At 57.6% G+C, this 119,232-nt stretch overlaps 6 protein-coding genes across 6 annotated transcripts; 4 read left to right on the top strand and 2 right to left on the bottom strand.

The window, feature by feature from the left end:
* Positions 1 to 1,103: 1,103 nt before the first annotated feature.
* CRYBG2 (crystallin beta-gamma domain containing 2) lies at positions 1,104 to 8,798 on the bottom strand (the record flags this gene model as incomplete). Its single annotated transcript, XM_084274150.1, has 19 exons — positions 1,104 to 1,192; positions 1,334 to 1,493; positions 1,870 to 2,028; positions 2,565 to 2,688; positions 2,783 to 2,922; positions 3,083 to 3,212; positions 3,399 to 3,511; positions 3,620 to 3,652; positions 3,774 to 3,900; positions 3,982 to 4,124; positions 4,435 to 4,561; positions 4,722 to 4,849; positions 4,929 to 4,964; positions 5,247 to 5,373; positions 5,462 to 5,601; positions 5,680 to 5,827; positions 6,058 to 6,176; positions 6,257 to 6,304; positions 6,813 to 8,798. The coding sequence occupies 19 exons, from the start codon at positions 8,796 to 8,798 to the stop codon at positions 1,104 to 1,106; spliced, it is 4,077 nt and encodes a 1,358-aa protein (XP_084130276.1).
* Positions 8,799 to 10,128: 1,330 nt separating this feature from the next.
* Positions 10,129 to 14,606, bottom strand: ZNF683 (zinc finger protein 683; the record flags this gene model as incomplete). The annotated part of the gene is made up of 5 exons (XM_084274149.1): positions 10,129 to 10,211; positions 11,853 to 11,939; positions 13,756 to 13,951; positions 14,033 to 14,161; positions 14,451 to 14,606. 5 exons carry the CDS (start codon positions 14,604 to 14,606, stop codon positions 10,129 to 10,131), a joined length of 651 nt encoding a protein of 216 aa, XP_084130275.1.
* An 8,742-nt stretch (positions 14,607 to 23,348) lies between these two features.
* LIN28A (lin-28 homolog A) lies at positions 23,349 to 35,243 on the top strand (the record flags this gene model as incomplete). Its single annotated transcript, XM_084274203.1, has 4 exons — positions 23,349 to 23,379; positions 24,238 to 24,416; positions 33,731 to 33,915; positions 35,030 to 35,243. 4 exons carry the CDS (start codon positions 23,349 to 23,351, stop codon positions 35,241 to 35,243), a joined length of 609 nt encoding a protein of 202 aa, XP_084130329.1.
* Positions 35,244 to 40,426: 5,183 nt separating this feature from the next.
* Positions 40,427 to 51,214, top strand: DHDDS (dehydrodolichyl diphosphate synthase subunit; the record flags this gene model as incomplete). The annotated part of the gene is made up of 10 exons (XM_084274381.1): positions 40,427 to 40,489; positions 41,129 to 41,245; positions 41,811 to 41,953; positions 43,274 to 43,390; positions 43,620 to 43,721; positions 44,383 to 44,497; positions 46,394 to 46,501; positions 48,760 to 48,979; positions 50,503 to 50,574; positions 50,677 to 51,214. The coding sequence occupies 9 exons, from the start codon at positions 40,427 to 40,429 to the stop codon at positions 50,541 to 50,543; spliced, it is 1,026 nt and encodes a 341-aa protein (XP_084130507.1). The 3' UTR covers positions 50,544 to 50,574; positions 50,677 to 51,214.
* An 898-nt stretch (positions 51,215 to 52,112) lies between these two features.
* On the top strand, positions 52,113 to 55,210 carry HMGN2 (high mobility group nucleosomal binding domain 2). Its single transcript, XM_084274280.1, has 6 exons — positions 52,113 to 52,418; positions 53,321 to 53,365; positions 53,729 to 53,758; positions 54,081 to 54,131; positions 54,493 to 54,588; positions 55,027 to 55,210. The coding sequence occupies exons 1-6, from the start codon at positions 52,404 to 52,406 to the stop codon at positions 55,060 to 55,062; spliced, it is 273 nt and encodes a 90-aa protein (XP_084130406.1). The 5' UTR covers positions 52,113 to 52,403; the 3' UTR covers positions 55,063 to 55,210.
* Positions 55,211 to 69,474: 14,264 nt separating this feature from the next.
* Positions 69,475 to 105,809, top strand: RPS6KA1 (ribosomal protein S6 kinase A1; the record flags this gene model as incomplete). The annotated part of the gene is made up of 24 exons (XM_084274148.1): positions 69,475 to 69,732; positions 71,009 to 71,149; positions 76,018 to 76,062; positions 90,507 to 90,560; positions 95,078 to 95,194; positions 96,211 to 96,292; positions 96,573 to 96,653; positions 97,364 to 97,443; positions 97,965 to 98,071; positions 98,412 to 98,449; positions 98,583 to 98,725; positions 99,277 to 99,347; positions 99,601 to 99,689; positions 99,901 to 99,965; positions 100,764 to 100,866; positions 101,118 to 101,245; positions 101,703 to 101,828; positions 102,264 to 102,353; positions 102,588 to 102,746; positions 102,917 to 103,078; positions 103,612 to 103,688; positions 103,854 to 103,971; positions 104,330 to 104,467; positions 104,725 to 105,809. The coding sequence occupies 24 exons, from the start codon at positions 69,475 to 69,477 to the stop codon at positions 104,845 to 104,847; spliced, it is 2,595 nt and encodes an 864-aa protein (XP_084130274.1). The 3' UTR covers positions 104,848 to 105,809.
* Between the last annotated feature and the right edge of the window lie 13,423 nt (positions 105,810 to 119,232).

Raw genomic sequence — 119,232 nt, 5'->3', positions numbered from 1 at the left:
CAGGGAGCACGTGGGAGCTGCGTGGCCCAGCTCTGCTCTCCTGGCTTACGTGTCCTCCCGCACGAGCAGCTCTTGTGCCAGCTGGGGACACGTCTCAGCGTGAGGATGGACGTTTGATGATGGGTCTTGCCGAAAGCCAGGGCAGCTGCTGGCCAGCTCAACACCTGATCTAAGGACCTTGGTGTTACCCAAATCTGCCAAGGAACCCTCCTGGGGAGACGCCGTGCTGCCTGTCGCCGCCAGAACAGCCCAGTTTTGCTGTGAGGCTGATCAGCGCTCGCTGCCCCAGTGCAGCGACTCCCCAAACTGGGCTCAACCTGCTCCGCAAACTGAGCCCTCCTTGCCAGCAGCCATCTCCTCTCCCCAGAGTGATGACAGGAGCCCTTGATGTCTCTGTGTGCGGATGTCTCACGCCGTGGCCCTTCTGTCTCTGAGTCATGGCCCTGGGGAGCTCCTGCCCTCACCCGTGCAGAGGGAGACCCATGTCCTGGGGAGCTCGGTGATGAAAGGCCCGAGCCGGGGCGCGGCTCTGGAGCGGGGCCGCGGCGGAACAGAGCTCCCCGGGCTGAGACGAGACCCCCGAGCTGGAGCTGGAGGGGGCTGCCAGCCCTGGTGCTTGGCCAGCACCTGGCTCCCTCAAAACCCAGGGCCCAGCGCTGGTCGCGGCGTGCGGTCACTAGAGGGCACTGGGCTCCCACCCTGGGAGCAGGATCGGGCCCTGGGGTGAGGTGGGGGGCGGCTCCCCTGCATGGGGCTGCCAGGCAGGGCAGGGACACACGGACAGGGACAGGGACACGGACCACGCAGGCGGAGCTGGCCCAGACGAGGGGGCCGTATCTTACACACGTACATAAATACAGTTCGGAGGGGAGCTGGTGGGGAGGGGGCTCCGCCGCTCTCTGGAGGGGCTGCTCGTGTCCGTGGGGCCCTTCATGGGCTGCGGATGGGGCTCTCCAGGAGAGAGGTGAGGTGGTTCCCCCTCGGGATGGGGGGGTCGATGGGCATCCTTCACGCCAGCAGCTGGGGCAGAGGAGTGTTTGGGGTCTGGTGTGAGTGGGGCAGGGGGACCCCTGCCCGGCTGTGTCCTGCCCCGTGGTGCTGCCTCATAGGACCTGTATGTCCCAGAGCTGCGTGGGCCTTTCCTCAGCCCTGTCCCAAACGATGGCGTGGTCCCGGTCATAGGATCGGCCACCTGAGGAGAGAGGGGAGGGTTTCAGGGGGCGGATTGTGCTCCTGATGGCGGTGAAAGGGTGGGTGTCCCATCTCACGGCCAAACACCCTGCTTTAGGGGGTTCCTGGGAAAGCTGCCCCCGTGCCAGCACTGAGGCCTCACCCTTTATATCGAGGACCATGTCCTCGAACATCTGGCTGTGGATCCGCCCCTGAGAGTCGACGCTCCAGGTCTGACGCGGCATCCGAGTCTCAGACCACAGCACAGCCTTGGCGCCCTTCCCGGCCGGCCCGATCACCTGCAGGCTCATGGTGGGGGCCACCTGCAAGGAGCAGCGGTCCCTGGGTCAGTCCATTCCTCTCCATCATCTCCAAGCACAAAGGCTTGGAGCTCAGAGGGGTTTCCCTGTAAATACAACTGGTTCTAGGATGGGACATGGGATGAGCAGGAAAACCCCTCAGTGAGATGTAGGGACAATTGGGGTGATAAGAGCTCCTCAGGGAAGGCAGAGATGCCTTCATGTCTCCAGGGGAGACTTGGGGAGGAGGGAATCAACCCATCTGTGGGGACAAGGCTGAGGTTGGGTGCTGGGAAAGGCTGTTACAAGCCCTAAAGGATGGCTGCAGAGTGGGGAGTACCCCAGGAGTCTGCCAGGGGGGTCCCCTCCATGGCACTGCCCATCACATGCCAGCCCTGACCTGGTTTTTGATCAGCCCTTCCTCGTAGTACCAGACGGAGCCACTCTGCTCGCTCAGGCTGGAGACCACCACCCGCCCTGCTTTCATGTCCTCCACGTCGTCAGGGACGGAGAGGTAGAGCTCCAGCTCCCTGCTCCTGATGCGGAAATAGATCCGTCTCTGGAAAAGGAGAAACCTTATTTTTGCACCAAAAAAAAAGCCCTGCTGCCTGCCCCTCCAGCCCCACACACCGCGGCTGGCCGAGGAAGGACTCCACATGGCTCGTGGCTTTGGGAAGGGAGGCCCACAGTCCCTGGACAGGCGTCCTCCCTGTCCCCTGGGGGTCTCTGCCTCTCCCCAGGGTGATGGCTGTGGCCCTGGCCTGTCTCCCGTAGCTGGCACAGGCACAGGATGCTGGCGTGGGCGTTTTGCAAGGCACCTACCCACAGGGAGCATTTCGCCACCGCCGCTGCCACTCCCAGGGTGGAGGACGGGGATCTGGGGGTGCCGGTGCCAGGCTGGTGCCACCTTTGATGGGCCAGAGCTGTCAGCAGCGTGCTGCTGCTGTCCCGGCCATGCCCTGGCTGCCTCCCCCAGCCCGCCCCGAGCCACTACCACACCTTCCTTCCTGCCTGCCACCCGCTCTTTTGGCTCCATGTGAACCGTTTGCCTGAGGGTTTTGGGGTGCCAGCACCCTGCCCCGTCCCAGCACTTGCCTGGCGGATGGGGTAGAGGGACCCCACGTGCTGGAGCCCGCTGTACGTCAGCCAGTTGGTGATTTCGGTGCAGTCCAGCAGCCACTGGCGCCCTCGGAAGTCGCCGTGCTCACACAGCACCCAGCTGCAGGGGACAGGGTGGGCAGAGCATCGTCACCCCGGGCAGGGAGACGGGACCCCGGGGTCGGGGGGGGGAGCAGGGCTGGGGGGTCACTTACATCCCGCCTTTGACGCGCACCGACAGGACGTGGTTGTTGAAACCCTCGGCCTGGAGGCTCCGCACTTCGCTGTTCAGCTCGATCTCCTTCCCTTCAAAACACTCCAGCCCGTGCAGGAAGATGGAGGGTTCTGAGAAAAACTATGGGATGGGGGAAGAGACGAGGGGGGGCAAGGGAGAGGAGTGAGCACCTATGGGTGCACATGGGCTGCTAGGCTGGAGAGGCAGTGCCAGGGGTACCCGCAGGAGAGGGCAGAGGGGGTTCCTGGGGGGTTTCTGCCCCTGTGCTGGCAGCACTCACCACCGGGACCTTCTTCAAGGAGCAGATGGTGGTGGAGGAGAGGCATCCCATGGCGCTGAGAGTGGGGTACTCGCCCTCAGACAGCACGTGCTGCTCCCCCACGAAGGCCTGCTCGTCGAACAGGATCCAGCTGGTGGGGAGGAGCGTGCCTGGGCTGACACAGCCATCCTGGGGGGCATCCATCCCTCCTGCCATCCCCCAGCACCCCCGTCCTGCCCACCCTCCTGAGGAGCCCCCAAGGGTGCCTGTGGGGCTGCCAGGCAGGGTCCCTGTTCCCGTTCCCAGTCGGAGGCAGCAAGGTCCCAGGGCACCCTACCTGCCCCCACGGACTCTGCAGGAGCGTGGGACAAAGTCAGCAGGCAGGACCTCCTGGTCCTCCTCAAAGGCAATGTGATCCCCCAAGAAGTCAGGCTCTGAGAAGAGCAGGATCTGGGGAGTGAAACAGCTCAGTGAGTGGGGACAAAGCATCACCACCACCCCACAAGGGGCCGTGTCCCCAGAGGGGGCAAGCCCCCATCCCCATCCGCTGCCCCTGACCTTGGAGACGAAATGAAGGCTGTGTTCCCCGACCTGGAAGCAGACAGAGCAGGGCTGGTTGGCATCTTGCCCCAGCACAATCCCCACCAGCCCCATGTGTGGTGGCACTGGCAGGACCTGCAGCAAGGTGGGGGGGGGGTCCCAGTGCCCTCACCTGCAGGATGGGCTGTGCCGAGGCGATGCGGCAATCCGCGGCACCCCAGTCTTCGCAGTTGCGGTACACCCCCTTCTCCAGGATGTACTGCTCACCAGAGAAGTTGGGACCCTCGTAGGCCACCCACCTGCCAGGGAAACGTGGGTGCTGGCTCAGCACCCCCTCCCTCAGCCACCCCCTTGCCCCCCATGCCCGTCCCCGCACTCACACGCCGCTCAGCACGTGGATGGACTGGGTGACGGTGCCGTAGCCGGCCAGCTGCGTGTCGGGGAGCGCCTCGCTCAGCTCCACGCTTGGGCCCTCCTCGAAGTCCATGGCCTCGAAGAGGACCAGCGCTGGGCTGGAGAAGTCCTGTGAGGAGAATGACACCCCCGCCCCGAGCCCCTCGGTCTGTCAGGGAGAAGGGGCTGCGGGCCAGGCGCTCTCCACACACACAGCCGGGGTCCTGCCTCGCCTCGGGGACCCCAGGAAGGGTGGGAGCCACTCTGGGCACCAAGACCTCTGCATGTGATGAGTTTGGGAGAACTCAGATCACGCTCAGCCACCTGACACAGGCAGGGAAGGTTCCCTTTGGGGGATGAGGGTGGGACTGGGGAGGCTGGCTCTTGCTGCCCACACCGAGTCCATCCCCAAGCGATGCCACCACCACCCCTGCCCTCACCGTCCGTATCAGCCGTAATGACACCAGGTCCTTGCTGTAGCCGCCCCACTGCTTCCAGTCCTGGTACTCCCCTTCCTCCAGCAGGTACTGGTGGCCGCGGAAGCCCTCCTTCTCGTAGCCGACCCAGCTGTGGCACAGGTAGACGTGGGCAGTGAGGTTTTTAGAAGGTTTCCACATGCTGGGACACTGGGACATCACCCACACCTCTCCGTGAGCCCTGTCCTGGAGGGGACTGTCACCTTCCCAGCCTGCCCCCCAGCCAGGATTGCCCACGCTGTGCCACTCACCAGCCCCCTAGGATGTGCAGGGAGCCCACGGTGGTCAGCGCTGGCCCAGGCAGGCGCTTCAGGTCGTAGACGTCTCGGTTGATGGTGAAGCTGCGGCCCTGGAACCCTGCGGCCTCGTAGATCAGAACCTGGGGACAGGGTAGGGTGAGCACAGTCCCACGGCTATCCTGGCCCCACAGCCCCCCCGGGTGCTGGCCCAGCACTCACCTGTGGCTCACCAGGTCTCTCCACGACAGGGCAGCCCTGGAAGGAGAAGTGAGGCTGCGGTGGCAGGAGGGGACATCACCCAGTTCCCCCCTTTAAAGCCTGACTGTCCTTTGGGTCCTTTTCATTCAAGAACAAGCTCTTTGGGGGTTTATTCCTTCCCTTCACCACAGACCCACAGGAGCCCTTCCCAGAGCATCGCTCCGCACGGTTTTACCCCGAGTCCCCATCAATGTGAACTGGGAATCGCTGGGAGTCGCTCTTGCCTGGTGATGGCCCCAGCACCACAAAACCAGTAACACTCTAGCAACTGGCACTCACCAGCCGGATGGGGTGCATGGAGCAGATGGATGGGTCCTTTGCTCCCCAGGCCTTTAAATTGGGGTACCTGCCCGGCTCCAAAACGTAGGGATCATCATCAAAGAAAGGCTTGGAGTAAACCAGCCACCTGAGGAAGAGGAGGAAAGCATCAGCCCCCGCTCCAGCCTGTGCTGGAGCCCCACCCAGCACCCACCCGGCCCCACGGTGCCACTCACAAGCCCGAGTGGACGATGATGGAGGCGGCCGCAAGCGCCTGGCCCCGCGTGCGAGTGTCCTCGGCCGAGTTGGTGAAGCTCAGCCGGGCGCCTTCTCCGTTCTCCTCCGCGAACAGGCTGATCGCGGGGGTGCGGTAATCCTGGCGCGGGGCAGAGCCGCGTTACGGGGGGTCCCACCCAGATGCTGGGAGATGGGGGTGGAGGGTCCCCGCACTCACCCTCACCACCCTCTTGAAGGAGCCGATGCGGAAGGGGCGGCTGCCGCCGCTCTGCCCGTACGCCGCCCAGGGATTGTCGATCTCCACGTCCCCCTCGGCCAGCACACACTTGCGCCCGTGAAACCGCGGCCGCTCGTACATCACCCACCTGGGAGCAGGGTGGGAGCAAAAGAGAGTGGGGGGGATCCTCCTTTAACCCACAGCCCCACAAGCGTCCGGAGCCTCTGGGCAGCACGTGGGTGGGGACGTCCTGCTGCTGCCACCACCCTGGATAATGAGCACTGGTGGGATGGTCACTCCTGAACCCCAGGCTGGGATGCAGTCGCCATCCCTCCCCAGCACGGCAGCCTGGGCTGTGCCTCCCTCCCTGTCCCTTACCCGCCTCGGATCACCCGGATGGAGATGGTGTGTGAGAGCTCCCAGGACGTGGCGTCGGGGACGTCACCCCAGATCTCCCGTTTCTGGCCCGCGAAGCCAGCCTCGGAGAAGAGGATGATCTGGGACGGGGTGACAGGGAGAGGTGTTACTGTCCTGCCCCAGCCAGGCAGCCACCCAGCCCCACCACGCTCCCCTGTACCTTGCCAGGTCTCGTGTTGATCTTCTGGAAGCCCTCCTTCTCCTCCTGCTGTGAACACCCGAGGGGATGGGCGCGTGAGGAGCGCAGAGGGTCATCGGCCGCTCCAGCCATCTCCCCGCAGCCCCAGGAACCCGAGGAAGTGGCGGCCGCAGCCACAGCTCCGCGTCTGGCATCTGCTGATCCCTCCCACCGCCCCGAGCAGCCACACCTCGAGCATTCCTGCACTGCTGAGCATCAGCCTCCCCACCCTCCTGGGACCCTCCCGTCACCCATGGTGGCACCCTCCCATCACTTGACCTGGTACTCCTTCCATCACCAGCTCTGGTACCCTCCTCTCACCCATGCCAAAACCCTCCATCACTCTCCCTGCTGCCCTCCAGTGACCCATCCCAGCACCATCCTAGCAGCCAGCCCAGTATCCTCCCAGGGCTTCTCCGATGGGAAGCACAAGCCCTGTGCTGGGAACAGGGAAAGATGCTCCTGGACTCAGACCCCACCACCTCCCCTCATGCCCAAGAGGCATCTCCCCTGGCGCCGCGTTGCCGGATTTACTCACCAGGACATCAGCAGGGCGCAGGGCGATGCTGCTCTCCGGCTCTCCAGTGACAGGAGGAATGCAGCCAGGATCTGGGGCTTCCAGCACAGCCATCTCCGGGTGGTCACCAGGACCCAGCCCGTTGTCCCTGGGGGTGGGAGAGCCTGTGGGCTCACCGTCCCTGCTGGGCAGCTCGAAGGGGGCGGTGCTGGGGCAGACGAAGCGGCTGTAGAGCACGCTGTTGTCCAGGCGTGAGTAGGGCTTGCTCTCATCGGCTGCGGCTGCCCGGTGCTCCAGGAAGTGGGAGAGCAGTGCCATGCCCTTGAGGACGTTCCCTCTGAAGAGCATGCTCCTCTCCGTGGAGCCCCCGGCCACTGGCTGGGTCTTTTCCTCTGCTCCCACCTGCCCCAGTGTCCCCGCTACCCGGTCATCACTGGCCACGCTGTCCCCAGACACCCCACGGAGGGTCCCCACCAGCTCCCGCTCACTGGGGCTCAGGTAGGGGTTCTGGATCTCCTCCTCCTCCTCAGGGGTCTCCTCCTGCTGCCCCCCCTGGCCCCGCGCCAGCAGCTCGCGCAGGGCATCGGGCAGGGAGATGGGGGCTCGGGGGGCCACGCGGTCCTCCTGGATGGGGGGCAGAGCAGCACAGCGTCCCAGCGACGACGGACGGGGCTGACGTGGGGCCTTGGGCACCTTCCGCATCTCCGAGGGCTCCATGTTGCGCAGCGTGTCCACAAAGATCTCCATGTCCACCAGCAGCTCGGGGTCCTCCTCCGTCACGTCTGGGGGGCTCTCAGCTGGTGGGTCAGGGGCTGGAGGCTCAGCGGGGGGCTCTGGGCTGCTCTCCGGCTCTTGGGCTGTGCCTTGGGGGTCCCCCATCATCTTGTCTGCCCCCAGCTCAACCTCAGCCTTCGGAGATGCTGGTCCTTCAGGTGAAGGCTCTGGACCATTGCTCACCAGCGAGAAGGGGTTTTCGGGGGTGCCGCCGTCTCCTGGGGGGCTCTCTGTCCTCGGTGGTGTGGATGAAATGGTGCTGTCCCCGTCTGCCACGCTTCCCTCTCCCGCACCAGCCGGATCAGCCTGGCTGCTGGCGTCCTCCGAGGGACACTGCGGGGAGCTGGTTATACTGGTTTGCAGGTCCCCGGGCCTGTCGCCGTCTCTTGGGGTTGCGTTTGCTGGCGTGGCTTCAGCTTGCAGCGAGCAATTCTCCCCCAGGGATCCCTCATCCCGGAGCTCCATGGCCTCTGCGGTGCCCGGCGAGCCCTGGCTGCCCGCTGCAGCCCCAGCGAAGCCGCTGCCATCCTGCCTGTGGTTCTCCTGCTGCGCTGGGGCCATCGTGGTGCTGGCAGCGTCGTGCATCCCACTTTGGGCTGTGTCCCTTCCCTGGACCAGCCCCGGTTCAGGCAGGGCTGTGTCCCTGCCCGACCGCAGCACGGTGACATGCCTGGCCCTGGGCAGGGTGGGGATGCAGCCAGGTTTGGCCACGCATGGGGCACCGGGACCCTCTCTGGGACCCTCCGCAGGGTGCTCAGTGGGTCGGGTGGGGAGGAGGGTGCCATGCACGTAGCTCTCCCTGTGCACCGGCACCTCCTGGGTGGCACCCACGGGCAAGGGGGCACCAGCCACCGCCTTCCCCCTCTCGTCCTGCCGCCGGGGCTTCTGCGCAGGGGAGTAGACCTGCGAGAAGATGGGCCCATGGGCGGTGAAGTCCTTCAGGACGTTGATGGAGGACGAGCGTTCCCGGTGGGTCAGGGTGGTGGGGCTGGACACCGTCTTCTCCACGATCTCCTTCTCCCAGGCCTGCAGCAGGAGGGACACGCGGGACGGGCTCCCCTCCCTGCCCCGGGTGCTCCCCGTGCTCTCCAGCCGCCGCGACACCAGTGAGACCTTCTGGAAGCGGGACCTGCCGCCCTCGGGCCCCGGAGCACCCGCTGCCGCCTGCTTCATGCTCAGCTCCGTGCTGGAGACAAAGCCCCTGGCCTTGGCGTGCCGGAACGGAGGATCCATGCCGACGGGCCGGGGAGGGGGCTGCCGCAGCCCCGTAACGCCCTGTGCTGCCAGGCTCGTCCCCCACGGCCGCTGCGCTGGGGCCGGCAGAGCTGTAGGGAGAGAAGGAGACCCGGGGAGAGCTGAGCACAAACCACCATGCAGAGACCAGCCCCAGGCCCTAAGACAGACCCTAAACCCCCCTGGACTCCCCTCTGATCCTGCAAGACATTTTTTGGGGGGGGTCCCATGAGCACAGGAGGTGGCTTTGGGGCTCTCTGTGGTTCTCAGGGTGCTCACATCATCCATCCTGGCATGTGAAGGATGTGGGGGCACCACAGGCCCCTCTGCCTACCCATACCCTGCATCCCACAGGGAGCGTGGGGAGCTCTGCCCCGCTGCCAAGGGGGCTCTGGCAGAGCCTGGTTGGCCGGCACGGTGCGGGTGAGCGTGCAGGATGCGGCCGTGCCCCGAGCTCGGGATGAGTCAGGCAGGACCCGGGCTGCGCCGAGTCAGCAAACGCAGCGAGCAAACAAGAAACCAGCAACAGGGAACCTGCTCCACGGGGAAAGGGCTGGGACAGGGACCAGGGCTGGGGCAGCTGTGGGGTGCGCAGGAGGAGGTGGGCACCTGAGCAGCGTCTTCCCTGGACCCTTCCCTGCTGCTGCTTGGCAAGGCCGGGATGGTGCCATCCACCTCATCGGGTTAACGAGCTGTGTTAATCACCCAGCCCCTGCACCCTCATCCCAGCTGGTCCCCAGCACTCAGCTCCTGTGCCCCTGTGTTTGGTGCTGCAGGGTGGGCATCAGGGTGGTCCCCAGGGTGCAGGGCAGGGGACAGGGACACCCACACCGCCTCGGCTGGGGGATGCTGGCAGAGGCGTCGCTGTGCCATGGCTGCCTCCCTCCCCCAGAAGGGTTTTATTGCTGGGTTTGGGTTTGGGAAGCAGCTGACGCAGCAGGTGCCGGGGAGGGAGCCGGAAACGCACCAGCATCTCAGCAGCTCCCAATTAGGAGCTGCTGGGTGTCACCGCCCTGCTTACGGGACAGCAGCAGGGACGGGGCTTTGGGCTCAGCCTGAGGTCAGGCTGAGCTCAGGGTGTCTCAGCCAGGGATGGGGACACCTCCCTGCACAGCACCCAGGGCTGGTCTCCCCAGGGGACACCCCAGGAGAGGGACTCATCCCACACCACCCGGGGCTGGGCTCCCTCCAACAGCTGCAAGGTTGGGCTTTACTAGTCCCAGGCCAGGGAGGCTGAGGCAGCTGCCTCCTGCCAGCCCGCCACGCGCCCTCCGCATCTCGCTCTCCCCAGCCAGGCAGGTCTTTCCAGTGCAGATAGGAAGAGTTTGTGTCATTCTCCAGGAGGTGATGAGACCTCGTCTGGGACAGCCAGCACCGCTGGAGGCTGGGGCCAGCCTAGGCGGGACCGCACATCTGCATGGGCAAAGCCACAGCTGCATTAGCAAGATGACAGCTGGGTCCCCAGGGCTACAGATGGATCCCCAGGGCCACAGCTGGGTCCCCAGGGCCACCAGTGCAGAGGAAAAGCTGCTTAGCTGTGCTGGGGACAAGACAGGTGTCAGAGCAAACAGCCAGGAGCAGGGTCAGGCTGGACAGAGCCCCAGCACCCCAAGCTGGGGGCTCTGCGGTGCCACACAGGGACCCTCATGCCAGGGACGGTGGTGCCAGCCCGGGGAGGGGGATGTGGCCCCTCTCTGCCCTGTGATGCCGCCATCCCAGTGGGCTGGAGCTGGAGCCAGGGTTGGCACCGGGTTGCACCCTGGGCTTGTCTCAGCACTGCTGGTTTCTCAAGCGCTGGCTGGCAGTGCCCAGCCCCAGCAGTGCCCAGCCCCACGGTGCCTGTGGCCCCGGGCTGGCACCGGGGTGCTGGGGGCAGGTGGGACCTGCTGACTCAGCACCCAGCCACCTTTCACCCCATTGCCAAAGATCCCACGTCTGCCTTTCCCTGCCCGGTGCCCCACTGGCCTGGGGAAGGAGCTCACCCCAGAGTCCTGCTCTGCTCCAGCACCCCACTGTTCTTGCTGAAATATCTCCTACTGCAACAGTGGGTCAAGGACAGAAGGATGTGAGGACACCAGGACACCAGGACAAGCCTCTGCAGCCTCTCAGCTGCTCCTGCCAACCATCCCTGCTCGTCAGGACACCCCAGGCTGGATCCCCATGGTATTGCCACGCCAGGACACAGGACAGGGCCACTTAAACCCTCCTGTGCAAAGCCACTCAGCTGGTTTGCTGTGTCCCTTCATCCCAGAGGGTCTCCCAGCATCCAGCCCAGGTCTCCCAGCACCCAGCCCGGGTCTCCCAGCACCCAGCCTGGGTCTCTCAGCACCCAAGTGAGAAGTGAAGGTGCCGTTTAATATTCAGAGGAGTGAGAGGGGCCAAGGGCAGCGGCTGTGGCTGCCTTTAAGCCGGTGACCACAGGTTAAGCCGAGCCTCCAGCCACGTTGGGCCGAGCCCTGTTGCCGCGGGGTGAGAGCGGACCTGCCAGGGTTGGGTTTGGGTGGCTGCTGCGCAGCTTGGGGTTCATAAGGAGGGCAGGGGAGTTGCTGTCCCCCCTCACTGCCCTGCCTCCCCCCCTTCCGAGCTGTGTCATGGGCAGCCCTGCGGGGAGGAGGGGGACAGGGGTGATGGGAGCCCTGCGGTCCCCCCAGATTGGGCCTCCAGAGGCCAAGGAACCTCCAGCTCACTTGGGTGGCTCTGGGGATGCACTTTGGTGGTGGGAGCAGCGTTACAACCCCAGCAGCCTCCCCCCACACCCCCCTCCATTCAGGGACTGAAGGCAAGAGGGGCAGAGATGGGCTCAGCCCCCTCCTCCCAGCCCTGTCCCTCCTCCCTGGCCAGTGCCAATCCCGGGACAGCAGGGACCCCACCCCAGCACCCACCAAGCTGGGGCACAAGTCCAAGCAGCAGGCAGCCCCCATGGGTGGCAGCCAGGACAGGAGAACCTGCAGCTCCCGGCACCGCAAACCCTTCCTCCCTGCCAGCACCCACGCAAGCCAGGCCAGCCCAGGCAGCACCCCGTGCCTGGGGGGCCCAGCACCCCGCTGTACCTACCGTCTGAGGGTCCCACCGTGCCGGCCGGGTGTCGAGCAGGGTGCTGTGCCGAGCGGGGCTGGGGGTGCTGCTCCCTGCTCCCCACGGCTGGGCGGACCGGCAGAGTCACCCAGCCCTCGCTGAGCACCCAGCCCTGAGCAGCACCCAGCCCTGAGCACCCAGCCCTGAGCACCCAGCCCTAGCGCAGTGGAGGTTTGGCATTCCTCAGGTGCTGACAGCCGGGGAGCCGGTCAGGCTGGTTCCCCAGCACTCAGCTCCTCCGTTTCCTCCGACTCAGCAGAGCCGGGAGGGAGCCTGGCTGACCTGGGTGACTTTGGGCCCCCAGACCCCTGCCTGGACATCCCCCTCCCTGTCACCCATCTCGGTGAGGGTGATGGTAACCTCGGAGGGGATCTCAGGGACCTGTTCTACCACCAAACCTCCAGCCCAACCAGACTCTCGGCAGGGTGGGGGGGCTGGAGGGGTCCAGTGGGCTGTGGGGAGGGGCTGGGGGTCCCCAGGGCTGTCACTGCACACCCAGCTTCATTGTCTATGCAGGGGTCCTGTGTGGAGCCCCCAAACACCGCAGCACATTTCTGGAAGGTTCCAAATGCTGGGAGGTCTCCCAGGTCTCGGGGAGAGAGAGCTGGGGCTCTTGGGGGGCTTCACGCTGGCTTGGGGGGGCAGAGTGGGGGGGTCACATTATCCCCAGGCCACCAAGGGAGAGCTGACCTTGGGGCGCAGGGCCCTTTCCCAGCAGGGCTCGGAGCAACGCAGAGCCAGCACCCGCCCTGTATCCCCGCCCTGCCCTCCTGCGCCTCCCCAGCAGCCGCGGGTGCCCCGCCGTGGTGCCAGCCTCACCCCGCAGCCACCACTCCCAGCTGCCAGCCCAGCCCAGGAGCCTCCCAGGCCACTGCCAGCCCGGTGCGAGTGGCCAACAGTTGGGCTGGGGTTGGGGTGCCTGGGGCCACCCGGCTCTGCGTGCCACCTCACACACAGCCCGGGGAAACTGAGGCACGGCTGAGCTCCCTCCACAGCTGGTCAGCAGCGCCGGGCTCTGGCGGGGACGGGGAGCTCACGGCTCGGCCGTCCTCCCCCCGCTGCCGTGTCGGCTTTACCTGTCCCGGGGACGTGCCGGGTCCTGGCAGGGCTGGAGCGACCGGGCTGGACTCTGCCCTGTCCCTCCCGCTGCTGTGACTCGATTGTGAAAGTCCCGGGAGGAGCTGTGCACCAGGGAGGGCACCCACGGGGGCTGCGTCCCCAAGCCCACCCGGGAAAGGGTCTCTGAAGCCCCCCCTGTGCTGGTCCCCACTGGGGACATCAGCCTGTTGACTCCCCAGAACCAGGGGGAGCTCAGGGAGCCCTGCCAGCCCCCAGCCCATGGGTGGCACCAGAGGGACCAGCTCCATCCCCACACCCCACCTCTCCCAAGGGACACCTGTGGCAAGGGGACCCCAGGGACCCTCTCTTCCCTCCACCTGGGCCCTGCCAAGGGTGGGTGAGCTGCAGAGACAGAAAGATTTATTGAATAAAATCACTGGGGGGACAGAGGGTGTGTGACACTCACCAGCCCCAACCTTGGCAGCAGGTGAGGACAGCCAGGGCCATCGTGTCATTCGGGTGCCAGCGAGATGCTCAGGGTGCAGGGATGGGTGCTCTGGAGATGCCCACCCCTCCATGGCACCCCCAAACAGAGCCCCAGGAGGGTGCAGCAGTGACACCAAGCTAGGGAAAGCCATCATGGACAGAGCCATGACCCTGGACAGCGGTGCCACACTGGCAGGCTGCTGCCTGGGGACACTGTGGCAGGTCCTCGCGTCCACCCCAACTCCCTCTGGCACCCTCTTCCCTGTCTGGGCTGGCTACCTCCTTCCTCCTCCTCCTCCTCCAGTCAGCCAGCATCCCGGCTGGACCACCCACCAACCTGGGTGAGGTGGCTGCGGGGGGCCAGGGGGGCCGGGCAATAGGCACCAGTGCTGGTGCAGGCGCCAGTGGAGCTGGAGGTGGATGTGCTGGGAGAAGCGGCTGTGGCACTGGTGGCACTGGAAGGGCTTCTCACCTGAGTGCAGCCGCAGGTGAGTCTTCAGGTTGCTGCTGCTGCTGAAGCGCTTGTGGCACGTCTGCAGGGAGCAGAGGATGGGGGGCTCAGGGTGGGTGCTGCACCCACCCTCCCTCCCTCCCAGCACCCAGTGGGGACGTACCGGACACTGGTGGGGCTTCTCTCCAGTGTGCACCAACTGGTGCTTCTGCAGGTGAACCAGCTGCCTGAAGTGCTTCTTGCAGATGGGGCACTGGAAGGGCCGCTCTCCACTGTGCACCCTCAGGTGGACCTGCCAGGGGGGCACAGGGCTACAGGGGGCACCTGGAGAGCCCAGGAGTTCGGGCTGCCCCAGACCCCCCTTCCTGGGAGCATCCCAGAGCCTTGGGGCACGGCTGGAGCACAGGGAGGGGTATATACACAACCCCTCTCAGGGCACTTCACTGCTGTGGGAGGGGGGAAACTGAGGCACAGGGAGAGACCCACGACCTGCCTGCACATCGGCCACCGCTGTCCTCCATCCCCAGCCTGGGCTGACCCTGGGGGGGCAGGAGGGGGTGCTGCCAGGGCACCCCAAGTACCTTGAGGTTGGAGAGCTGCCCGAAGCTCTTGGCGCAGACGGTGCACTCGTACTTGCTCCTGATGACGTCGTTCCCTGCCCGGTACCTCCCGGTGCCCGGGGGCGGCTTGGCCACGCCACGGCTGGGCGCCCCCGGCCGCGGGGCAGAGCGGGGCATCCCCCCCCGCGGCGCCGGGCACCCCCCTGCCCCGGGGAAGGGCCCTTGGAGGAGAGACACAGACCCCACCGGTGGCTTCAGCATCCCGGGGGGGGCCTGTCCGGGGGGGCCGAGGGCTCCGTACAGCCCCGGGCAGGGCGGCGGGGGGGGGTCGGTACCGCCGCGGCTCGGGGTCCCCGTGTCACCCCGGGGGGCGGGGGGCGGCGGGGGCAGTAGGAGCGGGGGGCGCAGGGTGCCGCAGAGAGGGAGGCAGGGCAGGGGCAGGAGGAGGGGGCACAGGCTGCCCAGGCAGACCCTCAGCTCCCTGGGGAGTGCGGGGGGCGGCCAGGCCCCCCCTGGCACCGGCTCTGCTGGGCTGAAGAGCCCCTCCCTCTGGCCCCCCACAGTTCTGTGCGGCTCCTCGGCCTCGGCTCTCTCCTCCTCCTCCTCCTCCTCTTCTTCCTCCTCCTCCTCCCTGCTGCTGGGGGGGACGTGTTGGGGGCTGCGTGGCTGCGCAGGCGAAGGGGACACGTCCAGCCCTGTGGGGTGTCTGCACCCGGGGGTCCTGGTGGCATCAGGGGCTGCGGGCAGAGGAGCAGCCCAGGGGTCAGAGGGGACCCTGGGGCCGGGGGGTGGAACTGGGGGTGAGGGGCTGGCGTGGGGGGGCCAGGGGTCCCCTCTGGTCAGGAAAGCTGTGAGGTGGGACATGAGCTGGGACTGGTTTTGCAGGGCCTCCTTTCCACCCCCCAGCACCCGGGGCTTTGGCTGTGACCATCCTCCCACTGCCCAGCTCTGGCTGTGCCTCAGTTTCCCCCCTGCAGCGGCACCTGGAGCCCAGGGCTGCAGTGGGGAGGTCAGGGTGTCTCTGCAGACACTCGGAGGTGAAGGGGAGGTTGTGGGGTGACGGGGAACCATGGTGCATGGTCAGTACTCACCCCCCAGGAGGGCTCCCTGTTGGATGTCCCCTTCAGTGGCAACGTCCCCGAGCGGTGACCAGGCCTGTGTGTCCTGCAGGATACGCTGGCTGCTCCCCATGGCCAGGCTGGGGGGGCACCAGCCAATGTTCAGAAGGCACCGAGGGTGCTGTGTTGCCTCCTCACCCCATCCCACACCCCCAGGCCTGGCAGGCGGGGTGAGGCTGGGGAGTGGGGCAGGACCCCGGCCTGGGCAGCTCAACAGTGGGGGCTGTACGGAGCCTGGGCATGTCCCAGCAAGCTGGGGACAGCACTGGCACTGGTCAGGGTGCCCTGGGGATGGTGCTGGCACCCAGCCCTGGTCCCCCAGTACTGACCCCAACCCTAAGCATGAAAAGCCATGAAAAAAATGGCATTTTGGGGCTGCTCAGCCCTGCCAGGCGTGAACAGGGGCTGGGGCACATCCAGCCCCACTTCCCCCACCATTGGAGGCAAACAGGCGTTTCCCCACACACTTTGTTCCTTTTTAAGGTAACTAAACCCAAACCCATGGTCAAAAAGCCTAAAGACCAGGTCTGTGGCACGGGCCAGGGAAGCCAAAGCCCAGCCGAGCTGTACACTGCCTGGTGTCATCGCATCCTGGCACCAAGAGCTCTGTTTGCCCCCACCCCCACCCCAAGCTGATGCTGCACCCATAGAATGGCAAACAGGGGTGACTGACGGCAGCCCCGAGCCACAGGGATGGGAACTGGGATCTCCAGGGGAGGAGGAAAAAGCAGTACAGACAGGGATGCTGGGACAGGGATGCTGGGACAGGGATGCTGGGACAGGGATGCCTGTGTGTGGGGACATCCCTGCGGGACCCGGCGGCTCGGTGGCACCTACCTGCTCTGCTCCGGTGCTGCGGCCGCTGCTGAGCCCCAGCCACCACCTCATTACAGCTCAGCGGCTGCTGGGAGCGTGAACAGGAAACCTTTGGGTTCTGGGGCCTCTGCTAAATTTGGAGAGGTGAGGTGAAGCCTCTTTGCAGGGAGGAAGAGGAGGAGGTGGGACTGGGTCATCTCTACTTGACACAGCCCCACAGCCAGGGGCTCAGTTGCCTCCCCAGGGCAGGGGCTGGCAGGAGGAGCCACTGGCAGTGATGCTGCAGTGGGGCCCCTGGGAGCGGAGGGAGGTCACAGTGCCCCCCCTTCCCTTGCTGAGGGCACTGGGAGCTGTGTGGGATGGGGATGCAGCAGGACACTGAGCCCCCAGCTCAGTTGGGCTCTCCTGCCCCAGCCAGGGTGGCAGAGGTGCCACCACAGGGACAGTGGGACCCTGTCCAGCTGCTGGATGGAGCCGATGGCCCCGGCTGCACGAGGAGCCTGGCTGGAATTGTCAGGGGTGGCAGCAGCCTCAGCTGGGGCTGGCCAGAGACCACATGAATGGCTCCCCTTAAAGAGTGTTAACTCTGAAACCTACTGGTGGCTAACAGCAGCCACCGCACCGAAGGGAAGCGCTCGGTGAGCTCACACAGCAGCTCCTGGCTGTGCCGGCAGCCCGAGGTGGGGACCCTGCCCCACAAGTGCTGCCCTGTGACCCTGGGGGGTCCCACACCCGCTCCCTGCCTCTCAAAGAGCTGCCCCGCTGCAGAAGGTCAGGGAAAGCTGATTTCCCCTCCTCTGAGGGGGTCTCACCGGAGCCCCCAGCCCCCTTCACAGGGAACGTGGTGGCTCGAGGAACCACACACAAAGCACAACTGGGTGGGGGAAGAGTTTTGGGGCAGAAACTTCCTTTCACAGGGTTTGCTTCTGGGGGAGAGTTTCCTGTGTGGGGTCCCACAGCCGCAGCCCTTCCCAGGAACGCCGCAGCCCTGGTACCAGTGGGTACCAGTGAGTACCAGCTGAGTCCCCTCAGGAACTGCCCCAGAGAGAGAGGGGACACTGAGGGGTCCCCAGCAGCTCTGGGGGGCTGCCCATCCCGGTGGCCCCAGCGCAGGAGCAGGATCCATCCCCTACATCCCTCCAGCACCGAGGGCTCCCAGGAGGGATGGTGATGGGGAGCTCCTGGGGCGCAGGGCTGGCTGCAGAGTGTGTGGGGTGCAGGCAGGTTTAGGTGTCAAACCAGCCAAGCCAGCTGGCCGGGGCTCGGCGGGAAGTGGGAGCTCCCTGCCGCGTCCCCCAGATTTAGTCAGTGGTGGGGAGGGTCCTCCCCAGGGCAAACCAGTTCCCCAGGCACTGGGGGAACTGGAGAGACACTGGGACAAGCCCAGGCCTTGAGTCACACTATGTGCAAAGGGAGGGACGAGGGATGGGACAGGCTGCAGGGACGGGCTCAGCCACAGCACCCAGGGAGGAGACACAGGGCTGGGGGGAGCCCCACAGCCTTTGGGCAGGGGGGAGCTTTTGGGGGGGTCCCCGCTGTCACTCTCCCTCCTGGCAGGGAGAAATGGAAAGGTTCAGGGAGAAGGGGAAGGGAAAGGAAAAGTAGGTTGAGAGATCAAGATGTGAGACAAAACTAGTGCCAGATCTGGGGGGGGGCAAGGCAGGGCTGGGACAGGGATGTGTGTTCTGGGACCCCAGAGCACCCCAGTGCCCCTGGGGGGAGTGGGAGCTGCAGAGCCCAGTGGGGATGGTCAGGTGCTGGGTGGGGTGACAGGGTGCCCAAGGTGGGGACGGCAGGGTGCTGGGGGGGGGTGACAGGGTGCCCAAGGTGGGAATGGCAGGGTGCTGGGTGGGGTGACAGGGTGCCCAAGGTGGGGACGGCAGGGGGCTGGGTGGGGTGACAGGGTGCCCAGGGTGGGGATGGCAGGGTGCTGGGGGAACGATGGGGTGCCAAGGAGCAGCTTTGCAGGTCTGTGGGTGTGTTAAGAGCACCCAAGTGATGGTTAGCAGCTCCCAGCGGGGAAGGAGGGAGGAAGAGGGGTGCCAGGTACTGGGGACAGGGAGGTTGAGGCAGCGAGTGCTGGGGACCGAAGTGAGATGTCACCGCTTCCTCCCTGCAGCACTTCAAAAGGACAGTGGGCACCACCACGGTCCCTGCCTGCACCCTGAGGTCACAGCACCCGCTCGGTGCTGCTCTGGCTGCTCAGCACCTGAGCATCTGCCCCTCCAGAATGTCACACGTTCCCTTCCTGCCAGCGATGGCTCGAGATAAGCGCCTACAGTGGCAGCAGCTCACCAGCACAGCCAGAGCTGAGACCTGACCTGCTCGTGCTACGTGTGACTGCACAACCCCCTGTAACACCCTCTCTGCACACACACCCCCACCCCACCTCGACCCCTGCAGTGCCCAGGGTTGTTGCTGACATCCTGGCAGCAGCATCCAGCACCAATCCCTGGACCATCCAGGAAGCTGGGATGCTTCTGCACAGCACAAGGCGTCAGGGATGCTGACACCAGCTTCACCCTTGTCCCCAGGGCTCTCAGGGCCCCTGGGGTGTCAGGGAAAGAACCACCCCAGCCCCTGGGCTCTCCTGGGTGATGCTGAGCTGGGGTCCCTGTGAAGGGGGTTGGCATGGGTGGGCTCAAAGCCCCTGGAGGGAGCCACTCCAGCCACACACTGCAATGAGTTTCCAGGTCTCAGCACTGAGCACGGGGCAGTGTTGGCTGCAGCCACTGCTGTTTGGAGGTTTTGGGTGTACCAGCCAGCTTGGCTTCCCTGGGGTTACCCTGCCTGTGGGTTTTGGGGGTGAGTGTGGGGGTCTCTAGCACCCTGAGAAGGAGGCAAACCCCTTGGCCAGTGTGAGCAGGATGATGATGCAGGGTGGGCTGATGCCTGGGGAGGTGAGGTTCAGCTGCCTCTCCTCAGCATCCTGCTGTGTTCCCCCGGCCCAGCTCCCCTGAAGCAATTCCCTCTCCCCCTGCCTGGGTCTGCTGTCAGGGGAACAGGGCTTGAGCCAGGGTGGGGGGGTTTGGGGGGCAAGGGGAGCCTTGCGAGGCTGCTGCCTCGGAGGAATCTCTCTTTCAGCTATCGATTCCCCTTTATCAGAGAGCAGGAATATGTATGGGGCTGAAATCCTGATCAATTCCTGCTCTGCAGCTGATTGATCAGCTGCTGCCCAAGGCCTTCGATCCAAGGGAGCTGGAGATGCAGAGAGGAGCTGCCGAATTTGGGCACAACCCATCACTGTCTCTACCCACCTTTCTCCCCTCCTCCCTACCTGAAGGGCCCTGGGAGCATCCTGGGGGGGGTCACCCTGCCAGCACACCCCTCACCCCTCCTTTCCCAAGGGCTGACACCCCAGGGAGCCCCATTTCTGATGGCACAGGAGACTCACACTCCATCCTCATGACAGGGACCCCAGAGCCCCAAACCCAGAGGCACTGGGCACCCACCACCTCCCGTGGAAAGCAGCACCAGGAGGGGTGTTTTGGGGTGTTGGGAAGGGGGTGCCCACTTAGGGCATCCCTGGGAGCACACCCGTGTCTCTGGCAGGTTGCTGTGTCACTGGGAGGTACCGGAGCATCCCCTGCTCCTGGCTGGGCTCGTTAGAGCCACGGGACAAGCAGGGGCTGGCGAGGGGGAGGAGCAGCACCGCGGCCTCTGTTATTGATTGCTGCGCAGCCAAAGGTCAGCGGTGAGCGTGCAGGGACGGGGAGGAGGGAGGCGGGTGGCACTGGGACACGAGGGGCTCGCTGCCAGCACTGGGGCTGTGCTGGGGTGGGGGGGCAAGTGCCAGCCTTGGGGAGTGTGGGGCACTGAGCCCCCATACCCGGTCCCCATCGCACAGCCACCCACTCGCTGTGGATACCCCTCGTGCCTCAGTTTCCCCACCTGCCGATGCAGTGCTCAGCAGCACCCTGGGCTGTGTGGGCAGGGAAGGAGGTGCTGGGGGATGCAAGAAGGGGTCCTGTGCAGCGGGAGGGAGGTGGAGGTTGGTCAGAGGAGGTTTGTGTGTCTGTCTGTGTGCAGCTGGGGGGGATGTGTCTGCGGGATGGGCAGGGAATGGGCTCGTCTCTCCCCGATGGGGGTCCAGAGGCTGCCTTTGAGCTGGTCTCTGCCTTCCTGGTGGATAAACGATGGTGACTGTGCCGGGAGATCATGCTGGAGCCATGGCTCTGATCACACCATTCCCAGGGTCCTCCAGCTCCCTGAGGGGCTCTGCAGGGGCAACATTGAGGACTCTGGAGCTGTGACCCACACACCTGGGTCTCCCACACCCTGCCTGGGGCCGAGCAGCCCCCAACATCACGGTGCTGCCTGCGTGGGGGTGCCCGGTGCCAGAGCACGGGCCGTACGCCGGCGCTGGGCTCCGCAGAGCCGCCTGCCCTCGCCCCGGCCGTGCCGTGCCGGGAGGGGGAAGATTTACAGGCTGTCAGAGCCGGGGCCAGAGGTCAGCAGGGGTCAGAAAGTCCATTTTGGAGAGGTCACTGTCCACTTCTTTCAATCTAATGAAGCCATTATTTGTGAAAGCGGCCGCTTTGCCGGCTTATTCCCTTGAAGCCGAGCAGGGCGCAGCGACCGGCTCTGAAAGGACAGGAAGGAGTCCCCTTCCCGTTCGCTGCTGCCATTCAACAGGCCCCCCCAAAAAACACATACACCCCACACAGAAATATGATGGGGGAGCGTTGCTGCTGCGGGGCTGCCTTGCCAGGGCTGGGCAAGGTGAGGTTGGGGTGTAAAGGAGTGGAAAGGGCTGGATGCTGCCTGTAAGGGCCGTGCTCAGGGATGTCACTTGGCTGGGAAGTCACCCAGAATGGGCAGAAACGGGGGGATGGAGAGAAACTTGTTGTGGAGTTTAAGTGGAGATGACAGGAAAGCGTCTCCAGGGGCTGCTGGTCCCTCTTGACATCAGGAAAGGGGCTGGTGGGGAGGAAGCTGGTGCCGGGTGATGGATTATTTTCTGAAGGATTCATTTTGTGGGAAGCAAGGGCTGACCCCTTGGCACATCCTTCCCCTGCACCCCGATGCCTCTGTACTGGCTGCCCCGGGACAGTCCCCAGGCTGTGTGTCCGCTGGCACTGGAGTGTCCCTTCCAGGGACAAAATCCTGGGCGAAACGGGGGAGGGGGAAGGAGCTGAGCTGGAAGGAGGGATGAGACGAGAGGAGCAGAGCCACACAGAGGGGTCTCCCACAAGTCTTGGGGGGGGAGGTTTTCCCCCTTCTTTCCTCTTGCCCCAATTATCCAGCAGACGAGGAGAAGGAGAAGAAGCTCAGCCTGCGATCCCAGCCCTCACCGGGTCCTTCCCAGAGGATGCCACAGCCGTTGGGACGGTCCTGCAGTGGTTTCCCCCCCTGGAACACCCGTGGGTGATGCTGGCAGGGAGACAGGGAGTGTGAAGGCAAGAACGTAGCGTGGGTCCCGTCTCGCCAAGACTGTCCCCGCACCCGCGGGTGAAAGTCCGGCGGGGCCACTTGGCTCTGCGGTGGCGGGCGGGGGTTGTGTGGGCAGGAGGAGGAGGAAGGGCAGGAGGAGGAGGAGGAAGAAGAAGCGGCAGGACCCTGGACAGGGGCCGTGTCGTTCAGCACCACGGCCAGCGCCGGCAGCCCCGGGGGCTGCGGGGACCGCGCGGGTCTTCCCCACGCGGGGTTTGGTGGCAGCACCGGCCCGGCCCGGCGGAGTCACCCCCGGGCGGGACCTCGGGGTCCGCCCTGCCCACCCCACGCACGGAGCCCCCCCCCACCCCGAGCCGCTCGGGGGAACCACCCGGGGCGGGTCCCGCGTGGGGCGGCCGCGCTCAGCGATCCCCGGTTCTCCCTGCGGCGGCGGAGGGGGAGGGTGGGGGGTGGGTGAGGCTTCCCCCCAGCTCACCCCGGTCTGGGGGCGGCACTTTGGGGAGGGGGCTGCCCTCCAGGCAGACCCCACAGCGCCCGTGAGGGGCGGCGGGCGGCGCTGTGCCCCCACGGGCCGGGGCGGCGGCGGGGCATTGTCCGCCCGCCGGAAATGGAGCCGCTGGTCACTCGCCCTTTGTCCCCGCCCGGCCCGGGGGGCGACGGGCCCCCCGCCCCCGCTGCGCCTCCCCGCCGCCGGCACCGCTCCCCCGCCGGCGGGAGGGCGGCCTGTGCCCCCCGGGCGGGGTTGGGGGGGGGGAAGCACGGCCCCGGAGGGGTGGGAGTGCACGGCCCCGGGGGGCCACGGGCCACTCGCGGGACACGGGATGGGGCTGGGGGCGCAGGGAGACCCCGGTGTCCCGGAAAACCGGCCGTCCCCGCGCCACGGTGCGTCCGCCCGGCCCGGTCCCGGTTCCCCCGCCCCGGTCCCCAGGTGTCTCCACTCGTGGGAAGAGCTTGGGGGGGGGGGTCGTGGAGAGACGAGTGGAAACTCCCCCCAGCCCTCGGGGGTCCCACCTCCTCACACCCACCCCCCGGGGGTCACATCTTCCCTTGACAGGTGGCCTCGCCCCTAAGTGTGTGTGTGTGGGGGGGGGGGGGGTCAACCCACAACCCCCCCTCCAAATCCCTCCCGGAATGTGTCGCTATTACCGGGGTGGGGGGGGAGGTGTGGGGGGGGGGTGTGTGTGTTAATTAGGATCACGTGGGGGCGGGATGGCGGAGCGCGGCCCGGCGCCCCCCGGCACCGCGGGTGGGTCCTGAGGGTGGAGGGGGGGGGAGTTAAAAGGGGGGGGGGGGCGGGGGTTTGCTATTGTCTGCGAGAATTTGGGAGCCTTTGAAAAAACCCTCCCGCTCCCTCCCACCCCTATTGTTGGAGTGAAGATGGAGTCAAACCTCTCCCGGCTCCCTCCCGGCGGGGTCTAAGCTGGGGGGTTTTTTTGTTGAGGGTTTTTTTTTTTTCCCTTTTTTTTTTTTCTTTCCCTTTTTTTTTTGGCTGGGCTGATACCCTCAAAGCTGGCCGAGGAGGAGGAGGAGGAGGAGGAGGGAGGAGGAGGCGGTAACAGCCACAACTCGGAATTTGCAAGCGAGTGTCGGGATGGGGTCTGTTTCCAACCAGCAGTTTGCAGGTTAAGTTATATTATTGTCGCAGCCCGCCTCGGCTCCGCGGTTATTAATAACGGCGGGCAGAGGGGCGCAGGGACCCCCCCCCCCTCCAGCCCCCGGCCCACCCAGCCCCGTTGCGCCCAGCAGCGAGGCCGGGCCCGGCGTGGCCTCGCTCCCCCCGCCCCCGCTGCGGCTCTGGGGGGGGCGGAGGGGGGGGGGGTTGGGGTCGGGGAGGGGGAGTTTTTGTTTTAATTCAATTTTTTTTTTAATTTATTATTTTTTCTCCCCCCCGACCCCAGGATGAGCCCAGAAGTTTGGGGCCGGTGGCGGCTGCTGGGGTTGTTTGGGAGCTGGGGGGGGGTCCCCGTGCAGCGGGGGGGATGCTGACGGTAGGGGAGAGACTCTCCCCAGCGTGGCTCGCTGGAGCATGGCAGGGGGATCCCGGGTCGCTATTTTGGGGGAGTTTCCCCCTTTTTCTGTGTGTGCTTTTTCAAAATTGTTTGTTTAATTTTTTGACTTTTTGTTAGGCTGGCTGGTTGGGGTTTGGGGTTTATTTTTCATCGGTTTTCACGCTTTCTTGGGGGAAGAAGGGATTTAGGGCCCCCACCCCGCGCACCGCCCGGGCTGGAGCTGCCGTCATCCCCCCTCGCTCCTGGGGTGACCCCCACGTACACGTGGAAGCGGAGCTGACCGCCCTGCTCGGGGCTTTTTGGAGTTTCTCTTGTCTTGTCCCAGCCTGGGGAACCCGAACAGGATTTGGGGTTCCTCCCGCGGGGCCGGGGCGGCTGGGCCGGGGGAGCCGGGGGCGGGGTGGGGGGGGGATCCAGGGCCCGCGGGTCCCCCAGCCCCTCGGCTCAGCGGCTCGGTGGGTCTCTCCCCAGGTGCGAAGCCGGGCGAGGAGCCGGCCGGAGACTCGCCCAAGGCCGAGAACGAGTCGCAGCCGCTGCACGGCTCCGGCATCTGTAAGTGGTTCAATGTCCGCATGGGCTTCGGCTTCCTCTCCATGACCGCCAAGGGCGGCGCGACCCTGGACTCGCCCGTCGATGTCTTCGTGCACCAGGTACGGGGCCGGATCCCGCGTGGGTCCTGGGGAGGGAAGGAAGAGGGGAGGGGGGAGGGGGAGGCAGTCCCCGGGACCCCCGCGGCAGGATGCGAGGCGGGATGGGGAGTCAGGGCTCCCGCCCCCATCCCAGCCCGGTGTCCCGGGAAGCCGGGGTCCCCCCCGGTTCGTTTCCCCGGAGCGAAGGGCAGGCACAGCCGCTCGACCCGCCGCAGCCCCGGGCTCCTCTCCGGGGACCGGCCCTGTAAGCTGAGCCCCGAGCGATTTCATTTTCCCGTCATGGTTCCCCGGGGAGACCCCCGGGGCCGCATCCAGGGGAGCAGGTGCCCGACGGGCTGAGCGGGATGTGCCGGAGCGGGGATGCTGCTCACCCCGTGGAGGGACGTGGGGAAGAGCGTTTTTATCCCAGGGGATGGAGTCCTGGGAGCCCCGGCTCAGGCAGGGATGCAGGGTTGGGCTTTCCCCAGCCGCTGGTTCATCCTTGGGTTGGGGGGTACCTCTGCCCCGGCCCCTTGTTTCGGCTGCTGTGATTGGCACAAAGTGCCAGGGTCGCGTGTGTGTCCCCACGGAGCCCGTGTGATGGTGACAGTCTCGTGTCAGCTTGGGAACCCCAGGGGTGTCGGTCATCCTGTGCCAAGGGAAGTCGCGGGTTCAGGGCTGCAGCTGCTTGAAACCCCCCAGCTGGTGGGTGAGGATCTGCCGGGGGATCCTATTTAGGAGCCTGGGGTATGGGTTTGGAGATGGTGCCCGAATTGGGGCCGGCACTGGGTGGGAGATGTGGTGCTGGCTGGTATGGAAAGGGGTCTGTGCACTGAGTGTGCCCCGGGAAAGCAGCGGCCCCCGGGGCTGGGGAGCAGTGAGCATGAGCAAAGGGCATCTCTGGAGCAAACGAGTGATTTTGTGGGTACAGTTGGGAGCAGCTGCCCAGGGTACTTTGATGGTGCTGGCTCTGGGGAGCCCCTGGTCCAGGCGGCTTCAGTGGCTGCTGCTTCCCATGGGCCCAAATTCCCCCCAAAATGGGGACCACCCCATGGTCTGCTGATGGGCTGGGGGTGCGGGACTGAGCCCCTGGGCTGTGCAGGGCTCCTGGGGCTCCCTGGGGGCTCTCACCCCCTGCCCACGAGACAGCAGCTGCTCCAGGCAGGGCTACAGTGACTCGGCCAGTGAATGGTGACCAGCAGAGAAGCAAATCTCTTTTCCTTTTGCTGCAGCGTGGTGAAAGCGCCTTGGTAGGAGCCACCATCCCGGGCCAGGGCCGGGTCTGGAGGTGAGGGCTTCAAATTAGTCTGGGAAACCAAGATCGTGGTGCTTCCAGAGAGCAAACGGGTCTCTGCATCTCAGCGTAGCACAGTGCGACTCGGTGCCAGGAAGCCTCCCACCTTCCCCCCCTTCTCCCCGGGTTTATTGCCCCTAGACAGTCTGGTTTCCTGATTGCTCTCGCTCACATTCCTGCAGGAAAAGGGAATTAGCTGGGGTGTCTCTGCCAGGAGCATCCCCCCGCCTGGGGAGAGGTGCAGCCTGGGGGGGCCAGGAGAGCCGCGGGCTCCCGTGAGCAGGGTTTGTGCGCTCGGGAAATGCTGCGAACGCCGAGTAAGAGCGGGTTGCTTTGGGGAGCAGAGAGGCAGCGTGTATGTGGGGTGATGGGCAGGGTGCTCCTCCCGGCGCTGGGCTTCATTCACCTCGCTGGGACCGAGGTGGCTTTGGGCTGATGCCGAGTTTTTCTTCTCCAAGCCGGGCTTCCCCTCCTTCCCTGCTCACTGGTGGCACAGAGTAGCTGCTCTCCTGCAGCAAACCAGCCAGGGCTGATGCGGGAGACTCACCCACCGCAGAGCATCCCAGCCCCGGGCGTTCCTCGGAGAGAGCCCGAACTCCGGCTCCCGCCCCAGCCCCGCCGCTTCGGGATGGCTCGTGGGGAAATGATCCCCTCTGGCGATGCTCTCCCCATCTCCACGCTCTCTCCATCTCCACACTCTCCCCATCCCCGTGTCCAAGCGCCTCCAGAGAGTGGGTGCTGGCTCTGCTCCCCGGGGAGGGAGCCAGGCCCGGGAGGGCAAAAGGCAGGACAGGTTTGGAGGGGTACAGATGGGGCAGGGGGTGCTGGGGTCAGGGTGCTGTGCCCAGCACCCACACTGCGCAGTGCCCCGGCGCAGCAGCCTTCGGGCTTTAACACCCCGGAGCCCCCCATAACCTGCTCCTTCCCCTCTTCATTTACATATGTGAATGATGACCCACAGGAAGTAATTGTGGGAGAAAGAAGGGAATTGGCCTCTTTAGATCTATTAAATCACTTTATTACAGGAACCAGGTCTGAATGGCCCTTCTCTGCGGGGAGCGCGTCTCCATCTCCCTCTGCCTTTATCTGACCACAAAGAGATTAAAATCTCGGCAGGACAGGAGACTAACAGGGCTCCTCGGGGCTGCCTTTCCCCTGCATTGTGAGCTAAAAATGAGGCATTTGGGTTCAAATGCCTCCCCTGGACACTGGAGATGGATTCATTTGGGGGCTGTGAGGAGACAGTGGGGGATGAAGCGCGGAGGAGCGGAGCGGGTTGTCCCGGGGAGGTGAAGAGCTGAGCAGCACCCATGAAAGGGGGTGGTGGTGTGTGTGTGGGGGGGTCTTGAGGTGGCAGAAATCGGGCTGGTACTGGGGGAGACCCCAAAGCTGCATCTCCAAGGGGTTTAAATCCTCGATAAAGGCGATGTTGGCTGGGGCTGGATTTGGGTTGTTTGGGAGGTTTTTGGTTCCTTCTTGTGGTTTTGGCAAGGAGAGTTTCTGGGTGCTGCTGGGACCCCCCCGGCTGCTGTGGCTGCGGGGTGTCCGGTGGCATCTTGGTGACATGGTCCTGGTGTCCCCACAGGGATGGGTGTAAGGCTGTGCCGGTGGCTGGACCCATCGGGGCTGGGATGTGGCACTCTTGCCTTGTCTGAGTGCTCCTACAATGTGGGCAGGGGGGTGACAGCTGCCCTTTGGCCATGGGGTTTGGCTGAGGTGACCCAGGCTGTCGCCCACCTCCACTCACACCAACCCCACACCTCTGGCCAGGGATGGAGCCGAGATGCTGGTGTGAGGTGAGGTAGAAAGCAAGTGTTTGGGGGGCAGCTCCATCCCTGAGTGCACAGGAGAGCAGAGCTGGGAGCACAAGGGAGGCTTTCTCCGTTGGGGAGCAGGGTCCAGCCCTCCCCCATGGTCCCCCAATGCCTTTCCCCCAGCCTGGGGTGCAGGGCTGGATCTGGATGGGGGGAGGAGTTCATGTGCGCAGAGCTGGGGAGGGCTGAAGCAGCAGTTTTAGTCCCTGTCTTGGACCACGATGCCTACAGGGACCCAGGATGTATTTCATATCTCACTTTCCCCTCTTTCTCATGTGCATCACTCCTGTGTTTGCTCTCAGGGACTGGGGTCACCCTGGGGACTGGGGTCACCCTGAGCCCTGGGTGGGCACCCTGAGTGCTGGTGGGGGTGGCTGCGGGACCCAGGAGCACCAGGGTTACGTAGGTCCCTGGGAAAGGGGTCCCTGGGGTAGGAGTTGGGGGTCAGCATCTCTGCTGTAGGGTGAGGTGATAGGAGCAAATTCCTTTCTTCTTCCTATTTTTTTTTTTAACAACATCTGGACTAAACTGGTACCACAGGGCTCCTGTGCCACATCCTGATGGGGACTAGTGAGCCAAAGAGAGGGGCTTTATTCCACCCCTGGAGCTCCCTCAAGACGCACACAAAAAAAGCCTCCTGTCTCTGTGTAAAGATTAACTGATGGCTGCAGGCACATCCCTTCCCCCAGCTCCCCCTTCCCAGCCCCAGGGTGAGGGGCAGGGAGAGAAAAACACCCTTAAATGGTCTCCCAGATAAAAACGGCCCAAATGAATGGGTTTGCTCCCGTTAAAGCCCGGGGAGGAGGGCTGGGAGGGCTGGGATGGAGTCGCTGGCTTGGCGAGCCCCTCTCCCTGCCACCCCCAGCTCCAGCGTTTGTTTCCTCATCTAATTCATCCTCAGGATAAGCGGGATGAAGCGGGAATCGCAGGCAGAAGGTGTGCTGCTGCTTTAATACGGGGTGTGGAATTAATATGCAGCTGCTGATCCCAGTTAGCTGCACCCCTGGGACGCACGGGAGGGTTTGGGTGGGGGAAAGAGATTTGAAGGAGCTGAAGGTGTGGATTCAGGGCAGGTAGCTGATATCTTACCCTCCTTGGTGGATACTTTTCCCCCCTGTGATTAGTGTCTAGGGTTTAGTTTGGCTGTCCTACAGTGGAAAATTAAGGGTGAGGTAGTTACTTTTGGGGGGATAACAGCTTTATTTTGGTTTTACTTGAATTGGAGAAAGCATCCTTTGGGGATATTGTACTAGGTGACAGTGGGGAGAGACTGGAAAGCACTGGTAATGTTGTGTTAACCCCCCACCCCGTGCTCTCCATGCTGGGCTCCTGCAGGCATCGCCCTTTTTATCTCTGCCCTGAGCCCCCGGAGCTGAGGGAGGACCCCCCACCCTTTCCTGCTCAGCATCCACCAGCTGCCTGCACAGGGGCTGAGCTGCAGGAAGGGACCATGGGCCCGATCCTGCTCTGAGCCATACGGGCAGCAGCATCGCCCCCCCGTGCTCCCACGGGCAGATCCCCTGTGTTTTGGGGGGACGGAGCCAGGCACAGGCTGCAAAGGCAAAGGGATGTTGTCCCTCTGTGGAACGGGCTCAGCTCCCAGTCGGGGGAGCCCCTGCGGTGCTGGAACGGGGCTGGGAGCTGGGCTGGGGCTGCCCTGTCCCAGTGGGACTGCGGTGGTGTCACACTGGTGTTGGAGCTGGGTTTATGTGGGATGGCTGCTGGGCCAGCCCAGGCTGGGGCACGTGCTGGCCCAAACTGGGGAAGCGTTAGTCCCAGCACACCAGCTTACTCCCAGTGCTGGGAGTGGAGGAAAGGGCTGGACTGTACTGGCTGTGCCAAGCCTGAGCCCTGGGGGGCTGGGGGTGGCTGAGGGCTGCTCCCCCAGGGCTGTGAATCCCCCTTGGGATATGTCATGGTGGGGTGAAGGTGGCTGGGATGTGCAGGGCTCTGCCACCCACCCTGCACCCCAGTCAGTCTGGTGCTGGCTGGCACGAGGCAAGGGATTTGGGGGGATGGGGACACTGTGGCTTGGGGGGCATGGAGGCAAATGGGACAGCACTGGAGGGCCAGGGTGCCCTGGGCACTGTTATGGGTGGAGGCTTGAGCAGAGGGGACCACTGTGTGGGTGCCCCCAGCCTGTGGGTGAAAGTAGGGTGCAGGGGCCCCGCTATCCAGGGGCTCAGCAATCCCTGTGCCCGAGGCAGAGACCTGGGGTGGGGGATCCATCCTCCCTGGTCCCCCCTCTGCAGAGTGAGGGAAACTGAGGCACGGGCACTGTCTGCAGTGGGGTTGGGCTGCCTGAATTGCTCTGAGCTCTGGCACGTTGGCGCTGCCGCCCAGTGTTCCCACAGCCACCCTCAGCCCAGCATCCCAACCCGGTTGTTTTTCCAAGGGGTTTCAGTTGAAACGGCTGGATGGGGGCGAGGTGCAGCGGCCGCTCCGCCCCAGGCCCCTCCGGACACAAAGATGGTTTGATTGAGTGGCTGGGGCTGGCTGGGAATAAACGTCCCCTTGTGTCACGCTGGGGAGGCCGCGGGGACAATGGTGACCCCAGGGCTGGCCGTGCCCCTCTGGAGCCTGGCAGGGTGGGGGTGAACCGGAGCCTGGCACTTTGGGGAGCGGTGGCTGAGTTTGGGGTGCTCCATGGTGTCACCCCTCTGGGAGGGGGAAGAGGCCTAAGGCTGGGGTCTGTGATGAGGGGTTCGATGGGGGAGGAGGAGGGATGAAGGCACCCACATGCAGGTGGGGAAGGGGGGAGTGGGGGGAGCACGGTGGCCAGTGCTCTGTTGTGTCTGTCCCCTGTAAATAACTGGAACTGCCAGGGTGTGGGATGGGAGGAAAAGAAGCAGAGAGGTGCCCATGGTGTCACCTGGTGAGGGGGTGGCTGGGGGGGGGGCACAGAGCATTGGGCAAAGCGGTGGCACCTCCGCTGCTGTTCCTTGTTCTACTGGTTAACTCTGAACCCTAATGGTAACAAGTGAAAGCCTTGCTCTACCAGCTTTAAACCAGTTTTATGATGAGGGTGGCAGTGCTTTGTGATCCAAGCCCACCCTACACTCCCTTCCCCACACCAAACCCAGCCCCCCCCCAAGACCAAGCCCTCAGCTCAGCCATGGGGCCCAGACCCCAAACCCCAGCACCCAACAGGCGTGAGACCGCAGCGGGCGAGCTGGGCGCAGGGCTGATGCGCGGAGGGGCTGGAGGGGGTCAGAGGGGCCGCGGCCATGCCGGCCACCCTTCCTCCCCCCGCCGTGGCCTGGAACTCCTGGAATTTGGGCAGCGGGAGAGCGGCCGCCGCCGGCCCTTTGTTCTCTCTGGCCGGTGGCTCCCGGCCCTGGCCCTCCCCTGCGCTCCCCCCATCCCCAGCATCCCCGGCTCGCTCCAATCCCCCCCTTCCTCTCTTTATTTTTTTGGGGGGGGGGTGTGTGGAGGCCTGGGAAGGCTCCGGCTTTGTGTGTGGTGTGGGACAGGGGCTCTGGGCCCCTTCCTTTCAGATGCAGGAGGTATGCAGCTAATTCAATGGGCTGCAGTTTGATTACCTATCTGATAACAGAGGAATGCCAGCAATGTGTGTGTTTTGGGAAGGGGGCAGGGGGGATGCGCAGGGACCACCAGCCACTCTGCAGCTCACATCAAAAGGCTGTGGTGGGGGGAGAGCTGGGGCGCCCCGGCCACTGCACCCCCCCCTCCTCCTCCTCCTTCCCCGGGGAGAGGGCGTTTCCTTTGGCCTTTTGGTGGAGGGGGCCGGGGAGGTGGTTGTCATCCTCACCCGCTCCTGGAAAATAAATCGCTTCCCCCCATCATGTTGCAGCAGCTTCTGCCCCAGCCCTCCCCATCCCTCCCAGGGGGGAATGGAGCTGGACCCCCAGCGCTGCCCGTGGGTGATGGTGCCCGAGGCGTGGGCTGAGCTGGGGTGTGTGTGTGGGGGGGCTGCACACTGAGTTTCCCCCCTCTGCCGTGGCTCAGCTTTGTCACAGAGCTTGGGGCTGAGGCCTGGGAGTTTTCATCTCGGCAGTGTAAACACAGCTGGCTGGGCTGGGCTGTAAACACCCCGATAAGGATCGCTGGCTCTTGTCCCCCAGCCCCCTGTGCCCCGGAGTGATGCTCGGAGTGATGCTCCCCCACCCACCCCCGGAGTGATGCTGGGCTCCTCCTTGCCCCCAAAACGCTGTGGCTGCTGCTGGAGTGGGGCAAATTAATCACCTACAGCAGCCCCCATCACCCAAACTGCCTTGTGTGGGGATCTGAGGGCACCGGTGGGGCAGCGCGTTGGGGACGGGCAGGGTTGGTGTCTGACCCCAAGGTGTCAAAGTTGGGGTGGGCACCTCGTGTGATGTGCTGGCAGCTGCTTTGGACACAGCATGTCTGCTGGGGTGACTCTCAGCATCCCCCCACCCCAGTGATGCCCAGTGCTGGGGGAAAGCTGAGCTGGGGCTGGGGAGCAGCATCCGGCCATCGTGCTGAGCGTGGCAGGGGGGTTGCTGGTGGTGGGTGATGATGGGGCTGCTCGGATCGGCCCTGCATGGGCAGAGGTTGCTGTTCATGTTTAGGTGGTGTGCAGTGTGCCAATACACAGAGCAGGGGTGTTTTACTGTGTATCTGCACAGAGATGGGGTCCTGTCCTGTGTGCTGCACTGGATTTTGCTGTAACACTGAGATGCTGTTGTGCCCTTGCTGCTGGGGACCTTGCAGCTCAGGGTTCAGCTCTCCCTTTCAGGTGTGGGAGCAGGTCAGAAAGCAGAGGTTTGTGGCAATCCCATCCAGACTGCTCTGGACCCTGTGGACTGAGTGGATGTGGGTGACTTGGGCCACCCCAAGCTGAGTCCCAGGGCACAGAGGGGGCAGAAAAAGAGGCCTGAAGGGTTGTTCCTCGAGCTCTGCTGCGTTCCCCCTCCTCACACATGCCCATGGACATGCACAGGTCCTGCAAGACCCCCCTGAAATAAATTCCTTCCTAAAACCTGACAGCTCCACTCCCTCCTCTCCTAAAAGCAGAGATGTTTTTATGTGGAGTGTTTCCACACGGGTCCCTTCGAGATCTGGGGTCAAAGAGGGGAACCAAGCCTGCCTGCCCGTCCCTGGGCAGCGTGCGCACGGGGGCTCAGCACGGGAAGAATGAGCGGCCGCAGCCCACGTGACGGGAACTGGCTGGGCCATGAATGGGGGAGATGCTCCATTCATAAACGCGGAGTCCTGCTGCAGCCGCGCAGGCGTTGGCGCCGGCTCTGCTGGGAATCCCCAGCTCGCTGGAGCTGCTCCTCCCTCTGCCAGCAGATTCCCCCTTAACTCTTTGCTCACGCTCGTTTGGGCTCCGTGGGAGAAAGCCCTGCTGGGGTGGCTGCCCGGGATGCAGGCAGCGATGCTCGTGGCAGGGCTTGCTGGCACAGGGGGCAGGAGATCAGCTGCATCACCCAGCTCAGATCCTTAATGGATTTGTTCTGCTAAAATAGACAGGGGTCATGGAAGTGGAGTGGAATTTTCTAGCACCTCACAACCCACCCACCCCCACCCACCCCCCCCAGCCTGGGTCTGAGCTCCCAAGTTTGATCACACGGTGATGATTGATGTGGTGATCCTGAGAGGGACAGGAGATGCTCCCAGCAGTGACAATCCAGGGCCAAACGGCTGTTTAATTAATTGTTGGGGGCACTTAAAGGGCTTGAACTGAGGGGAGCGGCAGTGCAGGCGGCTGGCTGGGACCTGGGGTCAGCAGTGCCAGCTTCCACCTCCTGTCCTCGCTGCGGGTCCTGCTGCCAGTGGGGCTGCACAGGACTGTGCCAAACCTCGAGCTCCTTCTGCCTCTCAAACTGATGTGTTGGATGTCCCTGTGAGCATCCCCAGTGCGGGAGGGACGAGGGCAGTTCTACCCCTCAGCATGGGGCTGGGTGGGAGAAGGGGGCTGTTTGGCAGCACTGAGTGCCAGTATTTTGCTGAAAACATGGAAATTTGGAGCAGAACTGACTCTGCCAGCCAAGCCAGTGAGCCCCACTCGACCTGGTGTCTTGGCTCCCTGAAAGCTCCATGTTATCAAATGGGGTTCCAGAGACTTTTGGGGAAATGAAGGTGCCTGGCTGAGCTTGGTGTCCCCTCACAAGGGGAAGGCGAGGGGGATGTCAGCAGCTCTGGTGCCACGGGAGGTGCTTGTTGGTTTTGTCGTGTGCCCCTTGGACACCCCAGCTTGGTGCTGACCCCCCCTCCTTTCCCTGTGCCCCCACTCCCTCCAGAGCAAACTCCACATGGAGGGTTTCCGCAGCCTGAAGGAGGGTGAAGCCGTGGAGTTCACCTTCAAGAAGTCATCCAAAGGCTTGGAGTCCATCCGAGTGACCGGCCCGGGGGGCGTCTTCTGCATCGGCAGCGAGAGGAGACCCAAAGGCAAGAGCCTGCAGAAACGCAGATCGAAAGGAGACCGGTAAGGAGCAGCTGGGGCCTGATGCAGGGCAGGGCCCAACCCTCAGGCACCAGGCCCTGCCTGGCACCCTGCCTGCGGGGCTGGGGGCTGGGGTGGGGGGCCAGGCAGCGACCCCTCCTCTGGGAAAGCTGCTTCCTTCGGCGGTTAATGAGTGGCAGATGCAGCTTGGTGAGGAAAGGGCAGCAAGGCAGCAGCGAAGGGGCAGAGGTCAGGGACACCCCGGGCGGCCGCTGCCCTGGTCTCGGGGAGCTGCGCTGGGCAGGGGTAATTTTCTCAAAGAGAAACCCTTCCTTGTGGGGAGGAAATGGCCGGACGTCCTGGCAGCATCTCCCATGGTGAGGCTTGGAGCCCCAGGGCGTGTTTCTGGCCTGCCTTTCTCTCCTCTCCCATCCTCTCCATCCTGCCTCATCCCTGCTTTCCCCGTGGGTGCTGCCTGCCCCACCCGGCTGTTCTCACGGGTGGGCTTGAAAATTAGTTGGAAAGGAATTGGGATGGGAAAGGAAAAAAAGGTTGTGGACATCCTAGAAGGATGCAGGATCCTAGAAGGATGCAGGATCCTAGAAGGATGCAGAAGGTGCTCCCTCTGCCCGCTCTGCTCCGGTGCAAAGGTGGTACCTTGGGGGTGAGTGCTGCAAGGGTACAGCCGTGAGAAAAGCTGTGTTTTGGGGTGTCCCCATGGTCCCTGCAACCCTTCTCCTGGCTGTCAGTCACCGGAGAGCCTTTTCCTGCTCTGCTGCTGGTTTCAGTCCATGGGGTGTAACCCTGGGTGTGGGTCTGTGGAGCAGGAGCCAGACCCATGGTGGCAGAGAGCTGGAAACCCCCTAGGTCCCTGATTTTTGTCCCCAGGCGCTTGGCTGCGGTGCAGGGGTTTGCTGCCATCTCCTGGGTACCAGCAGCACCACTGAGTCAGACTGGCCGTGCTGGAGCTGGGGCTCTGTGGGGGCCAAATCCAGGGCTGCCACCCACCTTCCAAAAGCCAACCCCACAGCAGCCAAGCCATTCTAAACCCAGCTCTGCCTGCGAAGCCAGACGGGTCCCAGTCGCCACCAAGGCAGCATCCCACCTCCCTTAACGTCTTCTCCTCCAATCTTTCTCCTCATCCCCCCCCCCGCAGATGCTACAACTGCGGCGGGCTGGACCACCATGCCAAGGAGTGCAAGCTGCCACCGCAGCCCAAGAAATGCCACTTCTGCCAGAGCATCAGCCACATGGTCGCCAACTGCCCTGCGAAAGCACAGCAGTCCCCCAGCTCCCAGGGAAAGCCCGCCTACTTCCGAGAGGAGGAGGACATGCACAGCTCGGCCCTCCTCCCCGAAACCCGGGAATGATGGTGGGTGGCAGGGAGGGGGGGCTTCCATCAGGATGAAAAGGCTTTGGCAAGGCAACGGGCAGTGGTGGGGGCTTGGAGGAGGGAGGGCAGGCTGAAGGATTGGGGAGGGAAGGCAGCAGTGCTCATGGGGGGGACCTGGTGTCCCTGCACAGACCTTGTCCCCCTGCTCCCAGCCTGGGGAGAGCCCTGCTTTAATCGGGATGGCTCGTTCCAGAGGCAGGGGGAAGGAGCACCCAACACACCTCTTCCAGCTCAGAAAACCCCACCGCATTTGGTTCACCTTTACTCATTTCCTAAACTAAGCCAGGCAGAGGTGTCTCTGGGAGGAGGAGCAGAGAACCAACATCTCAGGGACAAGCTCATGGTTCTGTGTTCTCCTGAGCTTCAAACCAGCTCTGGCACAGCCTGGGCGAGTTGGGGGGGACCCGCTCCTGCCCTGTCCCTCTATGTCCCAGCGGGGGAAGGCTGGCTGATGGCCAGGGAGATGTTGGTGGGCTGGTCCCACAGGTCTCTCTGCTCCTCACAGCTTCTCATTCACAGGTTGGCACAAGGATTTGCAGTTTTCTCTGTAGCTGCCCTATTGCTGAAAGCAGCAGAGCCCAGATTTGGGCTCAGTCTGGAAGGAAACGGGGCATCCTTCATGGCTGGGCTAATGCTTGCTGCCTGCTCGTGGGCCTGGGGAGATGAGGCCACAAGAAAAACACTTCTGCCCTCCCCAAGCCTTCCAAGTGCCAGCCCCCAGAGCACGAGGTGGTTCATGCAGCCAGCTCTTCCCCTCTAAGGCTTCTCCCTGCCCCTGGAACGCGGAGCCGGGGAGTGGGGGGGCTCCATGGAGCAGAAATACTCTTTGGGTCTTGGGCACAGGGCAGAGCCAGCTCCAGGGATGTTGCTGGCAGTGTTTCCCTCGGAGGCTGTGGCTCACACAGATCCAACCCTGCCTTGACCCAGACATCCTGGGTCTTCCCACGGGCTCTGGATCAAACCCTCACAGGACAAAAACTCACCTCTGCTCCTTCCACCCATCCCACGCTCCGGGAACCGATGGGTCCTGGGCTGAGCCTCCCCAGGGGCAGAGGAGAAGGGTGCCCCAGGTCCTTAGCGGCTGCTGTCCTCCCTCCCTCCCCATCAGCCCCCCAAGTCTTGCCTTTATTTATTGGCCCTGGGGGCAGCCCCCCCGTCCATGCCGGAGCCAACGCCAAGTGAAACCTGCACTAGGACGTGCGTGAATGACGTATCTTTGGGTTTGTTTGTTGTCTTTGTTTTGGGGTTTTGTTTTGGGGTTGGTTATTTTTTTTTTTCTTTAATATAAATATTCTGTTTTTTGTATTTTTGTATATTTTAATCTTTAAGAGGAAAAAAAAAAAGGAAAAAGAAAAAAAAAAAAGGAGAGAAAGGACATAATTCCTGCAACTTATTCTCAGGTATTCGAGCAATCTCAGGGATAAAAGCCTCTGTAGCCCAGTGCTGGACAGAGAGGAGGGCTTTTTCTAACAGCACAAAGACGTGATGAAGTTTGTACTGGAAGCGTAGATCTACCTCACTGGATGTTCTCTAGGTGGACTGATGTGTTGTCAAGCTGTTTCGGTTGTCTTTTTGGGTATGTTTGGGGTTTGTTTTCTTTTATGCTGTATTTTAATAGAGTCTCTTTCCCTTCCCCACTGGACTGAGGAGGAATTTGGGTTTGTAGATCTGTGTGTGGGGATGGAGAGGCCAGGCAGTGCCACGGGGCAGGGAACAGCTGCTAGAGCCTGTGTCGGCTCCCCAACTCCAGGTTTTCTCCCAGCCTGGTGGCTTTTGAGGACTGTCCTCCCTTTCTCTCCTGTTTACACTCACACGTCCCCTCCCCGTCATCCTCATGGGAATGTCCCAATCCGCCCCTCCTGGGATGGTGGACCCAAGCCCAAGGGAGGTGCAGCTGCTCCAAATTTCTTCTCCCTTCCCAGCTTCCCCCAGATGCTGGCTCATGATGGCTGGGGGAGACTCTGGGTGGCTGGTTTTGGAGCACATGGGTGCTCCCCTCTGCAGCTCGGGGGGCTGGCTGGAGCCTTTCCAGGGACGGCGTCTGGCCGTGCTGGCGTGTCAGGACGTGGGCACGGCTTCTGCTCTTTGTTAGGTAGTGATAGGGTTAGATGTGGAGTGGGGCTGGAACAGACAGGGAGCACCAACTCCATCCTCATCCACAGGCATCGCCTTGGGGACTCGCTGAGGCTGCCGGAGCCCAGTGACCCCCTCTGAGGAAGGGGGGGGGGGATGGAGAGCGGCTCCCTGGCTGCTCGCCTGCCCTGCTCTGATAGTTTTTATGGTGAGGTGGTGGTCTTTTCTTGGGAGGGCGGGGGGGAAAGGACTTAGTTCTTGACTGGCAATGGGATCTGTACACACCTGCTTCAGGAAAACTGCCCTTTGTCCTCACGGGGTAAATGCAATAGAGCGCACCGGGCTGCGCGGCTACGCCCAGGCCTCAGTCCTGCTGCCACCTTGCAGAGGGCTGCTGGCCTTCCCCTGGCACCTCAGTGGTGCCAGGGAAACTGCTGCCCCCCCCTAATTCTTGTACCTGCCTTGAAGAATCGGGTAGGACCTTTCCCCTCTCACCATCTCCCCCCTCCCCCAGTTTAATGGTTTGGTGATTTTTCTGCTAGGTGTCTAGTGTGTGTAAATACCTCTGTAAACCTCCCAGCTTTCTCTCAGTATTCTCCTTGATATATTGTTTACAAAAGTAAGTGGGAAAAATAACTAATAGCCAAAGCATCTAATAGGTTATGGACCAGGGAGACAGGATCTTCTCTGCGTACTCTGCCTTGCAACTCCCTGTGGGGATATGAGCTCTGGAACCATCCCTGTCCTAGGCTACAGCAAGCAGCTTAGAGAATCACTCAGGTTTCCCCCGGGGCCGGCGTGGTACCGGGATCCAAGCAAACAGGGATTTGTATCTGTAAAGGCAAACCACGTTTTGGAGATGGGGTGGATTCGCATCTCCATGTTTTCATTTGCCATCGTGGTTTGTCCCGTATCTTGACGATAATTAACTAGATTGCTGCATCATCCCCCCCCCCCCCCCCTCCCTGACCAGGCTCAGCTGGCGGGCGCTGGGCACTATGCATTAGGGGACAGCGAAGGGTGGGTGAGGCTGCACGCTCAGGGTCCCGCCGCGGCACGGGAGCCTTCGAATGTATTGGGGAACAGCTGTCCCGGGTGAGAGGGCATCTCCCCACCCCGCTGTGAACACCCCGAGTTTTGGGAGTGTCTAGGAGGAGACGGAAGAATGTATACGCCATGTTTACTGCTAGCAACCAAAGCTTGTGTGTGTCGAACTCGTGAGTTCTCATTAAGTGGGGGGGTGGGGGGTGGGCGGGGGGGTTGGCAGCCGGGGGGGTGGCTGGGGTCTGGAGGCTGGAGTCCCCGCAGCCAGACCCCGGCTCGGGGTGCTGCGGGCTGTTCCCTTCCCCCTCCCTCCCCGTCTGTTTTTATTCTCCATGTGGGGTTTGTACCAACTGTGTAAAACGTGACTTTTTACATTTCTTTTCTGGAAAAAAATACCGAAATAAAATAAAGCCCGAGGGCAGCGGCTGCCGGTGTGTTCTGCCTGCGGTTCTTTCCTCCCCCCTTCCCTGCGCTGAGAAGCCCAAAGCGGCTGCTGGGCCCTGGGCCCCGCCGCCTGCTCGCCCCCCGCCCCTGCCCCGCCAGCGGCCTCCGGCGCTGCCAGGCTGCCTCCAACCCAAGCTGGGGCAGCCCGCCGGCTGTCCCACACCCCCACGTTAGCCCGCGGACCCTTCTCCGCGCTCCCCAGCCGCCGCCGCCCCCCACCCCATCCCATCCCATCCCATCCCTTCCCTTCCCATCCACCAGCTCCGACCCCCGGCACCCCCCAGGCCCCTCCCGCCTTCTCCGCGCCGCCCCCCCCCTTCTGCGCATGCGCGGGACACGAGCCTCCTGCCCCCGCCCCGCGGGTTGAGCGCATGCGTACTTCTCCCGCCCTGGGCGCCGGCGGGTGACGCAGGCGGAAGGGCACGTCACCCTCTGGGGGAGGCTGAGGCGGCGGCGCTGCCGCGAGAGGTACCGGGCGGCGGGACGGGCACCGGGGAGCGGGGCGGGGCGGGGCGGGGGTGTCGTGTCCTGGCTCAGGCCGCCGAGTCTCCCCCCGCCGGCGGTCTGTTCGCTCCCCTCACGGAGCCGGAGGGGGGGGGGGGGTTGAGGGACGCCCCGTCCCCGCCGTGAGCCCCGGTGTCCGCTCCCCGCCGGCCCCGGGCCTGTCTCGGGGTGTCTCGCCCGGGCGGGCGGCTCGCTTGGCCTTCTCCCCCCCCCCCCGGTGTCTGCGGGCGGCAGCCGGGCCTCGGGCGGGAGAGCTGCCTCCCCTGGCGGGGTTGGAGCGGCCGGGGGGCTGCTGGCTGCACCCAGCGGGGCGGGCGGGGCCGAGGCGCGGCCTGTCGGGTGCCTGAGGTGACGGTGTGGAACGGCGCGAGCGCCGTTAACGCCGCAGACGGGGCCGAAGAAGAGGCGTGTTCGGCCCGAGCTGCTTGTGAGGAGCGTTAAGGGCTTTTGGAAGGGAGCCCGGGGCTCGGCGGTTTGGGGCTGTCCCTGTGGCAGCCACCCCTGCCCCTGGGAAGCGGCAGGGAGATGGGAGATGGGTGCGGTCAGCGTGATGCGAATCTGCCTCGGGCCCGAGGTGGGTGCGGGGCGGCTGGATCTGGGCTGTTTCCCCCTTGCCCGCGTTTCTCAGGGCTCCTGGTTGAGAGAATTGAAGATGGACGTGGAAGCTGGGTAGTGCCTTGTTAGCTCAGACCGGCCCTTAGTATTTGACGTGCGGGTAAACGTGGTAAAGCCCCCAGTATTTTACAGCTCCGGAGGCTGAAGTCCTCTGTTTGTGAAGGAAAAGAAATATCAGTTGGTGGCAGAAGTGCAGGGTAATTGGGTGACGTAGGTGGCTGCTTCATTGGAAGGATTCCCGACTCAAAAGCACCGAAGGTCAGTTTGCTCTGCTGCCCCCCTGTGACTCACCTGGTGGTAGCCCGAACTGCGGGTCTGTGCTAGCTCCCCAGCCAGGATCCCCAAGCAGCTATTCAAAGCTTATTTTTTCTGAGGGGATCGTTTGTAGCAGAGTTTTGGGCTCAGACAGAATCTTCTTTACCTCTAACCCCCTTATTTTCATCTTCCCAACTGAAGAAGAGAAGGAACCCTCAGTCAGACATGTCGTGGATCAGAGAAGGCGAGCTCACCATCATAGAGAGATTTTGTGCCAACATCATTAAGGTAAGGGGTGTAATTGGTTACCTGGGGTAAAGAATTGGCAGGTTCATTGGAGTCCAGGGTGGAACTGCTCTGCTCTAGAAAGACAGGGTTGCTAGCAAGGCTGTCAGCAGTGCTGGCACTGGGTGTACATCCCTAAACAGCATTCGAGGATGGAAAATTCCTTAAGCTTAGCCTTGCAAATGAGCAGGGCTGTCAGCAGTGCTTGCCAATAATGAGCTTACACTCCCAGGCTTCCATCTTTTGTGCCCTTGCTGATGAAGGCAGGGCATGGGAAGGAGGAAGAGAAACAAGATGGGTGTCTTGAGATGAAATTGAGTTTCTGCTGAGTAGAATAACAGCCCACTAGTTCCAGGGAAATTCTGCCTTTGGTCAGCAGAGCCTTGAGGCTGGTGCTGCTGTCCTCCTCACAGAAGGATCTGTGACAATCTAATGAGGTCAGTGGAAAGGAATATTCCTCTAGAAGGCAGTGTGGGGGGCAGTCTTATTTTCATTTAATTGTGTCTGTGAAAATGCCCTTGAACTCTGAAATAAAATACACTTATACTCCAGCCAGGAACAGTGGGACTGAGCTCTCTGCGATGCAGGATGCCAGCGTGGCTGTTTACTTCCTGATCTGTTGTGTTTCTCCTGGTTTTCCAGGCAGGTCCAATGCCCAAGCATGTTGCCTTCATCATGGATGGCAATCGCCGTTACGCCCAGAAGTGTCACGTGGAGAGGCAGCAGGGGCATTCACAAGGCTTTGATAAGCTGGCACAGGTGGGAAGGAGGTTTGCTGCCTTACTTGTGTCTTGGAAGCTTGAGCAGTGTTCACCAGCTGACTGTGGTGCTGCTCCACTGGTGTGTGGTGTTCCTTTTATTCGCTGGAGTCGGGCCTGTGCTGGGAGCCAACATTACTCATCAGGTTTCCCACCTTCAGCTCCTCTCTCTTCCTGTTATCTTGCAGAATCATTCTAACAAGCTTTTTGTTTTCTTCATTTACACTCAGTTAAAATATCTGCCTTGTAGATCTTGAAGCTTTTAATTCTGTGAAAAGGTCTTGAAAAGTAATTTATAATGCTACCCATAGCAGTGCTTTCCCTGGCTGGATTAGCCCCGTTGTGCATTCACATCCTTAGATAATGGCATTCTCCTCCTGCTCTTCAGAATGAATCTGGAACTCTCATCAAGTGGGTTTAATTACCAGCTCTTGATGGTTGCTTCTTTTCATCCAGTCTTGCCTTACTGGGAAATGGCAGGAAGCTTTTAGCAGTGGAGGAGCTGGGTCTTGCTGACCTGAGTCTGTTTGTCTGGCTTGTGTTTTCCATGACATTTTATCTTGCAGACGCTGCGGTGGTGCTTGAACCTGGGCATCAGGGAGGTCACTGTTTATGCCTTCAGCATTGAGAACTTCAAACGCTCTAAGGAGGAGGTGGATGGACTGATGGATCTGGCAAGACAGAAGTTCAGCCGCCTGCTGGAAGAGCAGTAAGAATCCTCTTGTGTCTGTGTCTCACAGGGCTTAGAACAAAAGCAGAACGTGGTTAAGAGGTGCTGACAGGGATGCTGGAAGTTGTGAACATGGATTGATTGAAGGGTGCTGTTCTCTGCCTCCAGCTAGAGACTTGTGTTGAGGGGCTCTGCCTGCCTGGGTGGGATGTAGTGGCTCAGCCCCCCAGCATGCCAGACTCCTGTCTGTCACTGTGTGACCATCCAGTTCAAACAGCTGGGACGCTGCAGCTTTCAGAGGAGCCTGGCACAATTAGAAAGTCCTGCTTAGCACTGCAGGGCTGGATGCAGAGTTCTCATGAAGCCTGGTCTTAAATCCTGTCATAGGATTCTTGGCAGATCAGGGTTTAGGTTGGTCACTGGAGACTTCTGCACATGGGTACTCGGTGTGTTGAGTAACTTGTTGAAGAACTAGTTCACATTGTGCTTGGAGATGGAGCCAGTGCAGATGTGAGTGAGCAGGGAGTGGGGTTAGGGTGCCTTGTTGCTCAGTGGGTGTGCTTGTTTCCACAGGCCTGACTGCTGTGAAGAGTGGTGCATGGGAAGAGTCCTTAGCTGCTTGAAGTCAGTTTGAAAGGCAGTGAGGGGGTGCAGCTGGGGGAGCAAGAGGGAGAGGATAGTGTGTGTGTGCTAGTAGAAATTGAGAATATCAGGGTTATCTGAGCACAGAGTTCTCAGTGATTGGAGGAGCCATTGCCCTGATTTCTACCCAGTGCAGCCCTGCATCAGGGAGTTTGTACCACCAGACAGACAGCAGGAGGCTGTAAGCTCCCGTGGGGTGTCCTGTGCTCAGAACAGTGCTATGGATGATGTCCTGTCTCATCCTGATGTTCACTCTCCACCACCCCCATCCCACCCTCATATAATCAATCCTTCCTTATACCACAGAGTGGTTGTGCTACTCAGCAGGACACCCTTAGTCATCTTAATTTTTGATTAGCTGTCAGTGGCCAGAGTCTGTGGCTGTATTCTGAGTTTTCCATATGGATTTTTATTACTTTCAGGTAGGAATGCTTAACCTGTGATTAGTTTTTAGTCCTTTGGTTATGGCTGTACCCCAGGAACCTGCCTGGGGAAGGATGGGTTTCCCTTTCCAGGTGTGGGTTTGGGATGACCAAATCTAAGCCAGGTGTCAGCACTTGGAAAACATGAGCTCCTGTTGCCTTCTTGTGATTCTTAGTTTGGTTGAAGCTACACCTGCTGATTTCACTGGGTGGATGTTACACAAGGCAAACACAGCACTTGTGTGGTACAGGCTGATCTGGTTTCTGTACTCCTCACTCTTCTTGTTGGGCACAGGGAGAACCTGAAGAAGCACGGTGTGTGCATCCGTGTCCTCGGAGACCTGCCGCTCCTGCCTGTGGATATTCAGGAGCTGATTGCCCAAGCTGTGCTGGCTACTAGGAACTACAACAAGTGAGTAACACACAATTCAGAGTAGCTGGTACCTCAAGCCTTCCTCTTCACCACACAGGCTGGGATGTGGCAGACATGATACACTTTGCCCTTCCTCCTATGCACACACATAACTACTGCAGGTATTCTTCTCTCTGTAGATATTCTTCTCTAACTACTGTAGATATTCTCTCTGTCACATGCTGGACCTTCCTTAGGTTGTTTTTTCACATATTTCTCCTCTTTTCAGATGCTTTCTGAATGTCTGCTTTGCATACACATCGAGACACGAAATCAGCAACGCCGTCAGGGAGATGGCCTGGGGGGTGGAACAAGGGCTGCTGGAACCCAGGTAATCTTGTCTTTGTGTGAAGCTCCACAGATGAGAGCTGTCTGTCTTGCCACCTACACTTTATTAATAACCTCCCAGAAGCCACGTGGCTCTTAAAGAAATCTCATTAAACTGTATGACTGGAACAAATGACTTAAAGCTACTATGCAATGTTTGGTTTTTATTATTTCAGTTACCATGGTGATAGATATACAACCAGGACAGAAGAGAAATTAGGTCTGTGTCTTAAGTTAGTTTAAATGTGAATGCAGATTTTATACACAATTACTGGCAGCCTGGCTGGGAGTCTTGGTTATGAGGTCAAACAACGGATGAATCATGAATACTGAACTGTTCCTCCACCCTAGAGATGGAGTAGTCAGCACTCTCTGCTCCAGATGGAAGTCTTCTCTTCCAGTCCTCACTAACAGTCTGGTTCCCCCACTGTATTATGTTTCAAAGAGCATGGGGGGGGATGCTCTGAGGCTGAAAAAGTGTTCAGAAAAGAACCTGTGGAGCAGACAGCAGTGTCCCATCAGAACAAGTTGCTGACTGGCTGTGGCACAGCTCCAGCACCCAGTCCTGTGTCTGTAAAAAACGCTTTCAGTTACTCTGCTGTAGTAGTGCCACCTCCTTTGGGTTGGGAAAAGTGATTTTAATAAGGTGCTTCTGTTTTTCTTAGTGATGTCTCTGAATCGTTGCTCGATAAGTGTCTGTACACCAACAACTCCCCTGACCCAGACCTCCTGATTCGGACCTCTGGAGAGGTTCGGTTGAGCGACTTCTTGCTCTGGCAGGTAAAGCCTTTGTTTTCTTCTTGAAATACTCCATCTTTGCACCAGAGAGTGTTCTGCTGACTCCAGGCCTGAGCTGACACGACGACTCTTACACTTTCTGTGCCAGGGGTGGGGTAACGTGGACAGAGTGAGTCCTGGGGTTCCTCTGAGAGATCTGTTCCTTGGGGTTCTGGGATCACCTGAAATACCTGGCAGTGCAAGACCAATATCATCCTGAAAACACCAGAGGAGTCACAACTTAGCCTAGCTGACAGCTGTCAAGGAAACAATGAATTGCTCATCCCGTTGCTCCTCTTCTCACACATTAGCGATTCCTCCTATGATTGGAAAATTCCTGGCTTTGATGAATTGAACAGGGCAATACATTTCCTGGGATGAGGAAATCCCAGGCAGGATTTCTGGATTTCTGGGAGAGATGTTTGTCACATGTCAGCTGTGGGTGTTGGAGGTGTGACTGTATAACACACATGTAATGTGTGTGCCTGATGTCACCATTTCAGAAGTGTATTTGAGTTTCATAATGAAATACAGTCCCTGCAAAAGGGGTTCTGAGGATGTCAAAGTCAAATCAGCATGACTGGGCTGCTAAGCTAAAACTCACACCAACGTTCATGTCTCTGCAGTCACAGGACCCAGAGCTGTTTCCATTTCTCTTTCACCTGGACTAGGCACTATTGACTTGGCTTTAAGCCAGACTTTGCAGAATACCTGAGTCAAGCACCTTTGCTTAAACCTAACGTTTGTTTTACATGTAGTTTGGAGCCAAAACCCAATTGCCTTTAAGCAACCACATCAAATGTTCCCATTCCAGCCTGTCAAATTGGCACATTCAGGGAGGTTGTCTGGCCTGATTCGTGGTTGCCTACCAAGGCAGCTCCCTCTCCTCCCTGTATTTTTGGGCACACATGTACCCTGGCTGAGTGTCAATGGTATGAGCATAGGATTTTGCTGGCTCCTCTTGCTGGGAGTCCTGTTGGAGCTGTCTCAGAGGCTGAACTTGTAACTGGTGAAGCGTTACTGAGGAAGCTGGTGCTCTGGGGGTCTGGCTGGAGTGGTGCCCCTCTCCCATGCCCTGAGTTACAGAAGAAGCAGCAGAGAACGTGCCCTTGTGCTCCCACTCTGCCAGCTCACATGTCAGAGTGTTAGTGCAAATTTCCCTTCACTAGCAGTCCCCAGAGTAGCAGGGACACTGTGCTGTTCAGGATGATTCTCTGGTGCCAAGGAAAGTGTCCTTGTGGGTTTTGTATAGAATTTACACACAATTTTTCTATATTGTTACAACTTTCAGTCATGAAGAGTCATTTTAAGTGTTAAATTTGGTAGCAGTGGTCACAGGAATACCTTTACCTGAAACCTTGAGAGCCTCAATGGCAAAAATAGTTTTTAACTTGAAAAGCTTCATCTTTCAGTTCTAGAATTTGTTTGGGGCACCACAAGTCTTGGATTCATTTTAAATGCTGTGAGTGGGCAGTAAGGAATATCAAGAGATGCCATCTGATGAATGGCTTAAATGTCACCTCCTGATCCTCAGTTCATCTGTTACTCCCTTAACTCAGCCTTTGATGGGCCAGTGGTGCTATTTTAGTTTTGTTATATGTCTGTTTCACTCAAGCATTAAAAATACCTCTGTGAAGACCAACACAGCATTAGAAAGAATTCTGCTGGTATCTTTACAGGAATGGATGATTCGTGTCCCAGCATTAAAAGCTGATTAGAGAGACTCTACATTGTGCAGTTCAGAACTCTCCTGACTGGTATTTGTTTAATTTTCAGATGGTTTGATAATACAGCCTGTAGGTTTGGGGGAGAACTGCTGTAGTTTGACTGACAGACCTGCATCTTGATGACTCCTCCCTCACTAGATGAATAAATTGCTGGTGATCTTGCTTTCTGCAGACCTCCCACTCGTGCCTGGTGTTTCAGTCGGTCTTGTGGCCAGAATATTCCTTTTGGAACTTGTGTGAGGCTATCCTTCGGTTCCAGATGAACTACAATGCCTTACAGGTAAGGGAGCCTCAGGGAGATGGAAGGCTCAGCACAGCAGCGTGCTGGGGGTCAGGTGAGACCCCAAAGTGGGAGCAAAGCCATTTAGTGTGGTTAGTAAAGATCTTGGTTCAGTAGCAGCTAATGCCAGATGCATTGCTTCTCTTGTGGCTTGTTAGCAGGTGGACAGACTCCTCTGCTTTTGGGAGTATCTAAAACACCTCAAGTCACTGTCTCTGCTGCTCGTTCCACCAGCTGGAAGTGTCTGTCCCCACTCCTCAGATGACAGAGCAAGCAAACACTCCTGATGTGTAACAGAGTGAAATCAGACAGTTAGACCACTTTGGTGGTGGTTTAAGCAAAGACTGCTGAGCTTGCTCTGGAATGAGCAGAGAGAATCCATGTGCTCTTCCTCTGCTGTTGTTTTTAGGAGTTTTTAACCAGTAGGTTTAGAGTTTCCTTTGTGGGAGCTGAAGTGAGGCTGCCTGAGCTGTGAGACAAATGTCCTCTTTCTTGTGGGCCCAGATGTGCCTACCAAAGGGATTGTTCCTATTGCTTGTTTCTGTTGTCTCTCTCATAGTGCTAACTAGCTCCTAGTGCTAATTTCTGCTTCTTCTGTCCCTAGCTAGTCTCATGTCTTGTTATTCTCATCTGTGACTCTGTTCAGGCTCTGCTGCTCTCAAGGTTTCTTACCACTCATTTGGTCTTTGGTTAGTTTTCTTGCTGCAACACCCACTTTGTGGTATATAAAGCTGTCAGTTTCTTCAAGGGATGCAGCCAGTTCTGCAGGAGGACTTCTCAAAGGAGCTGCTGATATTTAGGAGCTGGGTTTTTGGGGTTTTTTTTTTTTTTGCACTTTAAGTAGGTAATCCTGGAAACTGGAGCTTGTGAAAGAAATTACCTCAGTGGAAGGGTCGTTTGTCAGTGACTTGCTGAGATGTCAGAGTATATGACAGCAGCTCTGCTTACTTTGGGAGAGGACAGTTACAGGTTGGGCAGGCAGCTGGGTGAAAGGTTTCACAAGGAACAGGAAAAAACCCAACTTTTCTGAAAGGTCCTTCCATCAATTCAAACAGCATCATGTTTAATAACCACCTGAATTTCCCAGTTAGCCTGCTGCTCCAGGGAGTCCACCAGCTTGTTGCTCACCGTTTAGTCCCAGGCTGAGTTACAACCATGTAGCAAAAGTACGTTAGATCAACAGAGAGAACACAGATGTGGGTTGGCAAACCTGCCCTCTGAAAACGGTCACACTGGGTCTTTCTGGTAATAGATGGAATTTCATTTTGTCCAAGGGTGGAAGTCATTGCCTGAACAGGATGATGGTCTTTGCATCTCAAACAAGCAGAGCTGCAGCACTGGGGTACCATCAATTCACTGGGCTTTCTGTAGCTAGGGATATTTCTGCTCTCATCCTCAGCCCAACAAAAGCTAATTTACAGTGCTAGAACACAGACTGCTGACTTGGGCACAGGGGAAGTGCAGTGGAGAGTGAGTCAGGCTCTCATTAGAATAATTACTGCTTCTTGTTTGTTTGAAAGGCCAGCACTCCCTAAGTGTGTGTGTGTCAGGTTATGTCACGGTGACCGGTTCTACTCTTGGTTGGTTTGGTTTTTTTTTTAAATGAAAGCTTAATTTTCCTGCATAGACATGTTCTTGCTGTTGGAGGCTGCAGGTTGGGATATATGCAGTAAGAAATCTGCAAATCATGAGGGGTAGACAGGGGTAGCTGCTACCTTTTCCCTTCTCCTGTCCATCCTGCTGTGCCTCGAGCCAGTACGTTATTAGAACACAGGCATTTAGGAATGCTCTTGCTTTTTTCCTGAAGCTGATTTAGCTCAATACCTGATCATCAGCTCAAACAATTGCCCCATAAACCGTTATTCATGTGAATAGGCTCAAAGTCTCTGTGCTGGCACTGGTGATGATAGCTTGTGTCCTTTTCTTGTATGCCTGCTCCTCTCTGATTCCACTCTCTGAGGGTTTGTCCACAATCTGTCATGACCTTTACCTGTTTTAACTGGGAGTTCATGCTTGTGCAGACTTGTGTCTTGAGAAGAAGGTCCAGAAGGATATCCCTGTGTAGGTTTTTTTTCAATAACCAGTCAAGCAGGCTGCTTCACAGTGGAGGAGGCACACACAGTCACCCTTCATTCAACCTGCAGACCGATGGCCACGCAGAGGCTGTTTCTCCCGTAACCTCTGCTGCCTCGTGTCTGTACCGCAGAGGAGCTGAAGGGCCAGGTGAGGTGCTAACACACTCCTGCTTTTCACTTTAGAAGGCCAGAGACTCCTACATGGAGGAAAGGAGGCGACAAGAGCTGGAGAGGGATCAGGCTTACGTGACAGAGAAGCTGCAGCAGGAGGGGTTTGTGTCCCACGGAGACTCTCGGCGCCGACGGACGCTGCTGCAGAAATGCACCGCCATGCGGGAGGAGAGAATCCAGGGCTTCCTGCAGGCACTGGAGCACAAGAGAGCAGACTTCTTTGAAAGATTGTGTACGGTGTCTGCATGACAGAGGTGCTGGGGTTGTTCTTGGGACGAGAACTTAACTGTGTTTGAAGGGAACAGCTGCTGCCCAGAGGAATTCACTCGGTGTGGTTCTGCAGCGGGGCTGCGGGGCTGCTATCGGACTTTATGTCCCCACTGGCCCTGTCCCAGGGCAGGGACAGGGTACTGTGAACCTTTCTAGTTCTGTGAATGCTGCTGAGGAAGGTGATGCCGTCCTTCTGTCTTGTCTTCCTGCCCCTAACGATGGAGAACACGCACACCCTGCCATCTCTCTGCTGCTGGGTACTTTACAGGCCTGGGTGTGTTGGTGACAAGAAGTGAAATGAGCCTCTGGTTCTGTTTGATCCCTCATGGATTGGGCCAGGGAAAACAATTCAGTCCTGGTAAATTAGCCTGGAGCTGAATTCTTTCCATGGCTTTGCGGTAGTGAATCCTGCATTGAGGTTTCCTCTGCTGTCCCATAAGGGCAGCCTGGCCTTCTGTAGGGAGAGGATTATTCCTGGTGCAGAACGGACCCCTGTGCCAAGGGGTAGCAGAGAGATTCCCCCTCTGCTACTTCAAGACAGCATCTTGTCTTTTCCCCACCTTACATCAAAACCAGCACAGTATCTGCTCTTATCTTCCAAAGAGCTAAACCAAGGTGTTGTCAGCCTTGTGGTAAAGATACTCCAAGGCTTCACCAGGTCCTGTGAGTCCTTCTCAGCAGTGTATATGGGGAAAACCCAACCACCAAAGATGCTGATGTTGGAACGGACTGGCTGTGCTTAGGAAGAACTCAGAGCAGGCAAGGAAGGAGGACTGGTTGGGAATTAACTTCATGGCTTAAAAAGAAATTAGCTAAAACCAGGTGATAGATACAGTATGCCAAGTCCTCTGGGACCTCTCTAGAGCTATGACTTAATGTCCTGTTTCCAGGGAATGAATGGGCTTAGTTGGGGAATACAGCAGCCAAAAACAACCTCTGACCCCAGCCAAAATGGCTTGGAAGGGTTTCTTAGCTGGTTTTATTAATGGGAGTGGCTGGAGCAGCTGAGGAGTTGTTTGTTCTCTTTTCAGTCGGCAGGGAGATGGACTAGTGGATTTCTAGGATTGTTTCTGTCTTTAATTTCTCCAGGTTTCCGTCCCCATGGTCAAAATAACAGAAGATGTGTTGATTTTGTTCCTGATGCAGGTGCAGCAGTACCAGCTATTGCTGGGTTTTTTTGAAGTATTCCTTTTTACCCTGGGGAAAGCCAGAACAGGCAGATTTAAAAGACCTGTGAGCGCTGCAAGCTCAGCACTTTGAATGTGATTGTGCAGAGGGTAACTATACTGTCAAGTCGTGAATAAAGCATATTCATACCCAACTTACTTAACAAGATAACCTGAGCATTTCAAAGTTCATAGAGCTTATTCTAAGGTGTGATGAAGTTGGCATCCAGGTGTCCTGTAATACTGTTTAACCTGGGACAGACCCCTCACCTGATTCCTGTTAACTGGAAATGATGAATGAGCTGTGTTCTCTCTACAGCCTGGTGTGAGCAGGCTGCTGAGTGCCCAGGGGTTGGCTGAATGAAGCTCCGTGCACAAAACCACCTCCTGTGTAAGTATCATACAGTAACTTGGATAAAAATGCATCAGGATGCTGGGATCTGGTCAGTTTTAACTGCTGCTGTATTTCATTTTCTCTGTCTTTGCATTTCAGGGAGCTGTGGCATGAGATGGAGCGTTCTCCAGTCTGCTTTGCCAGGCTGATGGGGAGACTGTCCTCTACCCAAGAATGTATTTATACCTTGGAAAAAACAAAGGTTTTCAGTTGTGTTCTGATGCTACAGGGCAGCAAAGCTGAGATGGTGGTTTTCCATGATGCAGTATCGCTGTTGCAGGTGTGGTAATTGAAGGATCTGGTTTACAAAAGGTTTGGAAGGGAAGTTTTCATCCCTCTTATAGAAAGTGTTGCTGGAGAAGGGGAGGAGAAGAACGCTTTTCAAGCAGTGGAGGAGGACCTGTGTTACCTGAGAGTTTGTTTGCTCCACCTGTGTTTGTTTTTCTGGTAAAATAGCAGGTTTCCTTGTAAGCCTTGCTTCACTAGAGGCTGAGCACACATGGAGTTCCAGGAGTGCAGCTTTTCCTGGTCAATCTTTGTGACAGTTGCGGCAACAGAGCCAAGGGCTCCTTCCAGGGAAGAGTTTAACATCTCACCCCTGTTTGTAGGGTGAGGATGCCACAGTAAAATCAGCCTGACTGGGGAAATAGGGCGTTTGAGGTGTGAAACAGCCTGAGGGGGGAATGGGGGGGGCAGTGTGCTCCTGGGGTGCTTTTTTGGCAGAGGCTCGATGAGAAGGTGAGGAGCTGGGGGTCTTGTGCTGGGACTTGCACTGCCGAGTCTGTGGTGCCTCCGTCCTGGCGTGAGGAATGGCCATTTTGGAAAGGGACCGACTTTACCAGCATCATACTGAGGTGTTTCAGCCTCAATGTCCTAGGTTTGACCCCCTCCCCTTTTATTTCAGCACTGCCTTTGCCTCCCTCTCTTTTTCCACCCCCTTTACCCCCTCTTTTTGACAGGAGCCTGCCCTTCTCAGCCCTGCCGCTCCAGCCGCTGCCGGAGTGGGGGATATGGGGATGCGCTGGGGTCCCCGTGCCGGCCGGGGCCCGGCGGCGGTGCTGAACGAACAGCTCCGCTCACCTGCGCGCCGCACCGCGCAACCCTGCGGGGCCGGGCCTGCAGCCGCCCGCGGAGGAATTTGGGGGCTGTTCCCCCCCCCACCCCCCCCCTTCCGCACAGGCCGGGCCTGGCGCCTTTAGCATCGCTGTGTCCCTCCCTCCCCTCCATGGTTCTCCCCCCCCCCCCCATCATCCCCATCCCGCCCGCGGAGCTGCGCGCGGGGGGGAGGAGGGGGGCGCGAGGCCCAGTTGCGCGCGCGCCCACCCCCTCAGCACTCCCCCCCCTTTCACCCTCCCTTTCCCTTCCCTTTCCCTCCCCGCCTGGCCCCACCCCACGTGACCCTGACGGACCAATGGGCGGGCGGGGCGGCGGGGATCCGGCTGGAACCGGTTGGGCCGCGTCCGGCTCTATATAAAACTTTATAAACACCCGATTCGAATTAGCGGGGTCGGCAGCCAGCGCAGCTCGGCGGCTCCCAGCGCCGCCCCGCCCCGCCGCCCACACAGCCGCGCCGCTCCTTCCCCCTCCCCTTCCCTCACCCTCTCCCTTCTCCTCCTCCTCCCTCGCTTTTCATTGCCGCCGCCCCGGACCGAGCGCTCCCGGCTCCCCCATCCTTGCCCCCCCCCCCCCCTCCCAACCCCCCCACTCCCTCCCCTTCCTCCGCCTTCTCCCTCCGCCCCCTCACGCCGCCCAGCCGAGCGCCGCTCTTCCCTCTCACACACACACACACGAACACACACACACACACAGCCCGCCCGCACGGAGCCATGCCGAAGAGAAAGGTACGTGGCGCCGCCGGGCAGGGGAAACGGGCCGCCACACCGCGCCCTGTCCGCCGCAGGGGCCTAGCTCCCCCCCCCCCCGCGCCTTTACCGCCCGTGCCTGTGGAGGGGGGGGCGGGACTAGTCGCTCGTTCCCCCTCCTTCCCCCCCCCCCCCCCCGCCTCCCCCCTTCGGGGCGGTAACGGTTGCGAGGTGGCGCGCGAGGCCCCAACGGGCGTGGGGGCGGGGCGGCGCGGAGACCGTTACCGGCCGCGCGCGCGGGGGCTTAACGGCCGCGGGGGCCAGGCGCGGGGTTTGGGGGGGGGGGTTGGGGGGGGGGCGGGGAACGGGAGAGGAGAGGGAGGGGCGTGAGGCGCCGAGCCGAGCGGCGCCGGTCCGATCCGGTTGGTTTTGGCGGGAGGTCGGAGGGGGAGGGGAGCGCCGGTGGGGCGGGAAAGGGCGGGAAGCGGCGGCGCTGCTGGCGCCCGGGCTGCTTTGCCGCCAAAACCGCCGCCCCGCGGGGGCAGCCGGGGGGCGGGAGCGGGGCCTCCCTGAAGGGGCAGCGCTGCTCCCCCGCCTCCCCTCCCCGCACACCCCCCCCGGGGAGGCGCCTGCTCCCGCCCCGCTCTGGGGTGGGTCGGTGCGGAGCTTCCGCCTCGGCTCGGGGATCCCTTTGGGGGAGAGAGGGGGGGGAAGGGGATGGTGCTGCCAGCTTGGCCCGCCGACACCTCCAGCCCCTCCCCGAATCTCGGCGGCCTCCGGAGCGCTGTCCGCGGCCAGGCCGCCTGGGCTGTCGGGTGAAGGCCTGGCACCCTCAGGAACGGGTTGAAAACGTTCCCTGGGCAGCTGGGGCGGCTGAAAAGTAATGGCTGCTGCAGGAGCTCTCCCTAACTTGTCGGTACCACCCGTGTTTCCCGTCCTAGGCTGAAGGAGATACTAAGGGCGATAAGGCCAAAGTTAAGGATGAGGTAAGAAGTTCAATATTTTCAGGGAAAGTTGGATCATAAAGTGTTTACGTTGGACCATAAGGCTCTGCTCCATCAAAAGAGAGAGCTGGGGATGGGCGGGAGGGTTGGTCTTGATTGATTCTGACTTCCCAAAGCATTAACTGTCTTTAAACCTTCACCGTGGAGAATCTATTGAACTGCTGTTAGCTGTTAGCACTGGTTTGAGCCCTCATGTTTCTTGAAAACAAGGGAAAGGGGGCCTAAAATTTTCCCCATTAGTTCTGGGATTTTACTCCTTTGGAATGAGAGTTTGATAGTTTATATTGATATTTTGATACTTTAAATTCTGTCACGTTAAATCCAGTCCTTTTTCTCTTCAAACAGCCACAGCGGCGATCGGCAAGGCTATCTGCTGTGAGTACTCTCTTGTTGAGCAGAGGTGTCACGATGCTGAATAGCTTCAGGCTCGAGTATTGCTCACTGCATCTGTGTGAGAGCTGTAGGTGTTCTGGGGAGATGGGGTGTTGGGTTGAAAGTAAGTTACTGGCTTCAGGAGCTGTCCTGTTGTGTGGTGTCACGGGAGTGGGAGAGTGACTGACAAGTCACATAAGTGCTTCAACTCAAACAGCTTGGTTTGTTCTCTGGAAATGGAACTGTTTGGCTTGAATGATGTTAAAAAGCAGTGTGTTTCTCTTAAATTATTTGGAGTAACACAAGGGGGTTTTCTGACTTGCAGAAGCCTGCTCCTCCGAAGCCAGAGCCTAAACCTAAGAAGGCAGCTCCAAAGGTAAGTTGTCGTGTCAGTGCTGTGATCCAAGGGTAAATGGGTTCTGATGTTTACATCTGTCTGGTAATAACTAATAAAGCCTCCAAGAACGGGGTGTGTAACGATGAATTTGAGCAGCAGTGCTGCTTCTGTAAAGTTGCACTGAAAGCTTTTGAACTTTACAAAAAGCATTAAAAACACCAAAGTGAAGACCCTTTGCAGCGTGGTCAGTCTCTTACACACACAGACCTTTGTGTGCTGTGTTGTTCCCATTCATTTCCAACATCCAGTGTGGGTTTTTACTATTCTGCTTTGGGGATTCTCCTGGCTTAATGACTGGATGTTGCTAATTGTAACGAAGCACCTCGTCTTGCATTAACAGAAGAGCGAGAAGCTGCCCAAGGGAAAGAAGGGGAAGGCTGATACTGGCAAGGAGGGAAACAACCCTGCAGAAAACGGAGATGCCAAAACAGACCAGGTACAACAGCAGCTCTGGCAGCTTGTCTACATCAGCAGATTAGGTTTTCTTCCACGTTAAGCACAGACAGGTCTAGGCTTGTGCTAACGAAGAGGAATTATTGCTAGATTATTTAGATGGGTTGCTTGGAACACTAAGAACACATGTTGGGGGGTGAGGTGGGTGTGATGTTTGGTTGGTAAAGAGTTAAAGTCGTTGGTTGGCTGGTGGAAGCTGCCACATGAAGGTTGGGGAAACGTGCAAAGTTTGCAAGTAATACAGCAACTTGCTGTTGCCTTCTGCAACTTCAAATGTTGGGTTTCAGCTGGTTAACAGTGACAGTGGTGCAGCCTGGGTCAGGTTTCCTCTGTTCAGAGAGCAGCTGTTGAGAAGAAGGAGCTGTGGGCTGTTGGCTGTGAGCGTGTGGTGTGTCCTGACTGCTTCCCCTTTTTCTTCCAGGCACAGAAAGCTGAAGGTGCTGGTGAAGCCAAGTAAAAAATGTGTGAATTTTTGATAACTGTGTACTTCTGGTGACTGTACAGTTTGAAATACTATTTTTTATCAAGTTTTATAACAATGCAGAATTTTGTTTTACTTTTTTTTAAGCTATGTTGTTAGCACACAGACCGCTTCGTTGTTGTGTTTGGGGGTGGGGTGGGGTGGGGTGGGGGAGGGCAGTGGGGACAAATGTCACTTAGTCTATTTCTTGGAACCTAAATTTGAATTAAGAAAAGTTGTCCTGGTCCCCCAGATTCCAGAAGAAGGGCTGCTCCTCAACAGAGGAGGAAGGGTTCATGCTGCACGTGTAGTAAGTTCTGTTGAGTGCAGCAGAGTGAATATCAAAGGTCCCAAGATGCCTGTTGCTGACTCAAGCCCACAGTTCATAGTGCCCCCTCTGTTTCCTTTCACCTCCTTGTTTGCCTGTCACTCCAAAATAACGGCAAAAAGGGCAATTTTGGGACTTAACCACTCCAAAAGTTTGTCAGGTGATCCGGACTACTGTCTAATTAGGAATATAATGACTCTAAAAAGGAGCTGTACTTCTCTTTACGTGGATCTTCAGATGAAGAAAAACTTGTGTTTTAAATTTTACTTTTCTCCTTCCAAAAGTCAGGGTAGGTGTGTGAAGAGTTGTTAAACAACATGCCGAATGTGAAAGCGTCCACCCTCACTCTAAGCTGTTCCCTCATGAGTAAGAAATGGAGATCCTTTGGTTTTTATAGCGACTTTTACGTTCTGGGAGCCCGTGGAGGGAGGGGAGTTCCACCGTTGTTGTAAAATGTTGCCGATTGTAGCCCATGTCCTGCCTAAATTACCATGATTGTTTATGAAAAGTACCTTTAATAAAGCTGGATACGGTTTGGCTTGGACTGTTCTTAATGCCTTTCTAATTTCTCTTGCCTTTATTTCATCCCTGAGGGCGGTTACTGCCAGAGGAGTACTTGCTCTGTGTGCTCGTGTTTGTATTTAGCCAGCGTTCTGCCAAGACTCCCTCTGCTTTAAACATCTCACATCAGCTGATCGATTCAGCCCTAACTCAGGAGTGAGATTTCCTTACCTAAAAGCTAACTGCTGCAGGATGTTTGGAAACTCCTGGCTTGCTCAGAGGCCCAGCATGGAGTGTGTAAGTGAATGTTCTGAGATAAACTTTGCCTTGTTGCTGTCTGAGAGGTAGAGAAGGGGAAGGATCCAGCCATCTATCTCACTGTGGAGAAAAAGAACTTCTGGTAAGCTGTTCTGGGTGGTGCAACCAGAAGTAGCTCTGTAGGACTGGCTGTGTGTTAGGATTCTGTGCTTTGGATGGAATATTGTTGCTGCTCATCAAGCACAGGCTTTGCTGTGGGAGTGAGTAAGCAGGAAACAAGATTTGTTGGGTCAAGATGCACCATTTTTATATGGAGCAGAGCCAGAGCAGAAACCCTGCTGTGCCAGTATCCCCTCCAGCCACTTCTCAGGTGGAACATTCATTCCATCTCTGCTTCTCCTGCCTTGAGTCTCTTCTCCGTTACGTTCAGTGACCTGTTCCACCCTGTGCTGCCTTCAGAGGGAACCCAGTGAAAACGAGCAGGGCAAGAGAGTCACATCAAGACATTTTTTGGTGCCAAGAGTGCTACAGGTCTAGAACAAGGCTGAATGTTCAAGTGCTGGTGGGAGGTGACCCTTGAGGCTGAGGAGTGGTCTGAGACACGGTCATGGTCACAGTGATGCTGGAAGCACTCCCTGGATGGAATTTCACCCAATAGTAACAATAATGTAATGATCATTGCATTAAAATTACCCAATTAAGGGCTTTAAATCAGGAAAGGTGAAATCCTTTCCCTTGCCTTGGTGGGGCCTGACAAAGAGAATGAGCAGGTTCAATGGTCTGGTGGTAACAGGGGTGGCAGCTGCAGTGCTCTGGTGGTCTCTGAGTGCTCTCAGCCCCTGATCATGAAATAAAGCACTGCTAATTACATGTAATTGGAGGGTTTCTGGTTGGAGAACCTGCTGCTTAACACTTGGTTCATCTTCTCCAGAACCTACAGACCTCTGTTCTTCCTGTATCCCAGTTTGGAATCCTGCTGGTCACGATGACTCCTCCAGGCTTGTAAAGCCTGTGAAGGTTGAGCCACTGTGTGGTCTGTGTCTCGGCTGTGTGAGGGCTCAGCCTCTCCCCATGTGTATTTGGTGCTGCAAGACCTGAAGCTCTTCCTACCCTGGCATGTTTCCTGCCCTTGTGCTGGAGTTCCTGGGCTGCTGGGCTTGGCAGGGCTGATCCACGTCCCCTCAGATGAACAGAGGGTAAGGGATGCTGAAGACAGTCAATCCAGCTAATTAGTTGTGTAAATTAAAAGCTGAAGAGCGGGCAGCACGGTGCTGCAGCCCAGGGATGTTCAGTGGTTAATGTAGTCACAAACCTGCAGCTATAAACACGTACTCCTGTTCAATCAGAATCGCTTGACATGGACAATGGTCTCTATGTATCTGCTGGGGGTGTGATTGACACTGCTGGGGGTGTTGAAGCTGCCTGTCAGGTGGGCTGTGTGTTAGTGTGTGTCGTGTCCTGTCTGAGCTGACAAGAATGAGAGCCCCAGTGTTTGGTGGAAGCAAAGCCAAGACAAAACCTACCTGATCATCTCTGTATGCAGTAACGATTGTTTTCCAGCTTTGCATCCTGTTCAAATCAAGCTGAGGATTTGAGTGTTAAAAAAACCCTGGGAACACACAAGTGTTGCTGCTTAGAGCTGGTGATCAGGATGCCCACGGATTGTGGCACCAAGGTGAGAGTACCAGTAGGTGTGGAGACTCTGCCAGAGCTCCCTTGTGCTGTGCTGGAGGAATTCCCCTCTGGTGGAACACACCATCCTCTGCTTTTTGGGCACTGCTCTTCAAATGCTTCTCCCACATGTCGGTATCTTGAGGATCAGTTTGGATGAGTAAGGACACCCTGGAGCAGTGTACTAAGTGACTTACAACCGAGTGCTGGTGTGAGCTGGTTGCAGGCTGGTGGGTCACTCACCATGATTCTCCAGAACCACCTTTACCCCACAGGTGTGTTTGTTTTCCAGCCTAAATGGCTTGTTGGGCTAAAAAAAGAGGAGGAGAACAACTGATTGTTGGGAGGCTTCCCCAGGAACGACAAACTCCACCCCTGCTCCTTCTAGAGCAGCGCCCTTGATTAACAGCTCTGAGTTTGAGGATTAACTTGGTGCTGCAGCAGTTTTCATCGTGCACTCAGAGAGCTCAGCTCTGTTTGGGAAGGACACTCCTCCCATCCGAGCCCTGCCAGGAACAGGGAGGGGAAACAGATTCGGTTCCAGGGAGTGCACCCAGCTCATAGCGAGCTGCAGGATCATTGGTGTCAGAGGAATCACCTGCTCTGATAGCCCAGGGATCTCACTGTCCCTAAATCATCCCAGACACAGTAATGCCGTGCCCAGGGACTCATCCTGCTGGCTGTCATGTCTGAGCAATGGGCCCTTATCCTGCAGCTTGGGGAGGTGACATGAGGCCATCGTTACACTCAATTTACAGTGTGAGTCCATCCTCACTGGCAAAGGAGGGGAAGGAGGAGGCAGTTGGATTGAGGAGGCGGTACCGACTAATCAAGAGCTCAGGTAAGTTGTGGGAAGGCTTCTGGTGTGAAAGGCTGGGCTTTACACTGCTCTGACAGTCGTGGTTTTTCACCATCTCCTGGAGAAGGGAAGTTTTAGGGTGCTGGGGAATCTCTAGTGTGACAAGAAGAAACAGCAACAGCAGGGAAAACTCTTTGAAAACTAAATGTGAGATCTATGAAAGCACATTAAAGCCTCCAAACAACAACACATCACTGCCTTGGGAGCATAGAACCAGCCTGGAGAAAGTGCTGTGAAGGTGAAGGAGTGATCCTGCAGCAGCCACATCTGACCCAGAGGTGCAGCACCTCCCTCCCCCTGCCAAAGCACCTGCACGGACTGGAGACTTAAACCCCAAACTCCCTGTTTCCCCCTCCAAACAGATTTGGTTACAGGATTTCATTTCATCCAACTCATCCTGCTGGGTTTATTTGTTTTGGATCTTTCACAAATTTCCCTCCAGGTCACAACCCTTCCCAGCTCTCAACTTGTCGGTCGCTGTTGCTGCACATACAGCAACCAGGAAGCCAGAGAGGACTTACTATTAGATTACTATTAACCTAGTTATGCTGGGTTACTATTTTAGTGTTGCTCAGATGATTTCATTTGCCTTTAACAAGTGGTGTCTCAGTGCTTGTTGTTGATGGAAATCATAGAATCTTAAGGGTTGGAAGGGACCTCAAGAGATCATCGGATCCAACCCCCAAATAAGTGTTATCTAAGTGGACGAACTGAATGTAGGTGTGTGAGGGGTTCTTAGTCCAGCCTGAGGACTGATTTTAGGCAATTAAATTAGTTTTTCATGTCATTCCCTTCACCCTGGAGGTAACAGCAGGGATTGTTACTACACTGTGGGTGTTGGTGAGCAGGTCCCGTCGCGCTGCAGCCTGGTTCCACGTGCCCAGGTTTCCCTGCCACACCATCACCAAATGAACTTCCTCCTTGGCCAGCCCCATGGAAACCCAGGAAGGGAAATCCCATTGATGGGGAGTTAATCTCTCTTGCGTGGTTTCCAAATGAAGCTGGAGCCGGGGCACGTTGGCAGGGAACGGTTGGGGATTTGGCAACCGCGCCGGTACCTCCTGGCCACGGCTGGCTGGAGCCGGGGATTCGTGTAGCGCTGTTTATCTCATTAAGCAGCGCTTTGATTAGCAGCCTGTTCCTGCCCTTGGCCACACGGTGGTACCAGGAAACGCAGAATGGGTGCTGGGAAGCCGGTACATGGCAGGCAGCGGGCAAATGCAGCGCAAGGTGCCGGGTGGCGACCTTGGGGGGTGCTGGAGCCCCGTTTGTCACAGCCTAATGCCTGACACCTGCTTTTAGAAAGGGAGAGAAGCGCTTCTCCGGCACCCCCATCGTCTGCTGCCTTCCGAGACACCTGCTAACTGCCCGAGCAGCCTCAGCCCCTCTGAGTCCCTCTGAGCCTCTCCAACGTGTCTGCACCATCCCAGCGTGCCAGCGCTCCCCAGGGTTCGGTGTGGTTCTGCCCACAATCCAGACAGTGCTGCTCAGTTCCTCATCAGTTCACGGGCTGAGCTGGCACCTCACAGGAACCCACCCCTGGCAGAGCAGGCCTTTGGACTCAGCCTTCCCAAATTCTATTTTAAGGTCCACTGGACCGTTCCTTCTCCTCCTCAGGCAGTTATCACAGCTGCTGTGACACAGCCTGAAAATTTAAGCCCGAACTAGAGCTGCCACTACCCATCTCATCCATCCTCAGCTGAGGAAGGGGATACTGCATCTTAAACCCAGACTTTAACAGGTATCATGTAAACCTGGTTAGATTTCAGCTTGTTGGTACAAACTGCTTAGATCAGACTTGTTCAGTCTTCAACCTGAGCTTACAGAATAAATCTCACTGTTCTAACACCTCACCAAAGGCTCCCTGCGCTGTCTGCTGTGTCCCCTTTGCCTCCTGTGTGCTGCCATTTCCAGTGTGGTGAGTGTTTTCTCTGCCACCTACATCTTGGAAATCCAACTGTAGGATTTGTGCTGACTGACAGTGCTCCTTGGCAGTCTGACTTTCCTGCTGCTGTGAAGTCCTGGGCTCAGTTTCCAGCCAGCGACTCGTCCCAGCTTTGATCTGGGTAACGTGTGCTGGCTGAGCGATGCCATCGATGGCAGAGAGCTGCTTTCCCTTCACCTTTAACACACAGAATACCTCAGTCTTTGGGCTCTCTCCTCCTAACAGATGCTTTCCATGTTTGCCCTCGCTCAGGAGCGGTGTGTGAAGCTGGAGGGGAAGCGGTTGCTTCCCGGAGCTGCCGAGATTGTATGTGGAGCACTTGACACCCTCATGATACTTCCTTGAAGGGGATGCAGAACGGAAAGATGAGCTCCTGGCATGCCAAAGGCATTCCTCCAGCTCTCAGTGCCCGCTTGGGGCGAGGATTTGTGTGCTTACTGGGAGGGGGAGTTATGCATTTATCAGATGAAGCAGGCAAAACACCACCCAGAGCTACAGGGAGAAGGGGAGGGAGAGGGCAGAGCTCTCCAGTCGCCAGTGTCAATGCTACAGGGGATGAGGATGTAGCAAACTCTGAAACCAAATGTTTTGGGGAGACCTAAGTGTGTGCTGTGCTGAGAAATATGATGTAGATTGTGTTCATGCCTCTGTTAAACCGGCCCTGCCACCATGCCCTGCTAGTCCCTAGATACAACCCTAGGGTGATTATTTGGTGATTAACAAAAGGAGCAGACCAGGGCTCCTACCCATGGGCAGAGGAATGCCCTGGGAGTTTGGTTTATTGATTAACTCTGTGAATGAGCAATTGCTATCAGCAAGGCAAGGATGAGTTGAACTTACAGTTTGTGTTTTGGAGGGAAAAAATAGGCCAGCTCAGCCTGGAATCTGGGATGCTGATGGCTCTTTCCTGCTGTCATTCACAGAGGTGGTCACGCTGGCAGCCCCACGGCCGCCTGGGCGAGCAGACCGGTTGGACTGACGTGCACCAGCCCCAGGTAGGTTGTATTCTACACATGGCCTCCTTGCACACATGAGTAAACAGATTGTTGAAGATAAAAGGCCCCCAATGTCATCCCAAGGTCCTTCTGACGTGCTGGGTTTGTGCCTTGGCTGCCTCTGTGCAGCCGAGCGGTGAGAGGCACAACGGTTTGTGCTCTGAAATCCAAGGTGCTGGGCTCCTGCCCGGGCCGAGGCAGCGGTGCCTGAGCAGGTACCTGTTACACAACCAGCTGGAGGTGAAGACAGAGCCCTGGCTTCTCCCCGCGTACGTGCAGCTCCCCAGCAGCGGTTCCCATGCGCAGCTGCCTTACGTAAGTCCCTGTGCAATACCCGGCTCTCCTCGCAAGAGGGATTCTTCCAGCATCGCCACCTCGCCCACCCGGCCCGGACACGGTCCCCATCTCACACCCAGAGGCAGAGGACTCGGTTTCCCCCGGTGCGAAGGACCATAAGGGGTACCTAGCCGGTGCTCTGGGTAGCCTGATTCACCCTGTGCTCGATCCAAGACAGGTTTGCTCTGTGACACAGCCCCTTCGCTTCGCTCAATGATCCATTTCTAAGGCCACAGTGAGGATTTAAATCCACCCGTTCCTGTCTGTGTGGTGATGGTATCGAAACCCAGCCATTTCCTCCTGCAGCCTCTTCTAAAGCCCTTTGGGCAGCAGCCCAGCTTGTGCCAGAAGCGAGCTGGTGATCTTGTGTCTGCTGGTCATCAAGTCCCACCTTAATTTCCAAGGAGTTGGCAAACAGCTGCCAAAAAACTGCTTTCCATCCCTGTTAATCAACATTACCCTTCAACAAGTATACGGTGCTGCTGAGCTAACAGCACTGTGCTGCTTGGGCTGTTTTAAGGGCTGTAGCATACCCCAGAGCCCATATATCTGAGAGATGACTTTTGAGGTAAATAATGTTACATCAGATGTTATTTATTATCCATTCCCAGCACACTGCCCCTGCTCCCACTGTATCTTACACTGACCTGCTGCCATGGGATATTTATTTCCAGCATTGTGTTAGTGGCTTCTTATGGTTGAGAGGGAAAATGATTCTGTGCAGACTTTAAATAGACAAATAAGAAAGACAGCAGGTCTGGCCAGGGCTCTCTGAAACCAGGTTATGAGCAAACACCTGATTTCTCCCAGGAGAAGGGTGACAGGAGTCGTTACCTACGACACAGGGCTCATTGTTGCTGTCGCTGGGATCAGCAGCCAAACTCGAACTGGTTTCCAGAGTTGGAACGTTTTGAAATGTCTTCTGCCTCTGGCAAAACCTTTATGAATCTAAAGCAGTGAGCACTGAGGCTTTTATCTACCCAGTGAGTACCCAGCGCTGAGGTTTTCACTTGCTGGTCCTCAGTGGCTGGACCCACACATCTGGAGGTCCCACCGACGGTGGGGACGTGTGTCCCGTGAGCGCTCTCGGTGCTGGAGGTTTCTCTGTGTGTTGAGCAGTCTTTGACTGCTTGCAGTTTATTTTATCAGTTCCCAAATGTGAGTGTTGTGACATGTTTCTCTGTAGAAGACACTTGGTCCCCACTGGTAGAACCTCACCTTCCCCTCCGGACAGCCACAGGAAAGGCGCAGCGCAGCGTGGCAGAGATGCCTTCCCATCACAGGGGTGCCTGCAAAGTTTAGTGGAAGAAAGATAAAAGAAAGAAAGCTTCTTGCTTTTGATCTTAGAAATTGTCTTCTGAGTGGCTCTGGAGTGTGACAGTGTTGTGGCAGCAGCACAAACAAATCAGGGGAAAAACCACTTTGGGCTGAACTTTTCTTGCCTCTCTGGGCACCAGGGAGTGACTCTGAAAGGGGGTTCTGCTCGTTAAGGACCAAGGGGTTTCCAACAAGGAAACCATTGAGCATGGTGTACGTGTATCTGTACCTGACCATCCAAGCTGTCTGGGCTGTATCTGAGCTGCCTTAACCACTACCTAAAATACAGAACACAAGTGTTATGAGGAGAGAAGCTGAAGACCTGCTGCTCTCTCCCTGCATGGCGAAGGCAGCTCCTTCCCACACCCCTCCAGAAAACCACACTTCAAGTTATGTCAGTTGGTCATCAGGCCAAAATATCCTTTCTGAGGATTCTCTCTCATATTCTGGAAGTTGATTTCTCTGGTTATTCTCCTGATGTGGCTCTTCAAGGCTGTTTTGTAAGGCTGGGTAATAAAACGCTGCCAGTTGTATCCATCCTGAGCACGTCAGAACTGAGGTTTGCTTTTCCCCTAAGGAAAGCAGTTTCTGGGGTATTTCAGCTCCTCATCATGGGCTGGTTTATTTTATTACTGTTTTTAACCTGGAATGATGTCATGCCAGACTCTGGAACAGGGTAATTGGGAGCAGGTAGCTGTGTGATCCCTCTGCTCAGCAGGACGGGGCTTGTTCGCTGCGTGACGCAGGCCCCGAGCGCTGCGGTGACATTTCCCCTCGCCAGAGCTGGGGTTCTGTTCAAACCTGGGTTTGTTTTCTCCTGCCAGGCCTGGAGGAACTGGCACCCCTGTGCCTCAGTGTGCTGGGTGAGTAGCACAAAGCTCAGGACATCTTTCTGTACCCACTTAAAAGCCCCGTCACTTGTTTACACCTTCTGAAACCTGAAAGAGCCGTAAACCCCCCCTGTACTTGGAGCTGCTGTTTACTCTGCTTTCTCCCTGGCTGGGGGACAGTGAAAACAGGCTGGGCAGTTTCTCTTCTGTTTACAGTTTCTAATAGTTTTGTCTTTCATGTTATCACTCCCTTGCACAGCGCTGAGCTGAGCTACAAACATACCTGATGCTAATTAACACCAGGATTCACCAGACAACTCACTCAAAATCCCTCACCACCTGGGCTGCTTTGAAAAGGAGAATTGAGGCAATTCCTTGTATTTTTTTTTTTTTTAAAAAGCCTTTTTCAGGTGTAATTCGAGCCACTTTTGACCCCTCGTTTTTCCCTTGGAAACAGGGAGCTGAAGGCGCTGGAGCCTGCAGAGTTCTGCCCCGGGTGCGTGTGCAGCAGCTTGTGGTGAATCCACGGGGCTGAGCCAGAGCAAAGGCTGAATGCGCTGTGAAAACAGCTCCCCCAGCCCTAGGAAACAGCCAAAGGTTGGGACAGCCCAAGGCAGTTGGGCAGAGCCCCATCAGCCCCGCATAGCTGGAATACCGCAAATCCCATCACCTCCCACTCTCCCCTCCCGTGATGCTGAGAGGGACGGCTGGGAAACGGGTGATTTCTGCCTTCTGTGTGGATGTCAGGGCTCGTGTCCTGCACCGGAACGGCAGCAGACCACCACGCGTTTATTTGCATCCAGGAAAGGGAAGGTAACTGATACAGGAGACCGGCAGCGATTGTATCCATGACAACCAGCAGATATGGCCTCGCTGCCTGGCAGCGCGTTCCCATCGCCTCCCCAGGGCACATCCCAGCTCCGAGGGGTCCCTCTCCTCCAGGCACCTCTTGGCAGCAGTTCAGTGTTCCTGAGAGAAAGGTGCAAAACTCACAAATTAGGCGTGTTTCCTGGAGCCAAGAGCTCACTCAGTTCTGCTGGTAACTCTTGCCTGGCTTAAGCCGTGTGTGCTGCAGCCAGGGGCTCCCTGGGAGATGCTTCAGATGATCTGGTTCATGGAGGGACTCTGGTTTACAGGAATATCATGTGGAAAAAGCAAAGTGGGCTCAGCAAACCAACAGTTTGCAGAACCAGCAGGCAAAACAGGACAGATTCTGCCAAAGAAAGGGTCTCAGGTATGCTGGGGCACCTTCAGAACAGCCAGAGCTGTGCAAGGAGTATCGGCAGAGGCTGGAGGTGTTTGCTTGATGAATAATAAGGTTTCATCCACACAAATCCTGTCCAGGGGAACGACAGCTGCCTGGGCTGTGAGCCCCAAGGAACCCGTCATCCCGCTGTGCTGTGGTGTGATGCTGTGGTGTGGTGTGATGTGGTGTCTGCATTCCGGCCGCTGCCTGGACCTGCCTTGGGAAGCGCTGGCACCTGGGGCAGCTCCATCGCACGGGGCTGAGGAGTGGAGAGAGAAGGGAACAAGCAATCCTGCTGTTAAACACAGCCACAGCCCCTCCTTTCCTGCTTCTCTATCTGCAGCGTGGTGCTGGTACCGCCCGTCCCTGGGCTCAGAACAAGGTGATCTGGCGTCTCCTCTTTCATAAAGCAGAGGAGGCGAGGAAAGGAGGTGGGGAGTTGAGAGCTGGTGAGAAGACAGGACGTGGAGTTCGAGTTCAGCGTTGGCAGCCTTGAGAAACCATGACTCTGTTTCCCTGGAGTACAGGGGGACAACGAACTTCAGAACTGATTAGTCAGTCTTAAAAACACAAAGAGGGCTGCTGTGGGCTCTGATTAAACGGCTGTCTCAGCATAAACACAAAGCAGATGACAGGAGGCTGTGAACTGCAGCAGGGGTCTGGGACTCAGCCCGTGAGTTCTCGCTGCCTTTTGCGTTTCCCTGGGTGTGCAGCAGCAGCGCAGCACAACGCAGGCAGCAGAGGAGGGATGCTCCCTGGCTTCCCTAAAAAGAAGGGATATGGGGAGCCTTGGGAGCGCTGGGTGACTCCAGGGTGAGGTGGAGAACTGTTTGGGTGGGGTTTGGAATAACGAGGGAAAATCAGAGCTGGTGATGTGGATACAGAGGATGCACCCAGCTTGGAAGGGCTTCTCTGGGGGTAACTGGGTAATAATGTCACCAGCCTCCCCAGAAAGGGCAATGGTATGAATCACAGAATCATAGAATCTCAGGGGTTGGAAGGGACCTCCAGAGATCATCGGGTCCACCTATGAGCCAGCTGCAGAGGGAGAAATACCTGCAGTTGTGTTTGAGGAGGATTTGATGGTTTTAAACCCGAACTAAACCCGCAGCTAACACCGACAGAAGGAGCACCCAGCTGAGCCAGAGTCCCTGCTCACCAAGGCAGCGCCTCTCCCCAGCCCGTGAGCGCCTCAGAAAGATGCCAGTTTATATGTTTTAATTACTGTATTTAGCCATGACACTCACCCAAACAGCAGGCTCTGCTGCTCCAGGAGCACTGCACCCTGCTCTGGGGACAGGGCTGTGTTTTATAGCTGTTCTTCAACTAGGAAATAACCCTGAGGGAGATCACCACCACCTCCTCCTCCTGCTGCCCTGGACTTCCCAGGATCTCATGTGCCACGTCTCACGTTCTGTTAATGACTCTGATCCAGCATTATCTGGTGTGGGAACTGAGGGAAGGTCACTGATAACAGACAGCTTCTGTCAGCAGAGAGACTGCTTCTCTTGGAATCCTGGAGCCGGGAATGGAGAGACCTCACCTTGTTACCCAGCACTGCTGCCCAATTATCTACCCCTTTTTGGGGGTGTTAATATACCTTTGAGAGCTACCTCAGCACAATCCTCTCCTGGCCTTTGACAAAAGTGGCCATGGAGATGCAGGGAAGGGTCACACACGACTTGTTTTTGGTCTTCAATTTGCTGTTCTGTTGGAAGTGGGCAGGACAGTTTGGTGGGGTTATTTAGCTGCATCAGTACTGGTGGGTTTAGAGCCATATTTTTTTCCAGCCTAACGAAGCCATTGCTCCACAAAGCTTCACAATTCCTCTTTTATCAAGCTCATGGCCAGCCTGCCTGTCTTTCTGCTGCGAAATACGAAGGACTTTCTGCACCTCAGCAGAGCTGCCAGGGGACAGAAGCAGCAGCAGCGGTTCCTGTCTCCCGTCCCTCACCTTCCTCTGCCTCTCAAACAGTCCCTCTGGATGTTCCCATTAACCTTTCACTGGGACCTTGAGAACAAGGATTTGCTTTTCTCCTGGTTCCTGTACCACCCCGGGACTGTTTGACACTTCACAAGGTGGTGCTTTACTTTTAACTTTATTTAACCTGTTTATAGTCCCAGCTGTGACCTTGGTGTCAGAGATTTCCCAGGAGTCAATGACCAGTCTGGCTGAGATAAGCTCCTTGGCAGCTGCAGGTAACTCCTCAGCACCTGATCCTACCTGACTTCCATGTGTAACCCTCCTTGGAGGCTTTTCATGGGCCACCTGATGGGAAGTGCCTCTGTGCCTGGCACTGTGGATTAAATACTCCCCGTGGGCTTGTCACCTGGGTGGGAAGCTCCAAGTGCTCCTGGGTGTCGTGCCCAGAGGTTGGAGTCACAGGGCCAGTTCCAGAGCGGTGTCTTGTTCTGCTCTCCTGGGAAGGATGTGGAGAGCACTGTCCTACACTCACCTCCCTCTGCATCCCTCCCCGGGCTCCTGACTCGCAGGCAGAGCAGCAGGAAAGGGAAATGTGTTTAGCAAACAAATGGAGAAGGTGAATGGGATGCTGGTGTTGACATCACCGTGTTATTGATGCCATTTGAAGCAGGTTGCAGCAGCTGAAGGATGGATGGAACCAGACGGTGTGCCATGTCCCGGGCAATAAGGGGAAATTATGGGCAGCTTTGGAGCTGAATGAATAACCCTCCACAAGATCTGCTCCAGCCTGCTCCGGCAGTGAGTGACAGGAGTTTAATTGGCTATAACGGGACCTCCCTTAGTACCGCTCGTTTGTGGTATTTAATGCTTTCCTCTGGCACTCCCACACTCCGGGCACAGAGGGGGCTCGGAGCGCAGGACGTGGAGCCAGCAGACGCCAGGCTGGGCTCAGCCACTCACTGGGGGGGATTTTCCATGCTCGGTTCCCCCACGTTACGAAGGGCAGACGATGCCTCTGGCTGCAGTAAGGAGCAGGTCCCAGTGATGACTTACAGACCAGCTTCGAGGATGCTTCAGAGTGCTGTGCTGTGTCCTAATTCGGCTTTTGCAGAGCTCCCTGCTGCCTCTGAAGAGGTTTTTGGCTAAGGGTGGTACCCCCCCCTGCCCCCAGCTTCCTGGGACACCCAGAGCCCCAGCTGTATCTGCTTTCACTGAGGCTCGTTAAGTATTTTTTACAGCCACACCTTGATGAAGTCAACGCTGAGCGATGCACCCTGTTAACGAGGCTTCTTTATAGGTGTAATTTTCTAATGAAACACGAAAACGTGGCGCTTTGAGGGGCAAAACATGAACAGAACTTCCCATTTGAGGATGGGAGCCGGGGAGAAGAGCCGTGAGGTACAAACACGGGTGGGTGTGTAAGGCCCCTTCCTGCCGAGGGTCCCCCAGCTGCCTGGAAAGGTGGGTGTGGTTTTTATCCGTGTTTTGGAAGGAGTGGGGGGGAAGCACTGCAGGAGGTGATCAGCGGTGACTCATCGTGCATCTCAAACTCGGAATCCGGATTTCCCAGAGCAGTTTCCTGCTTCCAGCAGCAAACTGAGCGGAGTGACACCCCCCCACCCCCCCACCTCCCCCGGCCGTACAGCACTGCGGGACGGCGGCTGCCGGAGGAGGACAGACCCCCCCACAGCCCCCCCCACTCCCTTTCCCAGGCATGAGGAGCGGGACCCCGGGTCTTGTGTTCAGCAGATGCTCGGTGCCGGTGCTCTTGGTGCCCTGGGAATGCCCCCGGTAGCACGAGCACGCAGCCACCGTCCCTCTCGCCTACGAGCAGGGTGCTGCCGGCTCCGTCCGCACCCAAAGCGGATGGGGCTCGGGGACGGGAGCCGCTGGGAGCGTCACCCCTGGCCCCCCGCTCCCCCCACCCGCGGCTCTCAGCATCTCCATCCCCCGACCAACCCGCCGCACCTCGGGACGCGGCTGCTGGAGCTCCCCCCGCCCAGCACCGCCTCGGCTTCTCCCGGGAACCCGCCGGGCCCAGACCCCTCCCGCCCCGCAGCTCGGCGGGCGGAGCCGCCCCGCTCCGCCCCGCTCCGCCCCGCCGCTCCCGGCCCGGCCCGGGGAGCCGGTGCCCAGCTCGGGGCTCCGCTCGGAGCCCAGCCGCGCCCGCCGAGCCCCGCGGGGCAGCCCGCCGGCAGCATGCCGCTCGCCCAGCTGGCCGAGCCCTGGCCCAACATGGAGCTGGTGCATCTGGACACGGAGGTGAGCGGGGCACCGGCCCTGGGGAGCCGAGGAGGAGGAGGTGGGGGGGGGGCTCCGCGCTTCCACCCCCCGGGGGGGCTGCGCCGAACAAAGGAGCGCCCGGCCCGGCCTCTCCCCGTCCGGCGGGACCCTCCGGGCTGCGGGTGCTGCGGGAGGGAGGGACCCCCGCCCGTGCGGTTCCCCGGTGTGCGGAGGGTGGGGAGGGGCGGCCCGGGGGTGGGGGCTGCAGCCGGCCGGGGCCGTGCGCGCTGCCGGGGGGCCGGCGCCGGCTGCTCCGGGGCTCGGTGCGTGCGGCGGGGGCTGCCCGGCTCCGGCGCTGCCTTTGCGGGCTGCGATTCCTCGGGCAGCGTGAGCAGCCGGCACCGCGCTCCCTGCCCAGGCGCAGAGGAAACGGTTCCCCGCGGAAGGCCCCGGGAGCGAGCGAACGGCTGGGATTTGGGGGTCTTTCTCCTCCGGGCTCCCTCCCTGGCCCCCTCCCCAGCCCAGCTGCGCCCACAGGCCTGTGCTTCGGACTCCGGCCGCGGTCCTGGGCCACTTTGCCGGGTGGATGTCTGCTCTTCCCTCCGGCTTCGCTCTCCTCCTCCTAACTAAGCCCTCCGAGGCGGGCAGATGTGCAGGGGGGTGCACGGCATCTGTCCACATCTGCAGGCTCCCTCCCGCAGCCCCTCCAGGAGAAAGGGACGGCTCCGGGCAGAGCAGCCGGCTGAGGCACCGTGTGCTCTTTAGTTAAACATCTTCTCATCCAGGTTGGAACCGGCAGCTCTCCTGGAGAAGCCGGAGGGGCCCTGGGGATGGTCTCCCAGGGGTTTACTCAGACCTTGGTGCTTTCCCACTGCTCTGGGTGGGTTCGATGCTGTCACGCTCCCCTGTTGTGCCCAGGGATGCTGTGATAGTTGATGGGTCGGATTTGCTTCTTCCTATTTAAAATTGCCTCTTAAGAGATTTCTGCTTTGAGTGGAGGCAGCATTTCACTGCTGCAGCACCAGCGGGGAGGTCTGCTGGTGATCTGAGATGAGGTTGCCTAATTTTCTTCGGCCAGGTACAGCACAGCTTCTCCTGGATCCCCCCTTCCAGTCCCTGCCCCATGCAGGTGGGGTGCTGGGTGGAGGGTCTGCTTGTGCCATGGGTGCCAAACAGCTGGTGTGAAGGTGAGGGGGGCTGAGAGCATCCCCGAGCATCTACTGTGAAGCACTACTTGAGCCGTGAGGATGGGTTCGTGCCCCGAGGTGGGAGAGGAAGGAAGAACTGTGGTGGAGTGATGGTGATTCCTGAAATCACATCCTGCACCCAGGGCCGGGCTGCAGGTTCCTGCTGGGAGACACAGCTTTTGATTTGTGGTTTCTCTCTTCCTCAGTGGGAAGGCGGCACGAAAAGCCAGGAAGCACAACTAGCCTGGTAATGGGAGGAGAGTAATGCTGGTGCCCAGGGCAGCGAATGCCGGGGGCCAGATTCGTTTACTACTTAATCCCAGGTCTCCCAGGTGCCGGGCGGGCGCTGTGTCAGCATCACGGGATCTCCTGAGCGGAAACGGTTCGGGGGGGTCGGTGTTTGTCAGCCCAACTCAGCTGTGGAGCTCGTGGCAGCAGCTGGGACAGTTTTCCTCATTGCTTTAGTAACGGGTGGGTTAATTGTAAACTGAAACTGGAGAGCCTGAGTCTGCCTTCCGAGCAGCCCCTGCCCCCACCTCACCTTGGCTGGAGCTCTAGGTCAGGCTCAGAGCAGCTTGCAGGTGGTACTCGTGCAGCTCAGTGTTTCTACATCTCAGGACCATGAGTGGGATGTTAGCAATCTACCTTTGTTTATTTGGAGGGTACAAATACCTGACTCCAGTGAGGAAACTTAGTACGGATGCTCATCACCTCTAAAGCTGGCTGCCAGGGCCAGGCGTTAGCAGGTTCCCTTCCATCCAGCAGCATAGCAGGGCCAGGGCTTGGAGGGCGTTTTGCACCTTGAGAGGTGAAAATCACCAAGGGCAGGGGCCCAAGGAGAAAGTTTTCACCGCTCCTGGGCAAGGTGGCACCACTGAGAATCCGAGGAGACTTTTCTGGAACGCCTCTTACGTAAATTGCCCTGGGATCGCTGCCATCCAGGTTAGAAACCGGCTTCCTCCAACCTTTGCTTTCTGAGTCACGGAGCAGAGGTGCTGTCACCGTGCTGGTGGAGGCATCGGTCCTATTGTTCAGGGATTTGGGGTTTTTCCACTGCACGCTGGGGAGTGTTGGCTGGGGACGAGTCACGGCTGGTGCCCCTTGTCCCACCAGAGCCCAGACTGGAGCGGTGCTGGGGGAACATGTGGGAGCTCGAACTGGTCCCTTGCAGAAGACGAGTCCCACTGTCCTGGGGACTGAGGCAGCTTCGTAGTGCTTCTTGTTTCTTCCCCCCTGGTCTCTCTGCTGCTTATGTTACTCAGAATATTGCTCACGTTGTAGAAGGACCCGGCTGGGGCAGAGAACGAGCGATGGAGAGCTGACAGTGAAGTTGAATGACTTCATCACCATAGTGATGGATGCTGTCACTGGGGCTGGGCTTTGCTTTAAAGTCTTGTTACGCAAACATAGAGCAACACAACTGACGTGGGATGACACCCAACCTGACCACTTCCAGCTCATTATTTTTTGCCTGGATATGCGTAGCATCCTTTACTGAGCAGGAGCTGCTCGTAACTAACTCTCTCTTTCAAGCATTTTAGCTGAACAGTGCAGAAAACAGTGATCAAAAAGATAGGGGAGGAAGCTGAGCGACTTTGGTCTCTGATCTGCCTTGTGCACCGGCTCCTCGTGCTGTTTGGGCTGCGTGAGTTCTCCTGGAGATCGTTGGCTTTGCAGAATCATTTCCTGTCCCTGAACTGCAATAGGCAAGATCCATAAATTCCTCTTCATAACAATAAAAGGTCTGGTTCTTTGTGTCAGACCGGCAGAGGCTCTCAGGTGAAGAATTTCTTCCCCTTTCACCTTCCTGCTCAGACGTCTCATGGTTCAGCAGAGTCGGGTGAAGGAGCCTCTCTGGGTGCCTGGGATATGGTCATGGTGTATGTGGGCATCTCACAAGTGGCGAGTCAAACCCAGGAGGTCTGGAAGCAGCAGCAGGCTGCCTTTCAGAGCAGAGCTGCCCATCATCCGGGGTGACTTGTCCCAGTGGCACCAACCACAGGGCACAGCCCTTGGTGGCAGCAGGAGTGGGCACAGTCCTGCCCCGTCCTGCCAGGGCTGAGACTCATCCTCGCTTCAGATCAGCGCAGTGCTGGCCTGCTCTGTGAACTGCTCCCTGTGCCAGGGATTATGTGGAATTAAAGGGATTTAAAATGCAAGATGTCCTAAGATAAATATCTCCCCCAAGTTCAGCCTGGCTGGGGGTTGTGTAACCCAGCGCTCTGGTTTCCTGGGGTACTTTTCCTCACACTATCAGGAAAACTTGTCAGAGCAGTGAGTGTGCAGAGGAGCTTTTGCATTTCTTCTTCTCTGGTGGTTTTATCTGTCGCTGGCCCAGAGGTGCCCTCACTGCCAGGCTGCTGCTCCACGTGCCCATCAGATTAGCTCCCTAATCCCCTTTTCCGCTCACCCCAGAGCAGGGCTGGCTGGAAAGCTGTGGGGATGGGCTGCTGGCCAGACTGGTGAGGCTCATGCCACTGCCTTCTAGATAGACCCAACCCTGCTCTGCCACCAGCCTGCATCAGCTCCTCACTGCCCTGGGCACCCAAGGGAAGGAGCTGTGCCTCCCTCCCGCTGCAGGCATTGCCTGGTTGGTGCCTACAGGGAGACTTTTGGGGGTACTTTTGGAGTAGGGTGTCCAGGAGGCTCATTTCAACCCCACAGACGATGTGCTGTGAGAGGGTGTCTGGCATGGAGATGAGCACACACACACTCACTAACAGAGTGTGTGGAATGCAGGGGGGTGCAGAAATAAAGCATCTTAGAGAGAGAAATGTCAACCCAAGAACCCCACAGAGTGTTTCAGTGCTGGTGAACGGCCGTGTTGCACCCTGGGAGGTGATGAGCCTGTAGCTGTGAGTGTGTTTCCATCTTCCATGTTTACAACTGGCTCTGGAATTCCATATGAGGGAATACGGGCTGGGTCTGCGCTGGGAGGGAAGCACTTGGCTCCAAGTACTGCAGTTCTGTCCTTACACCTTGTGTCAGCTTGAGAAAGGGGGTGTTTCATCAGGAGCTTCACCCCTCTCAGACCTCCGTGCCCAGGAAACCCCCCTGGCACGGCCACTGCCCTTTGTGCCTGTGTCCCTTCCATCCCCAGGCACAGGGGGGTCCCTCCGCAGCAGTGTGCAGGACAGGTGCCCTCTGGGGAGGGGGCTGATGAAATGCTGCTCTCGAAAGGTCTGGGGGTAGCCCCCTGTGTCTTGTACCTTCTCCTTGAAGCCAGAGGGCCAGCCAGCCCCTGCCTTTGCTCACCACGTGCCCGTCTTCCCAGGGGAGCAGAGCTTGTGCCATGCCTCACCTCTCCCCGCTCCCGACACGTGCCTTGCAGAGCTGTTCTGCAGACCATGAGCCAGGCACCACTTCCCTCTGTCCAGGGCAGAAACTGTACTCCTTAAGCTGTGTTAGATATAAACAGCCCTCCCTGAGCCGTGGTTTTGATTAGCGCTGAGTTATGAATTGTTGATCAGTGACAGTTGAGCCAGTAAACAAAAGGACCTTTCCAAGCCTGGTTTTCTTGTGTGCAGTGTCTGCCCCCTTCTTTGTCAAGGCTAAACATAAACACAGAATCTTACTTCACTCCTCAGCTATTCTTTGTGCTAATGGCACTGAGAGCTCCACGTAAACATCAGGGCAGCATTCCTCTCTGGAAGAACTTGGCTCTCCTGGTACTGCTCTTGCGTTTTCCAGTCGTTGGCTGGAAATACTTGGGGACTTAAGCCCAGTTTAAGATGGTACTAAGGTGAGTTATGGAGCTTAGAGTGGTTGGTGGGCTTCTCCCCAGCTGGTGTGGTGATGCTCCGTGTCGTGGCAGCACTAAGCTGCTCCAGGAGATGCTGCAAGCAGCACAGGTTGGGGTGGGAGTGGAGAGACCTAAACGTGGAGGTCTGTGGAGTCTCTGGAGTGTTGGCTGTGGACTTAAGCATCTGAGAACTTAACCTGTGCTTGGAGTTCTCCCTTTGGCCTTACCCCTTTTATTGTGAGGTAGCCACGAGTGGGGAGCCAGGCAGTTCAAGACGGGCAGTGATGTCCTGCTGTGGGAAGCAGAAGCCTCTGAACCTGGCAGCACCCAGTGACTGTGCAGGAAGCGAGTGCAGCGCTGGGCAGGGGTTTTCTCAGGCACCCCAACGCTCTTTGAGATCAACAACTGTGAGTTTTGCTTTGTAGAAACAGGAAGTTAAATTTGGCCTGAGGGGAGAAGGGGTTAGTGAAGTTCTGAGGCAGGTGCCAGGTTGGTGTCCCCTTGCCTCTCCAGGGACGGAGCCAGCTTTGCTTCTGTTAGACTCCTGAAGGGCTTGGAAACCCAGGCATTCCACTCACAATCCCATCTGAAATTCAGTTCCTTTGCAACTCTCCTCACAGACCATGGTACCTGAAGAGGATTGAATAAATTTGCCTTGTTCTTTCAAGGAAATGGAGGAATTCCATGATTTTCTGGAGCCTGAGGCTGTAGTGCCAGTGGATGTCAAAGCAAAACCTACTTGCCCTTGTTTTTCTCCACAGTCAGCTGAAAACCTCTTTGTACACACTTACCCCGCTCCAAGTACCTGTGTCTGAGTAAATCCCACCCACTCCTGCTCCCACTGGTGTCTCCAGGCACCCGCTGTGCCCAAGCTGATGTGTCTCTGGGCCAGCACCCAGCGTGACCGTCCCGATGCCACCCCGGGCAGTCGGGTCACCGGCCGTGACTTCGCACGGAGCTGGGGCAGCAGGAGCTGGGCTTGCAGGGCTGGGGTGGTCTGGAGCCAGGCAGGGGGTGGTCTGGAGCCGGGCAGGGGCTGGTCTGGAGCTGGGCAGGGGGTGCAGGTTTCCTGCAGCGCTATCAGCCATAGTGGGGTGATCAGTAGCTGATAAATGTTGGTATTAAATGCAGCCTCGTGGCAAAACAGCTGTACCCTGGGCTCAGGCACTGGTTTAGTGTCTGCACCTGATCTCCCCTGTTTGCCTCTTCCAGTGGTCCCAGAGAAGCAGGGGAGGGGGGAGCTGCAGCGTGGGTGTGGGGAAGGAGGGTACCCACCACCCCGGGGACCCATGCCTGAGAAGGGTCAGGGTGCTGTTTGCCCCACGAGTGATGCTCAGCATATGAACAGTCCTAATCTCAGCTGGGGGAAAGGTGGAAAGGCTCTGAACAAGAGGGTTTGGGGAGGGGGGTTAAATGTTTTTTCTTGGCAGAATGTGACCCCCAGGTGTAGGGGGGTGGTGCCATCCTGCACCATCTCATCCTCCCATTTGTCTGGTGTGAGGGGTGCTCGGAGCCAGCCCCCTTTGTGAGGGGTGTGAGGAGCTGTCCCGTGCCCTGCGTGTGCTAACAGCAGGTTCTCTTCCTTTGCAGAATGGGCAGGCTGCCACGGAGGAAGGTGGGAACCCTCCAGCCAAGGTAAAAACACTGGGGTTCCGTCTTGAAGCCACCCCTGGGGATGCTGCCATGGGGAGTGGGCTGGGGGCGGCTGGTTTTAAATCCTGCGTCTGTTACCATCAGTGGGGAACGGTGGAGGGAACTGGGCTGCCCTCTTCTGTGTTTTGGGCAAGGGTCTTAGTCTGCTAGACCTTCTCCAGCCCCTGATGCTCTCCCTGCTGCACACGTGAGCAGTGTCACGTTGAAGGACTCAGTGTCCCTGATGTGAGCCCTCTCTGAGTCTGAGGACCTGTGGTGTCAGTGTGGGTATGTCCTGGTTGTGCCCAGACTTTTCTGTCCTGTGAGACCCCGTGCAGGGCAGAGGAGCCATTCCAGTGCCTTGAAGCCATAAACCTTCTGGGATTTCCTTTTCTGATACGTACCTGTCTGGTTTGGTTGGGCTTGGGAGACCTTGCTGAACGGGTTGCTGAGAGCTTGTCCTGCGCCTTACCCTCCCTGAGTGCCCTGTAGCAGGTTCTCACCCTGAACCATCCTCCGTGGGGGCTTCTTGTGTGTGATTCCACTTGGTGTTTTTTACTAAAAGACACTTAAACCTGCAAAGCAGCTGTGAGCTCTTCAGCCAGTCCTTTCCCAGCAGCTCAGGCTGGGTTTCTAGGGTGCAGCTGCATCTCAACTCCTCTGCGTTCCCGTCCCGCTCGCTGGGCTGGCAGTTTCTCAGTGGCCTGTAAGAAACCTGGCGTGGGGCAGCGAGACCATGTGCTTCCCTCCCCTGGGAATGGTGGTTTCCCAGCTCTGTGCTGGGCCTGCATCGCTGGCACGGGGGGGAAATAATCATCTGTGTCTCCTGGTTGGACTCCAGCGGGGCTTCGAAGGCTTCAGACTTGGCCTCTTTCATCTTCAAACGCTTGGCTAAGCTGCCCCCCTGTAAGAGCAGCTTTAAAAATACTTGTAAAAGCTGTGTTTTCTTTGAGGGACATCCCTGGATGATTCCAGCTGTAGGCACAGCCACACAGAGCTGACAGGCGATGGAAGCCAAAAAGCACTTGGGGTTCTCTTTGCTGCTCTGTGGCTGTGTCTGTCCCTCCGTGGGACATGGAAGAGTCCCCCCTGTTGTGGCTGGGGGCTGGAGCAGAGCACAGGCAGCTTGTCCAACACCCCACAGTGAGCAGGGAAGCCAGCAGAGCCCCGTGCAGGTGTCCTGCCTTGTCTCCTCCAAGGCGCCGTGGCCAAACCTCCCGTGAGCGGTGCCCCACGATCCCATTTTTGGTAACTTTCTGGACACGTGCAGCCCTGCTCTGCGCTCCTGAAATAACCCCTGCTGCCTTGCCCAAGTTTGTACAAGGTACGTGTGCTCCCAGCACAGCCAAACGAACCCCTCCTGTAAACACAGACCTTGGCCCCTTCGGTGCTGCCCCAGTGCGCCGCACGTCCCTGTGTGTCTGCTGCTCGGGTTGGGGTGCACGTTGTCAGCCCTGTGAGAGCTGAAGGAGGGGAATCAGCTTTTGAAAAGGGTAGACAATGGCAGGACAAGGGGGAATGGATTAAAACTGAAGGAAGGAAGGTTTAGATGAGATATTAGGGGGAAGTTCTGTACAGAGAGAGTGGTGAGGGGCTGGAACAGGCTGCCCGGAGAGGGGGTGGGTGCCCCATCCCTGGGGGTGTTCAAGGCCAGGTTGGATGGGGCCCTGGGCAACCTTGTGTAGCTCCAGGCCTGGAGGTTGGTGTCCCAGCCTGTGGCAGGGGGTTGGAGCTCTGTGATCCTTGGGGTCCCTTCCAACCCAGCCCAGTCTGGGATTCTATGAAAGGAGGAGAAGCTCGTGCCAATAAGCACCTGAGGCTGGCTGTTCTCAAGTTGAGGGTTGCTCAGGGTCCCTTCTGTTGTAGCTGCGTGCAGGGAGCTGTGAGGGGAAGAGGCACCTTTGTTGAGGGTTGGACTTGCTCTCCTTTTGCGGGGAATTCTGTGATCTCTTCTAAAAATAGCCCAGAGCAGCGACAGTGACTGCTCAACGCCCACGCAGAGCTGCCACCCCCCCCCAGCCCCGCAGGCAGGATGCTGCCAGCAGTACAATCCTTATTTGCCTGGGCAATAACCAAAGGAGGAAATCCAAGAATTCCTCAAAGGAGTTGGGAACCTCGTGGCTGGGAGCGCGAGACGGATGCTGTGCGATGCCTCCACCATCACCTCTGTGCTGTGGCTGCCCACGAGGGTCTTTGGGTGAGAAGGGGGATGAAGTTGGTCGCTGCAGAGGTACCGAAGGGAGGTGTGGGGCCAGGCTGCCTGTGGTCTGTGCCTTCCTGCTGCCTTTGCAGCTCTGACTCTGCTTCTTCCTGAGGACAGCTGGTGCATCTCACATCATGTGTTCCTCTGTGGATTCCCACCTCTCAAGAACAGCCATGGTACACAAGCCCCTGCAAGCATCGTGCCTCGGTGTGTATCTCAGAGCTGCTGTGAGATCCCACAGCCTGGGCAGAGAGCTGCCTGGAGCATCTGCCTCCCTGCGCCTGGTCCCAGAGAACAGAGCCTGGCTCTGCAGTCGGGGCCATCCCAGCAGCATTCCTGCTCTGAGGCCATAAGGAAGTCGAAGCCAAGCCCTCTCCTGACAGCAAGCAGAAGCCTAGGTGGTTCAATCCTGAATCCTTGGGTATCTGGGTGTTCCCAGCACATCTCCACTTTGAGAGCCTGCAGCCTGCCAGGTCATCCTGGCCACGTCCTTACAAACACATGGCTACCCCAGCACTGTACTGGACAGGAGCCTTTGGCAGAGACAGGGACAGGGATGGTGTTTTGTTCTCCTCTCCTCTTTGGTGGTGATGTTTGGCCCTGGTTAAATTCGGTCTTGGTTTTAGGATGGCAGCAGTTGGGTGGGTGTAGGGATTCAGTGTGACGTCTGCGGGATGCTGGATGGAAGAGGTGCTCTTTCCTGTGGTGGAGGAGCAGGACTGTTGCCTGGTATCCTCTGTGCTTGCCTGCTTTCTCTTCTGCCTGTTTCCTTGGTCATAGCTGACACCAAGAGAAGCATCTCCTGTGACAGCCCTGGGTTAACCCCAGCTGCATCTCTGCACTGGGCAGGAGCGGAGCAGGAGGTGTCTTGCCTTGCTCCCAAAAGCTGCTGTGCCCCAGGGTCTCTGGGTGCTGAACCTCGTTCTCTCCTCTGTTCTTTAGATGTTAATTGTCAGGTGGGCTGGAGATTGGCCCTTGTTCAGCTGGGGAACAGCAACAGAGGGCTTGAATTCAGTGGAAAAATGGGACCTGGCGTAATTGGGGTTTCACAGCCTGCTCTGCAGCCAGCGTGGCTGAGGGGTGAGCTTGTGCTCCCTGAAGGTGCCAAGTGTGAGGAATTATGCATGAAAGTACAACACCCAATTAGTGAAATCACTTCATAATGAAGAGTAGAGGAGTGGATTCACAGTGCTGAGCGTGCCCACTCTCTCTCTCTCTGGAGGTAACGCTGGCACAGGCTGGGAGTGCTGATCAGCTTGTTCTTGGGTGATAATCACAGTGTGCAGGGGAAAGCTGGGGAAGTGAATAAGTAACCTCTTCCTGCTCTGCTTTGCACCATAAAAGAGACCTTTGAGACGGGAGCAGGGCTTGCTCTGCCCTGTGCAGGCACGAGGAGCCCCACCTGCCTGGGCTGAGCCTTGCTGTGAGCTGCAGCAGGAAGGCTGAGGAGGAAGACACAGCTCCTTCCCAGATCCATGTAACTGGCTGAGCCATCACCGTGTCCTTGCCTAGTAGAGCCTGCAGTAAGATCCTCCTCCACAGCATCTTCATCAGGGGAAGCAATTGTAGGCAGAGACCCTGGACACGGACACTTCTGGCCACAGCAATACCTGCACTGTCAGTGCTAATGCCAGTTTGTGCTGGGAGAGAGAGGTTTTCCTGCTCTCCATCGTGGTGCACTGAGCTAGTGCTTGCTTGGAGCTCTGGTTACCAGTGGTACATCCCTCTCCTTCACCCAGGCTGTGCACTGTGCCTCTCACTGTCTGGCAGAGCATCCACTGGCAGCTGTCCTGTCTCTGGAGCTGCCTCCCTGGGTGGGCAGTAAGAAGAGGGAACTTGAAGCACCTTCTTTTTACACTGGGGGAGGAAGAAAGAGTCATCTGAGGCCACTGAAGGGCAAGTCCTGTGTGCCCACTCAGTGCTGAGGTGATGGAGGCTGTTGCTGTGTGGGCTGCACGTGAACACCGGCTCCAGGCTGAGTGTGGTGACCTGTCCAGCAGTGTGACCCTCACTGCTCCCAGGCACCGCTCTAACCACGGCCTCTCTGCAGGAAGGGTTTCAGGACAAGCCAGCAGAACACTCTGCTTTGGAACATGCCTGGTGTGGTGGTGGCACAGCTCCTGCTGCTGCTTTCTCCAAGAACTGGAAAGCTGTGGAACGTGGGAAGAGACAGGTACCCCAGGAAACCCCTTCTCTCTACCCAATGCCCCTCTGCTTCCAGCCAAGAGCGTTCTGGCTGGTCTGATCCCTGGGGCTCTGCAGCACCTGGGATAATGTGGCAGGAGTGGAACATCTCCAGCATGGTGTGATGCTTCCCAGGAATCTGCCTTCCCCTCTGCACCACCCGGATGGGGCAGCAGCTGCTGCCTCTCCCAGCTCGGCCTTTGCAGCCTGCCAGCCAAAGCTCCAGGTCACAACTGGTTGCTCCATCCTCCAGCTGAAGGCATCAGTGGGATGTGTTCACTGCAGTGCCAGACAGCTGCCTGGCTCGTTCCTGCCCGAGCGTCGGCTCGTCCTTGGCGAGGCCAGGGGGTGGTTAACAGCGAGTTTCCGAGCTCTTAAAAACCCAACGGCCCAAGACAAACACAAATAAAAGCCTGTTTGAGGAGCAGAGTCTCTGATGAGCTGCAGACGCTGATGAATAATTGAAGAGGGGTCAGTTTACAGGACTTGCACACGAGGAATGCAGCCGAGTCTGCAGAACTGGAGCAGCGCACAGAGGACCCATCAGCCCTGCCTGGCTCCTTCTCATCCCCCTCCTAGGTTAACAGAAACAGCCTCAGGCCCCGTGGCCAGGAAGCCTGCCAGAAGAACATCTGATTTTTGAAGGGCTCAGAGGGGGCTTGTGTCCCTGGAGCAGCCACGCCAGCAGTGGGGAGCTCTGTGTCCCCTTGGCTGTGTTTGTTCAAGGGTTGCCGGCTCCGGTTGTGATCCAGGACACTCCCTGCACACACAATCAGCTTCTCTGAAGCTTCTGCAGCTTGACAAGTCTCAGCTTTACGTGGAAGCTGAAGCCTAGTTTTGCCACGAGCAGTCAATCCCTTCCCTAGCTCCAGGATACACTCAGTAACTTTTTTCCCCCTGGCTGCATTGTGCTGCCAGCCAGGAGCTGCCCTGGGGCTGGGGGAGGCTGGGGACTGCCTGAAGTCCCAGCTACCCCCTTAGGACTCCTCTCTGCCCCGCAGCCCTTCTCCTCCATCCTTAGGAAGAGCAGCCAGGGAGGCAGAGGCCTCCCAGGAGCTCCAGCTGATGCTCTGAGGCAAAAAGGGTTTCCCAACCGCAGTGTGAAATCTGGGCAGCTGGGAAATGTCACCCTTACGGGAAGCCAGGGCATCAGGCCCTTGTTTGAACTTGAACCCTTGGTCTCAGCAAAGCTGCTGGCGTGGCTCTGGGAATGCCGCCCGAGCACGGCCTTTGTGTGCTCCCTGAGCGCTCCCAGCCAGGAGCTATCGATTCCCTCACCATCAGGGAGCTGTGTTTAACCAGGCAGCCTGGCTGGATGTGTGTGTGTGCAGTGTCTGCTTACAGAGCGGGGAGGAGAGGGCTCAGCACCCTCAGCGGTGGGCTCGGGGAGGGGTCGCTCCTTTGTGCAGCAGCACTGGGAATGGAGCCCCGGGTTTTCCACATGGATATGACAGGGGAAAAAGCTCCTTCCAACAGCGTTGTGTGTGTATCTCAGGGGACAGGACAAACCCCATTATGCCCACGTGCAGGGTGCCTGTGATCCTGGGCTGGGATGTCTGGGCAGGAGTGGATCGTGATCTTAAGCACGGTCCCGTCCCCGGCACGCAGGGCAGGGATGTGCCTGTGTCACAGTTGAGCCACAGAGGGGGAGGCCCTGGCTGCCACCCAATGTTTTAGGAGCCTTAAATGAAAAGTTGGGCCCCAGCAGGCGCCCATCCCTTGTGCTCTCACAAGGCTGTGGGCAGCACCCAGCCTGGGGTGTGTTTTGGGCACGTTGGGTTTTTTAATGCTGGAAAAGTTTAGAGTGGCTGTGACAATCTGATGGTAGCCTTTCCTGGATGTATCCTTTCCAGAGGGCAGGAGGCAGCTGGGATATACCCAAACCTGGTGGGTACCAAGCAAAGGCTTTACTGAGCCCTGAGAGCACTTTTCATGTGTCTTGCAACAAGAAAACTGCTGGCAGCATGAGTGCTGTGGGAGGAGGATGGAATTCCTGCGTTCCTGCGATAGAGAATAGTTTCCACATCCCACGATAACTCCAGGGGCAGCAAACAAGTCTTGGCTCTTGTTGTGAAAGCCGTGTTGTATTTTGTAACTCGCTTAGAAAGAGGCTTCATCTTCTGCATGAAAGCAGCAAAACTCTGCCTAGGTGGGGGCTGCTGCTTCCTATCCAGGAGCTGGTGCTAAAATGCCCCTGGAAAGAACCAGGAGCAGGGAGGAACCCAGGGAGAGTGGGGGGATGCCTGGTCCTGAGCCTCCTCGCTCTCTCCATCCCATAAGCACCCCGAGCTCTCTGGTGTAAAGCAGGTATTTTGCTCAAACAGGTCGAGTAGCGACTCGGAAAGGGTGTTGTGAAGGAGAAGGGAGCCTGGGGAGCCTCCTGCCCCTTCCCTTCTCCAACCTCAGGCTTTGCACGGGGGGGCAGCCTGTCCCTTTACCTGTTCCTAGGTGCCCGGTTTCAGGGGTGCTCAATCTTCCCACAGAGGGGTTCGTGACCTGGGTGTGAGGAAATGGGTCCCCGTGGCTCTCAGCCTCCCGTTTCAGAGCAGAAACACGTTCGGGACCTTGCAGATGCTCCGAGTGCCACCTGCTGGAGTGTGCCCATGGGGAGCGGTGTGGGGCAGCCTGGCAGGGTGCCCTGGGGCTCCCAGCTGCTTTGGGGTGATGCAGCTGGGCCAGGAGCTGCAGGCACTGCTACCTGTCACTGCTGTCCCACCACGCTCCTGCACACAAGAGAAGGGAGCTCCCTGGAGAGAGGGAACCTGTGAAAAAGGGTGGAACTTGCTCCATCTAAACACCAAACAGGGTAAAATCAGGTCTGAGTTGTCTCTTTTGTAGGATTTGTTTGTAATCCCCATTGCAGGGAAGCTCAGGGTAGCAGCAAAGCCTTTCTTAAGGGTGACCAAATGAACTTCACCGCGAGCACGGGCTGCCTGCCTGAGTGGAAACAGGGCACAGTGTTTCTAGGATGCTCAGAGCCAAAGGCTTTTGGTTCAGGCCATCCAGAGGGAGATTCCTGGTGCTTTCTGTGCTGTGATGGAGTTGGTCATTCTCTCCTCCCAGCTGCCTTGGCCCGTAGGAGTCTGGGGATGAGGGTAGGGACGAGCAGGATTTCTGGGTGCCAGTGTTCATCACGCTCAGGTCTGGCTGCCTGTCCTGGGTTTCTTCTCCCACTCCCATTGTTGGTTTGGTTTGTTTTCCAGGAGACTGATAAAGCTGTCCGAGGCAGCGCAGGGTGAAACGTGCCTCTCTCCCCTCAGCAATCCCTCCCTGCAAAGCTCCGGCCAGGAACCCGCCCCCGTCCTTTCCCGCTGCTCTGGGGAAGCTCCAGCTGCCCAAGTCTCAGTGCTGCTTCTCTGTGTTGGCAGAAGTGACTTTGTCCAAGCCTCCCACCTTCAAAGCCGCCCTGGGGTGGGTCCTGCCGCCCCCGAGGCTTTTGTCTGTCAGAACAGGGAATGGCCTCGTTCAGTGTGAGTCTGGTTTCAAAGTCTAACAAAGCCGCCTCTTTCCCTGAACATCTTGGGTGGCTCCAAAAGTCTCCCTCTTCTTCTAGCTCTGTCCATGACCCCAAGCAGTTACCCTGTCCTGTTTCTCCCCCTGACAGAAGCTGTTGCTGGTTCTCTGATGTCTCACAGGGGCATGGGCACACCTCTTCCCTCCCTCTGCTGCCTGCTTCTATTAACCCCCCCCCAGCTTTTCCTGCTCTGAGTGTGGTTGGAAGTGGCCAAGAGGCTCCAATGAGATGTCTCGGGTCTCCTCAGATGACCTTTTGCAGGTCTTTTCGTGGCCTTTTGCAGGTGTGGGGCTGGGTGTGCTGAGCAAACGTGACCCTGTCCTGTGAAACGTGGTAAAGTGGGGTGAGGCCTTGGCCTTGAGCAGGCAGCCCTGTGACGATGCTGGATCCGTGTTGGTTGGGATGATGCTGGAGTGGGAAAAACCAGAGCCCATGAGGTCTCACACCAGGAAGGGGCTGTGGGGGCAGCTGTGGGGCTGTGGGAGCCGTATGGCCCTGGGAGCCTGGGCTGGGATTAAACCAGTCAGGACACATGCAGGAGAACCAGACAGTGTTTCCTGTTGGAAACCTTAGGGAAAGGTGAGATGAGATACTAGGGAGGAGTTCTTTACAGAGAGAGTGGTGAGGGGTTGGAACAGGCTGCCCAGAGAGGGGGTGGGTGCCCCATCCCTGGGGGTGTTCAAGGCCAGGTTGGATGGGGCCCTGGGCAACCTTGTGTAGCTCCAGGCTGGAGGTTGGTGTCCCTGCCTGTGGCAGGGGGGTTGGAGCTCTGTGATCCTTGGGGTCCCTCCCAACCCAGCCCAGTCTGGGATTCTATGATTCTATGATGAAAGAGGTTTTACATCTGCTTGAGGTTTCAGACTGGGTTTTGTTTTCTCCCCTGCACGTGTGGTGCGTGAGCACGAGAGGCGGCTGCGGTGCGTAGCTGTGGAACGCAGCCGCGATGCTGCAGCGCCCGGGCTGAGAAGCCAAACTGCTCAACTCCCCCAGGTGATTCCTTGTTTTAAACTTCGGATACTGAATGGAGCTGGTGGGACCTCACAGAATGTTCTGCTTGGCCGGACTCGTGTTTTCCCCTTCTCTGCTAAGCTGTGGTGAGCAGCAGAACCAGGAAACAACTCCTTTCCTGAGCAAACAGCGAGGAGGAGCAGCGCTGGCTCACTCTGCCCTCCCCTGCCAGCACAGCCCAGAGCGATGGGGGCTGGCGTGGTGGCCATGCCACAGGCAGGACGTGCACGTAGTGCAGGTACAGGGTGACGTTTCTGGGCTGCGGGGAGGTCACGCAGTTGCAGGTTTCCTGTGGGGGTAGTGAGCGTCGCTGCTTTCCTGGAAGCCGGCGGATGGCAACAAAGCGAGTTAAAATCTGCGGTGCTGATATGACCATGTCATTGCTGTGGGCAGCACTTCCTCTCGTGTCAGAGCGGCTCTGCCTCCAGCCACAGCTCCCTCCTCTTCATCCCATCTCTCAGCAGGGCCGGTCCACCCGCACCTCACAGTTCAGACGCAGGTACCACAAGCTGAAGCTCTTCCGCTCTGCAGAGGTGTCTGTGCTCAGGAGGAGCTGGTGCTGCTCAGGGACAAGTGTCCCACAGGATTTCTGAGGCTGGGGCCAAGAGGCCCCCAGAAGCACCGGGGGGTGACCCCCCATAGGAATGCAGGCAAAAGTACGGGGTTCTGGCCAGTTCTTTGGTTGCAAATAAGCCCAACCGTCAGCCTTGCCCAAATAAGGCCCTTGCAGGAGGGCAGGCAGTGGCTGGGGAGGGTGCTTTGCTTTGTTTGTTCCCCTTTTTGAGAACCACCGCTTAAAAAAACACGAGTTCCAGCCAGTGCAGCCTTTGCCCCTCTGCTTCTTACAGCAGTGAGCAGCAGACTCGCTTCCCCCGCGAGGCTGCGGCACCTCTCGCTTCCCATTTCTTTCAGGCTGCCCCAGAGCAGAGGTTGCTGCTGGGCTGGGGGGTGGCTGCTCTGGGGCAGGATGCAGAAAATAGCTTCATGCAGAAGTTGAGGAGCTCCCACTCCTGAGGCCAGCACCCAGGAGCAGCCTGTGCTGGGGGGACTGCACCCCGACAGATGAGGCTTTGTCCAGGGCTTCCTGGAGACCTCTGCTGAGACATCCCTTCTTGGCGTGACAGCAGCTGTCTGTCCTCAGGCAGCAGTTCTTCACACCATCGCCTTCCTGTGTGTGAAACCCTGATCCTTCCCTCCCAGTGCTCTGTAGTGTAACTGGATCCCGGTCCCTCAGTATCCTGATTTAAATCTGTAGGGCCAGCCAGTGTCCTGGTTTATGGAGCCGAGGTTGGGGCTTGCTGGAGCGCGGTCCCACAGTCTTGTTTGCTGTCACAGAGCTGCACTGCAGCATCTTTAAGCCCTGCACTGGGAACAGTGTGTAGCTGGCACCACTGGGTCTGGGCATCGTCCTTCCTCAGACTGATGTGCCAGTGACAAAAGGTTCATGCAGAGTTTACAGCTGGGTCTTGGTACTTGGTGACTTAAAAGCATCGAACTGACCCAGGATGCAGAAGGTCACTTGGAAATGTGATGGAGGAAGGCTTCTGCCTCAGCTCAGCCCACGTGTCTCTTGCCCTTAGACCCACAACCTGTATTTGCATGCAGCTGCCTGCACCACAGCTTCCTTTGGTTGACGCTGCTCGCTGTAGATTTACTGGTTTATACTGGGATCGTTACCTGTTTGGTTCTGCCCCTTCTCTTGGCAGCAGAGGCAGTGGGGCAGCAGAGGTTCGCACTCTTGCAGCAGCCGTGCCTTGTGGCTGTCAGCCGCATCGGAAGCCAAGAGCTGATGGCTTCAGCTTCTGGCTCAGACGGGGTTACGGTTGTGGGTTTGGGCCTTCAGGGTGGGCCTCTCCCTTGTGAAAAGGCTGAGGAATTCCAAGGGGAGGAGAGGGGCGGATGGGCAGGGCCAGGGCCCTGGAAAGGCAGGACAGGGTGAGGATGCGATTCTCTGTGCCCACATTAACAGGTCAGGAAAGGGATGAGAAGAGAGGGCAGCCATGAAGCAGGGCATCGCGTTGTGCCGCACGCTGAAGCTTGCTGTCCTCCTGCAGCTGCTCTAACTCCTTCTGTGAGCTGTAGCTGCCCAAGTGTTGATGTGTTTCTCTGCTGCAGAATTGTTTTGAGATCCCCCTGTGCCTCCTGCTGCTGGGGAGGGAGCGATCTCCCTGGGAAGCAGGATATGGGAGTGGGAAAGAGCTATCGGGATGCTCCGAGCAGCACGTTGGGTGTTGCAGCCCTGGGCAGCGCTGAGAGCTGACCAGCTGCAAAAGGAGGAGCGGTGACCAGCAAAGGGGGTTCTGTAACCCAGCAAAGGACCTTGGAGCAACACTGGTCAAACAGCCAGCTAACTTCTGGAGGCATCCAGGGCGTCTGCTTGGCATAGATGCAGTGCAGAGAGTCTCCTGATGGGAGCTGGGAGTCAGCACCTGGCTCCCTCTTTTCCTTGCAAGCAGAAAGCTGGAGAGAATTGATGCAGAGTGGTGGGGCTGAAGAGCTTCTCCCTGCTCCGCTCCCGAGCACTGCCAGACCCAGGCAGCTCCCATCTCCTTCCTGCCCCGGTCCCTTGATGCTGAGGAGCAGGGTGCAGGATCCTGACCCGAGCAGGATTGTGCAACCCCCATACAATGTTCATGTGCCAACCTCGCCCTCGGCCTCGTGGCAGCGCCCCAAAGCCCTGAGATAGCAGATGACAAGTGGTGACTCTGACATCAGGGACAAACCCTGGGCCGGGTGCAGGAGCTGCCTCCTCCCGACCCCTTCCTTGGAGATCTGTGGTTCAGCTGATCCTACAGGGAGAGGATTTGTGCTGAGCTCAGCATCTGTGCCGCTGGGAGCAGGGTAACCCTGGGGAAGAAAGCTGCGCAGACTCCTGGCTGCTTATTGCTGGAGGGGGCTGGAATCCCTCTTCCTACACCTGTTTTCCCATCTGTGCCATGGGAGACCGTAGGGATCCTCTGGAAGCGCCCTCTGAGATTTGCTGATGGGAAGAGCTGTGCCGAAGCGCCCGTGGTGCCTTCCAGGGTTTCCTTGGGGCTGGTGGTGCCGCGCAGCCCCGGCTGCACCCTGCGATTTCCCCACACCAAACCGCGGTTTCCTTTCGGCGAGAACTCCCAAAATACATCCCAGTGACGTAACTCCTCCACCCAGCTTCTCATGCTGCCCTGCGAGCGCCACGGGCGCAGCGGCCGCTTGCAAAGTATGGGAGGATAGCAGCCTAAGGCTCTGGAGATGCTGAGGCTCCTCTTCCGCACCAAGCCGAGGATCCAGGAGGCAAGTGTCTGCTCCACTCTTTGCTCTGTCTCTTCTGCAGGACGCAGGGAGCCGCTGGATCTCCTGACCCGAGGCAGCCAGACCTCAACCCAGTTTCTAATTAACAGCTTCTCTTTTGGGAAAGGCATTGCTGATGGTAAAGCTGCTTTCTAAGAAGCGTCTTTCCTAGGTGCTGCCAGAATTTGGGAGTGTTTTGGGACCAGAGCATGTGTTGAAGCAACAGAAATTAAAACAGCTTCTGGTTAGTTGTTGATGAATAGGAAGGGAAATGCCAAAAGCAGAATCTGTTTCAGCTCTTGCAGGCTTGGTGTTTTTTTTATTTCCCTTGCGTTTCGATGTGACTGTCTCAAGCAGCAAAGTGACAAAACGCGAGCGAAAACAAACCTGTCTCTTGGCTTCTGGCTTGTAAAATCCTTCCTCAAAACAGGGGAAAGCAGGAGAGAGGGCTGCTTGTTTGAACTGGGGTGTTGGAGGGGAAAAAAAACCCCCACCCAACTGCCTGGTATGTGTGTTCCCAGCCTCTGATCTAGGCTGACTAAGCCATCTACAGGGCTGGGAGGCGGCATCGAGAAGTTCAGAAGTTGCTGGCTCCTCCTCTGACTTGTGGGACCTCCCGGGCTCAGACCTGGTTGCTGCCTGGGGATGTCCTTTGGGTTTTCCAGGAGCAGCAAATATCCTTCCCCAGCAGTGCAGGAATGTGTGTTAAATAGCCTCCAGTGAGGCCATGGGCATCAGAAGACGGCTGGTGGCTCACAGGAGTCCTGCTCGTGGGGTGGACCTGCCGAGACATCCCTGCTTGTGGGAGGGATGTGAGTCCAGCCCCATCCCACGCAGGGTTTGGTGCCTGCTGGCTGGTCGGAGTGGTGAAGGGGGGTGGATATGGTCCGTGGGGGGCACCGGTGAGGTTTTTGTGATGGCTTTTAGGTGCTGGGGAAGGGGGTCAGCTGTGGCTCTGGTAGATGTGTCAGCCAGCAGCCAGCTGTCCAGGGGCACTGGGACAGACCCAGAGAGAGCTCAGCTGCTCCGGCAGCATGGGCAGAGCACGATGGATGGGAGGAAGAGGAAGAGGTGACTGCAAGGGTCCATCCTCCCCCTCCCCGCTCTGATTCACTCCTTCCAGAGCTGAAAATCAGTTAATTCTTGTCTTTAATCTCGCTGGTTCCACGCAGCTCCTCCTTTCCCCTGAGGCTTGCTGCTTCTCCCCTCGCCTCTCCCTAGCTCTGCCCCACTTCCAGGTCACTCTGCCCCTTCCTCTGCCTCTTCCTACACCCACCCAACTGATGCTGCTGGTGCTGAAGGGCCCTGCCAGCCCTGTGGGCTCCATCCTGCTGCCCAACACCTTGAGAAGACCCAGAGGAGCCACAGCTCGGGTCTGTCCCAGGTCCCCTCTCGCTGCAGTCACATGAGTTGTATCTCACCCGTGACCAGAGGCTCGAGCCTCTCAGAGGAAACGTTCAGGATCTGATTTGCTTGTGGGGGTGGGGTAATTTTTCAGCTCAAACTCAGGTGGGAGGGTGCCTGCCTGGGTGCCCATATCAGTCCATGTGTGGTCATGGGAACGCAGTGGGCTTGGGGACTGACCTTGGGAAAACTTCCTTCTTCCCCTCAGTTGGAGGTTTTGGGGGCTGAAAGAGCCACAGCACAGGAGCATCTGAGCTGCCTTCAGATGCTCCTGTCTCCCCCCTTCTGAGGGTTCACAGAATCGCATCTGGGCCCAGGGCCAGCGTAAAGGGACACTTGTAATGCTGCTTGGGGACCTGTCAGTGCAGCTGGGCTGGCCCTGCCCTGCCCTCAGGGATGTGGCAAGTTCTGGTGCTTCATTCTGTTCCTCTCGCTGCTTTAGGGGGGCTGAGTGTGCCCCTGGAGAGATGCCCTCTCTTTGCTGTGGGGGTCCCAGAGGAAAGGACACCTGTATCAGATGCTTTTGGAGTTAGTCCAGATACAGCTGAGAGTAAAACCTGATCCAGACATTAATCATCCCACCAGAAATGAGTCCTCTCTCCCTGGCAGTGATGCTCTGATTGCTGGGGAACGTGTGTAACCAAGCGCCAGCACCGCATCCTTCCCCACTGCCTGCCAGAGCCTGTACCAGCAGCTGGCTCCATCCCACTGCTCTCCTGGGGCCCAGCTCCCAGTCACATCCTGAGGAGCAGAGTCTGGTGGGACACCACTGGCTGGCAACACTCTTGCTAAGCAGGTTCATGGGGAAAACCATCGCGGAGGATCCCAGCCCCTCTGAGCTGACACTGCTTTATTGTTCCGCAGGCAAAGTCAGACATCACTTGGATAGAGAAGGACCTCGTGGACACGGCTGACAAGGTAAGAGAGACCCTGCTGCACCTCAGGGGTTCGGTTCACACTGTGTCCCACGACAGGTCGTCCCACGTGAGCAGGGACCTCTCAGCAGCGCAAACCCCTTCTCACAGCCCGTCCCAGCTAGGTGGGACTGCCACTACCGGCAGCAGCTCTTACTCACTGGCTCACATGACATCCCAGACTCGACTTCATCCTCCTCCTCCTCCTTCCTCCCCACACCAACCCCCTTTCCGTGCCGTCATTTGTGTCTCCTGTGGCTTTCTGATCTTGTCAGCTTGCCGGGGCGGGTGCTGCAGCGCTGGAGGTGCGGGGACGTGCAGCGCTGGGGTTTTTTTCTGAGGCTCCTCTCCCCACGCTCAGCTCCTCACACCACAGCATGCGAAATCATCCTCGGTCAGGATGGGGTTTATCAGATCTTGCTGGGCCAGCACAGGGGGGGAGCTGGCTGGCTGCATCTCCTGTACAGCTTCATGGAGCAGTGGTGGTGCTGGGGTTTGGATGGCACGCTGCAGACACGGCTCCTGTCGGTGTGAGCCGAGTCTCCTGGAGCTTGTGCTCAGCAGCTGCTCGGTGCTGCTTCATGCTGGTGTCTACTCCCAGCTCTGTGTCTTTGGACCTCACCAGCTACGTGAGGTTCCCTGGGCGGAGCTGGGACCGGCTGCCTGGGGGGTGTTTAGTCATCTGCTCCTTTCGTTTCGGGATCTCAAAGGGCATGGTGTGGGGGCAGAGGAGGCAGGAAGCATGAGTGGGCTGTGTCCAGATTGAGAAGCTCTTTTCATGGCCCTGTGGAGAGACCCAGAGATCAGGGCTGACACATGGTTGATTCTGATTGTGAAGGTGTGGGGGTGTCTCTACTCATTTCGGGCGCTTTCTGTCTTGGCTGTTGCTCTCAGGGGTCTCACTGCAGAGAAGGTGTCTGTCCTGACCCAGGGAAAGGTCAGAGGGGAGCAGGGGGGGAAGGAGGCAGTAAGGACCAGCTTTAAAATAAATCTAACTCCCCTCTCCTGTCCTGCCAGTGAATCTGAGCAGCAGTGGGTTCCGCTGCCTGCATCAGAAAGGCCTTTAGAAAGACCTTGTGTGGAACTCCCCAGGGTGGCCCTGGGACATCTCCAGTGTCCACAGTAAGGCCCTCGCGCAGCAGGAAGCAAGTGAAGGACTAGATGCAAACCCTGGTGATGCCAGAGGGTTTGCCAGCAGCGCTGATGCACCCCGAATCCCATGGCAGGTGGCTCGTCATCCCCGTGCCCATAGGGAGCAGAGGGATGCGCAGCTTTCCGAGGTGGTGCCAGAGCTCTGGGAGGGGTTTCATGAGTTCCTCTCTTCCATTCTGAAGAGAACATGGTTTCTCAGAACATCCACCCCGTTGTGGAGGTACCCCCCAAGCTCAGATTCTGACGTGAGGCTCACGCAGCGCTGGGTGGACGTCACTTCAAGGAGACCACGTCTGTTCCCGGCCAGCGCGGCGGCTGAGCCGGGCAGCCCGGACGTGGCCAGGGAGCTGTGACTTGTGCTGCTTTTTTTAAAAGCAAAACCAAAAAAAGAAAACAACCCCTGAAAAAGAAAAAAAAAAAAAACCCAAAACCCCAAAGGCGCCCCAACCACAGGCACTGTTGCTGGGGAGTGGGAGCCTGAACCGCGGCGCTGCCTCCAGTGCGCATCTGCCAGCTAGCTTTAACCACCTGTATCTCCCCATCCGGCACCCTCGAGCGTGGGGTGTCCATGCAGCACCCCAGGAGCCTCCCCAGTCCCTGGGAGCCGGCCCTGCTCTCCCAGCAGCAGGCAGGGGTTGGTGGCTACTGAGGCTGTGCGATGTTGACCGGGATGGGAGAATGGAGAGGGACCCCAAACTTCCCCGCATGTGGGCATTCCTCACGCTCTGGCTGCAGAGGAAGCATCGAGCCAAGCCCTGCAGCCTGCAGCTGCCAGCCCCCAGCCAGCTCTCCAGCCCGGTCAGTACTGCCGCTACCTCGCTTCGCTTCGCTCGGCGCCGACGGTCCTTCACCCCGGGGGGCTCACACTGCAGGTGGATACAGGGAGCTGCCTGGCTTGCTTTCCTTTTCCTGCCTTCTGGAATAGCCTGTCAGTGGTGCCACGGGAAGGAACTTAGCACAGGCAGAGCCTGTTTGTGGTGCGTTGGGTGGCACGCAGGTACTCGTGCGCTGGAGACTGGTTCTGCTGGGCAGGCTGGGGCTGGGCTCCAGAGTCCTGGCTGCTGAATTCCCAGTTATGGGGTAAGGCTGTGGAGGGAAAGCTCCCTTGAGTTGAGGTTTCCTCAGAAAGCTGACCCTGACGTCTCTGCCAGTGGTGCTTTTGGTCTGGTTGGCGTCTGCTCGCTGATGCGGTCTGGCTGGCGTGTGCCGAGCGTGTGCAGGTCTCTGCCTGCCTGGAGACACGGCTCGGGCTGCCGAAACCACTCGTGGTTGCACACACTGGGCCTTGCAGCTGGCCACAGTGAAGGTTTCCCACAGCTTGTGAAAATACATCACTCCCTGGCTCCCAAAGAGCTGCGTGTGGTAGGACGATGGGTCTGGGTGCCTCGGAGGAGGATGCAGGAGCTGATCTGAGATGTGATGCTACAGCGGGAAACGCGTACGGCTCTGCGAGTGCTGGTGCTGGTGTAGCTCTGGTTTCACTCTCTGGTGTTTTGATGAGCATGGGGGGGAAGAGCCTACAGCTTCCACTGATCCTGTCCACATCTCTCCCTGCTGCAGGGCCTCTCTGTGGAGAGCTGGACAAGGTGGAGGGACTGGCAGGAGGAGAGTTTTGGCTGACTCTCGCTCAGGCTCTTGGCCAGAGGTTCCTAACCAAGGGCTCTGTGCCATGGACTAAGCCTCCAAATGAAACCAGAAGGGTAAATTGGCTGAGCTGAGCTGGGAGATCCTATGGAACATGAAGACTTGTTGTTATAGGGATTATAAAATCTTCCCTGCCTGTGATCACTGGGACTAGCAAAAGGCAGGATAACACGGAGGGAGCTCCTGCCCGCTGCTTGGGCTCTGCCTGCAGCACTGCTGGGAGTGTGGGCTTCTCCACTTGCTCTTAGTGTCTGAATTGCTGCAGGATCTTGAGAGAGCAGAGCTACCAATGTGGAGAGAAAGGCACTTCCTAATCTGGAGAAGCACCAAGCATGAGAGTGGGAAGGGAAGGGTGCTGGGTGCAGGTAGGCAACCACATCCGTGGGTGCTTGGCAAGGCCACCCTCCCCAAGAAGGTGCTGGGAGGGTGGGGAGTGGGCTGGGGTGCAGATAGTTCCTGTTGTTTTTCAAAGCTGCTTTGATTAGGTGGGTTCCAGCCCGAGTGTTTCACAAAACAAAGCACAGTGTGTTTTTTTTCCCCTCCCAAACTGCAAGAGGGAAAAATAAGCCATAGTTCCAGCATCCCAGCAGCCTCCAAAGGCCACATCTGCCCTGGCCTCAGAGCACCCAACTTTAGCACCCTCTGGGATGTAACTGCTGGCCTTCAGGTCCACACAGCCCCCAGCCCACATCTAACACTGGGCAATATGGGACTGGAGCACTGAGGAGCCCAGATTTGCCCTTCTGGGTGTACGAGGACTTCTGGCCTAAGAGTCACATCTGTGGAAGTGGGAATCTGAGTCCAGCCCTGTGGGCTCTTCCTGTGGTCACTTGGGAGAGGGGCTGGAGCAGGTCAAGCCCAGAGGAACCCTGAGTACCGGTCTGCTGTCTGCGTGGGATGGAGGGAGGCAGAGGGAGAGGCACAGCTGCAGGACCAGTGGTAGGAGACATCTCTTTATGTTTGGGATGCAGATAGAAAGGAGCACGAGGTGTTTGTGTTGAGCTGAACTCTGGGCTTTGTGCACCAGAGGTATGAGCAAGGTTCTCTGGGGAGAGGAGATGCTTCAGCATCACCCCAGGGTCTGTGTCTGGCCTGGCTTCTTGGTGAGTCTCTCTTAGGCACTGCTGATCAAATCTCTTTTTCTTCTTTATTTTTTTTTTCCCCCTCAATAAAAGAATGTGTTTTAAACAAAACATGTGCCAGAGACCTTGGCTTCCCCTCAATCTTCTTGAAGGCTTGAGTCTGTTCAAGCATCATCTGTACGTGCTGAAGATGCACTAAGACTTCTGTTGCAGAGTTGCTCAGATTGCTGAGCAGATGGGCTCCAACATGTCTGGTTTTTGCCAGCCCTGGCCGTGTTTTGACAACAGTGCCGTATTTTTGTGTTGTGGGAATTTTTAGTGGCATAAACACTCCTGGGTTTGCCACCAGTGCCTTAAAAAGGAAGGTGCTCTCTGAGCAGTCTTCTGAACTGCAGTTCAAAGGGACGCAGCAGCTGTGGAGCCCCTGGGCAGAGCTGGGACGTGTAACAGGGCTGCCTGGTGCAAGCCCACCAGTGACTTCTGATTCCAGATGTTGAGGCCAGGAGGTACCTGTGACAAGCACCAACTCCTGTGGTTCTCTCAGATGTGGTTGTGTGGCTGCAGCTCCAGCCCTCGTTCCTCACCCCAGTAAGGCTTGTTGCCCCCTGCACGCTCCCAGTCAACCGTTTCCCCTCTTTTCCAGGGCGAAGGTGTTGTGAAGGAGATCAACATCACACACCATGTGAAGGAAGGCTCTGAGAAAGCTGACCCTTCCCAGTTTGAGCTCCTGAAGGTGCTGGGACAGGGCTCTTTTGGCAAGGTGAGAGCTCGCTCCTTCCTGGGTGTTGTGCCACACAAATGGCTGTGATGACAGAAGGGACCATCCCCAATGAAACCTCTTGATCCCCACCAGATTGTGAGAATCTGCCTGACCAGTTAGCAAATGGTTGCTTCTGGCTTGAAAGGTGGCTGTAGTGACACCTCCTAAGGGCCAGCTCGTGTGTCCAGAGCTCCCCTGTGGCTCTTCTCTCAGGATGAGGAAGGGAGCAGCATCCTGCTCCTGAGTGCAGGTGTCACACAGGGCAGAAGGACCTCTGGCAGCTTATGTCCCCTCCTTGTCAGAAATGATGCCCTGTGCCCAGGACTGCCTTTGGCCCCGGCTTAGGGTCCAGTTTCCCTTCTGTGAAAGGGGAAGGAAGTAGCTGTAACTCCTCTCTGTGTCGGTGTGTAAATAATCCGGGTCTCTTACACACCATCTGCTCCCACATTAAATCAGCCTCGTGCCAGTCACTGGGGGCTTGTGCACGACCATGTGCTGCTGCCTGGGCAAATGCAGCTCCATGCAGGGCTTTCTGCAGGATAAAGGTGTTGTCTGTGTGAAGCTGCCCAAAACCAGAGGGGTTGGGACATCAGGGAGCCAAAATCTAGAGAGGGTGCAGGACCTGGACAGTGAGGGGTTGCTGTGGCTGTGGGACTCTCCAGGAGGCTTTGCAGTAGGCTGAAGTATCAGCACTTCCAGCCACGGCTCCCAGGCAGCACCCACAGCCCCACAGTAAGTGCAGGAGAGAGCAAGAGGTGTGGGAGATGGGAGAGGGGGAAGGTGCAGTGGAAAAGCCCGAGTGCTGTCACAGCTGGAGGTGCGGGGTGATAGGAGCCTATGCACAGCTCTTCCCTGAAGAACTGCCTGGGGTTTTCCCTGGGGAACTTGAGGTCCATCACACCAGTCCTGTGGGCAGCTGCTCCCTAGGGTCACCGTGAGGTTCAGCACTTTGGGAGGCATCCAACTCCTGCTGCTCACAATTAGCAGCTGGCTAATGCAGTGCTCTCCTGCCTCAGGTTTTCCTGGTGAGAAAGATAACACCACCAGACAGCAACCACCTCTATGCCATGAAAGTGCTCAAGAAGGCGACTCTGAAAGGTAGGAGGCTCTTCCTGTGATGCTCTTGTCCTCTGTGACCTAAAGAGTGCTGGGGAAATGTCACAGCCACCACTGCTTGGCTGCAGGGCCATGTGGGGCAAAGAGAAGTATCTTTATCTCAGCCAAACAGCCTCATTTCCTCTGTGTCTATTAAAACCCCTTGTTTACCATGGTGGAGGTGGAAAGGGTCTGGCTTGAGCTGCTGGGTGCTGAAGGGCCAAGGCTGACACTGGAGTCCTGAGCACCTCTTTCTGAGAGCTGTTCCTCTCTCTTCCCACAGTGCGTGATCGACTGAGGACGAAGATAGAAAGGGACATCCTGGCTGATGTAAACCATCCCTTCGTGGTGAAACTCCACTATGGTGAGTGTGGAGCTAGTGGGGACACTGGGAGAGGGGCTGATGCTACTGCAGGCAGGTAGATGAGCATGAGGCATCCAGCAGCAGGCTGCCTGGAGGATGCTGAGAGCCCGTCATGGTCCCTAACAGGCTCCTGGTGGTAGCTGAGGTGGAGCAGAGGCCTGGTTCCATCTGTGTCCCTCGATGGCCGTGCTGCTCTGGAGCCCTCACAATCCCCTTAACACAAATCCTCCCTTGGAAAGGTCTGGTCCCATCCCTGCCCTACCCTTTGAATAGGGGAACAGAGCACAGACTGGGAGAAGGGGTTTAAACATCAGATCCTCAGGATTAAAACATTAAATGAGGAGAAACTGAAACAGCAGAGTTAACTGGTCAGGCCAGAGTTTGTGATGCTCTGAGGAGGGCGAGGTCAGGTCCTTTCCCTGCAGAGTGCCAGTGCCTCCCCTGGGAGCACAGCGCTCTCGGGGGGCATCACTGACCGAAAGGGAACCCACTCCCCATGGAACCAGGGCTTTCTGCAGCACCAGAGTGCTGCTGGTGAGCTCCCATTCCAGCATCACCCCAGCAACGGGCCGGGCCCTACCTGTGTTAAACCTCGTAACCTCACCAGGCATCGGCACGACTGCAGCCCCTGGGATTGAAGTGATGAATGTAACACTACAGAGCCTTTCCTCAGCAGAGGGGGCTGATTGCTGCTCTGGCTTGTGTTTCAGCATTCCAGACAGAGGGGAAGCTGTACCTCATCTTGGATTTCCTCAGAGGAGGTGACCTTTTCACTCGGCTTTCCAAAGAGGTGGGTATGCTCTGGCATCTTGGGGGGTTTGCTGAGGCTCTCTGTTCCTCTGGGCTTTGAGAAGCAATTGACCCTTGCAAAGACCTTGAGAGGGGAGGAAACAACCTGCTGCTAGCCCAGAGCCTCAACGGGATGTCACAGGACCCTGGCCTCTGGCAGAAAAGCAGCAGGTGGTTAAGAGTGAAGACAGAAGCGTGTCCTGCTGCAGCGTGTCACCTCACTGGGACACAGGGTGAGGCCAGGGAACCGCAGTGGTAACGAGAAGTTGTGCCAGGAGGATGTAACCTGGTGAACGCAGGGGAATTGTTTTGTACAAACCCTCCTGCACCTTAGCAACCTGGTCTGGGTTTTTTTTGCTTCATTGATACTGGAGGATCGAGGGCAAAGCCTGGGAAACAGAGGTGTGCAAGGGCAGGAGGGAGGAACAAGGAGGTGAAAGGTCTTGTATGGGTGCAGGGGAGGTGGTCCTGCTGCCAGCATTGTAACCCCTGTGCCCGTCCTCTTCCTCTCCCTTCCTGCAGGTCATGTTCACCGAGGAGGATGTGAAGTTCTACCTGGCAGAGCTGGCGCTGGGGCTCGACCATTTGCACAGCCTGGGAATCATCTACAGAGATCTCAAACCAGAGAAGTACGTGTGGCACAGGGAACCTTCGGTTCAGCCCCCAGCCTGTAGTCACCAGACAGCCTTAAAGGCAAAGCTGCAGGGCTTGGCTACTCTCAGGGGTTATGTGGGGTGTCAAAGGTGGTGTAACCTCTGGGGGATGTAAGTTCAATACAAAGTTGAGGGCATAGGGAGAAGGGAGCTGCTCTTTGTCCCACTCATGTCTGGGTGATGGACCTTTTAAAGCAGTGGGGGAAGGGATGGGTAACTTTCTCCCCTGGATTGTGGGAGCATCTCCAACCAGCGCTCTTGTTCTCACCGCCCTCCCTGCAGACAATAACAACCTGTTGTTTCATCCCTGCTGTAGCATCCTCTTGGATGAAGAAGGACACATCAAGCTCACAGGTGAGATGCTCCACAAGCTCCTTGTGCTGCAGCACACTTGGTTCTTGGCATGTGGAGCTTCTCTTAGGCCCTGTGCTCCATGTGATGGCACAGAGCACACGGGTGCATCCTGACTGGTTTCTTTCTTACGTAGATTTTGGCTTGAGTAAGGAGGCAATAGACCATGAGAAGAAAGCCTATTCCTTCTGTGGGACGGTGGAGTACATGGCACCAGAGGTGGTCAATCGCCAGGGCCACTCACACAGTGCTGACTGGTGGTCGTACGGGGTGTTAATGGTACGTGCCCAGACCTGGCACAGCAGCTGTAGCTCTGACTGACGTGATTCCACATGTCTGGCCCATGTGCTGACCTGGGGGTGTTCTCTGAGCCCCCCAAAAGGGCTCTGGATGGGCATCCAGCCGGGAGTGTGTGTCTCTGGGGACACAGAGCTCCTGTGGCTGTTGGCCCAGTGAGCGCTGGGGTGTGCACAGGGTGTCAGGGTGTCATTGTGTGCGGGGTATTGGGGTGTTTGGTGTGCCGGGTGTCAGGGTGTGGGTGTCCCAGCGCCGGACACGGGTGTCTGTGCAGATCTGGTGCCACCATCTGGCAGCTGCTGAATCCGAGGGCTCCCACAGAGCAGGCCTGGCCCACACGCCTTCCCACTGCAGCCCTCGGGAGCCCAGCTCCTCAGAGGTCAGGGTGCCTGCGAGCTGTTCTCCAGCCAGGCTTCCGACCCCTCACCAGCCTCTCACCAGCTTTGCCCAGCTCCTGATGAAGGCACAGTGGGACCTGGGCAGCCCTCGGACTCACTGGGATGTGTAATCACCCCTTCTTTTTCCCCTCCCAGTTTGAAATGCTCACCGGCTCGCTGCCCTTCCAGGGCAAGGACCGCAAGGACACCATGACCCTCATCCTCAAGTAAGAGGAGTTTCTCTCTGGGGCACGTACAGGAGGGAGCTTCTTTCTGCTCCTTCCCCGAGCGTGTTGCAATCTGGGGGCTCTCGCAACTCCACGGCGTCGTTTGGCAACTGGTGTTGTCTCAACGGCCCTGTTTGAAGGGTGCAGTGTAAATGCCACAGGGGTTGTTGTATCTTTGGGGGTGGAGGTGCTGCCGTCTGCTTGCGGGTCGACCTCTTTAAACCTGCAGCCGATTGCCTCACTTCCCCTCCAGAGCAAAGCTGGGCATGCCGCAGTTCCTGAGCTCGGAAGCACAGAGCCTCCTGCGAGCCCTTTTCAAGAGGAATCCAGCCAACAGATTAGGTAAGAGGTTGTTGTTGTCCTTTCTGAATACACCTGACGCTGTGTCGGGGCCTCTCACATCCTTTTTATGGGTCAGCAGCGTGTTCACACTTGTGCTCAGTCGGTCGGCTGGTTTCATCACGCTGGGCTCCCCGTGACACCCACCTTGTTACATACGCTGGAGCCTTTGTCAGTGGTCCCCATTTAATGCAGTGCACCCCACTTCTTTCAGGCTCTGGGCCAGATGGGGCAGAAGAGATCAAGCGCCATCCTTTCTACTCCACCATTGACTGGAACGTGAGTATCAGGCACACCGGAGTGAGCTTCCACACCACCCAGAACCAGTAACCCAGCCCTGCTGACCAGTCACGACGCTGCTGCGGACTGGCCAGTGATGGGGGAGCTGCTGGTCCCTGTTCCCACCCGTTCTGATAATCCTTCCCAAAACTGCAGCTCTGTCATGGGAAAAGCCATTCCATGCCCGAGCTGCTGGTGATCTCACCTTGGTTTGTGCTCACTCATCTCCCCACAGTAAGGTGTGGGCTTTAATTGGGGTTTGGTGCAACAAGGGCTGTCTTGCACGAGGTGTGAAGTACCCAAGGGAACATTTCTGGCAGAGAAATCCCTATTCAGGGTGATAACTGAACCCACATTTCCCAATTGCTTCTGGCCAAGTCCCTGCTTTCCCACATCTTGTTCCTTCCCTGTTTTCCCTGACTGGCTGAGGGGTGTTGAGGATGGGTCTTGTGATGCTTCCGAGGCACCTGGTGAGCTGCAGGGCTGAGCCCCCAGCAGTGCTAGTAAAGCTCACTTTGAATTTTTGCTTCAAGAAGCAATTGAAAAAGGCAACTTGTGGGAGCATTGGGATGAAAACGACCTCCCCAGGCATCTCCTGGCTGTGCCCGGGGAGCTGCGTGTCAGCAGAGCCCTCGCGGGAGTTGGGAGGAGGTGGCAGAGCCTGGTGAGGTGGATGCTGCACGGATGCTGCTTTGGGAGCGGGGCCAAGTTACACAGAGAACTTGATTTATTGGCTGTATGGTAGAAGTTGTAGTATTTCTCCTGTAAGAGTGTTCCTGAGCTGCCTTTGCTCTGCAGAAGCTGTACCGCAGGGAAATCAAACCGCCCTTCAAGCCTGCGGTGGGCCGGCCGGACGACACCTTCTACTTTGACACGGAATTTACCTCACGGACGCCCAAAGGTTTGTACAGCTTCCCACTAAGGTGACATTTCCAGCTCAGAAGGGCACTGTGCCCCCTCACAGGGCACCCTCTGCCTCCAGCTCACTGTCAGCTCCAGCCGTAGATAAGCTCGGGGTGAGCTCAGAGCTGCCTGGGGGAGCTCTAGTCTGGAATCGCCCGAAGAGGAGCTGTGGCTCTGGGGGATAAAGGAGAAGGGTTCTGCCTCCTCGGGGCTGGTCCTCTTCAAGTTGCCTCTCAACTCCTCTTGCAGATTCCCCAGGCATCCCCCCTAGTGCAGGGGCCCACCAGCTCTTCCGAGGCTTCAGTTTCGTGGCGACCGGATTGATGGAGGACGGGAAGGTGAAACCTGCCCAGCCACCTCTGCACTCAGTGGTACAGGTAAAAAGAGGGGATGGAGGAACAACTGTCTGAAGCTGCAGCCATGCAGGTCCAGACAGGGTCTGCAGGACCTCTGATCCATCTGGAGCAGAGCTAATGGGGGTTTGGGTTCCTGCATCCTGTTGTTCATCCTGTCGTGCGCACAGGGTGTCAGGGCCGTGTGAGCCTGTCTGCTCTCCTCTCCCCATCCAGCCCCGTGCCAGCAGGAGCTTTGTAGAAGCACCTCTGGGTTGATCAGTGCCACCAAAACACACCGTGCTCGATGCAGACAGTGTCAGCCCACTGACCTATATCTGCCTCCTTCTCTCCTCCTCCCTCTCCCAGCCGGGAGGAGAGGCTGTGGGATGTAGCACACAGCAGCCTGTCACTTTGCTGTGCTGCACTTCCCTCCCCACATCACACAAACCCTCGTGTGACCCTTCCCAGCTCACTGACCCTCCCTGCTCTCCCCTGGCAGCAGCTGCACGGCAAGAACATCCAGTTCAGCGACGGCTACGTGGTGAAGGAGGCGATCGGCGTCGGCTCCTACTCGGTGTGCAATCGCTGCATCCATAAAGCCACCAACATGGAATATGCAGTCAAGGTCTGAGATTCAGCCCCCCCCACACACCCCGTTAGATTTCTGCTTATCTCCAAAACATCCAGAAGTGGAACTGCTTTCCCTGCTTGTGTAGGGCCCAAATGGACACTGTCCCTGCTGCTGGGCACATCTCTGCACTGGCTTTCTCACCTGGGAGCAGGGGGAAGTGATGCTCTCCTCTCTCCAAGGGAGGACAGCTCTCACCATTCCTGGCAAAGCTTGCCACAGATACTTCAGGTCTTGATAAATATAAAGCCACACACAAAACTCTGGGGTTTGGGGATGTGACTGATGAAGCAACCAGGGGACTCCTAAAGCTTCTTGCTAGAGAGGGCAGGGACAGGGAGTGGGTCTCTGCAGGGCCCTGCTGGAGCTTGCTGGCTTTGGGCTGGCCCCTTTCCCTGCCCTGGGGTTAATGCTTTATCCCTCCTCTTGCAGGTTATTGACAAGAGCAAGCGAGACCCTTCGGAGGAGATAGAAATCCTCCTGCGGTACGGGCAGCATCCCAACATCATCACCTTGAAAGATGTGAGTGTGACCTGGCAGACTTCTCTATTTCCTTCTGGAAGGGCAGACTGGGATATGGGGGGGCACGATGCAGCTCCAGCACCTGAGCTCAGCTATGGCTCTGGGGTGGGGGAGCATCCCCAGACACACACACACACCCCCCTGCATTCCTGATTTCTCTCTCTGTCTTGGCAGAGTACAACAGGGCAGCACTGGGAGTGTTTTGGGCTGACCCCTCTGTATTTGCCTTGGTAGGTGTACGACGACGGGAAGCACGTCCATCTGGTGACCGAGCTGATGAGGGGAGGGGAGCTGCTGGATAAAATCCTCAGGCAGAAGTTCTTCTCTGAGAGAGAAGCCAGTTCAGTCCTGCACACGATCTGCAAAACAGTGGAATATCTGCATTCCCAGGGGGTGAGCACGGGGGATCCTGCTGTCCCGGGGAGCTCTCCGGCATCGCTGCGCTCCCTCTCCTCCTGTCCTTTCTGCCAAGCCAGATGTGGGGCTGGAGCAGGGGCTGGGTGTCCCGGTGCAGCTTCAGGCCTCTGCCTTGGTACCAGAGAAGCATGTTCTTTGCCCCACAGGTGGTTCACAGGGACTTGAAACCCAGCAACATCCTCTACGTGGACGAGTCGGGAAACCCCGAGAGCATCCGCATTTGTGACTTCGGCTTTGCCAAGCAGCTGCGGGCTGAGAACGGCCTCCTCATGACACCCTGCTACACAGCAAACTTTGTGGCACCTGAGGTGAGCTGACCCCAGAGCCCCTCGCTCTGTGCAGGGAGTTCTGTCCCTTCCCAGCCTGCTCTGGAGCAAACAGGAGCTCGTGTGCTGTGCGCTGCGCTGATGGGGCTCTGCCAAGGGCAGCGAGACTTGAAAATCCTGGAGATTCTCTAGGCTGCTCCTCCTCCTGTTAACAGAGGTGGGAGGGTTTCCCACCGGTGTCTTGGTGCAGAAGAGAGGAGCAGGCACACAGAGGAGCAGGCACACAGAGGAGCAGGCACACCGAGGAGCAGGCACACGGTGTCACCACACTGGATCACGGCTCCTTTCTCGCCTGTGCTGTTGATGTGCCTGGGGGGTTCTGTTCCACAAAACCCAGATCTGATTGGAATCCTGATCTATAGTCCAGGGCTTTGCCATTCTATAGGGATGCAGCATCGCATCATGCAGGCAGCACGCAGGGGCCAACCTGCTCTGCATGAGCTGAGCTCGGCTCAGCCACAAGAACCAAACAAGCTTCTGAGCTTTATCCTTTTATCTTCTCCTGTTCCCCTCAGGTACTGAAACGCCAAGGCTACGACATGGGCTGCGACATCTGGAGCCTGGGGGTTCTGCTGTACACGATGCTGGCTGGGTAAGTGCCGCTGTCTCGCTGGGAGGCAGAACCAGGGGCTGTCACCGCCTTGCTCTGACACTGGGTGGTGGCAGCTGGACCCCTCCTCCTCGCTCACCGTGACCTGTTGGTGCTCCCAGGCTGGGCTACAGGGCAGGAAATCAAATCTTCTCCCCCTCTCCCCAGCTGCACTCCGTTTGCCAACGGCCCCAGCGACACTCCGGAGGAGATCCTGACCCGGATAGGAGGTGGGAAGTTCTCTGTCAGGGGAGGCAACTGGGACACCATTTCCGACATGGCCAAGGTAGGTTTGATATTCACAGGCTGGGGAGGGAGGGCAGCAGAACGGGGACAAGACCAGCAGTGCAGCCTGTACATCCCCCAGTGCAGCCTGTACGTCCCCCAGTGCAGCTCAGCAGGGTTCCCTCTCTCCGCGGTGTCTCAGCTCTGGCTGTGGACACTTGACTGCAGCACCGAGCTTGTGCTGGGCTGTGTTGGACCTTCTGAGCCTCCAGAAAACATTTTATAGGGGAGCAGATTGATGTCTGGGGATTTAGACTTGGCCCCTGAATTTAAATCCGAATTTGGGGGCAGGCAGGTGGTGGTTTTGCTTTTGAAATATATAAACTGCTGAAGTCCAACTTTGCAAACCATGCCCTTAGGATCTGGTATCGAAGATGCTTCACGTAGATCCTCACCAGCGTCTAACAGCCAAGCAGGTCCTGCAGCACCCGTGGATAACCCAGAAGGACAGCTTACCCCAGAGCCAGCTGAACTACCAGGATGTCCAGCTTGTAAAGGTACAAAGTCTGGGCTGGGCCTTCAGCTGGTTCCTCACACAACTTTGGGCTGTTTGGGAGGCAGCGTCCAGCTGGGGTGATGGTGGTGAGGGGAGAGCAGGACGGAAGGTTAGACAGGGTGGGATAGATTTAAAGGGAAAAAAAATCTCCTTCTGGCTTTGTTTGTGGGTCTGGGCACTCTGGTCCCTCACACTGTAAAGCCCAGAGTCTGAACTACATGTCCTGTGCCTCAATGACCTCTCTGCCTTCCCTCCAAGGGGGCGATGGCTGCCACCTACTCTGCACTGAACAGCTCCAAGCCGAGCCCCCAGCTGAAGCCCATCGAATCCTCCATCCTGGCGCAGAGGAGGGTGAAGAAGCTCCCTTCCACCACCCTGTGAAGCTGGGGGGGTCTGCAGCCCTGCCACACGGCCACCCCAGGCTCCGCACGGCTCCCGAGGACGGGCGGCAGGAGATCGGGCAGCTGGTGCCCGCTCAGGAGCTCCCTTGAGGACTTCTCAAAAGGCCAAGTGCCTTTCTGTTCCCCACAGACCGGCTCCTCCCTGTGTGGACTGATCTTTGCCCAGAGAACTCCAGTGTAAAACTTTTTTTGAAGTGTAAATTGTCGATTTTTAAAGACATCTGTGTATATGAGAACTAGAATGTATAACTGATGGCAAGTGGCACTAAAAAGCAGCTCTGATTCACCCTCTCCTGTGTAGGGCCAGATACTTGTTGTAGCTCCATCGCTCCTTAGTCAGCCCTCTCCAGCGCCGCTGCGGCTGGCACACTGTGTAACCTTTGGGTTTGGGGTTCGGGGCCTTTCCTCCCTTGAACCTCAGGATGCTCTTCCCAAAGTCAACCCCACAGACTCCTGGCCAGCAGCACGGGTGTTTGGAAAGGACCTTTCCCCTCCCCTCCCCTTCTCCTCTGTGTGTGTGTGTTCAGAGTGTCAGGTCGATTTTTCAGACTCTACTTCTCCCCCTCTCCTGCCCTCCCCCAGCTCAGATGAGAGTTCTCCCACCAAAACCCCCAGGGGGTTTCCAAACCTCCTCTCAGATGCTCGGCGGTCCAGAATACCTTCCAGGTTTGGCTCATTCCTCCCTTGTGCCCTCCCATCTTTGCCTTCTCCCCATCACTCCCCGGGCAGTTTGTCCCCCACGCAGAGGGGGTGACATGGGCACCGCGGCACAGCTGAGGCTGGTCAGGCTCCAGCTGCTGCATTTACCATTTTGGGGGCTCCTTTCCTTCAGCAGGAAGCTAGGAAACAAACCACCCCTCTTTTTTAATTAATTTAACTCTGTTCTCTAGCTGGTAACTCAGGGTTTCTTTCAGAATTGTACAATAAACGTGTCATTCAGTTGACGGTTTTACTGACTGACTTTTAGCTGCAGAGTTGAGCGACCCCGGCCGTTCCCCACGTCATGTGGGGATCATGATCCTCTCCTGCCTTTTAGGACACTTGCAGAGCTTTTCCATCTGTCCCTGCAATGGGAAAACCAGCGTATACTGCAGTAGGGCTGGACACTGACACCTCCTCTCAGGTGCAATACCTCCCACTGCAGTGGGAATCAGGACCAGGTATGGAATAAGGCAGTGACCACCGGGAAGGGGGCAGGATGCAGCCTGTGGAGGGGAGTCTCACACTCTCAGGACATTTTAGTGCTAACTGGAGGCAGAGTGTGCTAGAAATAAATCCCCAACTCATTCTGACTTGCAGAGAACTGCCAGAGCTCCCTGGTTCCTCAGGAGGAGCAGGAGAGCTGCAAGGACCACCAAGGCTAGTGAGGACACAACTGGAGCCAGCAAAGGTTCTTGGGTGAATTCCTGCTGCTTGTGGCTGGTCCTGCTTAGTCCCAGGTGACTCTAAAATGGAGAATTCCATGTAAAGAAGTGACTCTAGGAGTCCTACAGCGCTTTCCTCCCGTGCCCTCACCCAGGCAGGTCCTGTTTTCCTCCCTGGAGCAGCTGTAGTTGCACCAGTCTCCGTTCTTTCCTGTACTGATGCTGAGCGCTGCCGTAGTGCCGGTGCTGCTGAGAGGAGACCCCGGTGCCAGTGACACCACATCCTCTCATGGGGTTTGATACTGACCCCAGCAGAGCTGGACTGAAGGTGGGGAGGGGGATGCTCTGCCAAGCAAAACCCCTTCCTTAGAAATACCTTCTCCCAGCACGGTGTTTGCACTGGTACCGGCGAGCCTGCCTTACGCTCCCTACAGCTGTGCGGTCACTCTCGCGCCCCAGGAGGGGTGTGTGGGTTTTGGGGTACCTGAAACAAACACAAACATTATGAATAGCTTCTTTCTGGAGCTGGGGTGAGCCCTTTTGGGTGCTGTTGGGGTCAGACCCCTCTGCCTCACTGGGGTCTTCGGGCAGAGGAACTTTGTGTTCAGGGCAGCCCCTGGGAGCTCGGTTGCTCCTGAGCACCGAGCTTGTGGCCAAGTTGTTTGGAGTGAGCCTTCCCTTAGCAAGCAGAAGTTTTGGGTTTCGGTTCCAAATCAACCAAGTGCTGTTCCTTTTTTAACTGCCAGTGCTCAATAAAAACGGATTTGTCGATTTTCCTGTGTATGAGAGCTGCAGGTGCTGGTGAGGAGTCGGCTGGGCCCCTCGCTCCCTGAACAGTTTTGTCTCTACAGAATCAAACCCTGGGCACCAACTGCTGTCATCTTAACTGGGATTGTGTTATTTGAGGGGAGAGCTGGGCCTGTGTCAGGCTGGGCCTGTGTCAGGCTGGGTCTCTAACGCCTGTTGGGGGGAGCTGGGGAGTCCAGAGAAGGGCAAACGCTCCGTTCTCACAAGAGTTTGAGGTTGTTCAGCTGTAATTTGGGACAAAGAGGACACACAGCTCACCTCTGTCTTGGTTGGGAAGGGACAAAACTCTATTTCACTTTGATGCATAAGGAAATCCTGGCGAGGAAAGGTGTGTGTGCTGTGTTGGGTGTGTGACAGTCGATCTGACCTCCGAGGTTTTGTCTGTACAGGAGCTCAAGGAAGCAGAAATCCCAGAATCCAACCGGTAATAGCTGGGTGTGCCTGGAACTACCTGTGTGGGAATAGCAGGTTAATCTGTAGACAAGGAGCCTGAACATAGTACTGAGCAGCTCTCTCTATGAAATGCAGCTTCTGCCCCAAGAGAAGTTCAACTTTCCTGTTCTGGGATGTGAATGGGCAGCGTGCTGTGGGAAAAGAGGCAGTTTTCCTCTTTCCCATAGTGTGAACGCGTCGTGATTTCCTCTTAATGATGAGGTTCTGGCCTCTCTCAGATTAAACCGAGCATGAACAACTGTATTTTGGCCTGATGAACAGTCCCACCGTGACTGCTTAGGCTGCCTTTAAAACTGGTGGCCAGTAACATTCTTCTTATTTCCTCAGTGAAACTTCACAGAGCAACTGCTCAGCATCCCACCTCTCGTGCAGCAGATGCAGATACCCTCCCCAAATCCCCACCTTCAAGTTAGGTCCCTTTGTTCTCTTTCCCTGCATCTTTTGCCACCTGAGGACAGCGAGCCGTGCGGCTGGTGGCTCCCTGGGTGCCACCACCTCCTGGCAGCAGCCGCCTTCCCAAGCACACGGGCGGCTGCGGCAGCGCTCGGCGACCGCGGGCGTGTTGGACGGTGTGTGTGTGGGGCGGGTGCTGCTCTGTCATGGAACATTCAACAATTTAATCCCTCTTTTAAGGCACAGGAAGCGTTTGAAATATTTCAAGGTCGCCTTTTGCGAGTACATCGCGGGCTCTGAATGCAGCCTTCATTCAGGCCAGGAAAGCTGGAGGTCTGCTGCCACTCCATTTCCCTGCCCCTGGTTATTAAAACATCAAGCTGTCTTACTACTTAAGCTCAGCTAACTTGCTGCCTTCCTCCTTTTGTGCTGCACTGGAACACCTGCCATTAATACTAATTCTACTCCGGAGAGAAACTCCCTTTCAGATATGCTTGTCTGAAAATAAATTGACATGTAAAAGGTCCCTTTTGTCACGAAGGGCATGTAAAGTGCCGGGGTAAGGAGCCGATCGCTTACAAAAGGAGCCACCGACTCTAAACGATGCGTGTGGAGGGGGTTAGAAACGCTACACACGGAGGGAGGTGCTGGAGCTGGGCTGATGTGATACGACTCGAGAAGGATTGTGTAGCTGTGTCCTCTGCTTGGTGTTAGACTTGGAGATTTTGGGGGCTTTTCTGGTGAAACACACTGTGCTGACCGGCAGTGAATGGCCACACTCCATCGGGACCCTTTCGGACTCGGTTTATTGAGACGAGCTGGTGCTGGTGGTAAGAATCCCTCCCTGATCCTCCCTGCTTTTTAACACGTGCCACAGGACCTGAGCACGCTGGTGGTGAGCCTCGTGATGGGTGGGTGTAAATGAACTCCAGGGTGCTCTGCTCTCCCCGGGACAGAAGTCAGCATCACGCTCCGTGAGGAAGCAGCCAGAGAATCCTGGATAGAGGATCCATCCGGCCGTGCCAGCAGCAGCCTGAGTCAGCAGAAGGGAAATGTTGTTGTTTTGATTGGAAAAAACAATTTCCTTTGAGGTCCTCAGACCCTGTGGAGTATACAGCACTCTGCTAGGGAAAGGAGTGATTGAAGTGGGTTCTCCAGCCTGGCTCTGCCTCCAGACCTACTTGGGTACTGGAACCACGGATGGATCCCATGACTGTGGGGAAGAGTGAAGTTTTGTGGTGGGAACCCAGCTTCCAGCTGCTGCTCGTCGGGTTTCTGCGCCTTCTAACGAACAACTAATGCCCTTCATAATTAAGATCAAGCCGAAAGACGTTCGGGGTCTGAAACCAGAAGTGAAAGGTGCCAGTCAGGCACAGCTCCGAGGGGAGGAGAGCCGGGCTGGCGTCACTTCTGGATCATGGGACAGGCAGAAACTCCCCGGCGCTGCGCAGCTCGGATGCTGTCTTGCTCTTAAACAGCAGATGGTGTTAGAAACCTGCAGCAGGTGGAACCTCTTCAGGTTTATGAGAGAGCAGCAGCAATTCCTCCTTTCCGGAGGAGCAGCTTAAGCAGGAGGCTGGGGAAAACTTCTCAATCACCTGTGTTCAGGTGAAAGAAAGTGATTCTGGTTTGCTTGCTCTGGTTGTAATAAAAGGGACAGGGTGATGCTGTTCTCAGCTGTCCTCTGTTAGCAGCTCTCAGGGATGTAGCTGGAGAAGGAGCTGTGTTTGCTGGTGCCTCAGGAGTCAGCCCCAACCTGCCACGGTGAGTTGGGTTCTTGTCCAGGATAACAGCACTTGGCCTGCTTAGAGTGTTCTATAAACATTTAATTACTGCAGCGTTTGACTCAGAGCCAGGAATCTCTCATTCAGCTGCATCTTTCAAGGCCCCTGCAAATTGTGTTGGAGAGTGAGGAGAAGGGCTGTGCTCAGGCTTCACTCACAGAACCCTCCTTGGGCTGGGATCTGTGAGCATCGCCCGGCTCTGCTGCAAACACCTTCAGCAGACAGTACCGTGGCTCTGAATGCCTACACATTGTCAGTACCCCGGGGGACAGAGAGCTGTATTTCAATCATATTAGGGAAATTCTATGCTAAATTCTCCTCAGCTGTGCTGGAACCTCCAAGGCAGGTGGGGATCACAGCTGAGTCTAGACTAGAGCTGTGTTTGATTCCTGGTCCCTGCTGTCTCCTCTGGTCCTGTGAGCAGAGGGAAAACCATTATTTGTTAGAAGTTGCTTTTTTTTCCCCCCCACCCAGTGAACTCGGTGTCTTCTCCACACAACCCCCAGCTCTTTTCTTAAAAGGGCAGAGAAACGTGGGCTGGCAGCGTGTTTGTCCCAAGCCATCAGCACAGCCAAGGCTTCCTGGGCCAGCTCCATGCCTCAGCCACTGGGAAGCTCCCACTAGTCGTGGCACCAAGTGGGAGCAACAACTGGGGGTAAAAACTCTTAGACTGGATTAATAAACCCACCCAACCAGCTCTCCTGTCCATACAGTGGCCGTTTGATGCAGCCTGGGCCTGCAGTAATAGAAATCATTCCCTTTTGGTGGGGTAAAAGCCCCTAATGGTGTTGGGCTTGGTGGATACACGCAAAGGATGGCTCCTGCTCAGGGCAGGAAGCACAGAGGAGAAGCTGTTCCTCTGTGAGACACAAATGAGCTGCCCCTGAGCTGACTGGTTTGGCGAAGGGCTGCGGTAAGATACCAGGTAAGATCTCCAGGCTTTACTTCTGAAGGCATATTGTGACCCCCCCTTGCTAATAAATGTCGTTTTCCAGGAGATGAATCCCCAGTTTCAAGGTCCCGGGTCACGCTCGTGCTCTGCCCGGTGGGTCGGGAGCGCAGGGCGAGCGGCGACTCGCGGCTCAAGGCAGGAGTCCCTGTGCTGGCGCTGGTTAAGGAAGGGGCAGGGAGCTCCTGTGATGTTTCATTAAAGGCGGCTTTTCTCCCGGTGGCAGAGCAGATTTAATCAGACCCGCCTCCCAGTTCCAGCTGCTGGCTCTGAATGCTCTGATCTGTGCACTGGGTGCACTTCTAATTACGGAGGCAATTCCCATGGATACCAAGGATTGTCTGTGCCGGCACAAGTGATCCCAGCTGGGAAAGAGGGTGGAGGGAAACGGGTCGGAAACGCTCGGGAAGAGACTTCAAAAGTTTCTGGAAATGGAAGTGAAAAGCACCTCTGGTGTTCTCACAGCCCAGTGTGCAAATCATCACAGCTTTGGGAGCAAGATACAGGTTGCTTTTCCTTCGGGTTCCCAAGAGCTGACCCAAGGCTGCTGTTTTTTGTGCTCCTGGGGGATTTACCAGCACAGCAAAATGGAATTGTGTGTGTCCCCTTGTTATCTGCATCCCCTCAGGATGCCTTTCTCACCCTTTCGTACCCCCATAAGGTTCCTCTGCCCCCCCAACCCCAGTGTGTCCCCAGAAAATGGTCCAAATGGGATTCCAGGAGGGCAGGGCGCTAGGCAGGGCAGCACACAGTTCCCAGGGAGACGCCTGCCAAGGGCTGGTAATTCTGGTTCCATCCGTGGTGCCGGGTACGGGCTGGGGGTAAGTGACTCCCCTTTGTACCTCATTCTTCTGAAACCTATTGATTAAATAACTCAGCTCTGTGTCAGTAAATATCTCTTGGGAGGGTCAGCTCAAGGCAGAGGATGCTGCTCCCCAGCTCAGAGGAGAGGGGGATACACCTGGTCCCGCACTGCTTGGATGGGGCAAGTTAAACAAACAGGATTTGAGATGATCCTGCTCTTTGCTGAGCTGCCAGGCCCCAGGGTCAGACTGGATGGGCATAAAAACAGATGGGTTTTTTTGCTTAACTTGATTTTTTCTTTTTGCTTAGTGACAGAAATTAAAAGTCTCTTACTGAGGGTGGGGGTTCGGTCGGGGGGTTTCGGGGTGGGTGTTTTTGCTTTGTGTTTGTTTGGAGGTTTTTGGGAACACCCTAATCAGCAGCACAATGGGTGTAACTTGTATTTATTTCACTCATTTATCTCCAGCAGGAGCTCAGGCACTTCTCAAGATGTTGTTGGCTGACACAAACACACGGGGTAAGAAAAGCTGCAGCGCTATTAGGTTGGATTTCCATCTCTTTCTCATCCAGGGCACCTGCTCCCCTTTCCCTCCCACCCCACCCCTCCCCAGCCTTCCCAGCTGTCTGTCTGTCTCATTTATGTCAATTAGAGATTCAGCGCTGCCTGATTTAATTGGCCTGACTTTCCCCTCTAATAGAAGCCGGAGTGAAGGCAGGGTGGGCAGCTCTCCTGCCTGGCTGGGCTGGGGGCTCGCTCTCCTGCGTGGTCGGGAGGGCTGGGGCTTGTTTGCAGAGCACAATAACCTGTTTGTTACCATCCCGATGGGGAGGCTGGTGACCTCCTAAAGGGGATGGGACCCGGGCAGTGATGTCATTTGAAAGCTTGAGGGTGTTTCTGAGCAGTTAAGGGATTTGTGCAACCAGTCATTCACCTTGGGTTGGCTTTTAGTGGCTGTGACGGTCGAGCTTTGCCGCCTGAGTTGGTGTTTAGTCCTTCCAAGAGGCGGGTTCCACGTGTACTCCGGGTAGTAGGAGAAACAACTCCCATGGGCTGCAGCCAGCTCATCCTTCCTCTTGAGCCTGAGCCACCCCCAGCAGCGCTGACCCCCCAGTGAGGCCGGTCAAGACCTGGGCTCCCTGGGGATTACGCCATCCCCCTGCCAGGCAGCAAACCAGCCCAGACGAAGCCTTTCCCATCCCTCCGCTCCCCTTCCGACAACTCAATCCCAGGAACCAGATCTGACCTACTTCTCCTCCCTGGCTCCTCGCCTGTGTCTCCCTGACAAACGCCAGGGCTCTTGAGCTGTGTTTCCCAAACAGCTGGCCCACAGAGGCGTCAATGTTAAACAGCAACAGTACCATCTAGTGACTCCGACTCGGAGAGAGCATCGCTTGGGAGGGGACGTGGGAATCTGCCCGGGCTCAGGTTTGCAAACTCCATCCCATCTCTCAGTTTGTTTGGATTTAGGGAAGAAATCCTGCTGATGCTGCAACGGTTCTTCCCTCAGAGAGCTGAGCTGTGCCGCTTCCCTGGGAGACGGGCCCATCTCTGTCTCCTGGCTCCCTGCTGAACCCAGCCCGGACCCGCACCCGTTCTGCCCGTGACCCACCAGGTGATTCTGGGAGCTCACAGCGGGCACACACCCACTCACACAGGTAAATCCTTACACAGGCAGCAGAGGTGTTCGTGGCGGTGGCTCTGCAACCTCTTGGCCCTGGTGAGTCGCTTCTGAAACCCCAAACTGGACACGTGAAATAGATAATTCAATTTACTGAACCAAGAATGGGCCCAGAACGGGGCGTAAAGGGCCCATCCCACCCAGACCTGAAACCACACACTCTCCTTCGCAGCTGAGGGGAGGAAATCAAGTTAGAGCATCTCTTTCCCCATCACAGGACAGCGGTCCTGACACGGGCTCGTTACACCTTGCCATGGCTGGTGCAGGACTTAGTTACCCTGCTGAGGGTTTCTGTTGACCGAGACATCGTTTGGAGGTACCATGTTAAGGATGGTGCATTCTACACATACAGTGACAACTTTTCCCAGCTGCTTTGCAACCCAGATGTGCACGTTTCCTCCTCCCCTGGTGAAGGAAGCTGCTTTCACACCCCTCAAAACCCACCAGATTGAGGAGAGGTGGCCCAAAACCCAGCGCTGCAGAACCCCAGCACTGAGAGGCTCCATCGAGCCCATTAACCATCCCCTGGTACCAGCAGAAGGAACCGCTCTGCTGGCTAATGAAACACATCCCCCCCGATGCTGCGGAGAGCGCAGCGCTGCCCGCAGTCCACTCAGCCCCCTCGCTCGTGGGCTGAGCAGCCCCTGACAATTTTCTGCTTTCAAATTAAACAGAAAAAAAAAAAAAAAAAGAAAAAAAAACCCCAAGCCCTAAATTAGCAAATTAATTGTTTGCCGTGTTTTTCCCTCGGTCCCCATCAGCTGCCTGGGGACCTGCAGCCAATCCAGAGCCCCTCTCCGCAGTCCCCAGCAGAAGGTGGAGCCCTGCACCAGGTCCTGCTATCTACCAAGTGTCAGTCATGTTAATTTTAAATTACTTTTGTACAGCTTGGTGTCAAAACGATTAAAGCATGAAAAGCAAAACTGAACTGGAGGGAAGAAGGGGGGGTAGAGAGCAGATGAATAATTTACCTTGTATTTCCAGCAAGGACACTTGGATCTCTTTAACTCCTCCACTCAGAAGCCTGAAACTTCTATTTCCTCGACTGTCACCTGCTTGGGACTGTTGCCTCACTGTGTATGGGGAGGTGGTAACTGCTCCTGGCACAGAGCTGTGATTTTTATCTCTCTTTCTTCCCAGGTGAGACCTTTCTTCACCCTGTGCTCACCGCTTGCTGCAATCGCCAACACAGACAAACCCACCCACCCACCCACAGACCTTCCCCCCATCAGAGCTCCACTCCCAGCCGGGTTCACCCCATGACCTGTGTGCTCCAGCACTGTGTACTCAGAAAGGATGGAAATACCTCCTCAGACCTGTCCTTACTCGTGCAGGAATCAGAGCTGTGGGATGGCAGCTGAACAGCCCCGTATCTCTCTGCATCTGGGTCATGTGAAGGATCCGGGGCTGGGGGACAGGCTGCTTCTATCCCCCTTCTTGACTCCATCTGCAGCTTCCTTCTCCTGCCAGCTACTGAACAGCATAATCAGTGGTCTCTGAAATGCCATTCCTGAGACAGAGGAAGAGCAGGAAGGTCTGTAAGAGGGTAACACGACGTCACCAGTAAATGGGAAACTGCTTTAGGTGCCCCTGGTGCTCTTTGCTGTGTCTTCCCCTTGAACACAGGAGCACCGTCTGTTCATTAAAAAAATGGGCAAATATTTTGAATTATTTTGTCCTGAGGGACCTCAGCTTGCAGTGAGGTGCCCTTGAGAGGTGATCACTAGTAGGTGACCATGCAGTCAGAGGCTGGTACCCGAGGGCACCGCATCCTCTGTGGGCTTGAACTGATTTGTCAAATTTGAGCAAAGAAACCAGTTCCAGTAATGGGTGTTTCTGGAACACCAGCACGCTGCCTCGGTGAGCTTTGTTCTGGTTGTGCTGTCCCCTCACTACTGCTCCTTGGCAGACAGAGAGAGGAGGCATCTGGAGAAGAGAAGGCTGTGGGGGGACCTCATTGCAGCCTTCCCATCCCTGAAGGGAGCAGAGGAACAGGAGGGGAATGGGCTTGTTAAAGGGCAGAGACTGGCAGGATAAGGGGATGGGGTGAAGCTGGAGGAGAGAAGGGGGAGAGTAGAGATTAGGGGGAAGTTCTGTACAGAGAGAGTGGTGAGGGGCTGGAAGGGGCTGCCCAGAGAGGGGGTGGGTGCCCCATCCCTGGGGGTGTTCAAGGCCAGGTTGGATGGGGCCCTGGGCAACCTTGTGTAGCTCCAGGCCTGGATGTTGGTGTCCCTGCCTGTGGCAGGGGGTTGGAGCTCTGGGACCCTTGGGGTCCCTTCCAACCCAGACCAGTCTATGATTCTGTGATTCTATGATCTGTATCTTCTGCCTGCCTTAGGACTAACGCAGCCTTGCCGGATCCCAAACAGGTCGTGGAACGGGTTGAAAATCAGGCTTGAAATTTCCTCCTCCGAAAGGACTCGCCCAACTTCTCAAACGTGTTCACCTTGGTTTGGGAATCTCCACCTCTTCATCCTCCTGGCTGCGGATGCTGGGACCTGCAGCATGGTCTCTGGTGAGAAGGTGAAGGTGGGGACCCTGGGTGAAGGTGGGGACCCTCAGCAGTGGCTCATTTGAACAAACAATGTCTCCTGGTCTGTGCTGCCTGTGCTTGGAGCTCAGGAATGGGGTGGGTTTATGGGGTGTAGGTGCTGGGTCTGCCCCACTGGTTTCCATTTCAGCACACAGCCATGGAAGCGGTTCTTTCATCAATAGCAGGATTCCCTTCCCTTGACAGCGTTTCTTCAGCTGCTGATTCACACATACATCATTTAACTGACTTTTTTTCTTTGCCTCTCCCATTGGGAAGCTCCTGTAGTTCCCTCACCCTCACCAGCAGCCAAGCAGGAGGCTGGGAAGATGCAGCACAGAGTCTCCTGCATTAGATTTCAGTAACGCCGCTTCAGATGTGCCATGGGGGAGTGTGGAGCACCGAGTGCTCTGGGCTGATACCCACAGCTCTCCCTCTTTAATGCACCCAGAACAGTGGCTGTGTAAAACTAACACCTTTTTTTACTAGATTCTGCTGGTCCAGATCCAGATGGGTCTCTGCTCACTTGAGGAACTTCAGAAATAAGCCCCACTGTCAGCTGGAAGAGGAGAAACGCCGCTGTGAATACTGCAGCAGAGCTGGTAATGATTTAAAATAAAGCACAATTAATTCTCAACCAGATCATCTCCCCCCTCCCCAACCAAGCAGGGCTGCCTCTCTTCTGGGCACTCAGGGGTTGTGCTGGATCTGTTACCAACCCCACTGTTACATCGCTTCCAACCGCAAAATCTTTACGTAGTGGTTAGAAAATGATTTCAAACTCTAAATTGTCTGCTGGACAGGTGATTAGTGTCATTAATGAACACAATTCAGCCAGAATAATTGGGTTATAGTCAATGGCAGAACCCTGAGACTTTTCGAGGTGTGCCTTGCTCTCTGAGGAGCCCCAGGATGGGGCAGGAGACACCCAGTCCCACACGCTGCTCCTGCTGCTGGAACACTCCAGAGCTTAATAGCAGAGGGCTCACTGCTGGAGTGGTGGTTTCCATCAAAAGGACAAACAAGAACTTGCCCAGGCTGGAGCTCACTAAAAGCACATTCAGGAATAAACCCCTTCTCAATCAAGACTTCATCAAGTTGGGGTTTTTTCCTCTCCCAACACCTGGATTTCCTGCAGTTGGACAATGGGAATTTGAGTTCTTCAGTTTAATGTGTTGGGTTTTGGGGTTTCTTTAGGCTTTTGATAATCCCCCCGTGATAATTTAACCTATCTACCAAACAACACAAAGCTCTTCAGTCCAGACTATTGAATCAGCTCTTTGTTGGTGGACACTTTATCCCCTTGAAGTACCCAGGATGATTTATTCTTATGGGACATGTAGACAAAGTGACACTTCCCTATCTGCTGCTATCTGCCCACGAGATTGCAATTACTCCAAAACACCCAGCATCAGAATGTGATGCACTGTCGGCCTTTCCACAGCAGCTGGTTATTAGCTGTCCCCAGGAGCTGCTTTTTTTATTGGGGGGGGGGGGGGGGGGGAAGGGATCTGGAAACAATCGATTCTCAGCCCAAGTTTTTGTTGAAGGAGTTGGGCTGAGTTTGCTGACTTGCTCCAAGGAAAGCTGTCTGTGTGTAAATTCGCAGAGCTGCTGATGAGTAATCAGGGAGCTTTTGTGGCTTAATATTTTGATGGTTGAAGGGAAGCAGCGCAAGGCTGACAGAATAAATACATCTATTTACAGGGCGTTCTGCGCTGATCGGAGTACAAAGACCAAACGCCATAAAAGTGCAACAAAGAACAACTAAAAGTCAGGTATTAAAAGGGAGCCGAGGCCTAAAACGGAGCAGGAATCATCTTTAACTGACTGGTGCTGAAGGAATGGAAAGCGAATGGATCGTTCTTTGTCCTCCCGAGCTGGAGGCTGCTCCTTCCAGGACACCCTGAGCCACATCACTCTGAGCTACAGCTGATGAGCAAGGCAGCACCTTCGACGAGATCAGGAGGCTGAGGACAACCTTCACCCTCCATTCCCATGTGGATTTGAGGTTTGTAAATCAGCCCATGTGAAGATTTAGGAAATGGAAGAGTAGGAAAGGTGCCGGGCATCTCGACTCAGGGTATTTGTGTGGAAATGCTTGGTCGCTAACAGGATTTACAGGTATCTACTGGCTATAATGGATCTTTCTCTTCCACATAATTTCATTACATGTTGCCTGCTTTTCCTGTGTAATCCCAGCATCCCAAACCTCAGAGAGTCAGTGGAGGAAGGTGGGTTTTGGTTTGGGTTTCTTTACGGCAAAAGCTGCATTGGAGCAACAACTCTGTATTTAAAGGGTGGTAAACTCCAGGAACTGGCAGAGCTGGAGAGAAGAGCTCGTAAAAGCAACACGCTAGAGGAGGCAGAGGAAGTGAGGCCTTTAACTGTTAGAATCATTAAACCCATATCTAACGAACCACACGGTATTTACCGATGCTGCGCGTCCTTGTCTCTGTATTACGGGTGTTTATCAGCAGGTTTCCTTTCCCCTCCTGGTTTTTTTCCACTTTGTTGTTGTTGTGGCTCACACACACACAATGCATTTTTATTCTTCTCTCGTTAAATAAGGCAAGTACTAAGTTATAGCCTCCAATGCCCTCTCAGTTTGCAAGTATCCTCGAGTCAAGCCTAATGGGAATGAGCTTTAGCCCTTTAATGAAGTAGGGGAAGCAAGAGAGTCACAGAATTGTCAGGGTTGGAAGGGACCTCCAGAGCCCATGGGGTCCAACCCCCTCCCAAAGCAGGGTCCCTAGGACAGGGCACACAGGTCGTGCCCAGATGGGGCTGGAATCTCTCCAGAGAAGGAGACTCCACACCCCCTGGGCAGCCTGTCCCAGGGCTCCCTCACCCTCACTGGGAAGAAGTTCTTCCCCATGTTGGTGTGGAACTCCCTGTGCTGCAACTTGAGCCCATCGCCCCTTGTCCTGTCCCTACAGACACTGAGCAGAGGCTGCCCATGTCCCCCTGTGTCCCACCCTTCAGATCTTTATGAACATTACTCAGGTCCCCTCTCAGTCTCCTCAAGGCCGAACAGCCCCAGTGAGGTGTGTGTACCCCCAGGAACACGGGCAACCTGGCGTTTCCAGCTCAGGAAAAGCCACACAGGTGTGAGGGCCAACCCCATTTCCCTCATTTCTTCCCCCAAGAGGAGGCACCTGGGCTTGCGCTGCGCCGGCTGCCAGGGTGCGAGGGCTGCCCGGGCAGGGCCGGGCCGGGCCAGGCAGGGCCGCGGCCGGCTGCAGAGGCGCGGAGCGGCGCGGCCGCCCCGCCACCATGGCCGCGCAGGCCAGGCCGGGCCGGGCGCGGCGGCAGGCAGAGGGCAGCAAAGGGACCGATTCTACTTTTCTTTTTATTTTTTTTTTATTTTTTTTTTTTTTGTTCTCAGCCCTTCGCAGCCGCAGCTTCCCGGCCCGGGTGTGCTCAGCGCTCGCGTACCCGTGTTTCCATTTACCAACCCGGCCTCCCCTCCCCTTCCCTTCCCTTCCCCCCTCCCCAGGCTGCTCTCGCATTAACTCCCCGCACCAGGCTGCAGCCAGCCCGCTCACACCGTTCTCCCGGCCTGGGGCGGGGGGGAACTGCCTGCCCCGTCCCAAGGAAAC

This window comes from Gallinula chloropus, assembly GCF_964237585.1.
Source record: "Gallinula chloropus genome assembly, chromosome: 22".
NCBI classification, from domain to species: domain Eukaryota; kingdom Metazoa; phylum Chordata; class Aves; order Gruiformes; family Rallidae; genus Gallinula; species Gallinula chloropus.
This window is presented reverse-complemented; position numbering and strand designations above follow the sequence as displayed.

Bases quoted from the DNA above. Each gene is read 5' to 3' on its own strand.
- HMGN2 (XM_084274280.1), top strand. The intron at 54,132-54,492 runs GTAAGTTGTCGT...TTGCATTAACAG, and splicing joins CTAAGAAGGCAGCTCCAAAG to AAGAGCGAGAAGCTGCCCAA. The intron at 54,589-55,026 runs GTACAACAGCAG...TTTTTCTTCCAG, and splicing joins GAGATGCCAAAACAGACCAG to GCACAGAAAGCTGAAGGTGC.